The 142,627-nt window shown below is 46.5% G+C and overlaps 3 protein-coding genes and 1 pseudogene across 8 annotated transcripts in view; 3 read left to right on the forward strand and 1 right to left on the reverse strand.

Annotated features, from left to right (window-relative positions):
* Positions 1 to 15,711: 15,711 nt before the first annotated feature.
* Positions 15,712 to 26,512, reverse strand: FCF1 (FCF1 rRNA-processing protein). Its single transcript, XM_040226096.1, has 8 exons — positions 26,408 to 26,512; positions 25,239 to 25,306; positions 24,062 to 24,133; positions 22,916 to 23,064; positions 19,889 to 19,961; positions 18,136 to 18,223; positions 16,653 to 16,747; positions 15,712 to 15,932 (listed from the first exon to the last, which is right to left on the reverse strand). Exons 1-8 carry the CDS (start codon positions 26,408 to 26,410, stop codon positions 15,884 to 15,886), a joined length of 597 nt encoding a protein of 198 aa, XP_040082030.1. The 5' UTR covers positions 26,411 to 26,512; the 3' UTR covers positions 15,712 to 15,883.
* On the forward strand, positions 26,505 to 71,076 carry AREL1 (apoptosis resistant E3 ubiquitin protein ligase 1). Of its 6 annotated transcripts, none has more exons than XM_040226091.1 (21): positions 26,530 to 26,680; positions 28,841 to 28,941; positions 43,716 to 44,030; positions 47,949 to 48,009; positions 48,871 to 49,097; positions 50,028 to 50,265; positions 55,358 to 55,527; positions 55,694 to 55,874; positions 56,081 to 56,328; positions 57,806 to 57,883; positions 58,940 to 59,081; positions 59,214 to 59,335; positions 60,321 to 60,396; positions 60,940 to 61,049; positions 61,632 to 61,811; positions 61,985 to 62,110; positions 63,790 to 63,919; positions 64,008 to 64,066; positions 66,901 to 66,990; positions 67,825 to 68,000; positions 68,111 to 70,691. In XM_040226091.1, the coding sequence occupies exons 4-21, from the start codon at positions 47,994 to 47,996 to the stop codon at positions 68,211 to 68,213; spliced, it is 2,472 nt and encodes an 823-aa protein (XP_040082025.1). In that variant the 5' UTR covers positions 26,530 to 26,680; positions 28,841 to 28,941; positions 43,716 to 44,030; positions 47,949 to 47,993; the 3' UTR covers positions 68,214 to 70,691. The 6 variants fall into 6 exon arrangements, with proteins under 6 accessions (XP_040082026.1, XP_040082024.1, XP_040082025.1 ...); XM_040226093.1 differs by having other exon boundaries at positions 43,920 to 44,030; XM_040226092.1 differs by lacking the exon at positions 28,841 to 28,941 and having other exon boundaries at positions 26,505 to 26,680; positions 43,920 to 44,030.
* LOC120853581 lies at positions 53,832 to 54,906 on the forward strand (annotated as a pseudogene).
* A 41,017-nt stretch (positions 71,077 to 112,093) lies between the features above and the next one.
* Positions 112,094 to 142,627, forward strand: part of LTBP2 (latent transforming growth factor beta binding protein 2) — a 111,410-nt gene continuing 80,876 nt past the window's right edge. Inside the window, exons 1-3 of the mRNA XM_040226098.1 lie at positions 112,094 to 114,595; positions 121,504 to 121,574; positions 137,241 to 137,487. Coding sequence (XP_040082032.1) covers positions 113,760 to 114,595; positions 121,504 to 121,574; positions 137,241 to 137,487 — 1,154 coding nt within the window. The 5' untranslated portion in view covers positions 112,094 to 113,759. The remainder of the gene's footprint in view (positions 114,596 to 121,503; positions 121,575 to 137,240; positions 137,488 to 142,627) is intronic.

A 142,627-nucleotide genomic window follows, 5' to 3' on the forward strand; every position in this document is an offset into this window, starting at 1 on the left:
TCAATAACCTCAGATATGCAGATGACACCACCGTTATGGCAGAAAGCGAACAAGAACTAAAGAGCCTCTTCATGAAAATGAAAGAGGAGAGTGAAAAAGTGGGCTTAAAGCTCAACATTCAGAAAACGAAGATCATGGCATATGGTCCCATCACTTCATGGGAAATAGATGGGGAAACAGTGGAAACAGTGGCTGACTTTATTTTTCTGGGCTCTAAAATCACTGCAGATGGTGATTGCAGCCGTGAAATTAAAAGACGCTTACTCCTTGGAAGGAAAGTTATGACCAACCTACACAGCATATTCAAAAGCAGAGACATTACTTTGCCAACAAAGGTCCATCTAGTCAAGGCTATGGTTTTTCCAGTAGTCACTATGGATGTGAGAGTTGGACTATAAAGAAAGCTGAGCACTGAAGAATTGATGCTTTTGAACTGTGGTGTTGGAGAAGACTCTTGAGAGTCCCTTTGGCTACAAGGAGATCCGACCAGTCCATCCTGGGTGTTCTTTGGAAGGACTGATGTTGAAGCTGAAACTCCAATACTTCGGCCACCTGATGAGAAGAGCTGATTCATTTGAAAAGACCCTGATGCTGGGAAAGATTGAGGGCAGGAGGAGAAGGGGACAACAGAGGATGAGATGGTTGAATGGCATCACCGACTTAATGGACATGGGTTTCGGTGGACTCCGGGAATTGGTGGTGGACAGGGAGGTCTGGTGTGCAGCGGTTCATGGGGTCACAAAGAGTTGGACATGACTGAGCAACTGAATTGAACTGAAAAGAACCATAGAAACATAATCTTATTCAAAATGAAGTAAGGGATGAATTAAAGCACAAATCACATGGAAGGTTCTGTGTGGGAGACTCTAGAGGAAGTCAGCTGTTAATTGCCAAGGCTGTCAAAATCAACGCATGAGTCTTCTCTGGATTAGGTTTATAATCCAGCTGCACTTCTCTCCTTATGTTTCATTCTTGCTGTTACTAGGGAGTCTTGGGTGAGGGCTGGAATGAGGAGATAACATTCGATTGGTTAGTGGTTTGCAGCTGTATTCTGATTGGCTAGTGACTTGGATCTTATTTTGTGGAATAGAAATCCCTGCTACCCTCCTTGCAGTTTGCACCATTCTAAACAACAGGATCTAGAGGCAAATTATCTGCTATTGGATCTATGCACCCTTAAGATTTGGGAAGGATAGTGTGTATACTCAGGTTAACCTGGTCATACATAACCTTACCAATTTGAGTACTTCTTCCCCTTCTTATAACCATGATGTTACGCTTTCACTTTATTCTAAAAAAAAACCCATAGGTATTCATGTGTGCATGCTTCAGTCATGTCTGACTCTCCTACCAGGGTCCTCTGTCTGTGGGATTCTCCAGGCAAGAATACTGGAGTGGGCTGCCAGGCCCTCGTCCTTGGGATCTTCCCAACCCAGGGATGGAACCCCTGTCTCTTATATCTCCTACCTTGACAGGCAGGTTCTTTACCACTAGTGCCACCTGGCAAGCCCCATAAGTGTTCATAAATAGTCTCTATTGCATGTGGTCAGTCCTCCATTTCCAATAGATCTGCCCAGTTTAGGAGAGCCTGTAACCTGTATCTGTTACAGTTCTTTGGATATTGTCCATAACAGCAGCTAAAACTTTAAAAGAAATGTGTTTGGAAAGATATTGTAGAAGGCACAGAATAGACAAGATGGCCATTACAACTAGGCCTAGGAGCAAAAAGCCAAGCCAGGAGCTATCCAACTATTAAAGTGCTGGATACTGTACAAAACAAGGTTAAGCTCTTTTTTTTTTTCCCCTTCAGCTACTCAATGCCTTCTCAGATCTATGGGGTGGTGAAAAGAAGGATCTGGAAGAAGGAGCCTCCAGTTCTCTCTTTAGCCTCTATGGTGAAAAAATTGGCCATTCTGATATAAATCCTAATACAACTGCACACAATTTGGGAAAGTGTTAACACCCCAAGAAAAAAAGTCTAGGTACAGAGAGGAGGAGTGGATATGAGCAAACAAAAGCAAGAAATACCCACTCCCCTGGGGGAAGGGCCTCCATTTTCAGGCAAATGGACTCAAAGTCCAGGCAAAAAAAGGATATTAGCATTATCAATCAAATGCAAAAAGAACACCACCAAAAAGATCTTCAGAGAAAATAAACTCAAGCTTTCTGAGCAAGGGTAAACCAGGAATGATCTTTAAATATGTATAATATCAATATATTAATTAAGAAGTAGTCTAAACTTCTGTAGCAATGAGAAACTGAAGTACCGTAGGTTAAACCAAAGATCATTTTCACTCATAGAACAATTCAGAGGTAAGCAGTCCATAGTTGTCATCACCAGCATAAAGCTTCCATCTCTGGGTTCAAAGTGGCTGCTCTGGCTCCTGCCAGCAAATCTGCCTCCAGTCCATGGGGAGGTAGAATGGGTTAGGCGTGCATACCTTTTAAGGAGCTTGCCTTTTAAGGTCATAATCCAGAAGAGATACTTAGACCTAGCTGTCATTCCCTCAGCATTAGTAAGTTCTTGATCACTTCTTATCCCAGGACTTTGCCATCTTGCTCCTCTTGTGGCAAGTGTATCCCTGCTTGTGTTTATGTACGATTTCTAATCTTGCCATAGCTGTTCAACTCTCCATGTCTTGAGATCTAAGTTCCCCAAAGACAGTGTCTGTTTCTTTAACAGACACTGTCTCATGAACCGCCTGCCAATCTCTATGTTAGATGTTTGTGGGTAAGATGCCCTACCCTCAACTCAATTAATAGTAGTTGAGTTTGCTGATTATTGTTGTGGTCCATGTGTGGGCTGGAAGAGAATTTCCAGACACCAGGCAGAGTGAGAGGAAGTAAAGTTTATTAGAGTGGGAGAGCCAAACCCTCTTGCAGGCTAGCAGCCAACTTTTATACCCTCAAGACAGAGAAAATTCTTACTGGAATGGTGGCATTAGGTGATTAGTTAGGATGCTATAAGGTGGATAATAGGGTGGGTATTTTACATAGTATGGGATCAGGACATGGGCTGGTTTAGATCCAAAGGATCATGGCAATAGTTGCTATGGGGCTTGGTCTGTTCCAGAGATTTTTATTGTGTGACCTTGGTACAGGGCTCCACACCTGTGACCTTGGTGTAGAGCTCCAGCATCATGAAGTACCAATTTGGCAATTAATATTGAAGGTGATTGCTCTGTAGGTGTACTATTCATGCTAGCTTTCTGTTCAATACACAGATGGATAACCCACTGAACAATTTAGGCTCAAAGTTCTTTTACCATGTCAGTCTCAAAATCTTTATCACAGTTGGTACCCATAATACAGGATTAGTCCTTATCTTTTCTGGAATAGTTCCACTTCTACTATCCTATATTACAATGACCTATCTCAATCTTTTATTTATGTAGCCCTCTCACTTCCTAATTTTTAGTATATCTGTACACCAACCATCTTGAGCCTCCTGTCCCTTGGCTGATTCCCCTTTTCCCAATCAACATTCTTCTCACAGTTTCACTTTCCTATTAATTCTTTTTTATTATTTATTTATTTTTTAAATTTATTTAGCTTTGCCTGTGCTGGGTCTTCGCTGCTGTGCACGGGCCTTCCCTAGTTGCAGTGGGCGAGGGCTACTTCTCCGGTGGCAATGCTCAGGCCTCTCATTGCAGTGGCTTCTCCTGTTGCCAAGCACAGGCTCTAGGATGTGTAGGCTTTAGTAGCTGCAGCATGTGGGCGAAGTAGCTATGACTCCTGGGCTGTAGAGCACAGGCTCAACAGTTGTGGTGCGCTGACCTAGATGCTTAGCCGCATGTGGGATCCTCCCTGACCAGGGATCGAACCCATGTCTCCCTCACTGGCAGGCAGACTTTACCACTGAGCCCCCAGGGAAGCCCCCTGTCAATTCTGGAACCTATGTTATACCCATTCAACCTCTCTTGCATGCATCCTTAACTCTTTTTTCTACTGTCATGCTTGCCCTGTAAACTCTCAAGCATAGTTCATTCCACCCATCCAGAAGGATTTTGTTAAATACGTCTGTGGAAACTACATAACACACAGTTGGCGCCACTACTAATTCAGGTTCTGCAGTTCTGCCTGGGTATTCAACATTACTTTGCCATTTATGTCATTGGCATCTCTCATTCACCGCACGGCTATTTCAATCATTCACCACTACCCCAAGCTTTGTCCCTCAATAAGTGGCCTTGTTTTCAACATCACAGAGTTGAGATCAACATGATCCACATGTGATGTTTTCAACATCACAAAGTGGAGGAAGTTGAGATCAGTAGGCACAAACTCCTACTTCTTCTCACACACACTAATTTTTCCTGCCTCCTAGCCTCCAGTTGCAGAGTGGCTCTTCTGTCCCAAGTTAATCCTGGCCTTCATGCTCTAGATCCCATCTCTTGACCCTACTTTGTCAGTTATCTTTTTCTCTCTACTATATTTTTCACTTATTTTTTTCACCAAATTTTTTATTTTCAAAAATGCCAACCCTGTGGAAAAGTTGTCAGAATAAGTAAATACAGTAACTCTCTGGTGATCCAGTGGTTAGTACTCCACACTTCCACTGCAAGGTCACAAGTTTGATCCATGGCCAGGGAACTAAGAGCCTGCAAGCTGTGAGGTACAGCCAAAAAAAAAAAAAGAAAAGCACCCTATACCCTTCATCTAGGCATAACATTTGTTGATGTTTCACTGCATTCTGTCTCTCTCTCCCTCTTTCATCTATCTATCTGCTCTTCCCCAAACCATTAAACAGTTACTTGAAGATATTGTGACACTTCACAGCTAAACGTTCAGCATATTTCCTAGGAAGGAGGCTATCCTTACGTGCAATTACCACAGGGCTTCCCTGGGGGCTCAGACAGGAAAGAATCCACCTGCAATGCAGGGACGTGTGTTCGATCCTTGGATTGGGAGGATCACACGGAGAAGGGAATGGCAACCCACTCCAGTATTCTTGCCTGGAGAATTCCATGGACAGAGGAGCTTGGCGGGCTACAGTTCATGGGGCTGCAAAGAGTCACGACTTAGTGACTAGGCACTCACGAAATTCTCCAGGCAAGAATACTGGAGAGGGTTGCCATTCCCTTCTCCAGGGCATCTTCCTGACCCAGGGATCAAACCCACATCTCTTGCATCTCCTGCACTGGCAGGTGGGTTCTTTACCACTAGTGCCACCTGGGAAGCCCCAATATAATATTCATGCTAAATAAATTTAACATAAATACAATTACATAAATACAATCAGACCCTTATTTAAATTTCCTTAATTGTCCCGATAATATCCTTTACAATTTCTTATTAAATTCAGAGTATAATCAAGGATCACACACTGCATTTAGTTTTCATGCCTATTAGTCCCTTTAATATAAAACAGTTCTCTAGCCCTTTTTTTTTTCTTTCACGACACTGACATTTTTTAAGACTCCAAGCCAACTGTTTGGCAGAATGTACCTCAATTTTGGGTTTCACAGTTTCCTCACAGTTAGATTTCCTTTTTTTTAACTTTGGGTGTGGAAATACACATAATTAATGTATCCTTTTGTACCTCACATCATGATGTACATTATGTCAATTTTTCCCATCAGTAATGATATCAAGTTTGATCATTTGGGTAAAGAAGTGTTTGTCAAATTTCTCTATTGTTACCTATAATAATCCTATGAGGTAATACTTTGAAGATCTGAAAATACCTTGTCCCCTACAGTTTTGCATCAGTGGTTCTGGCATCCACTGATGATTCTTGCCTGAATCAGTTATAATAGTGGTGATTGTAAATTATTTTATATTTCTATCATCCATTCTACATTTATTAGTTGTAAAATTCCTATACAAAAAAACTCCTCTATCTCTTCCATTTTCTTTATTTATTCTAATGTCTTATGGACACATGGATTCCTTATTAAAAAATCAATGTATCATATACCTTACACTTATACAATGTTATACATCAAATATATATCAATAAAATTAAAAAGTCATGATAATCCACTACTCTCATTATTAATTTTGATCCTTAAATTGTCTTGAATTTGGCCAACATGAGCCTTTTCAAGCTGGTTCCTGTTTCTTTTGGCAAGTCCCCATTAATTTTTGAGTATTTCCTTGCATTTTTCTATAATTAAAAAATTTCCTTATTATGAAGAGGGACAAAGATAGTGACAGAAGGCTCCTGAACTTCCTTCCTCCCTTGGACACACAGAATATACAACCACACACAGAGCAATTCCCTCTGAGAAAAATCCAGAAACTAGCCCAGTGACTTCTGCACACTAAGTACATAATACCTCAAAATGAGTAGGAAAGGCGGGGATACACTCTCACCATAAATCTCACTCTCAGCCCAGTGCCATACAGTTGGGAGGGAGCCCCCAACTCCCAGCTTCTGCCTGAGGAAGGGTTTGGACCCACATCTAGTACCCCAACTTTTAAGCAATCCCCTGGGATGGGTCCCTAAAACACCTAGCTCTGAAAGCCAGCAGAGCTTGTGTCCATGAGTCCCACAGGACCGTAGCAAACGAAGAAACAATTCTTAATGGGCATGTGACTTCATTTGATCCTTAAACTTTCATTTCTCACTGAGCATTGCTTCGATCTTGTGATGAGGTAGTGTTTTTTTTGTGTGTGTGTGTAGTAAAAGGTGTATCACATTACATTTGCCATCTTTATAATTTTTAAGTGGCTATTTCAGTTGCTTCCACTTCTTGGTTATTGTGAGTAATGCTGCAGTGAACACAGGTGTGCACATATCTCTCTGGGATTCTGCTTTGAATTCTATCACACACACACAGAAGTAAGATTGCCAAATCATACGGTAATTCTGTAACTTAGCTTTTTGGGAAAAACTACTATTTCCTATAGCAGCTGTACCATTTTACATTTCTAGTGCAGAGTGTTCCAGTTAATAAGATGTTGGCCATATCCTCACCGTTTGTTCATTTTCTGTTCTTTTGACAGTGACTATCCTAATGGGATGTATAATACCTCATTGTGGTTTTGATTTGCATTTCTCTCATGATTAATGACGTCAAGCATCCTTTTCATGTGCTTGTTGGCTACTTGTGTATCTTCAGAGAATGGTCTGTTCAAATCTTTTATCCATTTTTAAAATCAGGTTGGTTTTTATTGTTGTTGAGCAATGGAAGTTCCTTATAAATTCTGGATATTAATCCCTAACCAGATACATGATTTCCACATATTTTCTCCATTTCCATAGATTGCTTTTCATTCTCTTCATCGTTTCAATACACAAAAACTTTTTTAAGTTTGGTGTAGCCCCATTTGTCTAGTTTTGCTTCTGCTGTTTATCCTTTTGGTGTCACATCCAATAAATCATTGTTAAATCCCATTTTCTGAAGTTTTCTCCCTATGTCTTCTTCTAGTTTTATAGTGTAGATCTTTAATCCACTTTGAGTTAATTTTTGTGTCGCGCATAAGGTAACAGCCTAACTTCATTTTTTTCCATGTGGTTATTCAGTTTTTTGAATCTGTTGAAGAGACTGTCCTCTTCCCGTGTGTGGTCTTGGTACCCTTGTAGAGAATCACCTGGCAATATGGTCAGCCCTCTATATCTGAAGGTATTCTACCTATAGATTCAAACAATCAGGGATGAAAATATTTGGGAGAAGAAAGTTCCAGAAAATTTCAAAAAGTGAAATTTGAATTTTCCAAGCACCAACAACTGTGATGGACAGAGAAGCCTCGTGTGCTGCAGTCCATGGAGCCACAGAGTCAGACACGACTGAGCGACTGAACTGAACTGACAACTCTTCCCATAGCACTTACGCTGCATTGGGTATTATGAGTAATCTAGAGATGATTTGAAGTATGCAGGAGGATGTGCATAGGTTATACACAGATCACCCGTTTATATAAGGGACTTGAGCATCCACAGATTTTGGCATCTGAAGGGTCCTGGAACTAATCCCCTGCTAATACAAAGGGATGGCTGCATGTGTATGGGTTTATTTCTGGGCTCTTTATTGCTCCATTGGTCTATATATCTGTCTTTATGTCAGTACAACACTGTCTTGATTACTTCTTGGCTTTGTAGTATGTTTTGAAATCAGTAAGCCTGAGGCCTCCAAGTTTGTTCTCTTTTTCCAAGATTGTTTTGGCGGTTTGGTATCCCTTGAGATTCCATATCAGTTTTAGCATTTTTTTCCTTTCTGTTTGTGCCAACAAATGTCATTGGGATTTTTTAAGACTGCATTGAATTGCTCTGGGTGGTATGGACATTTTATTGCTATTGAGTCTTCCCATTCCTTTGTATCTTCTCTGATTTCTTTTAGCAATATTTTGTAATTTTCGGTGTACAAGCCTTTCACCTCCTTAGTTAGGTTTACTCCTAGGTATTTTATCCTTTTTTATGCTATACCAAATTGGATTGTTTCCTTAGTTTCATTCTTTCTTTGATTCCTTTCTTCTTTTTTTTTTTTTTTTTGGATTGGTCTTTGTTAGTGTACTGAAATGCAACTGATTTTTCCATGTTGATTTTGTATCCTGAAATTTTGCTGAAATCATTAATTAGTTGTTAACACATTTTACAAATGGTTTCCTTAGGGTTTTCTACCAATAATATCATGTCATGTAAAGTGAGATAATTTTACTTCTTCTTTTCCAATTTGAATGCCTTTTATTTCTTTTTATTTTCCAACTGTTCTAACCCAGACTTTTCAACATGTGCTTTATCAGTTAGTGTAGGCTAAGTTATGCTGGAGTGAAAAACAAACAAACAAAAAACCAACCCAAATCTCAGTGGCTAAAAGAACAAATGTTTATTTATCATTTACCCTAGAGTTCCCATCATTTGGTTGAGATGTTCTGTGGGACTCAGGCAAAGCCAGGTTGCATCTCTATGTTTTTGTGATTGTCAAGGCAGGCCAAAGGGAGCACAGCTCAACACATAGTGATCTTTTTTAAAAAAAATGTTATTTTCTAGTATGAGCCTCTGATCACACGTGAGGCTTCAATAGTTTATGTTTTTACTGTACTGGGTTTCTGTTGCTGCACGGGCTCTCCTCTCTTTGGAGGAAGAGGGGTCTGCTCTCTAGTTGCCTGTGGGCTTCTCATTGTGGTGGCTTCTCTTGTTACTGAGCTTGGGCTCTAGGGTGTGTGGGCTTTAGTAGCTGTGGCTCGAGAGCTCAGTAGCTGTGGTTCCTGGGCTCTAGAGCACAGGTTCAATAGTTGTGGCGCAGGGGCTGAGTTGCTGTGAGGCATGTGGGATCTTCCTGTGTCTCCTGCACTGGCAGGGTGGATTCTCCAGCAATGAGCCACTGGGGAAGCCCCACATAATGACTTTTAAAACTTCTACCTAAATGACATATATCATCTTCACTCACTTTGCCACACTTCACTTCAAAGGTGGTGGAGAAAAGCCTTCCTACCCTGGGTTCATAAATAGCAGAAAGCCAGAAATATTCGGTGAACAGCACAAACAACCACTACACTCTGCCCTTCTAGTTACCAAATGTTGATCTCACTTTCTCTTCCACAAGTCAGGTATACACCATACAACCCCCTCCCTGCCACAGACACTCTCACAGTCCTGTCCAATCACAACATCATGTTCAAAGTCCAGGATATCGAGGTGTGTGTGGCACAGCAGTCTCTACAGCAAAGGGTGCATGTAGTAGTAACAGAATTGGGAGCTGTGGCTTGTTTTGATCAAGAGATTTCTGCACCCAGAAGGCAAATTATCTGCCTCCATACACCAAATATGGGCTTCCCTGATGGCTCAGGTGATAAAGAATCCACCTGCAATGCGGGAGACCTGGGTTCAATCCCAAGATTGGGAAGTTCCCCTGGAGGAGGGCATGGCAACCCACTCCAGTATTCTTGCCTAGAGAATCCCCATGGACAGAGGAGCCTGGCGGGTTATAGTCCATGGGATCACAAAGAGTTGAATATGACTGAGTGACTGAGCACATATACCAAATACACAGTTGGTGAAATACTAACAGGACAACCACAGTGAACACTCCTATTCAGAAAAGGAAACCAAACAAAACACACAGAAGTGACTGCTGCTAAGTCTCTTCAGTGGTGTCCGACTCTGTGCAACCCCAGAGACAGCAGCCCACCAGGCTCCCCCGTCCCTAGGATTCTCCAGGCAAGAACACTGGAGTGGGTTGCCATTTAGTCTCTAGCAATTCTGACTACAAGATGAACCATGCAAGGGCACCTTTAGCTTTTTTGGAAAAGCTAAACATAGAAAGACAGGCAAAAGTATATAAGGCATACAAAATAAAAAGTTTTAAAACAATAAAATAAAAAATTTTAAAGTATATAAGGCAAATGCATTACAAAAAAGAAAAAGAAAGCAAAAATCCTGTTCTTATTAATATTAGAAAGAATAGAATTCTGGCTAAAGAGCATTAAATGAAACTAAAAGGTTACCTATAATGCTAAATGCTACAATTCACAAAAAAAAGTATATTAGTAATGAGGATACAAGCACAAAACAACACAGTAGCTATTTCCAACAAGTGGAAACTCTTAAAAAGTGCAAGGAGAAATAGACAAAATATATTAATATTAGAAAACTTTTTTTCTCAGTGTGAGACAGGTCAAAGAGTTAAAAACAAATATAAAGATACAGAAGACGAAAACAATCAGGTTGATCTTATGGGTAAATATCAAACCTTTTTACCCTGATAATACCAGGTAATACAGAATACATCTCATTTTCAGGTGTACAAGGAATTTTAATGAAATTGACCACATTAGGCTATAAAGAAAAACTTATTATTTTCCATATTGTATATTTAAGCAGCATATTGTTTTTGCATAACTTTTCCCATCTTTTAATTTACTGAGGTGTAATTTACAAATACAATTTGTAATTTACAAATACAATTCCTACTGACGGTGACTGTAGCCATGAAATTAAAGGACACTTGCTCCTTGGAAGGAAAGCTATGACAAACCTCAGTTCAGTTCAGTTCAGTTGCTCAGTCGTGTCCGACTCTTTGCAACCCCATGAATCACAGCACGCCAGGCCTCCTGTCCATCACCAACTCCCGGAGTTTACTCAAACTCACGTCCATCGAGTCAGTGATGCCATCCAGCCATCTCATCCTCTGTCGTCCCCTTCTCCTCCTGCCCCCAATCCCTCCAAGTGTCAGAGTCTTTTCCAATGAGTCAACTCTTCGCATAAGGTGGCCAAAGTACTGGAGTTTCAGCTTCAACATCAGTCCTTCCAAAGAACACCCAGGACTGATCTCCTTTAGAATGGACTGGTTGGATCTCCTTGCAGTCCAAGGGACTCTCAAGAGTCTTCTCCAACACCACAGTTCAACAGCATCAATTCTTCAGCACTCAGCTTTCTTCACAGTCCAACTCTCACATCCATAAATGACTACTGGAAAAACCATAGCTTTGACTAGATGGACCTTTGTTGGCAAAGTAATGTCTCTGCTTTTGAATATGCTATCTAGGTTGGTCATAACTTTCCCTCCAAGGAGTAAGCGTCTTTTAATTTCATGGCTGCAATCACCATCTACAGTGATTTTGGAGCCCCCCAAAATAAAGTCTGACACTGTTTCCACTGTTTCCCCATCTATTTCCCATGAAGTGATGGGACCAGATGCCATGATCTTCGTTTTCTGAATGTTGAGCTTTAAGCCAACTTTTTCACTCTCCTCTTTCACTTTCATCAAGAGGCTCTTTAGTTCCTCTTCACTTTCTGCCATAAGGGTGGTGTCATCTGCATATCTGAGGTTATTGATATTTCTCCTGGTAATTTTTATTCCAGCTTGTGCTTCTTCCAGCCAAGCATTTCTTATGATGTACTCTGCATAGAAGTTAAATAAGCAGAGTGACAATATACAGCCTTGACATACTCCTTATTTGGAACCAATCTGTTGTTCCGTGTCCAGTTCTAACTGTTGCTTCTTGACCTGCATATATGTTTCTCAAGTGGCAGGTCAGGTGGTCTAGTATTCCCATCTCTTTCAGAATTTTCCACAATTTATTTTGATCCACACAGTCAAAGGCTTTGGCCTAGTCAATAAAGCAGAAATAGATGTTTTTCTGAAACTCTCTTGCTTTTTTGATGATCCAGCGGATGTTGGCAATTTGATCTCTGGTTCCTCTGCCTTTTCTAAAACCAGCTTGAACATCTGGAAGTTCATGGTTCACGTATTGCTGAAGCCTAGCTTGAAGAATTTTGACAAACCTAGACAGTGTATTAAAAAGCAAAGACGTCACTCTGCCAACAAAGGTCCATATAGTCCTAGGAATGGAGTTATTGGGTTGTGTTCAGTGTATTTTCTAATTATTTCCAACAATTTTGTGTCATTCTGATTTAGGCACATCTTGTAAATACCATATAGCCACAAGATTTTAAAAACATCCAATTTGAGTATTTGTCTTTAATAAGGGAACTTTAGTCACATTCACCATGGATACGGTTTGGATTCCTTCCTACCAACTTACTTTTGTTTTCTATTTACCGTTATTTCTTCTTCTCTGATTCTCCATTTCTTTTCCTTTTAAAACTTACATATAGTGAAATATACAGATCTCCAGTGGTGTATTCTTCTTTTTTTTCCATCTATTTATTTGGCTGAGTTGAGTGTTAGTTGTGGCACATGGGATTTTAGTGCCCCGACCAGGGATGAAACCTTTATCTGCTGCATTGCAAGGTGTAGGGGACCACTAGGGAAGTGCCAGAATTTCCTTCCTTTTTAAAGCTGCATACTTTCCATTGAGTGTATATACCACATTTTGGTTATTCATTCATCTGTTCATTCATCTGTTGAGGATGCTGGCATTGCTTTGTCCTCTTGACTACTGTGAATAGTGATGCTAATGAACATGGGTATACAAATGTCTCTTTCAGATCCTGCTTTCAATTTTTTTGTATATATAACCCAAAGTGGAATTGGTGGATTATATGGTAGTTCTATATAAAAATTTTTAAGGAACTGTACTATTTTTCATAGCAACTGTACCATTTTACATTTCCATTAACAGTACACAATAGTTCCAGTTTCTCCATATCCTTGTCAACACTTGTTATTTAGTTATTCTTAACTGCAGCCATCCTTATAGGTATGAGGTGGTAACTTACTGTGATTTTGATTTGCAATTCCCGGAGGGATTGGGGCAGGAGAAGGGGACGACAGAGGATGAGATGGCTGGATGGCATCACTGACTCGATGGACATGAATCTGAGTGAACTCCGGGAGACGGTGATGGACAGGGAGGCCTGGCGTGCTGTGATTCATGGGGTCGCAAAGAGTCGGACACGACTGAGCAACTGAACTGAAAACGATTAGTGATATTGAACATCTTTTCATGTGCTTTTCAGCCATCTGTATGTCTTCTCCAGAGAACTGTCTATTCAAGTCCTTTGTCTTACTTTTAAATCTATCTCATTGTTTTTAAGTGCTTATGACATTCCATGGTATAGATGTAACATAGTTAAAACTTTTAGACGGATATTTACATTCAATTTTTCTGTTATAGTGGTACAGTAAACCTCTTTCTATACACTTCCTTGTACACACATGAAATTTACACATTTATCACGCATTCATCTTACACTGATGATGTATTTTAAAGGAAATCACCTATATGATACCTATAAACTAAAAGACAGAATTAGGCTCACAGGACATCTTCAATTTTTATTTTAATGGATCCTAGTGAAGTGAAAGTCATTCAGTCATGTCCAGCTCTTTGTGACCCCATGGGCTATACGGTCCATACAATTCTCTAGGCCAGAATACTGGAGTGGGTAGCCTTTCCCTTCTCCAGGGGATCTTCCCAACTCAGGGACCGAATCCAGGTCTCCCACATTGCAAGTGGATTCTTCACCAGCTGAGCCACAAGGGAAGCCCAAGAACACTGGAGTGGGTAGCCTATCCCTTCTCCAGGGGATCTTCCTGATTCAGGAATTGAACCAGGATCTTCTTTACCAACTGAACTATCAGGGAAGCCCAGAGGATCCTAACTGCTGTCCAAAATGGTTTTACTTGCCTTCTTGTCAGCACTACAGGACTACCCATGTCCTTACACGCTTATTATATATATTGGAAAATTTTGTCAGTCATTTGTCTTAATTTTTAGGGAAGTTCTTTTTTTGCAGATAAATCTAATTTTAATGTATCCACACTTACTTTTTCTTTTATAGCTTTTACATTCTTTATCTTCTTCAAGAATTTTGTTGCTAAGTCACTTCAGTGACATGACTTCAAACAGTCATGTCCAACTCTGCGACCCCACAGACTGTAGCCTGCCAAGCTCTTCTGTCCATAGGATCCTCCAGGCAAGAATACTGGAGTGGACTGCCATGCCCTCCTCCAGGGGATCTCCCAAATCCAGGGATTGAACCTGCATCTCTTATGTCTCCTGCATTGGCAGGCGAGTTCTTTATCACTAGTGCCACCAGGAAGCCCTCTTTAAGATCTACTCAGAGCTTATATACATTTTCCTTTTTCTTTTCCTGATACTTCCATGTTGGATGGTATCATCAACTTGACAGACATGAGTGTGAGCAAGCTCTGGGAGTAGGTGATGGACAGGGAAGCCTGGAGTACTGCAGTCCATGGGGTTGCAAAGAGTCGGACAAGACTGAGTGAACTGAGTTGAATACTTCCATGGCTTAAAAAATATTTAGACTTTGATCCACTCGAAGGATATGAGGATCTCATGAAGGATATGAGGTAGAAATATAAACCTTTTTTCAAGTGGATAGTCAACTTGTTATTATAATACGATCATCACTATCATTTACTGAATAACACTTCTATCAGGTACTGTTCAATTCAATACTATCTTATTGGGGTTGTTTTGAGGATTAAATAGAATATTTTAATTTTTTTTTTCTATTTTTTGGCTATTTCTGGCATACAAAATCTTAGTTCCTCAACCAGGGATTGAACCCAGGGCCCCTGCAGTGAAAGTGCAATGTCTTAACTACTGGACTGCCAGGCAAGTCACTAAATAAAACATTTTAAAGGGAAGCAAGGAAAGCATCAAATGCTTATGTAATTTGCCCAATTCATACAGATATTAACTGCTGAAATCAGGATCCTAACCCTAGTGGGAAAACCCCACAATATTTGGCCTTCTAATGCAATTTCCTTTTCCCATAGATTTTTAAATTTTTTAATACCAGCTTTATTACATACTAAATTACCATAAATACATAGGTCTATTTGTGGACTTTTAGTCTGTTTCAATGATCTGTTTGTTTGTTCTTATACTGTCTTGTGATCATGTAAAACATCTAATCTGATCATGTTATCCATCCTAATTAAAAATTTAATGACTCCCTGTTGACCTCAGGATTAAGTCCAAACCCTTCAGCTTGTCATATAAAGCCCCCTCCCTCCCACCTCCTACCTCTGGAGTCTCAGAAGTGAGCACACACTCCTCCCCTCTATGTTCTAGCTCTCTTTCAAGATTAACTCAAACATAACTGCCTTCAGTCCTCCTTCTCTCCCTATCCCAACCAAGGAGAAAGAAATCATTCTCTCTACCTGTTTGTCTACTCCCTCAAACTTTTATCCTAGCATCACTATTTTACTGTATTTTTTCATCTACATGTCTTTCTTTTACCATAATATGAATATCTTGAGGATAAGACCACTTGTTATTAAATGCCTAGCATAACCTTAATAAATATTTGAGTAAATCAATATAATATGACCATCATATCATGTGAGCAATTTTCTGATTTATAAAAAGATGCAGCAAATTTTAAAATGACACAAAATATAATTTTAAAAACAACATTGAAAAGTGAGTATATTTAACTATATTCAGCTCATTATAGAGCAAGTGGGTGAGTGCAATAGTAATTCACACTATAGTATGTTTAATAAACTTGCAAAAGAGAAAACGGGTCTAAAGAAGGTGGAGAAATTTTCTCTTCTCATTAGAACCGAGGGGCTCCGTAATCATCTGGCATCCGCTCAATGTTGTACCTGATCAGGACAAAAAATTAACACTGGTTAGAAACGTGTGTCCAGAACTCACGGTAAAAGCCCATCCTTTACTGATTATATCACTCTCACCTCCTGCTGTGAATCCTTTTTGTCAGTGGGAACATTTTAAAGACCTATCATAAAGAATGATTTACAGCAAAATGCTGACTATATTATCTTTATTCTTCAAAATGAGAAAGTTAACAAGTTGGAGAGCCAGGCACAGAGTCCAGGTGTGCCCAAGCCCCTCACCTATATTCTTCCCATTTTGCTGTGTTTGTCCCAGGATAAAAAGTTGGCCAATAATAGTCTGAGGACTGACACAGGAACATCAAAGAAAGATAAAAAGCAGCTTTTGTTTTCTTTTTTTCTTTAATAAACTTTCAGTTTCCAAAATAAGATGCTAATCACCTGCACTAGGTTTTCAAAAAAAAAAAAAAAGTATTTCCAGCTGAAGATAAGTTACTGCTTTGTATCAATATTTAAGGCCACACATTTCCCTATTTCTGCTAGTGATCTTACTGCAACAATGTGAATGTATACCTCTTTCCTAAATCCTAGCTTTATCTTTTGTCTGTGTTCTTGTCATTAACACTTTGTCTCATTTATTCAAATAGAACTATGTAAACATTTGATACATCAATTTTTTTCCCCCAAATCCTTCTATATCTTGACATCAACTATATACAGTTAATGACTTCTCTAAGAGAAACTTCTCACCTATGGTTAGAAATGTACATGATGGGAACTCCAGGGATCTTCCGGATTCTTCGTTTAAGGTCCCGGTCAACTGTGGCCACAATGTAACACTTGTGCTGGAAAAGACAGGATTGGGTGTTGCACAGAGCTCACTATGTGATACTGGATACAATCACTGGTTAGTCTGAAAAATCACTCATTTTTACAGTGAACAGGAAAGGAAAGGCTAAAACAAATTGGTTGAGTAGTTTCTAGATCAAGGAGCTCATATTTATCACATAAAACATAACAAGTTGCTTGGGCTGATTGTAGCTCTAAGAATCTTGAGGGGGAGAAGATAGAAAAACTAGTTAAAAGCTGCAAATTGTTTTTTGTCTTATAAGTGGAAGGGATTTTCATATCTAGGGCAGACAATTCCTTGGTTTTCAGAAAACACCCTTAGAAAGACAATGCAAAGGCAGGGTTACAGACTTAAATCCGAAAGCACAGCTTTTGCCTTTAGAAGGATCTCTGGGGCTGGTCCTACTCTGGAGGCCTCCTTGTGGTGGAGGTAGGCTATCTCCTGGGTTCTGAAGCCAGAACAGGAAGATCTCCAGGACAAGGCAGAGTCAAACAGCTCTGAAAGCACTAACATTTAGCAACCCGTCTGGAACTAATTTGTATTATATTGACACTTTACTTCCATCCTGCCCAAATCTCTTGCTGAGTTTTATAAACAGTTGTAGACTGGGGCCAGCCATGCTATGGGGAATTAAGGGAAATGCTGGCCCCACCCAAGGGATGAAGTGGCTCAAGGGATGGCAGTGTGGTCACTACACAAAGATGATTCTTTTCAGCAGAGACAGGCTTTTTAAGGTCAATCAGCAACAGAAGTTCTTGCAGTGTTTGATAAGGAAGAACAGACGAATTAAAAACCTACTTATTCTAGGGTATGTGTGAAACAGCACCCTGGGAGACTCAGATGTAACAAAATTCCTACATAGGGAGTAAATGGAACTTCACTCAATTTTGTGTTTTTTGGCCGCACTGCGTGGCATGTGGGATCTTAGTTCCTCCATCAGGGGTCAAACCCGTGCCCCTGCATTAGAAGTGCAGAGTCAGCCACTAGACCATCAGGCAAGTCCCTGGGACCTTATTTTAGATTCACAGGGAGACGGAACCTGATATATTAGTATGTCTGCACTTACCCGCTTAAACCATATTATAGAGGAGATTTGTGGAATAAAGAGTCAATAAATGCTCCAAATTACACCTCCAATAAATGCAGAGGCCAAGATCTGAAACCATGTCTCCTCCCCAAACCCATGATCTTTCCATTATGGTTACAGTATACACTTCCATTCCACTCTCTCAAGTAAATGAGGACACTGATACTTCCCATGAAGGGATTCTATATAATATTTTTTAATCATTTATATTCCTAGATACTTTACATGAACATTCAGGAAATAATAGCTTATCTTGGTTTTAGCAGAACAGAGTAAATATTAAAGAATGATGATACCTGAGTTACTCTTTGTACTAAGCAGTCATCTGCATAGGTTCCTTTGTGTGTACACGGTAATCGTTCAAATCTTGGATCCTTGGCAATCCTATACGGATTATAGGATTATAAAAGTGGATTAATAAAAGCATCCAAGCAACTGAGTAACTTTACAACTTTCAATCAGTGAAATAAGAGTAATGTGATCTATGTGGAGATTTCAAGACACCGTTCTCCCCTTGAAGCTTATTTTCTATAATAATTGGAAAGGCAATTTATAGAAAAGGGAATTAAAGCTTACTGACTGAGAGCTGCCAAGCCTTACATCATGTACTTGTTACAGAAATATGAATTATTCTATTTCCGTTTTACAGATAAAGTAGAAGATTCAGAGAGTTTGACTAATTTGTTCAAAGGTACACAGCTGGGAAAAGCCAGGATTCAAAACTACATTAAATTAAACCTAACCATTTTGCTTTTAGGAAGTTGTCTTACACAAACACACAAGAATACAGGTGCAAGGATGGTCACTACAAAACGGTTTACATCAGTGGAAAACTGGAGATAATCTGAATATCCATCAGCAAGGTAAAAGTTAAATACATTGTGGTCCTTCTAGCCTATTTTAAAAAATGAGGTAGAGCTGTATGTACCAACGTGGGAGGACATATAATAAACAAAGCAGACAGACACACACACACACGTATATAACATTAAAAAACCCACATTCATCAACGTTTTCACTGGTCTCAATAGACGGGTCCTTAGCATTGGGAATGTGATTAGCTTATGATTTTCCCTAACTCAGTGTCTGTCAGTTGTTCTTCACATGAAAATGGTATTTCATGAAAAAGCAGCTCATTCAGCTCACAAATGCTTCTCCTTGAGACAACGTTCATCCTTTGCTCTGTTTTCCTTCTCCTTCCAGTTTTTCTGAGATGGAAGCGACGTTCAGCCCTGTGTAAGCTGAAGGTCCACAGCATGGTGACTTGGTTTACACGTATTATGAAATGAGCGCCGTAGAAAGGTTAAGGTGCACCCACCAGCAGAAATGCTTCGTGTGTACTTCTCACTGCACCACAAGGAACATTGATGTGTATTCCAGGGCTGAGATTTAACACTGTTAATGAACTGTACTGCTCTATTAAGGATATTCTTAAGTGACTCTGGTATTAAAAAAAAAACAACCGCCAGTGAAGAATAAAAAAACTACTAGCATTATTTGGGCCCAATGTCTTGATTTGTACTGAGGTAATGCCATTTTTTTGCATTCAGTGCAAATGTCAGCACAGTGACAAAGGCAACACCTTGGTATTATTAAGAAAATAGTTTTGCAAACTCCCTGCAAAGGTCTCTGGGACTCCGGGGGCGGAGGAGGGTTGCCACACTTTGGGAACCACTAAACTGAAAGGCACTTTCTAGAGTAAACTCAAAACTTCTTGTAAGTAAACTGAAAACTGTTTTAAGTGTGAGATTCTGAAGAAGATAACCAGATAACAAACTAATAGAAAGACGCTTTCTAAGTGAAAATCCAGAGGAACATACGAGGAGGCCCAGGAGACCTGTGTGACTAAGGAAGTTCAGTTCAAAAAGCTTCAGTTGGAAAACTCTAACCTTCAAATGTCTGCTTTCTAAGTCATGAATAGTTAACTAATTTTGTATGATTTTTATTTAAACTAACCAGACAAGAAATCTTTGGAGAGCAAACAGAAGGAGGGTCAAAATAATCTTCAGTGCACCAATCTAAAACAAATCTAGATCAGCTCCGTCCTACCTTAAAGCCACTCTATACTTCTGCCCCAATTTCTCAATTTCAGCCATTACGCAGTCAGTTATACAAGGGATACCTGCCAGGAAAAATAAAATTAGTAACAAACTTGTGAAGGAACCGATTTTACTCTCTGAATTATATCCTGTTAGAGTCTTACCACTGGACCACCAGGAAATTCCTTGAATTATATACTTTAAATGAGTGACTTATATGGTATGTGGATTGAATCTTAAAGCTGTTAAATAGCATGAAGATAAAAAAGTAAATAATGCATGATCTATTCTTATTCATGAACAAAAATAACCTCACAGAATGAGGTTTATTTATTATGAACAAAAATATCCCATAGAAACTGTATATAACTTTTTAAAACTGCCCCTTTCTGAGGAAAGGCATAACAGGGAACTTTCCTTTTCTTTATGCTAGATTATTAATTTTTTTTCACAAGTACACTAACACTCTTGAGAACAAAGTTAAGACATCTTAAACTAAAATACAATGCGCAGAAGAAAAAGCAGTTGTAAAATGGAGGGAAGAAGACAAGAGGAGCAGACAGTCATGGAATTAGAGGGCAACACATACCTTAAAAGGGTCAATTTCAGGGCCAGGCAGCACTGAAGCAAGAGCTTGCATCTGGAGCAGGGAAATGGGTTCAGGAAGATCACTACAAAAAGGACTCTCAGTAGAAAAGAAAGCCCATAGGTAGCTAACCGTCCTCCTCTGTTGGAGTGTCAAACAGAAATGGAAGGGACCAACAGCTATGAAAGGTCAAAGGGGCATCTCCAAGCCAAAAGAAGATAAATACCTTCTTTTATGAATAAAGGCAAGTAAAGAAAAATTAAATAAGCAGAGCTTAAAACAGTTAAGGAATCTCCTAGGTAACTGAACTTGTAATGCACTTGAATGTTTCTTCAGCCTTTGCTCTGAGATATTATGTCACACAGAAAAGTGGCATTTTCCTTAGTAAGTTTTTTCTTTCAGAAAAGGCACTGAGAGAGCAATTAGCTGTATGCATTATAGCTGTACTCTATGGTATCCACAACTGGAGAAAGACCTAACTATAATGCCAATGCTATCCCAAACAATCATCTTTTTTTTGGCCATGCCATGCGGCTTATAGGATTTTAGTTCTTCAACCAGGGATTGAATCTGCATCCTTGGCAGTGAAAGTGCCAAGTCCTAACCACTAGACCACCATGGACTTCCCCTGAACCATTTAGATAATAGTAGTGGAGCTAGAGAGCCAGGGAAGCAATGCAACTCCAAGGGGCCACGCTTAAACCCTCCATCCATTTCGTTCATAAATAGGTCACAGCATTCCTGGAGAAGCAGCTAAGACAACTATAAGAAACACCATGGGAATAGAAGAAGTACACCAAAATTAGTTTCTTCCCTCCTACAGGCCACCCTAGTCCACTTTTAGGCATGGTGGTGCTCCAGCTTCAGACTACTCTTTATTATTCCTAAGAGACTTAAGAAAAATTTTTTTAAAGTATTACATGTACATAGCTTTAAAGAAAAAAAAGGCCTATATGAAAAAATAATGATCCCTTGATCTTTTCCCACTCCACCAATTCTGAGAGTTGGACTATAAAGAAGGCTGAGCACTGAAGAACTGATGCTTTCAAATTGTGGTGCTGGAGAAGATTCTTGAGAGTTGTCTGGACAGCAAGGAGATTAAACCAGTCAATCCTAAAGGAATCAACCCTGAGTATCATTGGAAGAACTGATACTGAAACTGAAGCTCCAAAACTTTGGTCACATGGTGGAAGAGCCAACTCATTGGAAATGACCGATGGGAAAGGCTGAGGGTAAGAGAATGGGGAGACAGAGGATGAGATGGTTGGATGGCATCGCTGACTCAATGGACATGAGTTTGAGCAAACTGGGACATAGTGAAGGACACGAAAGCCTGGTGTGTGGCAGTATGTGGGGTAGCAAAGAGTCAGACATGACTGAGTGACTGAACAAATTCTGATCCTGAGAGATGACTATTTTAATTTCATTGGCTGTTTTTCTCACTTGATGGTTACATGCATAACTTGATATAATAAACTTATGCAGTTAATTTTTATATTAATTTTAGGCATTTAAAGAATTGACCTCTCTTACCCATCACACATCCCTTATTCCATCTTGCTAATTTTAATAAATCAATAAACAGCATTCATATTACTATCACTCTGTAAATGTTCACTATGTAGTATCTTTTATATATATTAAAGGAGGTATGAAGTTTTTCCTTTGATTCCAATAATTTATTCTTTATGGCAAAGTGTAAGTTTAATTTTCATTTGTACCTTTAACTAGATGTCTTTTTGTACCTTTGTTTCATTTGTACCTTTAACTGGAAAATGTGTGAATATAAACCCACCACAAAATACAACAGATCTCACTATTAGGAAGTTATTCCCCTGTACTTGTCCTGAACTATCTTTTTCCTCCTCATGGTAGGAAAAAAGACCATTTGAAGGAGGAGACACCCAAACACACAAGGGAAATCCATTAATGGTAAACTACATATCTAGGTGTAAATAAACTACCTCAGATCCTTTGTGGTACAAATAAACACCAGACTGAATCAACTTAGGAATAGTTGACCATAATCACTTCTAGTTCTGATTGTAAATGGCAAAATGTCTTATTTAGCTTTTCCACACTGAAGTGGATAGGAGAATGTTTCCTACTTAATGTAAATAATATACATAGTGAGAAATGAAATAAATTTTCATTTATCCAGAATTTTAAAATCCAAAATCCTAAAACAGAAAATTTCCCACCTATTTTCTAAGTTGATGTCTGTAAAGATGGTCAAAACATACTAAGTGTTTTCTCAATTGTGAAAGTTTAATTATTCCCAGTCAAGTTTGCACTATATTTCAATTCATTGAAAAGGGTCCTCGCTATGGTGAGCAAATTAAATGGCCAGCAATTCAGTACACTAGAACCCCATTTCCCTCTTTTCATGTATTTGGGTAAGTATGATTATTCTTTACAAATGTCACAGAAATGGAAAAGTCTGATACTCACACTTGGCATACAGACAGTCCATCATTGACTGCACTAAGTCCAGTTTGGCCTTAATGGAAAAGTTGATAAAGTTGGTATCGACCAGGATGTGGTAAGGTGGGCCCAGCTGTGTGTTATATTGGAAGAATAAGCAAGAAGGGTGTTGGGGGCTGGAAGAAAAAGAAAAAAAACCACGAAGTAACGTCTACATTGATATTCTTTTTTTTTTTTTTAATTATTAAAAGCTTTATTTACGATTGGAATCATTCAACAAAAAAGCAAAAGCAAATGAGCCTGAAAAAGGAACTAAGCTGTTGCCTAGAATGTCCTCAGAACATTCGACGCCTCAGTAGCTAAGCTGCCTTTGCACCTGGCTGGCGTGACAACAGCGGCTCAGCATACACAGCAGTTGCACTGACAGCAGCACAAGTTTCCCCTAAAACTCGCCCAGAACAGAGCAGGAGGACAAGGGGAGAGTATAAATTCTGCCAAAGTGTGTTTAAACACTGCGTGGAACTGTTAACAGCCTGGACCTTTTCCCTCATTTTTGATAGTTGCAGATTGATGTAGTAACTGTCATTTAGCAAATGCAGAATGCATGACGAAGAAGAAATCAGGTGGCCTTAAAAATCCAAATATGAATGATACTGATGAATGTTCTTGGTATAAACAAACAAAAAAGAAGTCTCTGCTTGGAATAGTTTGTTCCTTCCCCCCTCTGTTCATTGAAAGTAAATCCTGTGATAATATATCCATCACCAATCTAGGGCAAAATGAGAAAAATAAGAAAAATGTGATGAGGTTTCATAAAGTTAAATGTACTTACTTAAAAGGAATAACCTTTATCCTGAAACTATGCCCTTACTACTTTTTGGTGATATGCTGTCTCTTTCTTTTGAAAGTTTCTTAGCAAAGAAAAAAAAAAAAAGATATTAGATTTAATCCCCAGGATTTTAGGGAAACTTTTACTGTTCCATGAAGTCCAAAAACCTTTGAACCATTAGAATTGGTTTGTGCTCATCAATATCGCTTCATTTGCACAGCTGTGCCAGACTTACAAATGACTGAGCAAATCAGTTCAGGGGATGCCTGAATTTCTCAGAGGTCTATAGTTTTAGAATCTTTCTTCTAGTTTTAAAGAAAAACTTGAAATTTCTGATTACTCACACTTCTCTTTCCTTGAGTGCACTGGGATCTTTCTTTTCTTTCTTTTTTGGTTTTAATCTATCCTTTTCTTTACTAGAAGAAAAAAAAGAAAATTCAATGTAGGAGAGAAAAAAATACACAGCAGTGATTATTATTAAAAGTTTCTTCTTTTTTTGTCTACAAAGGAAATCCTACTTTGTGAGATCATCATATTAATATCAGCATAGGCTTCTTGTGCACAAATAACTGTGTAGGAAGTAGCCTGGAATTAACACAGTTAATCAGTAAAACCTAATTAAATTTTAAAATCATTAGCTAATAATCCATATAAATTATTAGTGGTTAAGTAAATGTTGGTTATATTATTTCTTTCCTTGTCAGAAGCTCTCATATCAAGAATAAAAATCCACTTCCAAGCAGTGGGTAAACAGGCTGACATTTATCCTCTGAAGACTATATACAGAATTTAACCTTAACTAGAAACAAAATATTATGTGGGTCAAATTTCCTTAAAATTACATAATAAATACATACTAAAAGTCAAGAATACAATTTAACCACAATGAAGGCTCTAAGGACTACTCCTTTGTACTGAGACTCTTAAACACAATGAAGCCCAGTCTTTATTTAATAACTCCATCCATTCTTAACCAAGCTGGCAAGCTGTTTAGTTCCTCCTTATACTAGGGAATATCATTCTACTCTCTTCCTCCACAGTCATAAATCTTGTAAGATTTATCAAATGGAGATGCCTAGGTGTTTTCCCATTTTTTCTTTCAAAAATACTTGAGTTATCAGGTACTGGTACACAAGACAATGATAATCTCTGTCTTTCAAAAATTATAACAAACCTTCCCCCCCCCTGGGGAATGCAGCAGTGTAATGACAAAAACCTAAAGAAAACTCTACCTACCTCACAGAACAGTCAGGAAGCTTAAAAGTGATATGGCACATACAGTATATAGAAACGGTGATACAAACTGAACACGAGATGCTCAGTTCCCAACCCATTTCACCAGTGTACCTGCTCAGCAGCTAAGCCACTGTGGTACTTTATTACCCTATAATAATCCAAGACATAGTAACACCAAAAGTAAACAAAACAACAAAAAAAACAACAGAAACTTTTACTACTTATCCCCTCGTGATTTCTATAGCTCTGGGCAGCCTAGGAACCCAGGTGATTCCAGACACTCACAGCCTCTGATCTCTGAGACTAAGCATTCGCTTCATGGTCGCATACTTCCGTGTTTTCTTTTGCTTCCCCTTGAAATAAAAATTTTAGAGTTAAAAGGAGTTGGAAACACACCGCATATTCCTGAGTTCCTTTTCTTTTGTCCACACCCTTCTTCCCTCAAATACCCAATTCCTCCTATCTGCCTCAGCCAGACTTTATTTTCTTGGGCTCCAAAATCACTGCAGATGGTGACTGCAGCCATGAAATTAAAAGACGCTTGCTCCTTGGAAGAAAAGTTATGACCAACCTAGACAGCATATTAAGGGCTTCCCTGGTGGCTCAGAGGTTAAAGCGTCTGCCTGGAATGCGGGAGACCCGGGTTCGATCCTTGGGTTGGGAAGATTCCCTGGAGAAGGAAACGGCAACCCACTCCAGTACTCTTGCCTGGAGAATCCCACGGAGGGAGGAGCCTGGTAGGCTACAGTCCATGGGGTCGCAAAGAGTCGGACACGACTGAGCGACTTTACTACTTTAGACACCATATTAAAAAGCAGAAACATTACTTTGCCAACAAAGGTTCCTCTAGTCAAAGCTATGGTTTTTCCAGTAGTCACGTATGGCTGTGAGAGTTGGACTAGCGCGGAAGAATTGATGCTTTTGAACTGTGGTGTTGGAGAAGATTCTTGAGAGTCCCTTGGACTGCAAGGAAACCCAAACAGTCCATCCTAAAGGAAATCAGTCCTGAATATTCATTGGAAGGACTGACGCTGAAGCTGAAACTCCAATACTTTGGCCACCTGATGCGAAGAACTGACTCATCTGAAAAGACCCTGATGCTGGGAAAGATTGAAGGCAGGAGGAGAAGGGGACGACAGAGGATGAGATGGTTGGATGGCATCACTGACTCGATGGACGTGAGTTTGAGAGAACTCCGGGAGTTGGTGATGGTCAGGGAGGCCTGGCGTGCTGCAGTCCATGGGGTCGCAGAGCCGTACCCGACTGAGCGACTGAACTGAACTGCCTCAACCCATCCTCCCAACTCGCTGAAACATAAGAACCACTACTCCCAGAGTTTAAAAGGTGAGATCGGAATGAAAATAAGCAAGGAGACTTTCGTGGAAGTTTGGCCAAACAATCTCCTCTCAGACGTGGTCTGACAATGCCCGTTCTCGGACTCCCCGGGGCCTCACCATGTTCACGCCGCGCTCTTGTTTCTTCCGGAATCACCGGCGGCGCGGCTCGTTTGCATCATCCGTACGCCACTTCCGGCAAAGGCTAGCCCGGAAGCGGAAGCCGTTTTGGAAAACGGAAAAGCCCAGCAGCGGGTTCCTAGCCGCCGGGCTGGGGAATCTGTACTGGGTTCTCTTGAGTGGGAGGGTCTAGGGCCGTATTTTCTGCTGGTGCTGCCACCGCCTCCCAGGGTAGCAGAGCTGCGACTTCGCCGTGCTGCACCCCCAGTTTGGGTAATGTTTCCCTCTTGCATCACTCCGGCACGAGGCAGAGGACCTGCCTGCATTATATAGAGTTCTAGAGAGAGGGAGGACCAGGGTAGAGGGGACGACATTCTGGATTGCCCAGTAGGTTTGGGGAAAACACGTTCTCCTCACCCTTCAGCGGCGGGCAGCAGGTCCTGATCGTGCTCCGGGGAGGCTCTGGTTCCTCCTGGGTTCTCCCAGCCGGCATTGTGCTTGGGGTAGCCGAGTGGAAGATTCTCGTGATTTCCTCCGAGTGCATACAGTGTATTCGTCTTGGTGAAGCCACGAGGGATAAGGGAAGGAGGGATGAGGGATGGAGCAGCATTTGAGGGCTTTGAGGGCTTTCTTTGGACTGTCTCTAGAAAAATCGAGACAGACTTGCCTGTGTTACTAGTTACCAAGCCGGTAAAATGTTGGGAAATAATTAGCATTGTATTCTGAAGCCTTGGTGTGTTATCTTTCATGGGAAAGATGAGAGTTTTTGAGAACAAGAAGAGTAAGATAACTTCCTTTTTTTTTTTTTAGTACCTTTTTAGGTACTCTGGTGGTTCTTATCCTTTCGAAGATCCAGGGACAGTTCTTTAATAAAAGGATACACGTTTCAACATTTGTCACACGATTATGAGACTGGTGACCTCAAAGCCTATCTGTGAACCTTCTAGGTCTCTGCGCTTGACGTTAAGAACCCCGATCCTGTATATTGCATTTTAACTATATTACTTTCTTTGACCTTCACAGTGACTTCAGTACCCCCATTTTACATAATGGGAAGCTGAAGCCTAGACTTTGTTCAGGGGTTTGTTTGGGTCTAATTCCACAGTCTGTACTTGTTTCACAAAGCTGTCCTGATGTTTGAAATCCAAAAAGGTTATGAGGTTAAAGAAAAAAAAGCTGACCATAGCAGCATAAGCTTTATTATGAAACATAGTGTATTAACATGGACTTTGGAGTCTGACTGATAGGGTTTTAAAAATCCCTGTCCTGCCCTCTAATTACTTGTATGTTATTGGGCGATTTTATCTGTGCTTCAGTATATTTGTAAAATGAATAGTATCTATCTTACAAGAGTGTCTGTCAGTAATCAGGACTAAGTGAGTTAAAGCATGAAGTCCCTAGAAGAGTGTTCACCACAAGTAAACCTTATTAAAGTATTTTCTGTTATCATTGTGTGTCTTCTGTCAAAGTATGCCAGTGGTATTTTAATATAGTTGCTCAGTTTTGGAACTTGAGTGTGTTATAACTTCAAGAACTTTATTATATTTTCAGTTCTTGAAAAGCTCATTTGCAGAGTGATTTCTTGAGTTGATTTGAGGACACAGTTTTCTTCCTAGTGTCCGTTTTAGGCATGCATACATGTAGATAGCTTTGTAGGGCACCTATTTGATCTTGTAGGCTCTGAATTTTTGACATTGAAATAATTTTGTTATGGAAGCATCTACAGATACCATGTATGCCTCCTGCTTTACCCCATTTGTTGTTTACTAGAAGTTCCTAATCTTTAGGGAACAGCCTTTCTGCCAAGCTGTCATGGTGACATGATAGCCACAACTTTTTTGATGCATTAGAACCTCATGGTGATTAGGCAATAAGCTTTTTAAGTAAACATGATCCGTGTGTTTATTTTGAACATTTGGAGACTGATTAGTATTATATATAGGTTTAGAGAGAAAATTGCATATAATTAAATAGTAATTTGCATTTAAATTCAGGCATCGACAGAAAAACACTCTCTTGGTAATGTGTACCCTGAATTTTGAATTCCATGAACAATAACAAATTAAAAAAAACAAGCAGTGTGTAATATCTGTTCTGAGACTTTTCTGATTTCCTTGATTGTTAAAGCTTGGTAGGGAGCTAAATTAGTGTGGGAACACTATGGAGGATGAGAACATACTTAGGAAAATATGGTTTTGTGTTTTTTTTTTTTTTGCTTTGTAATTTTGTTCCAATCCAAAATTCTTATGTTCTAAGATTATAAAGTACTAGGATATCCTATAGCATATTATGGAGTGATGGGAGGGACAGATGGTGTTGCTTTGTGTTGGGTGGGAGCAGAAAGTAATTGATTTTGATTACATACTTGTGAGAAAAATAAGTGATTTTAGTCCTTCTTAGCAGTCAAGAGGGTTGTTTGGTTCTTTTCTGCAGTCTTGAAGAGAAAGAATTGCTCAAGGCATTCGACCCACAGTTTGAACACATAATTGGGCTTGGACTTCAATTCCATTCACTAATTGGCCTAACTTACTAATGTAAGTTGTTAACAAATTGCTTTTTAAAATTTTGGATGATGAATCTTGTCTATCAGTGTTAGAAAGTTCGATGTGTATTCACTTTGTGGCCGTTAAGAAAAGAAAATCACATATATTTTCTTCCGTTTCAAGTTGGTTTTTACATTTTTTAAAGAAGATGTATCTGTTTCTTTACTTACTTATTTGACTGCATCAGGTCTTAGTTGTGGCATTCAGGGTCTTCATCATGTCATGTGAGATCTTTTGTTGCTGTGAACAGACTTTCTAGTTGAGCTTCGAGGGCTTAGTTGCTCCAAAGCATGTGGGATCTTAGTTCGCTGACCAAGGATTGAACCTGTGTCCCATGCGTTGCAAGGTGGATTCTTAGCCACTGGACCTCCAGGAAAGTCCCTTTATACTAACTTTTATGTCTCATGTGATAGGAGTGTTTTCCCCAACAAACATTAGTTGCTGTCAGTTATTTTTCAGTTAGCTTGACTGCGTCTACGTGTGGTAGCATGGTGTATGTACAGCAGTCCCTGTTTGTAAGATACCGATATTGAACTGGTTTGTCAGGATACCTGAGAAGTACGTTACTGCTGCATGTTCATTCATTCAGAGGCATTTATTGGAGGGGGCATTCTGCTGCAGGCAGTGTGCTGGTTATTCTTCAGGAACTCAGGCCTGTATTAGAGAAAGAGTTGTGAACAGATAAATTATGGTAGGTGGTTGAACCAAGGTGTGCAAATTGAAATATTTTATTTTTTTAAACTATAAAACTTTTTATTAAATTTTTTTTTTTATTTTGTATTGGGGGTAACGAATTGAAATATTTTAGAGAATTTATTCTACCTGTTCTTCTTTCTGGAAATGGACCAGGTCAGAGTACTGTTGTGTAATATTTATTTAGTGCTATAACATATAATAGGTTGGATTTTATGACCATAATGGATTTTAGTATATCAATCTTTTAAATGACTTTAGTCATTAAATAGTTTAGATGTAAATTTCAGTTCTCTTTCGTTTCTTTGTTTATGCTTCACTAATGTTCTTTTGCATAGTAGTTTCCAAAGTTCTGAGGTTGTTTAACCTTATTGTAGCATGTGTGTATATACGAGCAAGCCTGAGGCTTGGTACGGTGTTATGCCTCCATGACATTTTCCTGATGGGACTCTTGAAGCCTGTACTACAAAATGTGTTTTAACAGAAGGAGATAAGTATTTGTCTAGTTATTAGAAATCAAACAGTTATGGTAGGTATATGGCTTGCCATTTAGCCTGAATTGGAACAGTATCATATGATTTTAATATGTATTTTTGTTACCTTGAGAAGTTGAGGAATTTGTACCATGTTTTTCAGAGCTTTTAGCTGAAGCATTCATTTCACTGCAGTTTGCATTTTGGTGTTGAGCTGCTAATTGTCAACATCTGTTTGTTGTATTTTTTAAAATACTGACACAATACATTTTATTAAAAGATTAAATGGTCTAGTGTATTCACTCAACTAATGGTTTTGAGATTCCTTCTCACTTAGGTACTTTTAAGATCTTATACAGTGTGTGATTTCTAGGAGAAGGCAATGGCACCCCACTCCAGTACTCTTGCCTGGAAAATCCCATGGATGGAGGAGCCTGGTAGGCTGCAGTCCATGGGGTCGCTCAGAGTCGGACACGGCTGAAGCGACTTAGGAGCAGCAGCAGCAGCAGCAGCAGTGTGATTTCTACCTTCTCTTCCCAATGCATATCCATCTATTTTTATCTTTTAACAAATGGTAGTCCTTTTTGGACTAGCCTTAAAAACAAAGAATGAAATAAAACCCTTTAAAAAGCATTTAAAATATATTTCTACCTTGAAAAATTGGGATTGGCTTAACTAGATGACTTGTCTCTATGCTTCTGTATGTCTTCAAGGCCATCTGATTCCACCTGAACCATACAAGGAACCTGAATTTGGTGGCCCACATATCCTACCCACCAGACACGAAGCCCACTACTCTTAGATATCTACTAGCCATACTTCTGTTTTTTTTCTTTTCTTTTTGCACTTGTATAAGTTCCCTTGTCCACATCCCAAAAACTTTGACAAAGCAAGAGAAAATACGCATGCTAGCAAAAGTAATTGCATTGTAAAAATGGCTTTTACATTTAAAATTCCTCAATTGCTAGCGTACTGTGGTTATAAAGTGCAGAGGATTGTTTTTGTTGATTTCTCCACCTCCCTACCCCTAGCATCCATTTCCTCCCAACAGATTTTCTTCCGTGTATTCTCTCTCCTCCCTTGGAGCCATGTGCTTTAGGGGAAGCCAACCACATCTTCATGCCAAAGAATGGGCCTGGTTGGCTAAGAATAATTCCATCCATCTTTACCAGTCTCTAATTTAGGAGAAGAAATGCGATTCAGTTTTGGTCAATGAGAGATTTAAGTTTGCTCTTGGCTTCCTTAAAGTCCTTTCTCATGCTTTCGTTGTGTTTTCTATTCATTATTCTTTTTGGTCAGAGATTAGGTAAAGATAACTTAATAAAACACAACATTTACTATTGTGTCCCTCCCTTTGTTTTTATCCAGAGAGCTAGCCCAGGTTACTTAAAACCCCTGGCTTAGGAAAGTTTAACTCCGAGGATTGTTATTGTTGAGTTGCTAAGTCATGTCTCTGACTCTTTGCGACCCCATGGACTGCAGCACACCAGGCTTCTCTGTCCTTCAGTATCTCTTGGAGTTTGCGCAAACTCATGGTCATTGAGTCAGTGCTGGTATCTAACCATCTCATCCTCTGCTGCCCTCTTCTCCTTTTGCCTTCAGTCTTTCGCAGTATCAGTCTTTTCCAGTGAGTTGGCTCTTTGCATCAGGTGGCCAAGGTATTGGAGCTTCATCTTCAGCATCAGCATCAGTCCTTCCAATGAATATTCAGGGTTGATTTCTTTTAGGATTGACTTTTTTGCCCTCCTTGCTGTCCAAGGGACTCTTAAGAGTCTTTTCCAACACGTAATTTGAGCATCAATTCTTCAGCACTTAGCCTTCTTCATGGTCCAACTCACATCTGCACATGACTACTGGAAAAACCATAGCTTTCACTCTAAGGACCTTTGTCGTCACAGTGATGTCTCTTTGCTTTTTAATATGCTGTCTGGGTTTGTCATAACTTTGCTCCCAAGGAGCTAGTGTCTTTTAATTTCATGGCTGCAGTCACCATCCTCAGTGATTTTGGAGCCCGAGAAAAGAAAATTTGTCACTGCTTCTACTTTTTCCTCTTCTATTTGCCATGAGGTGATGGGACCAGATGCCACGATCTTAGTTTTTTTAATGTTGAGCTTCAAGCCAGCTTTTTCACTCTCCTCTTTCACCCTCATCAAAGGCTCTTTAGTTCTTCTTCACTTTATGCCATTAGAGGGTATCACCTGCATATCTGAGGTTGTTGATATTTCTCCCAACAATCTGATTCCAGCCGGTGATTCATCCAGCACAGCATTTTGCATGATGTACTCTGCATATAAGTTAAATAAACAGGGTGACAGCATGCAGCCTTGTCTTACTTCTGTCCCAATTTTGAACCAGTCAGTCGTTCCATGTAAGTTCTATCTGTTGCTTCTTGACCTGCATACAGATTTCTCAGGAGGCAGGTAAGGTGGTCTGGTATTCCCATCTCTAAGAATTTTCCACAGCTTGTGATCCACACAGTCAAAGGCTTTAGTGTAGCCAGTGAAGCAGAAGTAGATGTTTTTCTGGAATTCTGTTGCTTTCTCTGTGATCCAGAGAATTTGTTGTTAGCTTGATCTCTGGTTCCTCTGCCTTCTCTAAACCCAGCTTGTACATCTGGAAATTCTCAGTTCATGTACTGCTGAAGCCTAGCTTGCAGGATTAGCTCCAAGGATACCCCTTGGTGTATGGGGTAGAACTGTTAGGAAAACAGTTAAAATCTTCCAAGTGTGATTTGGTTTTTCATATCCTGGTGAAGAAGGAAACCTGGCTGGGCTACATAAATGGTTTATAGAAAACCATTTAAACAGATAAGGTTTTGAAAAACGTTTTAAGCAAGCATTACCTGAATTGGAGCAATGACTTGGGAAGCATGATCAGAATCCTAAGGAGGAGTGTGAATGGAAAGTGGGGAACCATGTGTACTTTTTTTAAACCCAGATTTTATTTTGGAATCATTTTAGGTTTATAGAAAAGAAGCAGAATAGTACAAGGAGTTTCTGTTGTACTTTTTACCCAAATCTCTCCCTAATGTTAATGTCTTACATAATCGTGGTAACATTTTGTCACATCTAAGAAGTTAAGGTTGGTATGAATTGAACTGCAGACTTTATTTGGATTTCACAAAACTTTTCCACCAGTATCCTTTTTCGGTTCCAGAATACCACACTGCATTTAGATCATGTATGATTTTGATAAATAGATTGAGGTTTTCAGTGAGCTTTTTCTGTGCCATGTATGTGGTCCAGTAATCCTCTTTGACCAGTGCTGAGGAAAGTCATTGACCTTGAGAATAAACAGTACCACATAGGTGGTTTTTGTAGCCTTTGATGCTCAAAGCACTGTTAAGCCAGTGGAAGAGTTGGCTTTGCTCCCAGGAGGGTGGTGTGACGTTTCCTGAGAAGCTTAAGAGCTGATCCTGATTGTGGGTCCCTTCTTAGCTTCTACTAAAACCGTGTGTTTACCTCATAGATTTTACTACATGGAACTATCCCCAATTATTTCTTGTCTTCCTCTTTACTAAACTGTGTGTCTCCAAGGGGTCAGGGACTGCCTTACTTATTTTGAAATCTAGGAGGCCTGGCTTGCTGCAGTCCATGGGATTGCAGAGTCAGACACGACTTGGCAACTGAACAACAACAACAACCATCCAGCATATTGCTTGGCATGTAATAGGTTCTTAATACACATTTGAAATTAGTAAGTCCTCATTTGGTAACATTGATTAGTTATTAGGTCAACAGAAGTTTTGTTTTGAATGCCACATGTGTTGAGTTTCTCCTTCAAACTGAGCCCTCTTAAGTGGCCATTTCTGTGGCTAGTTGACTTTTTCTTCCCAGAATCTTAATCAGAGAAGTATAAAATACTCATTTAAGGTTGCTCTTTCTTCTGATTATATAAACAATTTATTTCCCTTAGAAAATAAGAGTCGAATTGAAGGTAATAGTGGTGTATGTGTGTGTGTGTATGTTTGTGTGCGCGTGCATGCAGGTGGTAAGTCGCTCAGTGTGTCTGACTCTTTGTGACCCCACGGACTGTAGCCCACCAGGCTCCTCTGTCTGTTGGATTTCCCAGGCAAGAATACTGGAGTGGGTTGCCTTTCCTTCTCCAGGGGATCTTCCTGACCCAGGGATCAAACCCATGTCTCTTGGTCTCCTGCATTGCCGGGTGGATTCTTCACCACTGCGCCACCCGGCAAGCCCAACAGATGGTAGTAGAGGTAGAAACTGTGTTAGCTTTTGAGTATGTGTGTGATAGTTGCAGTTTCACCCCACTGGGCTGTAGATCTGGCTGTTTGCCTGCCATTTCATGCACAGTTAATGAAATAAAAACTTCCTAGATTTATTGAGGGAGACGGCTTGTCAGATTCAGAGAATTAGTTTAAAAGTTTTCCTGTTACAACCAAGATTCGGTGGCCCAGGGTCACCTAAGCATAAAAGCTGCCATGGTATGGGAACACAGGGGCCTGTTCTAAATCTGTGGATCGGGTACAGTAGATCAGCTTGGTAAATAGAAAAAAAAAAAACCATCAGGGTAAGAGGGAGTTGTAAATCAGAGCTGCTGTTTTCTTGATTTAAAGTCTGTGACAGGGGCCTAGATGAGCCAGTTTTCTATTTTGTTTCTCTCCAGACGTCCTGTGAAGTTAGGAAATGAGCAATGATAACTTCTCATTTCATTTCTCCCTGTTTTAGTCACATTAGCTTTGTATACCTATTTCCTCCTTTCTATGAACTATATTTTATTCCAAGGGGCATAGAATAGAAATTCTTATACCCTGTTCATTTAATTTTGAGTCTGAAGAACTCTGGCTTATTTTAAAGAGACTGATATAATGGAATCCAAGTTGAATTAAGAAATGTAAAGTTAGCTTTTAAGAACCAATGTCAGGGGTCCAGAAGTTTTATGTCAATTTGAAGAGACCCAAGGGACTAAAATCTTGCCTACATTTAGAAATGCCATTTATTAGGTTGAAGAAGGGGAACATCTGTTAAAAGATAAAAATCTTTCCAATTTTGAAATAGACTATAACTTCAATAGCGCTTGGTAATGTGGGAAGTTGATTTTAAAAGAAACAAAGGGATAATAAAATTGTGTGACTAATTATGAGGTAAATGGAATGCAGGCGTTTTAAAGAAAAATCTTGTTAAAAACTTTGACGAGATTTTCTTAGATGAAGCTTTTAGATAAAATTTCTAGAAGAAAATCTTTGTGACCTTGAGTTAGGCAAAAATTTTTAAAGAAATCTTTAAGATACAAGAAAGGACAAACTATAGAAGGAAAAAAAAATTGTAAGTTAGATTTCATCAAGTTAGGAAAGTTAGGAACTTTTACTCGTTCAACAGCACTGTTAAGAAAATGAAAACACAAGTCACAGAAGATATTTGCCGAATGTGCATCTAATAAAGGACTTGTATTCATAACTTAAAAGAACTCTTACAACTTGATAGTAAGACAGCTCAGTTTTTACAAATGACAGAAGATTTGGATACCAGAGAAGCTTTATAAATAGCCAACAGGCCCAGGAAAAGATGCTCAGTATTGTTAGTTCTTGGGGACATTAAAACCACAGTGAGATACCGCTTCACACCTATTAAAATGAGTAAAATTTAAAAGGTTGATAATACCAAGCATAGGTCGATACAGTAACTGGAGCTCTCATACATTGCTGGTGGAAATGCAAGGTAGTAAAGCCACTTTGGAAAATAGTTTGGCAGTTTTCTTATAAATTAAATGTATACTTATTACATGACCTGGCAGTCCTACTTTTAGCTGTTTATCCAAGAAAAATGAAAACGTATGTCCACATTACACTTGTATTTGAATGTTTACCCATAATAGCCCCAACCTGGATAGAATCCAAATGTCCTTTCCTGGGGAATGGATAAACAAACTATGCCCACATAATGGGTGACTACTACAAAGGGGAGTGAACTACCGTTACAAATAACAGCATGTATGGAGCTCAAAAGTGTTACATCACACATGAAAGACTATATTTTCTATGTGATGTCATTTATAGGCATTTTGCAAAAGGCAAAACTATAGCAAAGTAAAGTACATCAGTGGTTGTGCAGGAAGGTGGAGGAGGGGGGCTGACTGCAAAGGGTCTTAAGGAACTTTGGGGGATTATGAAATGCTCTGGATCATGATTGTATTTTATATCATTACCTTATACAGTTGTCAAAACTCTTAATTGTATGCTTTAAATTGGTGACTTACTACATATAAATGACACTTTAGGGAAACTGATTTTGACAAGAGATTTGACAAAGAGTTTTTTTTTTTTAACTAGTGTAATTATATAGGATTAGAGAATGGGTTTAAAGTTTGGATCTGAATTTGTTATAAACATTAAAATAATTTTGAAATAATATCACTGAACTGAGTTGCAAAGAGCTTACTAGTTATGTGTTGGGTCAAGTTTAAATTAATATTATTTGTAAAAATAGATGGAGATAAAATATAAATTTTACATGAAGAAGTTGCTGTATCAGAGAATGAGAGTTCCAAATAACTAAGGAAAAAAACGTGAGGGCTGATTTTGAATTCCCCCTTCTGGCCTAAATCTTTACTTGGTCTAGTACAATTCACAATCACTTTCTAGGAATAGTCACTTCCTTTGCCTCCAGTAAATTACTTTAAAATTTTTTCTCCTCTGAGTTTCTTCTCATTTTGATTGCTAGCTCCTCTGAGGAGGTAAGGGCAGGATATATCTAAAGTTGGTCCCTTCTAGCAGTCTTTCCCCATTTCCCATGTCTTTTGACTGCCCTCCGGATCCTGGTATTTCTAACTTCAGATGCTGATTTCCACTCGTCTTGTGGATTTTCTCACCTGGATATGTTCTGTTATGTGCCTGCTCAGTTGCTCAATTGTGTCCGACCCTGGGACTCCATGGACTAAAGGCCGCCAGACTCCTCTGTCGATGGGATTCTCCAGGCAAGAATACTAGAGTGGGTTGTCATTTCCTCCTCCAGGGGATCTTCCCGACCCAGGGATCAAGCCCACATCTCCTGCATTGACGGGATATCCTGTAGACGCTTTAAACTTAAGTTCACTTCTGCACTCATTACCTTCCCTCCATATCTGCTCTGTGTCCTTAATTCTCTGTCATTATTCATCCAGGCTCCCAAGCATAGAAAATCCTGACTTGTCCTTGGCTTCTTGCTCCCCTTGGGCTTTTCTGTCTCGAAGATCACTGATCCTGTTGCTTCTAACAGAAACAAAGCACACTCTAGTCTCTTTCTGTCTATGTCATGACCAGTGCCTAGAAGCTTCTTTGGACAGTATCCTCTTGCCTCTCAGCCATTGATCTTTCTCTTCAGAGTCTCTTTCACATTGCCCCCAGAGTTACTTCTCTTTAAATGTGTGATCCTGTTACTCCCTTAGTTAAAGAACTTCTCTTGTGGCTTTGTTGCTGTTGCTTAGAGTCTAATCAAATGAAGTCATAGTCCTTTAAAATTCCAAATTAAATACTTCTGAGCTCTCATTCTTCCTATCCCAAGAATGTCTCTCCCTCCCCACCCCTTTTGGAGGTTCTTGATGCATCAGTATTCCTGGATAAGAAGGTAGGCTCTGGGATCACGTTGCCTGGTTCCTTCAGTTGTCAACTTAGTGACCAGAGACACGTTATTTTAGCTGTCTGTACCTCCGCTCCCTAATCTGTAAAATAGGCATCATAATACGGTTACCGTATACGGTTGCTGTGAAAGTTAAATGAGATGATCCATGAAATACTTCAAACAGTGCTGGCATGTAGTAAGTTCTCAGTAGAGGTGGATTCTTGTTTTTATCATCATACTGGAAAAAGAATTCAGAAAACTTAGTGTTTTGGATTGTTGCTGTTATTGGTTCAAAATGAGATTTCTCTGGATCTCTCCATCTTTCCTGATGAGGAGAGAATAGAAATGAAAGCTGTGTAACTTGGCTGAACCAAATTCCCTCAGGTACACTCAGTGCTATCTTCCTTATTTATTTGGGTTGGGTGGCTTGGGCACAAGCCGCCATCATAACCTGGCAGGCCCGAAGCCTGGGTAGCACGTCTAGCCATATCCCCTGGGGCTCTCCTGTGGTGCCAAGTCACCTGGGCCTAGTTTCCAGTCTCAACAGGTCTTCCCTTCCCTTATATTCCAAGTCTTGCTCCCCAAGGGCAGCTGAATTCCTTCCTTTTCTCAGTGCATCTCCATGTTGTACCCGAGGCAACAGAAGAGAAGCTAAATAGCTTGTTCAGTATCCCTTAATTGTAAAATACATGCTCTTGTCCACTGCACTGTGCTGTACTTAGTATCAGGCACCCTGGTTTAGCCCCATGGTTTTCCAAACACTTTGCTTTCATAATGCTTTTCATCACTCTCTCTTGACTCAGTACTTGTACTTAGGCTGTTCCCTCTACCTAGGATCCTGGTGGTGGTGGTTTTTTCCCTGCCTTGCAAACGGCCTACTCATTGTTAGGTAACAGCCCCATTACCACTCCTGTGAAGACTTCCCCACTCAGGCAAGATAACCGCTCTCCTTCCTTTGCCTTCCACACTGTTTTTTTTCCTCTTTTGTACCCTTGCTACATTGTATTTATTATCTGTCTCCCACACTGGACAGGGTTAATGGAGGTTAAGAAAAGACTGTCTTACTTATCCTTGTGACCTTAGCTTTTAGCACATAGTCTTAAAAAAAAAAAATGAAATGAATGGAGAATGAATGATACAGAAGAACCTAAAGATGTTACTTTGCCAACAAAGGTCCGGCTAGTGAAGGCTATGGTTTTTCCAGTAGTCATGTATGGATGTGAGAGTTGGACTGTAAAGAAAGCTGAGCACCAAAAAATTGATGCTTTTGAACTGTGGTGTTGGAGAAGACTCTTGAGAATCCCTTGGACTGCAAAGAGATCCAACCAGTCCATCCTAAAGGAGATCAGTCCAGGGTGTTCATTGGAAGGACTGATGTTGAAGCTGAAACTCCAGTACTTTGGCCACCTGATGCAAAGAGCTGACTCATTTGAAAAGACCCTGATGCTGGGAAAGATTGAGGGCAGGAGAAGGGGACAGCAGAGGATGAGATGGTTGGATAACATCACCGATTCAGTGGACATGAGTTTGGGTAAACTCCGGGAGTTGGTGATAGACAGGGAGGCCTGGTATGCTGCAGTCCATGGGGTCTCGAAGAGTCGGATACGGCTGAGTGACTAAACTGAACTGAACTTAAAGATGTTAGTAGTGAATTTGCTAAAACTGTGTTTAAGGTAAGAGAAAATACAGATGTCTAGGGATGGAGGAACATAGAAAAAATAAAATGTGAGTATGTGAAATGAGTGGTAATGGGGTAGTATACCAGTAAGTTGAATGGGGGTTGTAGTGCTTTTCAGAATTTTCAGCTCAGGTACCTCTAATGGTAGAGGACAGTGGGTGTGTAACCCTCTGGGGGCTGGGAACAGAGCCTGAAGTCGCCTTTCTGCCTCAGTGACAAAAAGCATGTGAATGTTTTGAACATGTCCATGTTCGTGTCCATGTTTTATCTTTAGAAATTCGTGCACATTTTGCATTCTATTTTATTATCTAAACGAGTTTGTTATAACATGAAAATACTTTTTTCTCCCCATCCACCTCATCCTCTGATAGCTGGATGTAAGTGGGAATGTGTCCATTTATCCTCTCTCTCCTACCACATTCTGGCATGCCCCAGTGCCCAGATCGATGAAGCACGGAATGGGTGATAGTCTAATACAGCAGCATTCTAGCTTTCTGTCTGGGGGGATCGTCTGCTTGGGAGTATTATGTCATGGAACCGAGGAGGGTGAGCTCACCCTGTTCTGACTAACGAGGCTGTTCCTGGAGGGCTGCAGTCATTTGGAGGCACCTCATTACCAGATCGCTGGGGAGCTGCTGGAGAGAGTTCACAGAAGACCCACAGGAATGATTAAGAGACTGGAGGGGCTGATGGATGAGGAAAGAATACAAATGAAAACTATAACTTGGCTGAACCAAGGTCGCAGGAATACACAACTGTATAAATAGCTCAAGAGTATAAACTTGACGGGGGAGGGTCGTCTTTTATGGTGGGATTTAGTGGTGGGGAGAATAAACCAAGGGTGAAATTTAAGCAAAGGAAAAGGTAAACTAATAATCTCAAGTGTCTGATAGTGCACTTTATTTCTTGGAACATCCTCAGTTGGGCCACTCTAACTTGCAGGCCTTTGGCTAATTGAATGATTTGTGTTTTTTATTCGACTTCCGTGGACTTGCGGTCGGCACTTCTCTGTGTAGAGAATGCTGGAGACTAACATCTTACAAAGCACACATCTTTCTCTTGTCCTGACTCACACTGTGGGACTTAGTGGTTATTATTTGGTACTCCTATGTGCTGCCTATCTCTTTATCCCTTTATGGACCAGAATTCTGAAGTGGACTTTCACGTACTTTTTTTAAAATTAATTTTTTATTGGATTATAGTTGATTTATGCTATTGTGTTAGTTTCAGGTGTACAGCAGAGTGGATCAGTTATACATGTACATCTATCCACTGTTTTAGATTTTTTTCCCATGTAGGTCATTACTGAGTCCTGACTATAGAGTTCCCTGTGCTATACAGGGATCACAGCTTTTTAGAACAGCACTTTAAAAGTAGCGACAGAGTCAGTATGTATGGCAATAATTTTAGAAATCCAGGTATAGTATTTGGTCCCTGAGGTACTCATTTATTTTAGGAAATTGTAGCCTTGATGAAATCTAAGCATGATTGTATGAAGCACATACTTTGGGAAATGGTTGTATAAAATGCCTATTTGGGGTATGGAAGGCATAAAACTTTTAAATGACGGTTGAAATTAGCCAGGAGACACATTTGCGTAAAATCACCAGTTTTATAGCTGTTATCTTAAGAGGGGACAGTAGAACTGGAAGGTGATTTTTATGCTTTTTTTTTGATACATAAAAATGAGTTTATTAATACTACACATTTATGTAACTTTAAAACTAAGTCATCTATACCAGAAAACTTTTTCTCTAGACAGTCAGATAGGAAAGCTTTGTAGACCATACATCTCTGCTGCAACTACTCAACTCTGTTGTAGTTCAAAGGCAGTCAAAGATAGAATGTAAACGAAGGAACTTGGCTGCATTCATTCTTTCTGACAAAACTTTTTTTTTTTTTTTTTTTAAACAAAACCCAGTGACTGTCTGGATTCAGCCTGCAGGCTGTAGTTTGCCAACTCCTCCTGCTGTAGACCCTTGCTGCTCCTGAAAGCATGGTCTGCAGACCAGCAGCGTCAGCATCACCCGTGAACCTCATAGAGAGGTGCAGAATAGTAGGTGCCTTCTCAGGCTGGCTGCTCTAGAGTCGAGGCCATGCTTCCTGAGTTTTAACATGCATAGGAATCACGTGGGGAACTTGTAAAAGTATGGACTCTGAGATGACTTTGAACACCATGTTAGTCACTGGGAGGCAAAGATGAGTAAGACCCAGTAAGTGTCCTCAGGGAGTCTACAGTTCATTAGGAGAGACTACTAATTATTTGTATAAACAAATAATTATAATACAGACTAATAAATGCTTCAGTAGAGGTATCTTCAGCATAGGAGTATCACAAAGGAGAAAGTGATTGGTTCTACCTGGTGTGGGGAGTCCTCAGAGGGTCTTAGGAATTGGGCCAGGAAAGGGGCGGGGGGCTTGAATTGAGTCTTGAAGCTCGCTAGAAGCACTGAAGCATGGAGAACAGAGGTAAGTGTGGCAGTTCATTGTGGGGCACCATAAAGATGATGTAAGATCTAGGAGTTACTTGATGTAATAATCAAATAGCTGATCACAGGGTTGGAGACCCGCTGAGATCATTATGAGTAGAAATAAAAGTTCAGTACATTCTATTATATCTAACTAGTTTTAAAATACTGTTTCCTTGCTTGAAAAATAAAGATCTCTTGCCTGTTCTCTCCCTTTTTTAGAAAAAAAAAAACCCAACACTATTTGTTCAGAAATAGAAACTTCTTATATGTTTTCCTATCATTAAGAATTTGGGGGACTTCCCTGGCAGTCCAGTGGTTAGGACTCTGCTTCCCCTGCAGGGGGCACGGATTCAATCCATCCCACATGCCACATGGTGAGACCAAAAAAAAAAAAGAGAATTTGGAAAACGCTGAAAGGTACAATTAGGAAAAAAAAAAGTAATTCCAGACACCAAGAAATGACCACTATGAACATTTTTATGTTGCTCTTCCCAGTCTTCTTTATATAATGTAATATTTTAACAATTGGACTCATGTAAATTTGTGCTTGCTTTTTCATTTAACATTTTGTGAGTGATTCACTGTGTTGTTGTTCCTTAAAAGTGTCATTTTTTAAATGCTTATATTACATTCTGATGGATCTCTTATAGTTTATGTAATTCTTGTTTGTGGCTCGTTTGAACTGGTTCCAATTGCTAGCTGACCCAGGTTTTGGCTGATGTACTTGGCAAGTCTGTCACCATATTTTAAAATAATAACACATGCTTATTTATTTTTCATTATAAAAGTTTGCCAACTTGTTTGATCTGGTGGCTTTCACCCATTCTGTTCTTTGGCTCTTGTTAGCATTTTTTAATTTTGTTTCTTAGTTTCCCATTATAAAAAGGCAGTAGAGTGGTCATCCAAAGCGTGGCATCTGAGTCCACATTGTCTGGGTTTGACTCAAGTCTGCTATGTACTGTGGTAATCTTGAGAAAGTTCCTTGAGAAAATGCCTCAATTTCCTAATTTGTAAAATAGAGACAGTTGTATCTATGTCTGAGGGTTGTGAGTTAATACATGTGAAGGACTGAGAACAGCTTCTGCCATGTGGAAAGGGACTGTTTCTTTTCACTTAGTGATCAGTAGTTTCTTATTCTAGCAAGAACCCCTTTTCTGCTACATTTAGTTCATGAATATCTTTGGTCAGTAAAGATTGACTTTACTCAACTTTATTACTCAGGGTCTTTATCTTGAATGTTCACAGAAAACTTCCCCTCACCCGAAGTAGCAAATTTTACTAAAATTTTAAAGATAAAGTCAGTACTAAAAGTAAAGATAAAATCAGTATTGTTTAACCCTGTCTTGGAAATGCATACATAGGCACAAAGGGAGCAAACTCTATATAGGCTGACTGATCAGGTTATTTTTTAAATTACTTTTTTAGTTGGATGATTAGATTTTCAAGCTCTTGGGTAGTTTCCCCTTTCCAGCTGAGTGTTACCTTGGTTTCTTATTCATGGCTTATAAGGCCCCCTGCAACCCAGCCCCACGTATCGTCTCCTTTCATTTCTCTTCACCTTGTTCCCAGTCCCATTAAAGTGAAACTGGTTGTGTGGTTGGGAAGAGACTCACTCTTAAGCCTGTGCTCTGGTTTGCTTCTACTGGAGGGTTGGAATCAACTGAAGTGCCAGAGCTCCTTTCTGGGAAGTGACCAGCTAAGGCGGTGAGATCGCCTCTTGGCTTTTCTCGTGATTTTAATTGGGAAAAGCTTGGTCAGAGTTCACCTGCCTCTGGTTATTTTTAGTGCCACAGGGTTTCCACTGCCTATTCTGTGCCTCTTCTTTGTTGTTTGCTGGGAGTTCTCTTTGAGAAATGAAAACCTATCCCACTGACTCTCTTTTTTTCCTTTGTAGGATAGGATCCTAAGACAGCAGACCTGATGCACCCTTCTGCAGCTGACTGCACCCTGCATTAGAAAGAGGTCCAGGGATGATGTATTTGGGGATTATGTTTCTCTACCCAGGAATTCATGCAGTTCATTCCAGAAACATTGACCCTCTGCTTGTGTGACACTCCCTTCCTGAAGATCTGATGGACACTTTCTGTTGACCTTGCAGCTGTTTTTTCACGTGGAAGTTGGAAGACAAGGTGAAAGTGGCCGAAAGGTACCTGCTTTGGTGAATAGACGTGCTCCCCTCGGTTCTTAGAACATGGGCCCTCGTTTAAAGGTAAGGTGATAGACTAGTTAAGGTTCACTTATTATTAGGATGGAGAATATGGACTCAGTGACCAGTTTCTGAGTTCTCTCAGCAAGGGCTAGCTAGCACTGACGTGCACAGTTGCAGTCAGAATTGACTTTACTCCCAGCAGGGCATATTCAAGTATGAAGAAATCAATTCTCCATTTCTGGGAACTGACTTTTTCACACTGGATCTTCAATGTTAGGGCTAAAATTTATTTGATACTGTAATTATAAATCTTTGTACTAAAAAAACGCAAAGAGTTTTAGAATATATATGTCAGTCAACTTTCTAACATTCCCCTGAGACAAATAGCTTCAAGTATTTCCCCTTTCCCTCTTTTGTAGATAATGTGAGCCAAAGTGCTGTAGTATTAAGCAGCTTGCCCGGGATCTTTTAGTAAGCAAGCGGTATTTCTGCATTAGATAATCGGTACTGCATTCCATTTTCCTTTGTAATGCTTTATTTTTATTTCAAAAGATTAAAAAGGAGGCCATAAACATTTATCTTTCTAATTTTAGCCTCGGTAAGATTGGGTAATGTTTTTCATACTTTCTTTTACCTGTTTTCTTAAATCTTTTCTCTCCCCAAATACTTCACTATCTGTATGCCTCCACTCTTTTTTCATGATTCATGATTCACAGTTATATGAGGTTAAGAACATTGGGCTTCAGAGTTAGACATGGGCTTGAGTCACTTATCCTGCTGGGAGATGTTCAGCAAGTCAACTTTTCCAACCCTAGCTTTTGTTTTTTCAAGTCTGTAAAATGAGAATAATAATGCTCATTTTACCAAGTTGTATTGGTGACAATTATTTAGGCTAACTTGTGAAACACTTAGTACACTGTTGGCCTGTGGTAATGACTCAGTAAGGGGAGTTGCAAGTTATGGGTTTACTACTGTGAGGTGGGACGGAAGGAGAGATGGAGCAGAGAGCACGCCACAGGTACAGTAAGGACAGAAACTGCCACAGAATGAGTGAATCTGGAATAAAAGTGATTTGAGGGGTCACCCTAAAAGGAAACCCTGTACTCAAGGGCATGGAGGCTTTGTGACAGCATCCAGAGGGAGAAGATGCAGAAGGCAAGTTTAGAATGTGACCATGGGCAAAACTGAAAGCTGGGTAAAGTATTGTTGGGTGTTTTTTGCAATGGTATTGTAGACAAGTGGGATAGTTCATAAAGATCACATTAATGAGTGATGAATTGACAGAGCTAATTCCCTGGTCACAAGGCGGCTTCATGCAGAAGAGAGTTTATTAAAAAAAAAAAAAAATGGTATGCTGAGTTTTAAATAATAGAGGAAATTGGAATAGAAAAGTAGAATTGATGTATTGGAAAAGGTGTAGGTGATCTAGATCACCAGTGGTGATTTGGTTGAGCAATAAGTGAATGGGGAGAAGATGGACAAGGTCTTAACAAAGTCAAGTTTATTATTATCAGCCATGAGGACTGAGACTATGGCTGTTGTATAATACCATTTCCCCAGTATCTGGCATATGAAGTAGGTACTCAATATTTGTTGGATGAGTGATTTTAGTATGAATTTTTTTAAACTCTTGATTATAAAAATTTTCAAACATGAAATTAGAACAGTATAAAGAATGCCAGTGTAGGCAGAGGATTTAAGTATGGTTAGGAAGGCTTAAGGAAGCCTTTCTTTTTGTAGTTCTGATGCATTTCTCTCTGAATGAAGTGTGACCCTATAGAGAGGTTCCCTCAGTTTCTTATTGGCTCTGAAGCAAAGAAGTAGTGATGCTGCTACTATTATTGATAATAGTTATAGTAATAGTTTTAAAACTGAGAACTCACTGGCCCAATTCTTGGTTGTTTACAAGTATTAACCCTTTACACGTATTAACCCTTTTCATCCTCACAGTACCCCAAGAAGTACACACAGATATTAGCCTCATTTGACAGATAAGGAAACTGGCAAATTATAGGGAGATTAAATAAGTTGTGAGTGGCAGAGAATGGATTTGAACGCAGGTAGTCTAGCTTTAGTCTAGTTATGCCCTCATTCTCTGTATTTTTTTTTTTTTGCTATACTTTTTAAGAGTCTTGAGAGTTGTGGAGAGTTATACTGAAGTCCTATTACACTAAAGGAGATGGTACCATAGGAATTACTAAACCTCAACTCTTTACAGCAATGAGAACTCCGAAGCTTAGACAGGTCATACCTGGAACTGGTCTCTCGGCTCTTACTTACTGCTTGTCAGCTGCTTCTCACAGAAATGTTGTTGCAGTTGTCAGAGAGATAGCACATAGGACTCTCCCCAGCCCTCATGATGTGTGCCATAAATTTAGTGTCGCTTTTATTCCTCCAGGGAGTCAGAGACTTAAGACACAAGTCTGTAGCATCACCTACATGCACTTCATTTTCTACTGAGTGCTGTAACTTTGCTGAGGACTAAGTGTTCACATCCAGGATCAGATTGAATGACATCCAACTGAGAGAGTGTATGAGACAATTAAACTGCTGGTTTTGGTTCCACCAGTTCCCCTAGTACATCCTGTAAGGCACAGACAGATGTTTTTAGAGAGATGATAACAGGTTTTCAGCCTCAGAGATGAGATATACTTGTTTGGGAAGGAGACTCGCTAGCGGTGATCTCAAACTTTGAGTTAGTGTATTGTCTCTGTAGACCCTTTGGAGAGCAGTGTAACCCATGTATGTTGATACCGCTAATGTTCCATATGTGGATTTCTTTTCTGGTAGGACTTGAGACACCAGTCTCAATAGTAATTTCTAAGAAACTTGACATGGTCACTCCTCAGATTACCTGCTCCCTATGGTTTCCATTGGATATATTGTTATCAAAGGATCTAATGGCCATTTTCAGCCACTCTTTCTCTTAAATTTTCCCAGCACAATTAGACATCAAAGCACAAGCTGTTCAAAATAAAAGCGATTTGGTTCCTCTCAAATCTGAGCATAGAAATTTTCATATGTCTTGTCTCTAAGTTAAATATTAGTGGTGACAAAAGGTGCTGGCTTGAGATCACATTGATAACCTTAATATCTATTGACTTTAAAGAGTGACTTTAGTGCCCTATGAACTAGAGAGCACATATAGCCTGCTAAGGTTAGAACTTAGGGATGAGATAGGAATGTCAGTGTGCATTGTATTTTTCCTTGGCAGTACCTTGGGTGGTTCAAATGAGTAATAAGATTGAAGTCTTACTCTGGAATAAGTCTACTAATAGTGAAAGTTTCCCCTCAGACTCTGGCCCCTGTCTGAATTGTTCTGACCTTGGCAGACGTCACTTGGGATGAGAAGTCCAGTCTCCTTCTCTGGTTCCTCTCCTTGGCCTCTGCTGGGCTCATCTTTCACAAGGCCCATTAGTTTGTCTGATTGGTAACAGCAAAAAAAAAAAAAAAAAAAAATCCCAGCTTCTCTTACAGGCCCACTGCTTATTATTGAGATGACCCAGAGTTCATTTTAATTACATAATGCCAACATGATGATAATAATCCTTGCTTAAAAAAAAAAAAATCCACGTTTTATATAACTATTTCTACTTAGATGAATTACTTCCAGAAGGCAAATGTAAGGGGAAAGTGAGTCCATTATCCTCTTTGCTTGTGTTAATTAGCACTACTTTGCATGGGGGAGGGAAACTGGCTTGGGGCCCTGGATCCGGGAAGATGAAAGCCATGTTACTGCATTTCTTAATTAGAAGTGGCTGTTTGTGGTATTCCTAGGGTGGTCGGTAGATTGGAAATCTTTCGGGGCAATAATGCAGTCTGTTTCTCTGCAGTGTTGTAGGGCACCTGTCAAGCTAGAGAGAGAGCAGGGACAGGAAGGCCAGAGATGGTTGGCTCAAGCCACATGCTCTGCTTTGTCTCTTCCTGAGACGGCTGCAGGGAAGACTCAGGAAAAACTAAACAAGTTTTCTTTTGCAGCTGCAGCTGTGATCCTCGGCTGTCTGTTGGCACTGAAGGGACCTGATGTTTTACGTTATTGGTACGTCACACAGAGAGCCCTCTCTCATTTTTTTGGTTAGGGTTGCTTATATCCTTTTCTGCCTCCCTCTTTGTCCTTGAAAAGAGACTTAGAAATATTTCCAGTCATGCCAGAATGTACCTTCACAGAGTTAGCAGCGGAATTCATTCATTTGAGAAATATTTATTGAGTAATTATAGCCGGTGCCAGACAGTGTTTCCTGTCGAGTCAAAGTCAAATAAGGCAAAAATCTGCCTCCATGAAGTGTGTAACACAAAGAGGGAGAAATGTTGAGTAGATGAATGGATGTACAGGAGTTTGAGGGAGCCCGGAAGAAGGAACCCCTAACTGCGGTAGGGACTGTGGGGGGGCTTTTGCCAAGTGCACAAGGAAGGGGAGGGCTTCCAACTGGAGAGAGCAGAACACACATTATTTTTACTACTCTTGTCAGGGCCCAGCACAGGCAGGGAACTTGGGGGTAGGCATTGTATATGGTCCCTGGTATAGCACAAGGGTTGGCAGACTTCTTCTGTGAAGGGCCAAAGAGTAAATATTTTCAGCTTCCCAGGCCATACACTCTGTGTCACCACTGCTGAACTCTGTGGTTTTAGGGCAAAACCAGCCCTAGACAATAGTAAATGAGTGGGTGGGGCTGTGTTTCAGTAGAATTTTATTCGCAAAAACAGGCAGTGGGTGGAATTTGGCCCAAGGACCTTCATTTTTGACCCTGGTATGGAAGGAAGTTCCTGTCTTCACCCACAGAGGTGGTGACCTGGTAGAGTGGGTCTTTGGACTTTTCCCCTGACTGATGGCTGGCCTGTTCCATAAGGAGAAGCTGTAATGTGTAACTGGAAGGTGGTGTGTGTTTTCTCGTTCACATAGGTGGCATCACAGTGTCTGTGGTTGCATTCTTCTTCACAATTAAGTTCCTCTTTGAGCTTGCCGCACGTGTAGTCAGCTTCCTTCAGAATGAGGACCGCGAGCGCCGAGGGGACCGGACTATATATGACTACGTGCGGGGAAATTACCTGGATCCCCGGTCTTGCAAAGTCTCCTGGGATTGGAAGGACCCCTATGAGGTGGGCCACAGCATGGCCTTCCGAGTGCATGTAAGGGAATGTTTCTGTCTCTGTACGCACTGGGGTTTCTGAGTCAGTTGCCTTCCAGAGCCCAGTCCGGTCTGGTCTGGACTGTTAATATTTTCCCTTGTTTTTCACTTCCCCCCACCTCGCCCCCCTACCCTCCCCAGGAACTTGGGAATTGTTAACATCTAAAGAGTTAATTTTTCTGTCATTTGGCTTTAATAGGTGCCCAGCTTAGAAATACAAAGCTTAATGTTACATTTTCACAATGAGAAAAATGTTACTGAAGAGGGTAGGTGTTGTAGATTAGGGGTTGGCAAACCATGGCCCAAGGGTTAAATCAAGCCCACTTCCTGCTTGTATAAATACAGGCTTATTGGAACACAGTCGCACCCATTCATCTTCCTGTACTGCCTGTAGACGCTGTCACATTTGGGACGTTAATCACAGTTGAGTAACTATGTATGACCTGCTAACTAACAGTATTACTCTCTGGCCTTTTGCAGAAAGTTTACTGCCTCTGCAGTGACTTCTGCACTGCAGCCTTCATCTTGGTTTCATAGTCCAAAACCCCCAGCCTTGCCTAGAGCTTTTGTTCACTCAGTGCCAGTGATACCCACTGACTTCCCTTTATGTTTGAGCTAGCAGTGATAAATGTAAGAAAAAAAGGGCCAGTAAGACAGGGGAGGCGGCCTCTGTGGTTCAATAAGTGTCAAGCTGAAGTGGATTCAATGGTATATTTCACCCCTTTCCTCTGAAATGGTTAAGAATTTGTCTGTGATTTAATGGTTTTCTTTGAAGCATGGAGAGAATTTGTTTCTCCTTGTGTAAGCAGGACTGTAGGATTCGGTGGGTGTGGGGATTTACCAGCCACCCCCTCCCACCCCACACTCTCTCAAGTTGCACAGCTGTTGTCCCTCTGCTCACCAATGGGTGTCCCTCTTCTCCCCACCACAGTTATTCTATAAGAACGGACAGCCCTTCCCTGCACACCGGCCAGTGGGACTAAGAGTCCACATCTCTCATGTTGAGCTGGCAGTGGAAATTCCAGTGACCCAGGAAGTCCTCCAGGAGCCCAGTTCCAATGTGGTCAAGGTGGCCTTCACTGTGCGCAAAGCTGGGCGGTATGAAATCTCAGTGAAGCTTGGTGGGTTAAACGTGGCCTATAGTCCCTACTACAAGATTTTTCAGCCTGGTAGGTTTTTTGTTTCTCCTTCCCTCCATTCCTTCCTTCCTTTTTCTTTTCCTTTTTTCTCCTTTGCTTTTTAAATAGTGCCTTTATTGAAACTTAATTCACATGCTTTATAATTCATTCATTTAAAAAACACAATTTAATGGTTTAAAAAAGTATTGCTGGATGGTATTATTGCCTCGTGTGAGTATACCATACTTGATTTAATCTTTCACCAGTTAAGGAACATCTGGGTTGTTTTCCAGTTTGTGGCCATTATGAATAGTGGTTTTAGTCTGCATGTCCCTAGTGGTTAACAGTGTCAAACATCTTTTCATGTGCTTATTTGCCATCTGTGTGTCCTTTTCGATGAAATGTCTTTTGTCCATTTTCTAATGGGATTTTTTGTTTTTTTGCTATTGAGTTTTGAGAGTTCTTTAAGTCCTTTGTTACAGATGTGGTTTGCAAATATTTTCCTTCAGTCTTTTCTTAGCTTTTCTTTTCATCTCCTTAATGGGGTCTCTCACAAAACAAGTTTTAATTTTGATGAAGTCAATTTATTAATTTTTCATTTTATGGATCATGTTTTGGTATCTGAGAATCTTTGACTAGTCCTAGGTTCTGAAGATATTCTCCTGTGTTTTTTTTTTTTTTTAACCTTCCAGTTTTAGTATTTAAGATTGTAATTCATTTTTAGTTAACTTTTGTAATTTATCAGTACTTTTCTTATAAATGTCCAGTTGCTCCAGCATCATTTATTGGAAAGGCTGTCTTTCCCCTATCACATTGGTTTTGCACCTTTGTCAGGGATCTGTTGGGCATGTTTGTGGTGACCCGTTTCTGAGTTTTCATTCTGTTCCTTTGGTCTGTCTATCCTCCCACCAATACTGGAGTCTTAATGATGTAGCTATGTAATAAGTCTTGAAACTGGGTAAACTGACTCTTTCCACTTTTCTGCTTTAGAATTGTTTTAGCTCTTCCAGAACTTTTGCCTTTCTATATAAATTATATTTTATTTTTTAGTTCTCAACCTGTTTAATGTGTAAAAGGGGAAAAAAGAGTCTGAAAAAAGGGTCTGAATACATTCTTGGAATGCTGGCCATCCAGAGCATCATTCTGAACAGCTGATTGTCTTCTGTGACTCGAGAGTTTCAGTTTTGAAAAGACCTAATTCCATGGGATTATGGTGACTCATGTATCATAAGAATTAAATACAGAAATTTAAAGGCTCCGAGCACACAGCAGGGGTAGGACTAATGTGACAGTAATAGATGGAGTTGATGGGGCAAGAGGCAACCAATCATAAAATTACTTTTCCTTTGTAACAAAGGGTTCACACTTTTAACATAAATTATACATTCATTATGGTTTTTAAAAACAGTCAAGCCTAAATAAATTCTTCATACCATCGAGAAAAGATACACACACTGAAAACCTGCTTAAGTACAGAACTTTTCGTTTGACAGCTCTTGGCCGGGGCCACGCACATTTTACAGGGAGCTTTTGCTTCTCAAGCTTAGTGAAAGTCTGCCAATCATTTTGTATAAAAATAAGACTTAAATTTAAAACCTCACCAAACTAGGAATCTGATGTAGAAAATCGGTGACCCCGGAATGGCTAAAGCCGGTAGTTCTCAGACTTCAGCCTGCGTCCCAGTGACCTGTGAGGCCCTGCCCCACGTGTCCGAGGCTTGGGTGGGCCCAAGTCCCTGAAGGGCCAGCAGGTTTCCCCGGGGGGAGCTGCACTGCTGCTCCAGGAACCCTGGCTCAGAACCCCTGGAAGGACGTAGCACTGTCTCCGCCTCTGCTCGGCACAGACCATGTCTGCACTCTCATCAGCTGTGGTTACTCTGTGGGCAACAGCGGGAGGCGGTGCTCTGGAGTGACACCACCGCCTGCTGCTTTATGGTCAGAAGAGAGAGGTCCTGGGCTTGCAGTCAGGTCACATGGAGTGTTGCTCTGACAGCATGCCATGCGGTTTACAACTAAAGCCACAGACAATGTGTTTGAACGTCAGGCACTCAGTCATGTCCGACTCTTTGCGATATCGTGGATGGTGGCCCACCAAGGCTCCTCTGTCCGTGGGGGTTCTCCAAGGCAAGAATACTGGAATGGGTTGCCATTCCCTTCTTCAGGAGATCTTCCTGACCCAGGGATTGAACCCAGGTCTCCTGCATTGCAGCTGGGTTCTTTACCATCTCAGTCACCAGGGAAGCCCCCAATATACTTGACGTGTGTATTTAATGCTGGAAATTCACCCTATGGGACAGGCAGAAGGCAATGAAAGGAAAAGGCACCATAACTAAGCCGTCCTTGGAAATGATGAGGGTTTTTTTTTTCTTTTTTCTCTCAAATACCTTCACTTTAATGTAACTTCAAGCCCAACATTCTGGGAGGTAAACAGTCTGGCAATTACGAGGGATGAGGGATGAGAGGCAGGATGCGCCCCAGGACAACAGGAGGAGCACTGGGGTCTGGCCACTCCACTGACTCTACAGCAGGGCCTTGACACGAGAGCCCCGGCCAGCTGGGAGACACACGACTCCTCAGGTCCCACGTGAAAGCACTGCCCGCCACAAAACTGTGCCCCTGAGAGCCTCTCTGAGCTGGGCTGGGCAGAGCCACGCCAGAGTCTGGTTCAAAACGGCGGCCCAGAGAAGCAGTGCCTGGGCCTCGAGGTCACAGGGGTCCCTCTCACCTAGCCCAGCACCTGACACCACACAAGACAAGACACGTGGCCAGTCTCAGAGAAAGAGGGGCTTGCCCCTGGGGTGAGAACCCTGGAAGGAGCTGACCCCAAACCCAGAACTCTCAACACTCGGGAACTTCATTTAAAATGAGTTCTTCCAAGTAAAACACATGGCCAAATTCTAAGCCCTGCAAGAAGCCGCCCCAGGGGAGGAGGCTCCACATTCTGCCAGTCTGCAGTCTGCCAGTCTGCCTCGCATCCCCCCTCCCTGCCCTAGGAGCCGCAGTGAGCTCCCAGTGCCCGGACTGGGCGGGCTACGGGCTCCAAGTGCCACTGCCAGCCGTCGTGGGGAAGCTCAGTTTGGCCAAATTGTTCAACACCAGATTCCTCCCTGCAAGTCCCTATGGATACCTGTCCTGCCCTTCCCCAGCCTCTTCTGCCCAGCCCAGCGCCCTCCGCCTAAAGTGCCACCTGCCCGACACTGAGGGCAGCCATGGCAGAGCTCAGGTCGTGAAGGTGAGCCAGCAGCTGGCAGGGAAGGGCTCCTCTCTGCCCATCTCACAGTCCTGTACCATTGGGAAGAAACGAAAAGGAGATTTCCCAATCTCATCATCATATGCTCCAAACTGAACCCTTAAAGGCAAATCGTCATCTTAAAGTACTACGTTTAGGGATTCAGTTACAGTATATATGTGTTTTGTCTTCCCCTTGATCCAACTGTTGCTATTGCTTCTTCAGTTCAGTTCAGTTGCTCAGTCGTGTCCGACTCTTTGCGACCTCATGAATTTGCAGCATGCCAGGCCTCCCTGTCCATCACCAACTCCTGGAGTTCACTCAAACTCATGCCCATTGAGTCGGTGATGCCATCCAGCCATCTCATCCTCTGTCGTCCCCTTCTCCTGCCCCCAATCCTTCCCAGCATCGCAGTCTTTTCCAATGAGTCAACCCTTTGCACGAGGTTTAACACAGTTCTTATCAAAATCTCAGAAACATTTTTTGATAAATTTAGACAGTATTATTCTAAAATTTATATAGGGGGGTGGCTGCGGCGGTTTTGCTGGAGCACTGGGCAGCAGAAGATGGTGGAGCTCGGCAAGAAGTACTGTGTGTATCGCCCGGCGGAGAAGGACGTGGCAGCTCAGGTCGGCGCTTCCTGGAACCCCCAGGAAGTGATGGAGCATTAAGTAAGCATGTACATCCACGGAAACCTGGGGAAGGCTTGCATCCCCAACCGGGTGACCGACCACACCTGTCCCAGTGGGGACCCTCTCTCCCAGCCTCATCACCCCCTTGCCACCCCTAGACATCTCGGTGGCCGAGAAGCAGCAGCTGGGCTACATGCTGCTGCGGGACAACTAAGAGATCGAGTACAACCAGGACGCCGAGAGGCTCAGCGGGCTCTCAGTCAACTACGACGAGGACGCCATGGAGATCGAGCTGAAATGCGCGCACACGGACATGTACGTGAGCAAGCTCCGCAAGCGGAAGCAGTGCAAGAACATTGCGCGGGACTACAACCTGGTGCCCGCCTTCCTGGGCAAGGACTAGGAGAAGGAGCAGGTGTCGCGGCGCAAGGTCATCAAAGAGGAGAAGGAGCTGTGGCCGCACCTGCGGCCGCTCTACCAGTTCGTGTCGTGCAAGGAGTTCGACGACCTGTTAGAGAACACGCACAAGGAGAAGATGCTGCATGGCAAGATCCGCGAGCCATAGCACTACCGGCGGAACGGCATCACCAAGATAGAGGAGTCGGCCGAGTGCCACGTGGCCTGGCACAAGCGCGAGAAACACAAGGTGGTGGCGGCGGCAGGAGGCGCCAAGCGCGGCAAGGAGGACGGCTGGAACGGCGAGTTCGTGGCCATCGAGCACCTGCCAGGCTTCGCGCTCCTGTTGGACCACAAGAAGGTGCTGTGCGGCACGCTGAACTGTGTTAAACCTCATATCATTTGGGGAGGCATCTTTACTATGTTGAGTCTCTGAATTCATAAACATGGTATGCCTCTGAACTTATTTCTTTAATCAGCATTTTGTAGTTTTCAACATACAAGTTTTCCACGGGTTTTGTTAGATTTGCCCCTAAATATTTCGAATTTGTCTTACAGTTATTCACTTATTTTTAAGGCCAGTTTCACTTGTAGGTTCCCAGTGGGATTCTAGGCACTATATCTGTAACTCTCACTTCTGTTTCCTCCAATGTATTCTGTCATTGTGGTTAGTGCTTGCAGTGGTTAGGAATATTGTAAAAATGGGTTCCCAAAAGTTCATTTGAGTTAATCTCTCTGTTTTCTTTCTTTTCTCTCTGGCTCATAATGGTATTGTTTATCCCTAGGAATTGGGTGGGCACCCAGCTTTCTAGGACTCACTGACTGAGTAGATCTCTGTGTCCTGAAAATCACCTCTCTGACGTTACCTTCCCTTGTCTTTATTCCAGGAATGGTGGTTCCTTCCAAGACCAAAATTGTGTGCCATTTTTCTACCCTGGTGTTGACCTGTGGGCAGCCGCACACTCTTCAAATAGTGCCCCGAGATGAGTATGACAACCCTACCAACAATTCCACGTCCTTGAGAGATGAGCACAACTACAGCCTGTCCATTCATGAGGTGAGCAGGCTCCCATCTAGGTCACTTAAGTCAGTCTCCTTCTCCCTGACCATGATGCCAGCCTTCTGAGATTTAGATTAGCTCAAGGTAGGAAAGTTCTTTGTAAATTTCTGTGCAAGCAGGAAAATTACGTGTGGTTGGTGATGGCTTCGTTTTCCTCCTGTAGCTTGGTCCTCCGGAAGAGGAGAGTACCGGTGTCTCATTTGAGAAGTCAGTGACGTCCAACCGGCAGACCTGCCAGGTATTCCTGCGGCTCACCCTGCATTCTCGAGGCTGCTTCCATGCCTGCATCTCATACCAAAACCAGCCAATCAACAATGGTGAATTTGACATCATTGTCCTAAGTGGTGAGTTGAGAGGAGAGCTGTGAATTAGTCCTCTTCCCAAGCCACTTGTTGTTTGCACATCTGCAGTCATCTGACCAGCACCCCCACCCCAAATATTTGGTATTTGGACCAAAACTTGGTTTAGAGACCTGTGGACTGAAGGTCTGGTGATGGGCAGTTTCCTCTCCTGTCTTGCACTTTAAACCTTATTCCTTGTTGTACTTCAGAGAACGAGAGGAATATCGTTGAACGCAACGTGTCCACCTCAGGAGTGAGCATTTACTTCGAAGCTTATCTGTATAATGCTGCCAACTGCACCAGCACGCCGTGGCACCTCCCACCCATGCACATGAGCTCTGCCCAGCGCCGGCCCTCCACAGCTCTGGAGGAAGAAGATGAAGACTCACCCTCTGAGTGTCACACCCCTGAGAAGGTGAAGAAACCGAAGAAGGTGTACTGCTACGTGTCACCCAAGGTTGGCGCTCCCACTCTTGTCCCCTGCCTGAGCCTGCTCATATTTGGTAACAAAACCCACCCAACAATGGTCTGAGAGTCAGTTTGCGATCATCACCTTGTAGGGGTTCAGGGATACTAAGAGACGGCTTCCCATTGAGCAAAAGGCTGTACCACCTCTGCTGCCTCTTTCTGGTTTGGACTGGATTACACTTCTGTCCAGAGAGTCTGTGCCTTGGTACTTCAAGCACCTGGGGCGTTCTGCTGTTTGATTGCTCCTGGGAAGATTTTTCAAGGCATGGCTCTAGAGTTTTAAAGAAAGCTACTTTTAACCATTAATAATTTCTCACTAGTGTAAAATTACTGTTGGCCCTTTGTGCCATTTGGGAACAATTTGATCTTTCATGCTCTGATTTGTGAAATCACAAGAGATGTCATCATTGGGGTACAGGGCTAGAATAGAGAAATTTTGGCAGAGACAAGGGAGGTGAACTTCCCAAGGCCCCTGAGCTGAGAGACGCTTTGTGTTAGGGAGTTTCTTTTTTAGTGTTTGTATCTTGCTTATTTATACAGACCTCAGAAAAATGAGACTCGAACCATCCCATTATATTCCTTTAATCTCATAGCAAAAACTGAGTTCTAATTCTGTTCTACTTCAGAACACTTCACTGTGTACCATTCATCATTTAAACATCCAGCCTTCATTTGTCCTGGAGAATGGCGATGAGGGAAATGGTAAGGTAGAGATGAAGTGAGATTGGCTATGAATTGATTATTGTTGAAGCTGGTGATAATTCAGTGTACTGTTTTCTTTAGTATGTGTTTGAAATGTTCTTTAATGAAGAATTTTTTTAAAAAATCAAGAAAAAAACCTGACCTACTGGTTGTTCAGAAAACAGAGGGGTCTTTTCAGATTAAAAAGTTATTGCATTGTCTTTTCTTTTTTTTTGTAAATGGCAAGAGACTTCTTTTTATGCTTACATATAGGGTTTTGTGAACTCTTCTGTATGCGACTCCTCCCAGCCCCCCACACCATCATCCTCAGCACATCCTTAGTGGGATTCTGATAGGGATAAAGCAGTGGGCAGGGGCCACTGGTGTTCCCCACTGATTTGGAAGAAGTCTCTCTGAGAAGTATCTGGCTAAGCAGGAAGAGAGTCTGATTGTTTGTAGTGAAATGAAATGTTGATTGTGAAATGTTCTCTTCTTGTAAAGTGAAAACCTGATCTCAGATATTTGGAAATGGTAGTAAGACCTGAGTATTAACGTTATGAGACATCTTTGTGAAATTGCAGTGTGACAACAATATTTTAAATTTGCCTGTTTTAAGGTAGAATTGATGTTTTCTATTTGATTTCAGTCCTGACTAAATTATCCTCCTTATTTAGAGAGGAAAAGGGCTATCATGGAAAATACAGATGGGGACAGGTATTTGAAATACAATACCCAAACAGAACTTCTTAATCATTCATTTCATTTTCTGTATGTTGGTCCTCCAGCAATTCTCAGTGAAGGAGTTCTACCTGAAAATCATTCCCTGGCGCCTTTACACCTTCCGGGTATGCCCTGGAACCAAAGTAAGTTGAACCTTACATCCAGTTCGTGTAGAACAGGCTTCAGCCTCCAATGTCTCAACCTTTTATTTTTTTCCTAGAAGGGTTTTTGATGTTTCTGGAAATTCTCATTGTGCACACAGGATTCATTGCCAAATAAAGAAGCAAATGCTACCTCCTCATGAAGGCTATAGTTATAGGAAGACACATGGTTACAGAAACAGTAGTTAGTAGAAATCCAAATACTTCAACAGTTCTCTCTTGCCCCTAAGACTAAGCTAATGGAGAGGGTATTAAGCTCTGACCTGAACTTGGCTTCCTAATGTGCCCAAACTAACTGTTTCAGCACCAGTAGTCTCATCTATTAAAAAAGAAAAAAAAAATTTTTTAACTTTTCTGAGCTTTTGAAATCTACTGGCAAATCATTTTCCTCCAGCCAGTTTGCCCAACCTATTCAGGTATTCATTTGTTGTTTTATATATCCTTACAGCTTTCACACTTCTTACATTTTATGTTTGAAAGTCTATAGTATTACCTGTGACCCTTACTTATCTTACCTGTGACCCTTACAGGTGGTCTCTATGACTCAGTTTAAAATAAAATCTGAATCATAGAGTATGCTCAGTCACTCAGTCATGTCTGACTCTTTGTGACTCCATGGACTCTAGCCCATCAGGTTCCTCTGTCCATGAACTTTTCCAGGCAAGAATACTGGAGTGGGCTGCCATTTCCTTCTCCAGGGGATCATCCCAGGCCAGGGATCGAGCCCACGTCTTTTGTGTCTCCTGCACTGGTAGGCAGGTTCTTTACCACTGACACAGTGGTAGAGGACAAAGCCTCAAAATGGTTCTGGGGATGAAACCCAGGCCTCATACATGGAATGCATGCGCTCTACCACTGAGTTGCACCCCCCCACCTGAAGTGAAAAGCAAGGAAATATACTCCTGGTAGTTACTTACTTGGAGAAAATAGGCTTAACTTGTTTTTGTTGGTTGGTGCAGAAGGGTAGGGATGTGAAGGGTTTCTGGTGGATTTGAGGGCTTCGTAGAGTAACTCTTTCTTTTTTTTCCCTTTTGTTAGTTTTCATACCTTGGCCCTGACCCTGTCCATAAGCTGCTCACCCTTGTGGTGGATGACGGCATTCAGCCTCCTGTGGAGCTCAGCTGTAAGGAGAGGAACATCTTAGCAGCCACGTTTATCCGCTCGCTCCATAAGAACATAGGTGAGGTTGGACAGGGAATCTGATGGGGAAAGCAGCGACCCCAGATGCCCTGAGTGCCTGAGGGTGTAGGGGTGGCCCGCACAGGGGACTTGTAAAGAGGCTGTAACCATGATGGATCCTGCCGCTCCTCAGGAGGCTCCGAGACCTTTCAGGACAAGGTGAACTTTTTCCATCGAGAGCTTCGGCAGGTACACATGAAAAGACCACATTCTAAAGTCACCCTGAAGGTCAGCAGACATGCCTTGTTGGAATCGGTGAGTAAAGTTTTTTTCATATTAGCAGTTGAACAGTTATCAAAATTTTCCAGCTAGAAACCTCTGTGCTATTTAGTTATATCCTACAGGTTATTGTTTTTATGAAACATACATCTCTGTCTTCTTTAAACATGTTAAGCGCTGTTCTTTGTGTTTGGCTATACTGAATTTGGGGCAGATTTGTTGGAGGTATGTTAATTGAGGGGAGAGACTAGTTGACACATTGGCTGTAAAATCTGTTCTTGACTAGTTCCTGAACAATCTCATGGACTTCCTATGGAAGGCAGGTATTAAGTTGTTGTTATAGAAGAAAGTTCCTATTATTGAATCCCAGGATTAAGAAGAGCTCTTACGAGATTAAAAGGAAATGATTTTTGTTGTCACTCTGGTCTGATGGAAAAGGAACACCTGATGTGTTTCTGTCTCCACTACACAGACACTGGCATAGTTCTCACATTCCTTGACAATGAGAAGGCTTTGGTCCCTGTCCAGAAAGTGTTTGTGATGTTTGGCTCTGACAGGTGTGACTGGAAACTCCTTTTCTCAGCCACTTTCTCCTTGTGGCATGGCTCCCTGTCTGAACCTAGCCTTGTGGATTAAGATGTCTAGTGGGTAGACTGTACTTTACTGAAAACCAAGACTCCTTGGTTCTCTTGCTGACAGCTTACTGATTTGAGCCATTTTTTATTTCTTTTAAGAGTTTTCTCATTAATAAAATGAGGACTGTTAAAAAATAAAGTTTCAACTTTCCAGCCAGGCAATGGTATAAATATGAATTTGACTTTTTTTATCTTAAATTTCTTCTGGAGATATGTGCATTTTAAATTTAAGATGGTATTATTAAAGCTTATTTTTGAGTAATATATTGCCTCCAAAAACTTGTGACTATTAAATGGACAGGGGTACTGTTCTCGTGTTTTTGTCTTTAACACCCAGAGGTACTGGCCAGTGTTCTGACAGTTTCTTTTCTTTTACTGCTTTTCAGTCTCTGAAAGCCACTCGGAATTTTTCCATCTCAGATTGGAGCAAGAACTTTGAAGTGGTTTTTCAGGATGAAGAAGGTCAGTTTTGAAATTTCCCACTCATCTTTTTTAACTCTCCTTCCCACTCCTCCCTATCTCCTTATAGTACATCCACAGAAACTGAAAACAACCCTCCTACACATGCTTGCCACCCCTGCTCCAGCCCTGAGAAAAAAAAGTCATGAGTCAAGACCAAAAGGGTGGTGTTTACTGGCTAGATGGCTTGGTTGAGCTGTAGAGCACAGACGGACAAGGATTTGGAGGGTGAGCTCTTATGAGTTTGAAGCAGAAGGGCAGAGTAACCTTTGTAGTACCAAGAGAAGCAGCAGTTCCTAGGATCTCTGATCTGTGTTCCCATGCTAGAGTGCATCAGCTTAGTGATCAGAATACCTTTAATCCTATAGAATGAGGTGGGATTAAAAAAAAAAAAATGTCCACAGTTAAGGTGGGTTGGAATATGGGACACCAAGGTGGTGGAATGGAGGGAAGAGGGATCAGAGAGTATAAAATGATGATTAAATGAACAAAAATGATAAAAGGTGATAAGCCAGCATTACTTTTTATTTTTATTATACTTTCCAGCTCTGGACTGGGGAGGGCCTCGGCGGGAATGGTTTGAGTTAATCTGCAAAGCACTATTTGACACCACCAATCAGCTCTTCACCCGATTCAGTGACACCAACCAAGCATTAGTGAGTCTGTGACTTCCCCGTGGGTGGGAGCAAAATGTGGGTTGTGTTATGATGGAGAGACTAGTAAGAATTTGTACTAATCAGATTACCTCCCTCCTCTTTGCCTTCCTTATTTCATGTCTAAGAGAAAATGCAGACAGATAAATAAAAGCATTATAGTGCCGTGGCTGTTCTACTCCTTAGTATTTTAATAATTAAGCCACTTTTTTCAGAACATCCCTGAAGCAATTGAACTCTGTACAAGGTCTTTGACTAGGGGAGTAGGGAAGTAGCTCTGGCTGAAAGAGGTTCTGGTTTAGGGAAGAGGCATTATATCATCCACCGATTGACTTCTGTTTGTAGCCAGGGACCACAAAATCAATAGAAGATTCTTCAGTTTATTGTAAGTCAATCTTTGTCCTTTATCCTCCAGTCACTTTGAATTACTCAGTGGTGGCTACCAAACAGTGCCATTTGGATGGGCTCCTTGATCCTAACACTGAAATTCTTGCTCCTTTGGAATAGAGTTGTGGAGGGAGAATCTTTCCAGAACTAGGCTTGAAGAAAAACCACCCAGGACCTTTTAATCTCTCTCTTTGACAGGTGCACCCTAACCCTAATCGCCCCACTCATCTGCGCCTAAAGATGTATGAGTTTGCAGGGCGCCTGGTGGGCAAGTGTCTCTATGAGTCCTCTCTAGGAGGAGCCTACAAGCAGTTGGTCCGAGCTCGCTTCACCCGTTCTTTCTTGGCCCAAATCATAGGACTACGTATGCATTACAAGGTAAGGTCTTGGGTATGTGTTTTCTGCTAAATCCCCTGGCCATTAACTCTGGAATCTCTCCACCCTCTGTTTATTATTTTTGAGGTTGGAAGGGGTAAGTGGTTCCAAGCAGTTACAAATTTTATTTCTGGGTGAGAGTGGTCATGCTGTGTTGTGTCTTTCTGTCTCCTCAGTACTTTGAAACAGATGACCCAGAATTCTACAAATCTAAAGTTTGTTTCATCCTCAACAATGACATGAGTGAGATGGAGCTGGTCTTTGCAGAAGAGAAATATAATAAATCAGGTCAATTGGATAAGGTGAGACAGAACTGAAGCCTGTGGGTCCCATTTCTCAGCCTCCTCTGTATCAGGGCTGTCTAGTAGAGCTTTCGCAATGATGGAAGTGTTCTCTGTTTGTACTTTTGAACGCCCAAAATGTGTCTGGTATGACCAAATACCTGAATTTCTAAATTAACTACTTATGACTAGTGAGCTGTGTTGGACAGCATAGCTTTGGGGCAGTGTATCCCACATTGAATGGCCTTGGCCTATTTAAATGGAGCCAGAGACACATATACCATCCTTCCCCCTAGTCCCTCCTTTCCAGTAGAAAAAGAACGAAGTGATAGTGAAGTGTCACTGCACAGGCAGTTTGGGAAGGGATGACAGTGTCTGTCTCAACATTAGGGGCAGGGAGGTAGTTGACTCCCATTTTAACACTGTGCCCGTTTATTTTTAAGGTTTTTATTAGAAAACGGCCAAAAGTATTTCTGATGCACACGTGATTTTGTTTGCATTCTAGGGTTAAACAATATCAGATGATCATGACAAACCTGAAGTTGCAGTTATAAATAATTGAAAGCAAAATAGCAATGACTAAAAGTTTGTGATCACTGATAGCACTGAACTGATAATCAGATACCCTTGTGAGCCCTGTGAGGGTCTTAGCTGCTGGCCTTCACACCTGTGTGGGTGGAGCCCGTTTTCTTGACCCAGCACTGCAAGGCATCTCAAGTCAATAGAAGACTGAATTAGGGTCTGCAGGCCTAGGGGAGTACTGATTTTAATTGGATTTGATATGAATATTAAATCTTAGTCATTTACTACTTAGGCTAACAGTTAGAAGTGCTTATACATGTAAAATAAAAATAACCAGAACTATGCCCAATAATAGAAAAAGTCTTACATGTTTAGATCCATTGAGAATCTTGGCTCTGGACCAGAGTTCTGTCCCTCCCATGCCATGGTCAGGACCTTAAAATCTGATCTGGTAACTAAATGGAGGCCTTCATTCACCTGTGAAGACAATCTTGCTCGTTGTGCATACGTTTTCCAGGGTGGCTTTAAACTGTGTTTCAGGGCTTCCTCAAAGCTCCCTTAGGAGTTGCTTATTGGAGGAGGGTGCCAGTTCTATTTGAAAATCACACAGTTCAGCCTTTTCTTCGCAGATAAAAAAACCGGGAGTCCAAATAGCTAAGTGACTGAAACCCCATAGCAAGTTCGTCTCCAAGTATCAAGCCATGGCTTTTTCTATTGCCTCACGTTAGAAATAGAAGACTGTAGGGGAACATCTGTGCAGTCATGGAATTTCTGAGATTATGCTTCTTTAGTGTTTATCTGGCTTTATAGAGTCTCCGTTATCTCAGGGGTTTAAGAGAAGAGTCAGTAATGGTTTAATTTTGGATCAGAGGAATGTTAAAATGTTGCTAACAAGGAAACATACATGTCTTCCTGTTGCATAGCCACTATTTGACCAGGTCAGAGAAGACTCCCTGAGAGACCCGCTTCAGAAACAGTAGTGAGTAGAATACAGCAATAGTGGTAGGAACCCTGAAGTTTAGTTACTGAGTAAAACCGAGTGTGTTGAGAACCTAAATGCAGAGCAGGAATGTGTGACCGTGGTGCAGTTCAGTAACGTGCTGCTTGTGTGACATGCGGGTAGCTGTCGTCTTTTAAACTCCTATCCACACGCTCTTCCTGTCTTTTGCTTCTTTCAGGTTGTAGAACTTATGACAGGTGGAGCTCAAACCCCCGTCACCAACGCGAATAAAATCTTCTATTTAAATTTGCTGGCCCAGTATCGACTGGCCAGCCAAGTGAAAGAGGAGGTGGAACATTTCCTAAAAGGTGGGATTCTGTTGACTCTTGGCTTTGAGGTGTAAATACCTGTATCACATAGTGTGGATATAGCTTTAACTTGGATATTTTGTTTCAGGCCTGAATGAGTTAGTCCCTGAAAACCTCTTAGCTATTTTTGATGAGAATGAGCTTGAGGTAAGTGCTTACAATTGGAACTCCCTGTCCCTGGCTTGCTATTTTGTTATGCCCACAGGAACCAGCTTCCTGCACCTTCTGTTATGAGATGCGGTAGGAAAGCCCTTTGAGAGTTGGTTTCACTTTTGTTACTCTTCCATACATGGACCCTTTCTCCAGCTTTTAAAAAAATTTGAATGTGGAATAACTGTTGATGAATAGTAATAATGACTATTTACTCATCAAATATTATTGATACTGGTTGAGTAGTAAAGAATGTTGGTATCTTGTACAGTCTTTTTAAATCCTATGACCTTTTAAGTTGATTTAAGGCATTAGAAGCATTTATTTGTTCAGAGACTATTTATATCAAGTACCTCATATATGGCCCGTGCTTTTGAGGAACTGGGGGGCTCATGGAGCCACATTCTAGTGAAGACAATCCAAAGGATGTGAGGCCTGTCATAGCTTTGGTGGCAACACTACAGAGTTAATATATTCTTCCCTTAGATCCTGTGACGACCGGAATGCACTGTAAGATGGTAAATACCTTGCTATAATGAGCAGATGTAGGCAAAAAAGTAAAACCAGTTTGTTTTTACCTGCTGCTCACACATGATACATATAATGCAAGTTATTAGCTTTAACGTCCCATCAGTTCAGTTCAGTTCAGTTTATTCACTCAGTCGTGTCCGACTCTTTGAGACCCCATGAATCGCAGCACGCCAGGCCTCCCTGTCCATCACCAACTCCCGGAGTTCACTCAGACCCACGTCCATCGAGTCCATCCTCTGTCGTCCCCTTCTCCTCCTGCCCCTAATCCCTCCCAGCATCAGAGTCTTTTCCAGTGAGTCAACTCTTCGCATGAGGTGGCCAAAGTACTGGAGTTTCAGCTTTAGCGTCATTCCTTCCAAAGAATTTCTAGGGCTGATCTCCTTGCAGTCCAAGGGACTCTCAAGAGTCTTCTCCAACACCACAGTTCAAAAGCATCAATTCTTCGGCGCTCAGCCTTCTTCACAGTCCAACTCTCATATCCATACATGACCACAGGAAAAACCATAGCCTTGACTAGATGGACCTTAGTCGGCAAAGTAATGTCTCTGCTTTTGAATATGCTATCTAGGTTGGTCATAATTTTTCTTCCAAGGAATAAACGTCTTTTAATTTCATGGCTGCGTGCACCATCTGCAGTGATTTTGGAGCCCCCAAAAATAAAGTCTGACACTGTTTCCACTGTTTCCCCATCTATTTCCCATGAAGTGATGGGACCAGATGCCATGATCTTCGTTTTCTGAATGTTCAGCTTTAAGGCAACCTTTTCACTCTCCACTTTCACTTTCATCAAGAGGCTTTTGAGTTCCTCTTCACTTTCTGCCATAAGGGTGGTGTCATCTGCATATCTGAGGTTATTGATATTTCTCCTGGCAATCTTGATTCCAGCTTGTGCTTCTTCCAGCCCTGCGTTTCTCATGATGTACTCTGCATATAAGTTAAATAAGCAGGGTGACAATATATAGCCTTGATGTTCTCCTTTTCCTATTTGGAACCAGTCCCATAGCCTTTATTAAAGTTTCTCTAAACTGTTTGCTGCAGTGAGGAAGTTCTTTAAAAATGGGGAGACAGGGGACTTCCTTGGTGGTCTAGTGGTCACAACTCTGCGCTCCCAAGGCAGGCAGCATGGATTTGATCCCTGGTTGGGGATCTAAGATCCCACATGCCGTGAAGTATGCCCCCTCCCCCCTCCCCCCCAAAAAAAACGAAACAGGAGTTTCAGGTAGTCTTGTACCTTGTTAACTTATTAACTGAACTGGCTTTGAGAACAAGAATCAACGTCTTACATAATTTTCAGCACATTTTGTACCTTTAGGTAAAAAATCCAAATAACGCAGTCCCGAAGTTTCCGGCAGACCTGTCACCTAGTGCCAGCATTTTCCGGGCTGAGAAACAGCTACTGGTGGATTTTATCCTGAAGCAAAACATTTGTTAACAGTTGGTAAAGTGCGTAGGAGGAAGGCACAGCCTCTCAGGATTGCTCCCCGTCCTGCTTCTTAGTTACTCATTAGCAAGTTCTTTTTGAAGGAACCAAGCTTCTCAGGCTTCATTTGGGCTTCTCTTGTCTCTTGATTAGGACTGCCTTTACAGCTATTGGATGAGTACTCACAGTCTGCTAAGTAACTTGCTGGATCCTGAACCAAATTAGGACATCAACAAGATGTTTAGGGCTCTGATGTCATTAATGTTCTCATTTTTTGGCATTCTTTTTCATTTATCTGATCGAGTAGAGGTGGAGCTGAAGGCACAGTAGTAAAAGTTCAGTCCATAAAAGAAAGGGTGGATTTGGGGGAAAGGAAAGGCCACCTAACAAATTCATAAATGGGGCTGGGGTCTTCATTGAAGGGGAAGGGCCTGCTTTCCCCCCTGGTATTCCCAGGCCACATCTAGAGCAGTCAATAAACACTTGGTTCACTTTTTGTCCTTTGTTTCATCAAAATAATATATATAGCAGCAATTCTTAATGAGGGGTGCCCATCAGAAACACCTGGGAAACTTTTTCAAAGTACAGAAGCTTGTAACCTGTCCCTAGAGATTCTGATTCACTAGGTCTGGGGTAAGGCCACAGGTGTCTATCTCTCTCTATATATATATTAAAGCTCTGTGAGTTTTACTGCACTGGTTAGGAACCATTGACCTATTATAATTGGTTTTCCTAAAGTAGTATTCTTGGATTAGGACCTCACCATACATCTTTTTATTGATGTTTCTGTATTCCACATTTTGCATGTTGACATATTTTGACCTTTTGATGGGACTTCACCCTCTGACTGTCCCAGTAAACACCTGACTGTCTTCTCCAGCTGCTGATGTGTGGGACTGGGGACATCAATGTGTCTGACTTCAAAGCCCATGCAGTGGTCATTGGTGGCTCGTGGCATTTCAGAGAAAAGGTAAGTGAGCCAAAATTCTTTCAGTTGAATTTGTACCATATTATACAGAAAAAGTTTCAGAGGGAAAAAGCTGAGAAGCAGACATGTCAACTGGAAAAAGCAATACATGGCAGGGAAAGGCAGATGGTCATCCAGATAGACGGGAACCCTCGTCCTCAAGGGCTATTCATGCTGCATCCACTGGAGAAGGAAATGGCAACCCACTCCAGTGTTCTTGCCTGGAGAATCCCAGGGATGGCGGAGCCTGGTGGGCTGCCGTCTATGGGGTTGCACAGAGTCGGACACGACTGAAGCGACTTAGCAGCAGCAGTGTGTACTTAAATATATATTTATATATATATAGATAGATATATAAGTGGAGAAGGCAATGGCAGCCCACTCTAGTACTCTTGTCTGGAAAATACCATGGACGGAGGAGCCTGGTAGGTTGCAGTCCATGGAGTCTGAGCGACTTCACTTTCACTTTTCACTTTCATGCATTGGAGAAGGAAATGGCAACCCACTTCAGTGTTCTTTCCTGGAGAATCCCAGGGACGGGGGAGCCTGGTGGTCTGCCGTCTGTAGGGTCACACAGAGTCGGACACAACTGAAGCGACTTAGCATGCTGTGTCCACAGAGGCAATAACATTGAAAAGCCGGAGAGAGAACCAAGCAGTCAGGGACTGCCCTCCTGGCTGTGTCCGCATCACTCCCTTTTAGAGAGGTTGTTGATTCTAGCTGTGTGCAAGTAACCGGGGCCCCCTCCTCCCACTTCAGAGCATCCCGTTCTTTCCCCCAGGGGTCAGATCCACAGCGACACCTGGGTGTGACTCCAGCCTCGTGCTCTCCCCACAGGTCATGAGGTGGTTTTGGACCGTGGTTTCCAGTCTGACCCAGGAAGAGTTGGCTCGGCTACTGCAGTTCACCACAGGCTCCTCTCAGCTGCCACCCGGAGGCTTTGCTGCCCTCTGTCCCTCCTTCCAGATTATCGCAGCCCCGACCCACAGCACGCTCCCAACTGCACACACATGGTGGGTATCCGACAGCCCGGCGCAGGCTGTCACAGAGGGTTATCTTTGCAGCCCTCGCTGGCATGGACTGCTCGTGTGAGTTAATCACTTTCTTCCCTTCGGCCTTGCAGTTTCAACCAGCTGTGCCTCCCTACGTATGACTCCTACGAAGAGGTGCACAGGATGCTACAGCTGGCCATCAGCGAGGGCTGCGAGGGCTTCGGCATGTTCTGACCGCTCTCCCTGCCGTCTGCTCGGCTCCCGTGGCTTCCCGGAACCTCCAGGCAGCGCGCACCACAGACAGGACCGCTGACCCTGACACAGAACCATCAGCCAGAAGCTGCCGCGTGCCGCCCCCCAGCGTGTGGAGGAGTCGGTCACCCCCCAGCCTAGTCCTTCCCCCGCCCCCTCCCTTCGCGCCTTCTCCCCACGGCCCCCTTTGGCAGGCCCCTACCCTGAGCAGCTCCCTCGGTCCCAGAGGAGGGTGGGGCCCCACTGCGCTCGCCCTCGGTTGTCAGAGGAGCTCAGTGGTGGGAGCTGCCCCAGCCGCTGAGGGGAGGTGACACGGAGGCTCGGCCTTTCTGGGAGCGCTGGGGTCCTTGCCTCGCCCAGCCACCTCTGCCGACGCTCCGCAGGGATTCCCTCCGTGTCCCCTTGACCTGGGGTCTGTGAGTCCTTCTCGGGGACAGGTGCCTGCGTCTGCTAGCCAGGAGGGGCACACACCTGAGGTGGCCCACAGTGACAGACAGCGTTGAGTTTTGTCTGTCTGCACAACGGCCGGTGCAGACACGGGACTAGCTCGCATGGTTACTGGTAGCACCAATGGTCCTTTTTTCCTGTGGCGTCAGAACTGGAAAAGGAGCTTTTCCATGCAAGCGTTTCTGGAAATGATCATATCATTCATAAAGAAGAACTCCCTAGTAAGCTTTTTTTTTTTTTTTTTGAGTATAATAAACCTGTGAGACAGACCTAAGAATGTGAAAGCTTAGCCGGGCTGTGGCCTCCAGTGCTGAAGGCGATTCTCCTTTAGGGTCGTGGGGCATTTCTTGGCATGTGACTGGCTTGAAGACTACTGTTGCTTGTCCCTGAGTTTGTTCTTTACACTGAGATGTGGCTGGCCCTGGCTCCTTACCTCCAACTTGTGCTGTCTGCTAAGAGCTGGGCATTTTTTAGGTTTCCGCTGAAGAAAATTTTGGAGCAAGAAATTAGGACAGTTTGATAGCATGCCACTGATTCCTGGTTCTCTCTGCCTGGTGTTCCCTGGCAGCACTAAGGCAAGGGAGAAGGGATCAGTAATTGCTTCTCAGAGGTCCTTAGGGTTAGGACACAAGGGACACACATCGAGGAGCTGTGTCAGATGAGAAACGCCTTGCTGTCCCAGTGACTTCCTGTCACTCCCTCAGTTACCAGCAAGGGCACCTCAGGAGGGAGGAAGACAAGTAGGTTCACTGTGGCGTGACTGAAGAGAGCCTGCGGCTGTTTCTTGGAAGATGGCGACAACCTTTTCCATTAACAATTTGAACGAAGACATTTTCGAGACTCAGAATCTCATCGATTTTGAAGTTTCTGTTTCTAAGAAGGCTTTGCTGCAAGTGACCATTCCCAATGGGGCATTCGACTCTGAGAATATTAACAAGCCATCTTTATTGCCAAAACCAGCAAGTACAAAGAGTCCAGAGATGAGGCAGGACTTGAGGCCATGCCTTGGCCTGCTTGAAGCCCGTCTGAGCCCTCCTGTTCCCAGGGATCATGAGGAACAAGCCTTCCTGAGCTGCTACAGTTCCTGCCTGACCTCACTCCTTCACAGCTGTCATTTGTCCTTGGCATGGGTGCTGACCTCACTCACCCTTGGGGTCCAGGGTCCAGCATTGGGGCCCTCTGTACCCCAGGGTCCTCCACGCCACATGGTCACTGCTATCCTCAGGGACCAGGACGAGGTGCTGCCCCGTGGGATATGTACAGGCAAGTGTCATCATCCCCCTGGGGAGCACAGTGCTGCCCTTTGGGCCCAGAGAGGGATTCCAGCTGGGGGCACGTGGGCTGGCTCTGCTGTCTTTGGCCATTGTTCCTCTTCTAAATCCTGTGTCCCCTGTCCCCTCCTGCCCCCCCCCCCCCCGCCCCTCCAAATACTGATGCTGGAGTGTGAGTTGATTTTCTTGGCTCTATCTGTCCTTTCTCAGCTCTTGTCATAGCACTTTTCAGAGCATCCTGGGTACCATGGCACCGCAGCTACAGCCTGCGGTAGTCCTTAGCCCCAGGGTCTTTGTTTCACAAAACCCTTTGGTACTGTTGTGGTTTTGTATTCTTCCAGTGCTCTCTCTTTCCTAACTATTCAAAAGTATCTTTGCTCTTTTGCCCTTTCCTTGACCTTCTGTTCTAATCCTGCTTTGGAATTAGCCGTGTGGGGAGAGGTACACCATGTCAGAGAGAAGAAAGAGTGCCTGTTACTGGAAGTGTTTCCTGTTCACGTTTCTTATTTTGCTCAGTTTTTTTATTTATGCCCTTGTGGCCCAGGTACTTGGGCGGCCAGCTAACCTCCTGGCTAGTGAAGGAGACCAGGCACCAAGTGAACACCAAGGAAAGTGTCGGCGTGTTTCTAGAACTCCAGCAGAGACCAAGCCCTGCTGCAAATGTCAGGCCAGACCAAAGGGCCACACAGTTGCGCAGTAGTGTAAATATTTTGTACAGTGAATAAATGAATGTTTAAAAGGACTAAGAAGCAAGTGATTGCTTTATGTGATGATTCAGGGCTTAAATTGGAGGTGGGGAAGGAAAAGAAAAATGTAGAAATGTTTTTGCATTTCCCCAGTAACCCTTCAGAAGCAGTCAACTTGGGGTAGAATGGACTCCTGGAGCCCTGGCCTGGTCCAGACCTGCTTGCCTTCTCACCCTTCCCTGATTGCTGTCCGTGGTGCCAGGCAGGGCCTCGGTGCCTCCTTGCACAGAGAGCTAACAGCTGGGACAAGTGCTTGTACTCTGCTCCAGAGGGAGAGACCAGTTTGGCAAAAACAGGATGTCTGTTCTCATCAGTCTTTTAAATGTTAATTCGTTATTGTTTTACTACATAAGAAACTCAGTGTAGAAAGTTTGGAAATTAGGGGGAAAAAAAAAAGTAGAAAATAAGTTACTTGCCATCCAGAGGGAAGAACGCTGGTGGACGGTCTTCTTTGCATATTGCACATGTATTTCTCTATGTCCTCTCAACCCTCGACTCTCCCACAAGTGCTTTGAGTATGGGGAAAAAACCTATAAAACCTGCTCCTCAAAAATTTTGGGGTAGCAGGTGGGATGAATTCTTTTTCCAACCATAGATAAGCTTGGCAGAGAAAATCAGACCTCTGATACAGGCCTTGTAGAAGTGTTACGGACCCTGGCTTTCTTGCGGAAGTGAGCTTGTTGTCTTTGACATTGGTTCCCATTCCGGAAAATCAAAACAAATTCCCCTTTGTAATTGTGTTTTGATGTGCTTTTGTCCTGTTTTGCTTGTTTTGTCTTTTTGGCCACACCACATACCTTGCAGGATCTTAGTTACTCAAGCAGGGACTGAACCCAAGACCCAGCAGTGAAACACCAAGGCTTAACCACTGGACTGCTAGGGAATTCCCCTGTAATTGTTTTTAAAAATACAGAAGCACATATTTTTTCCGTTTCTGCCCCCACCTCCGAGACTCAGCGAATTGGAATCTTAACTTGAAAATTACTCCTTTAGAGTACATTCAATCCACTCCTACCTCATCAAGCTCTCCTGAGTGGTATGAGATGTCTTAAACACACAAAACAAAATTCCCTCTAGCTTTACGCTTTCAGGTTATTTAACAGTCTTAAATCTTTTACACTTGCTGCTTTTGTGGCTTTGACTGGGTCACTATGAACATTCATCACTGAGTGATTTCATCCCTTCGTGAAGTTATTCATAAGACTCAAGAGGCTGGTAGAATTGTTCTTGAATTAACACAATAAAATGCTGCCTTCAGCTTGTCATGCAATGTTACCTCTGAGCCACAGGAGCTCAAGCTCTGAGACCTCTGCCCAGCCACAATTCTCTTAAACAGTGGAGGTTCTCCAGCAGGTGGCTTGACCAGAGGGCTCCTTACGTCTGCTTTGATTTCACTTAGACCCTCAAGCATAACAGACCAGCTCCAGGTATCCTGTAATATACTTTCATTTAAAAATGAATAATTCCTCTTTTTATTTGGAGGTGAACATATATACCAAAAAGGCATGCAGCATATACGCTTTAACAAATAATTATAAGGGAAGTGCATATGCAACCGTCATTCAGGAAAGAAAGAAAGAAAGTGCATTACAGTACTGCAGAGCAATTACCTCACCTTTCTGGAGGTAACTGTTTTCCTGACTTTTAGGATACTTTTTTCACCAATTCCCTTTTCAATGAGCCTGTCCCAAAAATCACAGTGGAGAGGAGGGTGGGGAATGAGTCCATGTGGTCTCTTGATAAGATGCTAACCGAGGTAAATTTCTCCACACTTCATTTTAAAAGTCATCTGAAACCATCATTGCCCCATGAGAATCTAGTTCAGATTCCTGATGCTGAATCTGATGAATCAGTCATACTCAAAGACTATCAGTACAGTTCAGTCACTCAGTTGTGTCCAACTCTGCGGACCCCACAGACTGCAGCATGCCAGGCTTCCCTGTCGATCACCAACTCCGAGAGTTTACTCAAACTTATGTCCATTGAGTCAAAGATGCCACCCAACCATCTCATCCTCTGTCGTCCCCTTCTCCCGCCTTCAATCTTTCCCAGTATCAGGGTCTTTTCAAATGAGTCAGTTCTTCACATAAGCTGGCCAAAGTATTGGAAAAGACATCTGGAAAAGACCCATTTTCATTCCATCTGACCATCCAAATTTCCAGATATGATGCGTCAATTCTTCAGCACTCAGCTTTCTTTATAGTCCAACTCTCACATCCATACATGACAACTGGAAAAACCATAGCTTTGACTAGACAGATCTTTGTTGGCAAAGTAATGTCTCTGTTTTCTAATATGCTGTCTAGGTTGGTCATAACTTTTCTTCCAAGGAACAAGTGTCTTTTAATTTCATGGCTGCAGTCACCATCTGCAGTGACTTTGGAGGCCCCCAAAATCAAGTCTGTCACTGTTTCCATTGTTTCCCCATCTACTTGCCGTGAAGTGATGGGACCAGATACCATGATCTTAGTTTTCTGAATGCTGAGATTTAAGCCAACTTTTTTACTCTCCTCTTTCACTTTCATCAAGAGGTTCTTTAGTTCTTCGCTTTCTGCCATAAGAGTGGTGCCATCTGTTTATCTGAGGTTATTGATATGTCTCCCAGCAATTTTAATCCAGCTTGTGCTTCATCCAGTCCAGCATTTCTCATGATGTATTCTGCATAAAAGTTAAATAAACAGGGTGACAATATACAGCCTTGATGTATTTCTTTCCCGATTTGGAACCAGCCTGTTGTTCCATATCCAGTTCTAACTGTTGCTTCTTGACCTGCATACAGATTTCTCAGGAGTCAGGTCAGATGGTCTGGTATTCCCATCTCATGAAGAATTTTCCATAGCTTGTGATCCACACAGTCAAAGACTTTGGCATAGTCAGTAAAGCAGAAGTAGATGTTTTTCTGGTATTCTCTTGCTTTTTTGATGATCCAGCAGATGTTGGCAATTTGATCTCTGGTTCCTCTGCCTTTTCTAAATCCAGCTTGAACATCTGGAAGTTCACGGTTCATGTACTGTTGAAGCCTGGCTTGGAGAGTTTTGAGCATTACTTTGCTAGCGTGTGAGATGAGTGCAATTGTGCGGTAGTTTGAGCATTCTTTGGCATTGCCTTTCTTTGGGCTTGGAATGAAAACTGACCATTTCCAGATATTTGACCATCCAAATTTCTAGAAATTTGATCGTTTCAGAGACCATCAAGTCTCTGCAAAAGTTCCCCCAGATATTCTAAATTGGATAATTTATTCAGGATGAAGCCTGTTTATGTGGTTGCTACTTCCTTGGAGTCCCCAGTTAGCAGGCCAGTATGGCCTTTGTGATCTTTGATGGCCATGAATGCCTTAAACTATGTTCGACTGGCTAAGTAGGCAACTCTCTGAGCAAGGTCTTAGGACTTCATTTCTTAGGGGTGATTCTAGGAAGAAGTCAGTCTTGGACTACTCAAGGAGCTAGGCAAAGATACAAATTTCTTTTCTAAATGTTTTTGTGTCCTAGACCAAGTGGCTCTTCCTGACGCTGGGAACCTACTTGTATTCCATGTTTCTGATTCCAATGCTCCTGGGCCTCCAGCCTCCCCTGTGGGAGAGGCCTCTCCTGTCATTTGACCTTTTCTCAAAGAAGATGCCCATGAATTCTTTTGCATCAAGTGTGCAGAATGGAACCATCTAAAGAATAGAGAGCCATGAATTGATTTAACCTCATGGTTCAACTTTGAGCAAGACAATCTTTTAACATTAGTTTTCTGACCTGCAAAATGATACTGTTAACTAAAGGAAATTGGCTAATAACTTGGAGCCCTTGGAAAAAGTTTTCCTACATAGGTGTGTGTCATACCATATTGATTATAGCTCAGTTCAGTTAAGTTGCTCAGTCACGTCTGACTCTTTGCAGCCCCATGGACTGCAGCACGCCAGGCTTCCCTGTCCATCACCAACTCCCGGAGCTTGCTCAAACTCATGTCCATTGAGTTGGTGATGCCATCCAACCCGTCTCATCCTCCATCATCCCCTTTTCCTTCTGCCTTCAATCTTTCCCAGCATCAGGGTCTTTTCCATTGAGTCAGTTCTTCGCATCAGGTGACCAAAATATTGGAGTTTAGCTTCAGCATCAGTCCTTCCAATCAATATTCAGGATTGATTTCCTTTAGGATTGACTGGTTGAATCTCCTTGCCATCCAAGGGACTGTCAAGAGGCCTCTCCAACACCACAGTTCAAAAGCATCAATTCTTCAGGTTTGATTATAGCTCAGGGCCCTTGTAATTGCCAGAGTAGGAGGTGATACAGACCTGGGGGCAGCAGGGGATGCTAAAGTGGATGACTGGTATGGGCTGGGGTTCTTTCCCCACCTTGCCATGTCCAGGCAGGCCAAAGAGAATGAGTGTCCAGGGACAAAGACCCTGGGTCACAAGAGACCTCCTCTCTCTCCTTCATATGAACCTCCAAAGGCCAGAGGAAGTATCTGAGGGGACTGCATCTCAAACCACGTTCTGTGGTAGGCAACCTAATCCCTTTGGCCTTCTTTAACTCTCTGATGACTGAATCATGAAGGCAGCGTCCATATTTTGAGCTCTTCCCTGACACTCGGAGCTTTAACATATCTTGTCTCATGTTGACAATGACCCTGCAAGGTAAGTTGTTTTCTCCACTCTACATGAAGCAGTTGAGGCTCAGAGAAGACAAGCAGCTGCCAGGGTTCCTTAGTAAGTGGCAGAACGGTATTTGAACATGGGTCTTTCACGTCAAAGCCCAGACTCTTTCCACGTGGCTGGTTTGTGTCGAGCTTACACTAAGGTTAGCTTAGACTGAGAAAAAACCCAGGCAACTGGGCCACCTGTCTGTGTTCACTGATTCTGTCTCACACACTTGGTGACACCGTGTGATGGATGAACACTTTGTTTACTTGTCATTCGTTTGAGGATTTGGGATTTCTGAAGAGAAGGCCCTATTGATTCAGCAGAACTTCTAAGAGATTCAGCTATTGGCAGTAGCTTTAAAATCTTTTGTGTTTGAAAGTTCCATAGAATACCAACTAATGACTTGAGTGAATTGACTTCCAAGTTTAAATGAATCTTGCATAAAATGTACATGACACGAGGCTATAACTGAAGAAGAAAAGCCTCAAATTTTAATATCCCCACTTTGGATGAAAATCCATCGATTGCACGCAAATGAAATGTTAGAATGAGGTCAGACATGGTGCACAATACCCTGATGTTTATCTCTTGGTAACAAAGTCTGCAGAAAAAGTCTCATTTAATATCTTTTGTCTCTAAACTCCCCTTACATGAAACAGCACTGTTCAGCAAAGGCCAAATCTCTGGTGGTTATCTTGCTGAGGAAGCAAACATTTTCAAGAATGCCAGAGTTAAAGGGAGACACACACCTCAAATAAGACTGATTCTACTGGGACTATAAGCATAGTATCTTCTGCAGGGTGAGGGGTCCTGTACCTCTAGGGTGAGGTCACTGTTTTCAACCACTGCCACTTCATCTGCATTAGGGATTTGTACATGGAGAAGTTTCTGAATCTTCTCATCTTTTGATGGAACAACAATGCTCGCTCTCTACTCAGAACTCCCACTCCAAAGAGTTGCCAAGACATTCTTCTGTTTGCCCATAGAAGAATGTCTTGGGACAGAGTCAGGGATAGCAGTATCTGCAAGCCAGCTGGAGATCCTTTGATGGTTTTTATGTTATGTTGAAAACAAAATGTTGTGTTATTGTGTGAGAGGAAGGTTATGTGTGTCGTCGTTTTGTGCTAGTTCTCATAAATCCTGGGTCTAATTCTACTCTTAAGTTGTCACTTCATTTCCTCTAAATGTGCCTCCCTTGCCACCACTATCAAAAGCAAATCTGATGTTTCTGTTCCTTCCCTGGTTTTATAGCTTTGCTTTTCCCTTCAATTCTTTGCATCTCTGCATTTCAGTAAACAGCTGTGGATCAGGCACTGGGCAGGGAGCTAAGGATACACGACAGAATGTGATCATTGCTTCTGAACAGCTCACAGTCTCGGAGGTGAGGGAGACAGACATATAAACAATTCATTTTCCTGAGAGTTTCCTTCCCTCAAGGCTTAAGCACCCAAAACCATCACCACCCACTCCCATAGTTTCTGTCATTCCTGTTTAATTTAAGTGGGGAGGGGGGATATTTCTGCTTATGCATTTGGAGGTCTTACTTTAAGTGTCGAATAACAGCTGTAAGTGAAATTTGTTGAGCTCTTTTTACACACACCCAAAGGGAGGGAAGTTCATCTCCCTGTTGATTTTCAAAAAAGCAAGAACGCTTGCAACATGGATTCCAAACTGTGAGCCAAGGAGCAAGCCCCTCATTGTGCCATAAACAAGCCATCACACCTGAGCAGATCCAGGGAAAGGCTGGGAAAGGGAAGTCTGTCATCTTGGGACCAGCTCCCCCTTTAACTTACTCTCCCAGACAAAGCAGACCTGAGGTGTTGACTTTGGCAGCCCGGGGTTGGCCTGCAGATCGGTGAATGAAATTAAAATCTTGAGTGAATGGGCAGAAGGATGTATCTCCAACACTAACAGCAATCAAAGGGTTCCTGCTATGGTCAGAATAACTAGGGGGTGGCAGAGGAAAGACAGTTGTTATTTTCCAGGAACCCAGAGGCTTCATGAGTAGCCATGGAGTTGGCTGTGGCCACAACAGATGGAAACATGGCTTCACTCTGATTTCCCTTGATGCTTATCAAACCCAGGACATTGGAGTCCTTGGTCATCTCTTTGTAGTGAGCTGTAGCTGATGCTTAATTCTTCCTGGGGATTGGGCAGCTCTTAAAGTGGATCCCCCAAGCTTCTGGGCTGGATTACAGCTAGATGGGCCATTGCCTTGAGGAAAAATTTCAGCTCCTTTCCCCAGAGGGATTTCCCTGACACCTTGTCATGATGATGCCAGCCCACGTCTCCTCAAGTCAAAGCTGCGGAAAGACCCTTAGATGTTCCCCTCCAGGTCTGACACTCGCTATCCCAGTCAGGGTAGACAAATGTTGCTGGATCCTGGCAGGATCATGTGTGCCTCTCTTGGAGATGGCCAGACTGGGTGTGGATACTGCAGCCATGCATTTCCCTGCTCCATAAAGGCCTGGTTTCAACAATTCCGACTGAGATCCCCCTCCACCTTGAAAGTTCTATTGTTTTAGCATCCAAGCTGTGTCTTCCAGATGGCCTTGCACACCTGGAAGCAGAACGAAGCTCTTGTCAGATCGTATCTTGAGTTTGGGCTCCAAAAAATGTCATCCAACCATGGGAAGATGAAAAAAATAAAAAGAGAGCCAAACTCCTGTCCTGACTTTTAGGGGGTCAGACTGGGCTCAGGGGCTTGGTGTGGTGGGAAAAGGGGGGCAAGAGAGTAGTTGGCACAATGTTATGGAGAACTCTGGAAGCAGAGCCAGAGACTGAGGATTGAGGCCCAGGAAAGTCTGGCACCAATAGATGCTGGGTATTTAACCAGGAACACTCGTTCTATTTTTCTCAGCCTTGGCAGTAGGTCAGGGCAACAAGCAGTTCTAGCGGGGTCCACATCCTTCCTATTGTCTCCACCCCAGCTTCGCTCCTCGTCCCAGACATCTGCTTCAGATTTGGGCCCTTGCCTTCTCGCCATTCCTGTACCAAACTGTGGGTGGCAGGGCCGACGGGGCAGGTCTGCAGGTGTGGGGTGGGGCAGAAGACAAGGAGAACTCTGGGGAAAGCTGCTGAAAGGTTTTGCTTCAGGTGCCGCAGAAGGGTCTTTTTTTGTTTGTTTGTTTAATGTGCCTATGTATCACCAAAATCTAACCAGTTAGTTGTCTTCCTCTCGGGGTAGATGGAGCAACCCAGGGTGGGAATTAGGACCAGCTGGGAAGTCTTTGGGGATCACATGGACAGTTTTCAAAGGTAGCTCAGAGTCACTCCAGAAGGAACAAGTGATTAGTGCCCACAACGAGCCCAGCCGTGGGGAGGTGCTAACGAGGTATTAAACACTTCTCTAGCTAGCAGCAGTGGATGACAGCCCAGGAACAAGAGCAGTGGAACCAGAAGCTTAGGACTGGAGGTGGCAGAAGAGAAATGAGCCAGTGCTAGCAGCCAGCCCCAGCAGCCTCAGAATCGCACTAGAAGGGATTTCAGTTTCTCTGGAATTTGCCCTGAAATCCCAATCCATTTTAAGTGACAGAAACACCCCAAGAGAAAACCCTGGGGCGTCTAGGGGAGTAATCTCAAAACTTAAAAAAAAAAAATAATAGCCAGCATCTAACGCTATGCCTAGCCCTGCCTGGTATGCCTAAGCACTGCCTGTATTAACTCATTTAATCTTCACCTCAGTCTATAAGGTAAAGCCAATTACCATTCCCATTTTAGAGATGAGGAAACTGAGGCAAGAAAAACGACTCACCAAGGGTACATGTCCAATGATGAGTCTAAGGTGTCAAGTGGGCCCTGATGCCTTACATCACACAAGGTCAATGAAAGTGGAGTTTGGGGGCAGGACAGTCAAATCCAGAGTGTTCTGTTCATCATGTAAACCAGAGACAGAGTGTGCGGGCCTCTGACTTCTGGGGCCACAGAGAGCCTGTCCGGCAGGTCTTCTCCAGCCAGTGCTCCTCTTCCCCCAAGTTCTGGGCCTTCTCAGGCTTCTGCTGCCCTTGGAACCTTCACTCTCCACCTCTGCCTGCAGGGCAGGTGGAACTCTTCCACCTCCAGACCCAAACCAGCTGCAGGAGTTTCCTCCCAGAGTTGCCCGGGCTCCTGGCCCCTAGTGGGGAGTAGAAGAGGAGCTACATACAGGCAAGGAGCTGGCCACCTCCTGAGGACCAGGAGGCCCATTAAACTCCAAAGCCCTGGGGTGGGCACCAGGCCCATCGCTAGACTGGAGAGTTCAGGGCCTCACTGAAATCCAGCTCACCCTGGTAGGCCTCCGTTTTGCTTATGACAGGCCTCAGGCCTCTTCCAGCTGCTGAGCTGTCTGAGGAGGCCCACCTGACTGGGCTGGAGGCCCGAGGACAGCGGCTCTGCAGCCGTGGTAAGTGGGGTCTGACCAGGCTCAGCTCACCCTGCTAGGCCAGTGGCAGGGATGAGGTCATCCCAGGGGCCAGGCGTGGTGCAGGCAGGGGGTTCAACCAGCGCCAAAGCCCCCCGAGAGCGAGAGGCTGGAAGGCAGGAATGTCGGTGCCAGCATTTGTAGCAGGTTCTGTGATTCACAAAATAGTGTTCACAGCCTTTATCTCATTTGAGGTTCATGCTCCCTCTGTGGGGTGCACCGTGTGTTTGTTAGAACCTATCTTTTCAAGTTAAGAGAGATTGAGCAGTTTATCCAGAGTAGAAGTGGCAAGGTCAGAATTTGAGCCCAGATCTTCCAAATTCAAATCTACAATAAAGCCAAAGATAGCTGTGGAAATCTGTTTACCATTGTTAATAATAATGATGATGTTGATGCCTCGCTGAATATGTGTCAGGCTGTGCTAGTGCTTTTCACAAATTTTCACGAAGCCTCACATTCTCTGACATGGGCGGGTTTGAAGGACACGGACACCGAGTGGGACGAGAAGGGTAGTAGTGCTCTTGGGGCCTAGCCTGGGGATGGCTAAGTCCCTTGGTCTTTCTAGTCAGCAAAAACAAGTGTGGAATTTTTTTCAGAAGAAGCTTTGGTTTAAAAAATGAAGGTGGTACATAGCTGATTCATTTTGCTGTTCAACAGAAACTAACACCACATTGTAAGACAACTGTACTCCAGTAAAGATTAATTTTAAAAAACGGAGGTAAATGAAATGAAGAAAATGCAAAAGAGGAGGAGTAAGTGGACTTACTAATATTGATGTCTCCTGCTATGAAGTCCAAACTCAGGGGTCAAATTCACTGTGAGCCCTGACCACAGGCCTCAACCTTGCCTGGTGGATTTGGGGTTGAGAGGCAGCAAAGAAAGGAGAGCCCAGAACAACAGCAAGCCAAGCTCCTTACACACACACCCACACGGGGTGGGGCTGAAACCCACAGACCTTACAGTGTTACAAGAGTCTGGCCACCAAGGCCAGATGTCCTGAGAAGCTAATGAGGCTTATACTTAGGGCCTCTCACTTGTATGAGTCCCTTCCAAGATTATGTAATTTTTCAAGGTCATAAATTTTATAACACTTGGAAAGTAAGGTTTTTATACTGTAGTAGGTTTAGACCATTGTCTCCACCCCAGTTTCTCATCTGTCACACCTCCCTTCACGTCAGGTGAGGGGATGTGGCTGTGGCATTTGGAGGTGTGACTAAGGGAATTTGAGTTGGGACTACATCCAGTTGGGTTCACTTGCATATACTCATTGGTTATGCTGGGAAAATATCCATTTGGGTCATGTGTAAGGCATTTATGTCACGTAATGTATTTATTGCCAGCCAGTTTGGTTGGAAATGGCTTTCTTAGGAGCTTGTCCTGCAGGCCGGTGGTTAAGACTCTGCAGGGAGCACAAATTTGATCCATGGTCCAGGAACTAAGATACTGTATGCCACTCGGTGTGACCAAATAGAGGAAAGAAATGGCTTTTCTAGAATATTCCCATCACACACTGTGAGGACTCACCTGACGCAGTGACAGGTGCAGGGGCAGAACCTTACATCCGGCCCCAGAAGTGTGCAGGTGGAGGAACAAGGGTTGAGGTGGATGGGGCCAGGAACCTGTCTGGGGGACATTCTTCCACGTGACAGATGGTCAGAGCGCATTGAGATTTTCTGTTGTCTGCAGCTTGTAAAATTTGAGGAGCCCACTTGAAGAAAAACAATAAAAAATTAGGTACAAAGGAGAACATTTACTGAGACTAAGAAAAAAATATCACAAGTCACAAAGTGTTAAGAAGCTAGCAAATACCACAAACATCACAATGTCCAGAAAAATAATCCAGACCAGCATCTGGATCCGCCCCTGCCAGCACTGCATGTAGATCTGCTGTTTCTCCTCTGATGGGATGTGAGCAGAGGGACAATAAAGTTATTTAACTTCAGCAGGACTTCCCTGGTGGTCCAGTGGCTAAGGTTCAGTGCTCCCCATGCAAGGGGGCCTGGGTTCCATCCCTGGGTTCCATCTGTTGAGCTAGATCTCACATACCACAACTAAATATCCTGCATTCCACAGTGAATACAGATGATCCTGTGGGCCTCAGCTAAGACCTGGTTCACCCAAATAAATTTAAAAAAAAATAAACATTTAAAAAAAAAAACAAGATCTAACTTCAGCTTACCCATTTGGAGTTCCCAGGAGAGAAAGGTGGCAATAATCAAATATGAATTTTAGCCATCTTTTGGCACCCTGTGCAGGCCCCTGGGGGTGGACACAGATACTCCTGAAGCCAGCAGCTCAGACAGTTTCCTGAACTGAGAGCTAAGAGCTACAGGCACGCTTTCCACAGCCCTGGCCTTTGCTGAGCTCAAATAGAGGGAGCAGAGATCTCCGCAGAGTCAGAAGGCTTCTGGGACTGATCCTTAAGAACTCCGGAGGACCCCCTTGGGCCAGAGGGAGGCTCTGCAGGAAGACTGGCTCCCACAGTGCAGGGGACACCACCTAATGTTTACTTGGCACTTGGTTGTTTACTGCACCCTGCTTCCCCAGATGCAGGCCCCGCAACAAGGATTTGTGTGAAAGTGGAATTCTTTGCGATCTTCCCAGGAGTGGGGGAGGGAGATTGGGAAGAGAGAGGCCGAGCAAGCAGGGATGCGAGGCCAAGCAAGAGGCCATGGGAGGTGGAAGGGGAGTGGCCCAGCGTGCAGGGAGCTTGGGAGACGGACGTGTTTGTAGCCCTCACCACAGCTAGGGGTTAGGGGCTGCCCACAGGGACTGAGGGGCTTCCCAGGTGATAAAGAACCCGCCTGCCAATGCAGGAGACGCAAGAGACACGGGTTCGATCCTTGAGTCTGGAAGATCCCCTAGAGGAGGGCATGGCAACCCACTCCAGTATTCTTATCTGGAGAATGCCACAGAGGAACCTGGTGGGCTACAGGCCGTGGGATCACAAAGAGTCAGACACAACTGAAAAACCTAGCACATGGCACACAGAGACTGAGGCACTTCCCTGGCCTCGCGCAGGCAGCTGGGGACAGGTTGCAGCAGTCAGGGACAGGTGCTGACGGGGGTCCTGGAGTGACTCGGGGCCCCCAGCACCCGCGGATGGGGCACTGACCGCACACGCTGTGCCTCGCCCCGTCTGCTGCTGCTAACCCCTCTAGTTGCCTGGTCCTTGCTTGCGGTTTGTTATCACGACCAGTCACCATGTTCTGATTATCTCAGTGACTCCTCAAAACAGCTCCATATTGCCCCCATGTCATGGGTGAAGCAACTGAAGTCAGATGCTGTGGTTACCTGCCCCAGGCCCTTCCTGCCCACCACCTCAGGCCTCTCCGCCCCGTCTGGTTCCTCCCCGAGCCGAGGCACTCTGGGTTGCTCACTTCTCCTACCCACTGCCTAACGCAGCGAGGGCACAAAATAGGCACCCAGTTCATAAAGGGTTCCAGAACCAAGTGCTCGGCCATCTCACTAAATGCCAGGCCTCCAGGGACTGCCTCCCGATACGGCACCATGGCAATGCCCCTCAGCGCCGGCTCATGGATGACAGGGCACCCCTGCAAAAGAAAGACAAAGTGAAGTTGCTCCGTTCCCTGAGCAGAGGCTTGGAGAATGCTGGCAGGGGGTGGAGGGACGGGCCCCAGCTGTATTCTGACAGCACCCTCATCACATCCTGTAGGAGCGTTTGTGAAATTGCCCTGTAACCACCCCGGTCTCCTGGGATCAACAGCGGCCTATTTGGGGATGGTTTTCAACACGTCCCTCCAGCTCCCACCAAACCACTCGTAGCATCAGCCAGTATGTGAGTTTTTAACATCAGGGTGGGAGCTCACGAGCGGTCTCTGTAATGTGCCCCCAGTGGTCCCAAGGTCCTGCCTGAGAGCTCAGAGGGCTGTGGATGGCCCCATAAAGGAAAATGAGGCAGCTGGAGGTGGAGCCATAGCAACTGGATAAAGTATTTAGACGGCACACAAGCCAAAGGAAAAGCACATTGGCCTTTGGAGACTGTCTGAGGCCCTGCCAGGGTTGAGAGGGACATGTTGCTCCTAGATCTTGGGAGAGCACTGAGGGGTACCAAGCCCACCACATCTGGTCCTGCCTGCCCCTCACCTGGGTCTGTGTCCTGAGTCGGGGGAGACAGCGACCCTGGCACCTGGCTTTGCCACCTCTCAACTGCTGCGGGAGTTGAGGGGTGGGGGTTCTGGGCCAGGAGGCAGAGGGAGATGTCACCCTGAAGGGGACCCCGAGCTGGGGAGGGGCCGCAGCCAAGCTGCGCTTGCAGGCCCCCAGGGAGCTCCAGGCCGGTTGCCACCTGCCCTCTCCAACTCAGACTAAATATCCAGCCCTGCGGGTAAGTGAGAAATTCTTGGCCTCAGCCTGCCCAGGCCTCCCTGGCTTCAAATCACTTTCCTTCATGGAACAGGGGCCGCAGTCTGCCCTTGGCCTGCTCTTCCTGTCCCTCACTCCAGGGGCCCACGCTGACGGGCAGACTGGTCCAAGCAGGGAGGGTAGGGGCACTGGGGCCTTGGGAGGCAGCCAGGAAGGGGGTGGGAGGGCGAAGCAGAGATTGAGGGCAGACATGGAGTCAGAGACTGTCTGAGAGCAAGACATGGGGTAAGGCAGGCCATGAAACGAAGACGAAGGGATGGGATGAGAGAAACAGAGAAACTGGGGCGGGCAGGTGGTGGGGGTGAGCAGAGAGAAAGACAGAGGCAGGGAGAGGGACAGAGGAGAGGTGGGGAAACAGAGACATCCCATGGGGATGCCAGAGGAGAAATGTGTGGGAAGGAGAGACAGAGGATGGGGCCCTGAGCTGAGGCTCCCACGTCTGAGCGCAGCCGCACCCATCAGACCTCTGCAGGGAAAGGACCGAGCTCTCCAAGGTGGGCCTGAGGGGTGGGCACAGCGATGGCGCCACCTGCTTCGTGGCTGCACCCAACTCATGGTGGACGTGCACCCCCCAGGCCTTGTCTCCAGAGCCACAGTCCACTCCAGACAAACCTCGGCTTTGCATTGGGAGCTGCAAATCCACGTGGATGGCCCGTGGCTCTCGAGCTGTGTGGGCTTGCCTCCCGTAGGTTCTGGCAGTGCCCCTGTGGAATCAGACAAGAGGGGGCAGACGGTGGAGAAGGGGAGGAGAGACAGCACCTCCCTCACTGGCTCTGAGCTGGAGAAGACTGCGAGTCCGCGCTGAAAGGCTTTGGCAGGTGCCCCGAGACCCCTGGACCTCCCAGGGCCCAACCGCACTGTGGCCAGCTGTCCTCCCCACATCTTGGAGAGCAATGCTTGAGAGCGGAGCCCCCAGCAGTCCAGACTGTCCAGGGCAAAGCAAGAGGCACAATGTTCTTGACAAACGACACTTATATGAGAAACAAAAAAAAAGTTTGAAAAGCTAATAAACAGGCTCTGTAAACAAGTCCAGGCCCAAGCCCTGCGTGTCTCCCTCCCACTATTCTGCCCTGGTAGCTACCCATCCTCTTGTCAGTCTCCTTTCTCTGCTTCTCCCCTCCCTGGGCCCAAGCCCCACCCTCTCTGTAGGAGGTTTTTGATCCAGTCCTACCACTGCCTCTCCTCACTAGTCTATTCATTTAGTCATTCACTCACTCATTTCACCATCCATCCAATAATTCATGTATTCGGGACTTGCCTGGTGGTCCAGTGGTTAAGACTCTGCTCCCAGTTCAGTGGGCCTGGGTTTGATCCCCGGTTGGGATCCCTGGTTAGGGAACTAAGATCCCACACAGCTCTCAGCATGGTCAATAAATAAATAAATACAAATAATAATTTATGTATTCAACCACTGATTTCTTCATTCAGTGTTCCTGAACAGTCCCCCTAGGTTTACAGTCCAGTTGCTGTGGACCAGATGTTTGTGTCCCCCCAGAATTCATATGTTGGAGCCCTAATCCCCAGTTTGATGCTACTTGGAGGTGGGTTTGAGAGGTAGTTATGTTTAGATGAGATCTTGGAAATGGGGTAGGGGGGAGGTCACATGATGGAATCAGTGTCCTTCTTAGAAAAAGAAGAGGCCAGAGCTCGCTCCCCTCTCTCTGCCATATGAGGACACAGCAAGAAATCAGGAAGGGGGCTCTCACCAGACCCTGGATCTGCTGGCCCTTGAGCCCCAACTTCGCTGCCTCCAGGCTGTGAGAAATAGATTTCCATTGCTTGAGCCACCCAGTCCGTGGAATTTCATTATGGCAGCCCAAGCTGATCAAGACCCCAGTCAGTCAAAGAGGATGATAGACAGGGTGAAAGTTAACACAAGAGGGGTTAGAGGCCAGCACAGGAAAGGTTGTAGTCAAGGTATGATGAAGCAGTTTAGACAGCAAATTCCTGAGACTCTTGGAGAAGGGAGATGGAGATTTTCCCAAAGGAAGTGGAGGTTTGGGTTCCCCTGGTCTGCCCTTAGGATGTAGTTTCTACCAGGACTTGAAGGCAGGAGAGCTCTGACGTCCCTGAGTCGCAGGACGACCCCGGGACAGATCAGGCGATGGAAGAGGAGGCTTCTAGGCTGTGAGCCGCAGTGTAACTCCGGAGTTGGCCGTGGCTCCCTCAGCCCTGCCCTCCGGGCAAAACTGAAGGCTAGGAATCCAGCCAGACGCTCCAAGGAGATGCTTGGGTGGAAGAGTTTGGGGGATGGGAGGGTCTAGGTGAGCATGAGAGAGGGGCTCCAGCTCTGGAGGGAGGTGGAGGGGAGGCTGATTACTATCCTGGGGTGAGGGTCTCCTGGGAAGGAAGCAGATGTGAGCCAGCCAGAGGTGGGAAGTAGGGTGGAGTGTGTGTGTGTGTATATGTGTGTGTGTGTGTGTGTTGGGGTGGTGGTGGCTTACACCTGGGGACGAGGCAGGAGATGAAGACATGCTCAGACCAAGAGCAGAGGCTCAGAACAGCGTCCAGCTTTCTGCTTAGGCATCAGCTTTCTCGGGAATGAAGTAAACTCAGGACTTCCTCAGTAATGAGCAGTAAAAGAGAATGTGCTGGCTGCATGCCTGAAAAGTGCAGAACAGGACAGACTTAAGGTTGGTTCTCAACACCATCTGGGCTTGGTTTCCCTCCACTCTTGGCTCCACCCTCGATGGCAGTGGCTTATTCTCAGGCCAAGTTCTCTGCCCCACAGCTCTTTGCTCACAGGTTCTAACCATTAGGAGCCCCAGCGCAAAAGCCTCTCTGGTGCCGAGGGGATGTATCCTGGCCTCAACTAATCCCTGTGGCTAAGGCAATATAAATAATGCTTTGATTGGCTAAGGTCTTCATCCCATGACACCACAAGGAAAATTACTTTCACCAGAAAAGTGTGAATGGTTTTGAAACACAGCTGTTCCCATCGGCCCACTACTGTCTTTGAAAAGTATTGCGATCTTTATGTTGGGCTAGACTATTTTTACTCCAGGAGAATGTAAGCTCCATGAGAACAGAGACGGGCACATTTGCTCAGCGATGGAAACCCAGCACAATAGTGAATGCTGCCATGCTCAGTGAATAACTGCTGAATGAGTTCAGCAGGCAGAGCTAATTGCTGGAAACCCCAGACTACTGGCTAGTGATTATTCACTCTTTAGTGTACCTTAGACCGTTCTAAGCAGTTTTTAAAGTTATTTAGCCATTACGCAATTCCATGGCAAGTTACTGTTATTGCCTGATGGGGAAATAGAGGCACAGGGAAGCTACACAGCAAGAAGCAGCCTTAGGGTTCTGATCCAGGCATCTGGCTCCAGCACACGTGTTCGTAAGCACTACCTCATACAGCTCAGCTGATGTGGAAAGTCCACATGTTGGATTTTTAGGGCAGATGAATTTCCAAGACTACAATTTCTACGGATACTGCTTCTTTTATCTTTAGGTTAAAAGTTCCCCCAGCTTTCCTCGACCCTCATAGGGGAGTAGAAGTAAGTGATTCTGTGGAACCTGGGAATAGCTCCTGTTGTTCCTCCCAGCTGCTTTGTGGTCACTTAAATGGAAAGGAAATCCAACAGAGAGAGGATATCAGGGTATCAGTGAATACAGCTGATTCACTTCGCGGTACAGCAGAAACTAACACAACATTGTAAAGCAACTATACTCCAATAAAATAAATGAATTGGATATAGCTTTCTAGTTGGGGAATCACAGAGGGGCTGAGTTTCTGTACATGCACCTTTTTCATTCTATCATTCAGTCATTCAAAAATATTTACTGAATCAAATGAGGCGGGAACATCTCATGGTACTAGAAAAGAAGGAAGTCTTTGGGAAATGTGGGGCATAGCAGAACAAGAAGCCAACTTGTGGGAGCTTCCAGTGGGTGGAGCAATTTGAACAACTAAAGAAAATAATAACATTGGATTATAACCCATAGGATAAAATAAGTAGCCATGAGTTGCAACTGAAGTCTAAAAAATACTGAAAAAAATGAGGAAGAAGGAACAGCTCTTTTTTTTTAATGGAAGAATTCCAATAAATATAGACGTCATGAAGGAAATACAAAATCACCATTAGGCAAGAACAATGGTAATAATCGTTGGCAAGATCCACCAGTGATGGATGCTGTAATCAGTGGGAAAAACTTTGAGGAGAATCAGGATATTTGCATAGTTTCAAAAATTCTCCCCCTACCAAGAAACTTACTAACTACAAAGAGAAGGAGAATAGTAATTTTACAGTAGTGAAACCCAGTGGAGAAACCCAGCAAACATAAGCTTAACCAAGGGATCAAGTTTAATGTCATCAGTAATAGACATGTTCTCATATGGTGAGGAGGATCCATGGTATTTTTACCCCAAATCCACGACCTCAATCACAGGAAAACATCAGACATACTCAAGTTGAGAGACAGGCTAAAAAAAGAACTGAGAGGCAATCATTGAAAGGGTCAAGGTCATGAAAAACAAGAACAAACTAAAGAACCATCACAGATTAGAGGAGCAGAAGAGACTCAACAGCTAAATGCCACAAAGGGCCCTAGAAGAGAAAGACATTAGGGAACAAACTGATGAATTTAGAAAGGGTCTGCGCTTCTGTTAATGGTCCCATAACTCTGTTAGTTTACCCATGTTACTTTGGTCATTGTGCCATAGCTACTTAAACTGTGACCATTAGGGGAAGCTGGAAAGGGCATGTGTGGATATCCTATTATTTTTGCAACTTCTGCAACTTTTCTCTAAGTATAAGTCATTTCAAAACAAAAAGTTAAAACATATATTTATTGAGCACCTACTTACTGCTGAGCACCAGGAATAAAAAACTTGTTCAAAGACAGCTCTGCTGGGGATAAACCCTGTTTCCAAGGAGCAGTGTTTCTCAAACTTCGATGTGCAGTCAGATCCCTGGGGACTTTGTTAGTAAGCACATTCTGCTCCAGTGTGTCCGAGATGAGAGTCTGCATGCCTAACGAGCTCCCAGGGTATGCTGTTGCTCCTGGTTTATGGACCACACTTAGGGTGACAATGACTGGAAGTATAACAGGAGAACAAAACATACACACACTGGGCCGCAACGAAAGCAAGAGAGTGCGCTGTGTGGTGAGACCTGGAGGGCGCACAAGACGGGAGTCGTCAGCTTCTCATGTGGGTTCCTGCTCAGAGAAGGAGCCTCCAGACCATGCGCTCCAGGCTCTTCACTCCATCTGGCCTCAGCATGTTGCTCAGAAGTGTTGGCCGCTTCTTTCCAGGCTGCCTTAGGCTGCAGCCTTTCTGGGCCTGCCCAGGCTGGAGTTCAGTGAGAAGGGACAGGTGTGGCGCTACTGACGCACTCAGAAATTCCATCAGGTCTGCGAGAGCCAGGCCTGGGATTGCACACATGTTCCCGTTCAGACCTCTGTTGGCCAGCATCGGCCTCACTTTCCCTGGAGCCATCCCCTTAACCAGCTCCTTGGCAAGGAAGCGCTGTGGGACCCCCTGGGTTAAATTCCATCTCTGTGCCTGCCCCAGTCCCACCATCTCTAGGGCTTAAGTGTGAAGTGTGAGCTTTTCCCTAAGGCTTCTGTAAAATCCTACAGGCTTGTAGGCCCACAGGCCCTTCTGCATTCATACATGCTGGGGCAACCCTACCACAGTCATGGCAAAACAAAACCACTTTCTCAAAGCACACCAGTGGTCAGTGTGGAGATGATCATGGCGGAGGTGATGATCAGTCAATCTGACTCAGGCCGATCCTCTGCTAAACCTCCCAGGGGAGCTGTTGCCAGCCTTTCTCTCTATACTGGTGCTAGACACTCCAGGAGGACCTCACAGGTTCCTGCTTGTGCTCCGAGTCCCTTCTTGAACAGTCAAGTTTTCCAAATGACACTACTTCAGAGGGAAGCAGTCCCTTGTGTTCTAAGGATGGGGGACTTCCTGATGTCCCATTTTGGGGTCGCATGAGACTTCAGGGATCACCATCCAGCCTAAAACATATTTCTCTCTCTTTTGAACTGAAAGTTAATTTGCAATGTTCTATTAGTTTCTGGTGTACAGCAAAGTGATTCAGTTACATATACACATACATATAGAAATATATAATATATATTCTTTTTCATATTCTTTTCCATTATAGTTTATTACAACACACTGCATATATTTCCCTATGCTATATAGTAGGACCTTGTTGTTTATTTATATCATACATGGTAGTTTGTATCTGCCAATCCCAAACTCTTAATTTATCCCGCACCCCTTTCCCCTTTAGTACTCATAATTTTTTTTTCTAAAACATGTCTCTCTTTTGCTTTACCCATCTTGTCCTTTCTTCAGGGTCCCATAGAGCTCACAGCCTCCAGAAAACTTTCTCTGACCACCTCAGCACACAATGACATCTCCCCTCTCTTCCCTGTAATACAGTCTTATTGTCGGATGCATCATCGGAGGTATAGGGCTTAGAGGTTTTCCAGGCAGGTTCTGAACTTAGCTGTCTGGATTCAGATCTCAGCCCTACCATCTGGGAGTTGTGTGACTTTGTTACTTAATATTTCCAGGCCTCAGTTTCATCCTCTGTAAAAGGGAAATGAAAATAATTCCTATCTCATTGAGTTGTTAGGAAGATTAAAAAGATATAATGTATGTAAGCGACCCAGACTGAAGCCTGGCTGCAGTAACTACTCGGTAAACATTACTCACTGATAGCTATTGGTATCAGCTATTCAACCAGTGCGTGTGTGCACACCAGGTCAGACTCGTGTCTGACTCTTTGCAGCCCAATGGACTGTAGCCTGCCAGGCTCCCCATCCATAGGATTCTCCAGGCAAAAATACTGGAGTAGGTTGCCATGCTCTCCTCTAGGGGATCTTCCAGACTCAAGGATCGAACCCACGTCTCCTATATCTCCTGCATTGACAGGCAGGTTTTTTACCACCTGGGAAGCCCATTCAATCAGTACCTAATTTTATATTGTTTTATATCAAGTGACTTCGAGATGTAATCACAGGAAGCATTCTCTCAATAATGATAATCACAACAACAACATATCTAATGCTGATTATGTGCCCAACACTGGGTTAAAAGCTTCACTCACAGTATCTCCAGACTTCAGGAAACATTGGTCCAACCATTAACCAATGGAATATTGCGGAAACCATAACATGTCATGAGGGTAACTTGAAATGAAGGACAAGTACAAAGGTTTCAGCATATTGGCTTGTTTTTGATTCTGCTTTGTTTTGTTTTGGTCGACATAAGTTGGCACTAGAAAACAGAGAAATTAAAGGCACAGACTTGCCAAGGTTCTTCCATCCTGGCCTAGGAGGAAAAATGTTATAATTCTTTCCTGAGCAAGAGTTACAGATCGATCAGAGGAAACAGTGGGGCCAACCTGCAACCTTCAGTGTAGAGTTTGGGGAGCTTTGTCAAACACCTCCATGAGACCTAAATGAGGCCTGTTAGCTGCGAGAGTCATGCCCACCATGTTCATCTTCTGCGTTTAGGTGGTTAAGTGCAAAGTCTTGTCTGGCTCCCAGCTCCAATGCTTATAAACTCTGTAACATGGACAAGTTGCTTAACCTCTCTGAGCATCTGTTTCCATATTTGTGGAACATGGATAATAATAACTGTCTCATCGGTTGCCCTTGAGGATAAAAGAAAATAACATATATCAAGAGCATAGTATAGTGTCGGACACTTGGCACAACTAGTACTGTCATTACTTTCCTTATCTTGGAACGTGAAAACCGCTTTATAAACTCCTCTCTTCCCAGATTCTTGGCTTTTTATATTTTAATTTTGTTCTCTTTTCAAGTTTTCTAGATAAGCTCCTTTTGAAAAATTCTAGCCATGTCTTGGCTGAACTTTGGGGAAATGAACATGTCTAGCCCTAGAACAGTGGGCGAGGTCAGCATGGTGGCAGCTGGAAGCCTGGGGAAACTGAGGCAGGTGGCGATGGGAAGATGAGAAGCCAACTACTCGGGTTGGTGGGGGACCATTTTAGATTCTGTTCTCTTCTCTCATGGGGACATGAACCTATAGTCTTGCCTCCCTAACAGATGATAAGCCCCTTTGGTTAAAATTCTTAAGTACCCTCTGCCTCCGTTTCTCCATCTGTACAATGGATGTCAACTACTGTTATGGGGATTCAATGAGATAATACACATAAGTGCTTTACTACAAAGCCTGGCAAATAGTGTGCACTCAAAACTATTTGCTTTTCCTCTTTTACAGCGTGGTGATGCTGAGCATCGCTGGGCATAGAGTGAGGAACCCGCGTCGTGGCTTCCATTCCCAGTAGCGTCTGCTCTGATTCCCTGCAGTCTGCCCTAAATTCAGCCACTCACACCTCCAGCCTTGTTGATCCAGCTGGGAGGTGATGTTGAAAGCAGGTGATGCTGTCTGTTCGGGGACTCTGAACTGTTTCTGGACCTTGTGTCAGCAGTGTTAAGGGAGCCAGGTTACAGCCACACTTAATGAGGAAAACAGGCGCTCAGTGCCTGCCAGAGGGCAACGGAGCGGAGAACACCAGCCCTTCCTCCGAGGGAGACGCTGTCTGCCTGGGCTCTTGGCTGGGGTGTGCTGTGAGGTCTGGCTTCCCTCTTTCTCTTTTCTTTTCCCAACCTCAGGCCCTCACCAGCCACCATCCAGTCCAGCCTCTCTAGTTTGGAGATGGGGTTTAAAACCATGGCTAACTAAATGATTGCTGAGGTCTTTCCCTTGTTTTCTCATTAAGTCGTTTCTACAGTCCTATGGGGTAGGTCTCACTATTTTTTTTTTTTTTTTAATTAACTCTGCCTACTGAACACCACCTCTTGGAAGGTTCCACTAAGCATGTCATCGTCTAGAAGTATTCATCCCATTTTTACAGAAGGGAAAGTGGAGTCTCAGAGAGGTGGTTGTGATTGGTTGTGATCTTTGCTGTAGATCTCACAGCTAAAACGGGGAGCAGCAAATTCTTTCATCTTCAGAACCTTACCGGCCTGAACTGCTTGCCTTTTGGCCCTTTGCAGGGCTGCAGAGGGCTCGGCCATGCCTGTGTGCTTGGACCCTGCTGGAGGCTTGGGGTATTGCTGCTGTCTCCAGGCTGGTGGCTGCCTTTGGCACCTGTCCCAGGAATTGCAAAGGTCAGCAAGGGTCTCAGAGAGGCCAGACTCCAGGGTTAATTAGATGAGGACCAACCGGATTGGGGCAGGAAAACCCCCACTTCAGCTCAGATCCCAGACATGCACCCCATTTCCCATCACCAGGTTCTACTTCTACTTCCTCCAGGGCCCTCCTCCCCAACCCTTTTCCGCTTGCAGCTCTTCTCCAAGAGCCAGCTGACCGCTTTCTTCTCTAGCCCGTCTTCACTGGTAGCTGCCCTTCCAGCCTAGGGCAGTGACTGTACATGTCAGGAGGCGCCTCTGTTCCCCATGGCTTGGGAAAATACCCCACAGCTGACCCTGACCCCCGGGTGGAGAGGAATGTTGGGGCCGGAGCTTGATCGGGATCTGCCATCCTGGCCAGTGGCCTTCCGCTGACTGGGAATGAGTGATGGGGAGGGGTCTAGGAGGGGTAGGTCAGGGACTCTGGCAGCAAGCACAGGGGGAATCTTCTGAGAGCCCCAGGGGCAGGCAAGGGACAAGATCCCATTCTTGGAGCCCATTTCTCATGTCAGACGCTGGACTGGCTCCTGAGGCTCCTTCTTGAAGCACTGAGACGTGCAGTGTTCTGGGAGCCTGTCCCTAGATCACACCCGGCCAGCCTTCTCTCCAGAGAGGCTGGGATAGGTGCCCGGAGTTAAGAGAGAGGATACTAGGGGAGTGGACGACTGTCAAGACTCAATTCTTCTCATCTGAAAATGCCAAGTAGAGCTGGATCAGTGGTTTCCAAGCTGTTTCTGATAAGCTGCGTGGTTCCTCTGAGATGCCTCAGAGGCTACAAGGCAAGCGGATGAGTGTGTGTTGGAGGGTAGGAAATCAGGGGTGGGCTGCTTTTCAGCTGGAGTGGCTCCCCAGTTTCAGTGTCATCACTGAGCTGGCCCATGAGGCCCTGGTGGTCCGGTGCCTACGTCCCTTCATCTTCATCTGAGCTACCCTGCTTGCCTGGCTCCACCACAATGATCTTCTACAACTTCCTCCAACACAAGCGTTTTCTTGCCTCTGGGATTTTTCTTGTAATGTGCCTTGTCTAGACCATCTTCCCTCTAGCTCTTTGCTTATTTCCTACTTCTTTGGGGATGCCTTTCCCAATGTCTCTTAACTCTGTGATAGGCCACCTAGCTGCATACACCTTTTTCACAGCTCTACATCAGCTGTAACTCATTACAGATCTACTTACCCAATTATTTGTTCAATGTCTGCCTCTCCCACTAGACTGTAAACTCAGGAGGTTTGTGAAGGTCGGGTCTGTGTCGCTACTGCCACGTTCCCTAGCCCTGTGCCTAGCACACAGTAGCCACTCAGCAAGTGTTTGTTGAATGCTGAAATACTACACAAAGGTTCTTGCAACTTTTTGAAAAAGTTCTAGAAGCAATGACCTACAATCTCTAGGCCCTGTCCAGTTTTGCATTTATATCTTTAAAACTTAGGTGCTGTTACTTTCACCACCAAAACACAATATTTAATGGGCCCTTCCCATAAGAACCTTACCTGGCTTTTTCTTAACTTCCAGGTTACTCAGAAGGGAACGATGCAGACAGTAATGGGAAGAAAAATAAAGGAATCCCAAGAAAGGCAAGGTAAGAGGCCCCTCCTCCCCTAAAACCAACCCTGGTGAAGCAAGTGGGGGTGGGGAGGACTGCCAGGTACAGGACCCAGTATTGAGTCCCAGGGCACATCTGTCCCATGTTCATCAAGCTGCCTGGTGGGGTAAGAATGGGTAGCCGCTCAAGCCATAATGACCACAGCTCTCAGGCCAGCTGTTTGCTTGCCTTTGAATGGGTGGCTGACCCTATGCTGTCCCCAGCCTGTTCCAAGCAGTTGGGGAGATTTCCAAGCATGTCTTTTGCAGGCCAGATGTGTGTCCACTGGCTGTGAATTCTCGCATGGAGAACAGGTGGGTGGTAATGATTCTAGCAGGAGAGCCGAGCGTGACTGGAAGCTAAGGAGACAATTCTATCAAGCTGTCAAGAACAGAAAAACAGTGTTCTTTCTCTGTGCTTGCTTTTATGGGGGGCGAGGTGGGGGAGAAGGAGATGGAATCCAGGGCTGGAGAAAGAGCCTTGGCCCCCATGGCAGATTCTGGAGTCTCCTGCAATTTCCCATACCCCACCCCACTCATCTCCCTCCTCTGTAAATCGACATGCCATGTGTAGTGAACATCTGTTGTATGAATATGCCCAGCACTCCTCCTCCTTCCTTGGATAAAGGAAACTCAATTTTCCTTTAGGGAACTCTGCCTTGCCAATTCCAGGCATTCCTGGTGGGGCTGTCAGCCACGGGGACCCTCCCAACCATCCACCTCAAAGGGTGGGCACAGGATCCCAGACACATCCAACAAACTCTCTCCCAGGGAATCTGAATCTGGGATGGAGTCACTACTGACCACAGAAAGCAATTGGCTTAGAGCCAGCCTGGCTTCTATAGCTGCCCTGGTCCCTGTCTTCCCAGGCCTGGTTGTTGAACACCTCCTTCAGAACCCTGTCTCTTTTGAATAAATTCTTTTCCCCCCTTAGGTTTACTGGAGTCGGCCCCTAGAACTTACAGTCAAAGCTGATGTGTAGCCCATATGCTTGTATCCCCTGTTTTCAAGCCCCTCCCCTTCCTCTTGACCCACCTGCAGACCCGTTTTCACTTTCCACACCCTGAAAACCTTAGTATTTCCAAACCATTTCTCCTATCCAGGTCTGCTCTCAGGAAAGAGTCTACACCCATCATTATACTTCAGAGTGAATGAAAACACTGTTTTGCTCTTCTAGGGGAAGATGGATTTCTAGCTCCATGTCTAAATGTTCACTGAGTGCCTTTGTCTCTTGTTTCAGCAATGAGAGGTACTCATGAAGAGGTGGGAGAGACACTTTGGGGACAGAGTGGGCCTTCCCCCAACACCCTGAAATGGGTTCTGACCACTCCCCACCCCACACTCATCACTTGCATGCAGTAGGAATGGCTTTCTCCAGCAGTTGCTTACATCTCGATAATTGTGAAGCTGCTCTGATACTTGTTAAATTTCTTTCCCACTGCAGTTACCTGCTTCAAGCTGTAAGATCTTAATTCAGTGCAGCTGAGCACTTAACAGTGTGCAAGACCCTCAACCATTCGTATCCAGGATACAAACGTGCTTAGTTGATGTTCGAGGTCTTGTTGAGCAGACTCTACCCCACCATGTCTCCTACATGAGCTGAGTGCTGCTAGAGAGCTGAGTCAATTGCCCTGGGACCACAGAGAGGGCAGCAGAGAGGAGGGTCCTGTCCTCTAATCCACCCAGCTTTCCTCTCTTGGTTTGTGTATAATTAGGATTCTTTGTTTGCAAGCAACAACAAGGACTCTGACTAATTTATACATTAAAAAAAAAGAATAGAGTTATCAGAAAGATTTTAGGAGTAAACAGAATAGAACTGAACAGGTAAGTATCAAAAAGGTCAGGAATCCAGGCAGCAACACAGTTCTCAGGCCCAGAAACTCCTTTGGAGTATGTCTGTTTGGGGAGCTGAGATTGAGTCTTCCAGTTATAAAGTGTGGGTCTCTGGGACAAACCATGAGAGAGAATCTGATTGGCCAGTTTGGGTCATGTGACACATGGCAGGTATTGTGATTGGCTGCCCCATCAGAATGATCTATAGAAGGTGGAAGGACAGTTACCTAAAGGAAAATGGATGCTGATACCAGAATAAGAGAGAAGGGATGCTGGGTAGATGAAATAACAAAGCTCTCCTTAGTCACAAGTTGGAGGGTGATTGATACCTTCTCTGCTGGATCCACGGTTTGACTTGAATTGTTCCCATGATAACCACCAGCTGAGCAAAAGCCTATATAACCAATGAAAATCACTTTGCACAGAGCAGATGCAGTCTCTTCATGTTGCAGGTGGATAAACTGAGGTCTGGAGACAGGAGATGCCTCGACTGCAATTTGCAGCCAGTGCTGAACTAGGAGCACACAGAAAGTCAGACTGGACCCCTAGGCTTCTGCCTCTGGTAGAAGTTTTCCACGCCAGCAATGGAGTAGGGGTGAAGGTCCCTATGGATGCCCTTGGGAAGGGTCCTAGGATCCTGTATGGGAAAGGCTAGGGTGGATGCTCCATGAGTATTTGTCCAACTGCCCTGGCCCCACCCTGGTGTTAGGAGGCAAAGTGGGCTCCCCCACTTCTAAATTGCATGCGTGCTTAGTCGCTCAGTCGCATCTGACTCTTTGCGACCCCATGGACTATAGCCCACCAGGCTCCTCTATCCACGGGATTTTCCAGGCAAGAATACTGAAGTGGGTTGTCATTTCCTCCTCCAGGGGAGCTTTCCTGACCCAGGGATCGAACTAGTGTCTCTTGCATCCCCTGCACTGGCAGGCGGATCCTTTGCCACTGAGCCACCTGGGAAGCCCATGTCCAGGGTTCAAACAAACCTGCCAGTGTCGAGTCCCCCTAACCTGGATCCCTGCAAGATGGACCTGGCTGGGGCTGTGTCCAGCTTCTGGCTTTGGTGGGGCTTTCTGAGCTGGCCTTGGGGTTCCCAAAGCGACCCTTCATCCAGGGCCTCTGGACGGTCCACTGCAGAGAATGCCAGGCTCAGGCCTCTGTCCTGGCCTTGCCCCTCTCTATTCAGCCTCGCCAGGTCCCTGCAGACCCAGACAAGGCCGGTCCCCCTTGGTGTTTACAGTCTGTGAATACTTGTGGCCATTTCTGCCGCCCGGGAGGACTGGGAGGACTCATCCATCCTGACTGCCCTTATTAAGTCAGTCGACCGTCAGATTTGCCTCCGTTCAGCTACAGCTGATGACCGCCCTGGGGCCTCTTCCCTCCCCAGGGTTGGCAGGGTGCCTCTGCAGCCCCTTGGCTCTCTCTCCCCCTCATGCCACCGCAGCTTGGCATCTTTCTAATCCCTTTTCCCCCAGGAGGTCTCATTTCAGCCTCTCCGATCTGCCTGCACCTCCTAAGTCCCTTCTCCTGGAAGTTCCAGGTTCCAGCTTGAGAATTCAGGGTGTGGAGAGGGGTTGGGCCCTGTGCCCACCCTGCTCGGCCCTCTCCCATCCAGCTGGCATGGGGAGGCCCTTCCCTTAGCTGGCCTTCACATGCTGGGCCATTTCCTCCTGCTTCCAGCTCATTAGCGCAGGTACGCCAGGAGCCAGACCTGTCTCCTGCCCAACCCTCAGCTTAGGGGTCTGCTCCTGCCTAGGCGGCTCCTTCCTGCTCCCCTGCCCCTGGGTTCCCACCTAGTCTGGAGCACTTGGCACTCGGTATCCAGCCCTCTCCCCTCCCTCACCCCACAGTTTCTCTCTCTGGTTTTCCGTGGTCTGGCTCTCTTTCCAGGGTCTGGAAATGGGGAAGCCTTTCTGTGGGGATCCTATGGATCCAGCCCAGTCTTTCTCAGCCAACATGGAAGCAGTGTGAAAGTCCAGGGGCAGATTTTGTTGGGGTGAATGTAAGAGGTCATGACTCCTAGGGGGCTGGATGGGACTGCCTCCAGCCATCTAGCCCTTCCATTGTCTTCTGGAAAAAACATTAAACCATCCCAATCCCTTAGCACTTTGGGGCAGTTCTCCTTGTATTTCAGAATGAATAGACTGTGGGCTCTGGGAGGGGACCTGGCATGTAGATTTATTCTGGGCAAATAAATCACCTCTTGAGTGTCTGTTTTGGTGAGCGGGCAGTAACACAGCTTGCCATCCGCTCCAGGGGCTGTTAAGTAGGACTCCTTCCCCTTTGCAATGGAGTCAGAGTTCACACTGGAGTAATGCCAGCAGCTATGGTCATGGCCCCTGGCAACGGGGGCCATGCAGAAGCGCCACACAGATTTCCAAGTCCTTTGAAAATAAGGCTCTTCCAACTTCTGGGTGCTGGCTTTTTATTTCTATATCACGGTGGCCATTCCTGGTGGGTGACTGAATATCAAACAAAGCCCTGATTAAGAAAGCTTCATTCAGTTCTTCTTGAGCCCACTCATATGATGTGTTCACCTTCTCCTTCTCGTATTTTACCTCTGGGGGCGTTGGATGAGAGTGAAGCAGAGACACAAAGGCAACTGTGGGATTGGCCTTCTGGCACATTTTAAAATGAGCACTGGTCCTTTCTGGCAGTTCAGCTTATCTCCCCTGGTCTCCCAGGATTACTCAGTTCTCTGAACTAACTTTGGTGAAAACTGCTGTTGTATGACCCCTGACCTCTAAGCTCAAGGGAACTCTCAGCGGCTGAAGAACTCCTGGACAACAGCAGTTGGGTGCCTAGGGTTTCAAGAGTCAGAGCCACAGAGCCACTTTCCAAAGTGGCTCTTCCCAAAGGTCAACTCTCAGTGTCTGAGATGAGGAGCCCAAGGCCAAAAGTGGAGAGGAGGCCTTGAGCAAAGAGAGGTAATGAAGTCTTCGGAATACCCTGGGCCTTTCAAAGACTGAGATGCTCCTTAGAAGTCTTCCTCCTGTGTAGAAATCCTTCCTAAATGCCCATCCAGCCTCTCTCTGAATACTTCCACTGTCAGAGAGCACATCACTCAGCAATAGGATCTGTCCTGTTGTTAAACATCTCTAAAGGTTGCATTTACTGTTTCCTGTTTTGCACGTTCCTGTCTCTGGGTCTGGGACAATACTGTGCAAGCTATTATGACAGACAAGAGTTCCAACCTTCCATTTTATGTGATTTCTCAGTAGTTTTGACTAGAGTTGAACTAACCATGCTTTCCTTCTTTGAATCTTCTCTTCCCTTGGGTTCTGTATCACTTCCTCCTTCCACTTTGAATAAACCTTTATTATTTCCCTTGTAGGATTATTCTCTTTCCCCCAACCTAAAAACTACTAAATCTTTAACTCAAAAAATAACATTATTGAGGCATATTTTGTCATCATGTAATTCACCATGTTTAAGTTTACAATTCAATTGTTTTTTAGTAAATTTACCAAATTGTACAACCATTACCATTAATTGACTTTAGAACATTTTTATCTCCCCAATAAAACCTCTTGTGCTCATTTATTGTTAATATCCTTCCGCCTACTCCACCCCATCCCTTGAATCTACTGTCTTTATAGCCTTGCCCTTTTCAGATATTTAATATAAATGCAATCATAAAATATATGGCATTGTGACTGGCTTCTTTCACTGAGCATAATGTGGTTGAAGTTTATCAATGCAATAGTTGAAGTTCATCCATATATTGGTAATTCACTTCTGTTTATAGTATTTCTTTGTATGGATATACCAAATTTTGTCTGTCCATTCACGTCTGTGGGCATTTAGACAATAGGTAACTTTTGGTTTTTATGAATAATGCTGTTACACCTGTTTTATTCATGTGGATGGGGTAGGGAATGGCAACCCACTCCAGTATCTTGCCTGAAAAATTCCATGGACAGAGGAGTCTGGCGGGCTATAGTTCATGGGGTCGCAAAGAGTCGGACATGACTGAGCCACTGAGTACATTCATGTGTAAGTCTTTGTGTAAATATATTATAATCCTTAACTCTTCTCACTCCTAAGGTAGTCTCTTCCAAATCCACAATTCTAAAGCTCACACCCACAGCCTTTTTCTCTTGGGCACACAGTTAGAATACATTTTCCAGCCTTCCTTGTTGTGGTAAGTTACCACCTTGTAACTGAGTTCTAGTCAATGAAATGTGAGCAGAATGATGTTTACTTCTTCCAGATACTACCTTTAGAACACCTGTGCTATCCTCTGCACTTTTCTCTCCTTTCATTTATTGACTGAATGACAAGGAGGAAGAATCTCCATATTGGCGCTCCATGATGGAAGGATAGCCCTACATGACCGTGCGGATTAGAGCCCCACTTCACATGAATAAAAATAAACTTACTCTTCTGGGATTGCTTGTTATTGCAGTTAACCCATTATGACTAATGCAAACATAGAACAACTGAATCCCTCTCTTACCTGACAATTCTGCAACAGTTGAAGGTTGCCAGACTCTTCAGCAAGATTTCTCTTCTCCAGTTTCTCAACTTTTCCTTCTAGGTTATTTTTATCTTCATTCAGGTCATCTTCGCCTAGATACACTTCAGGGCTGTAATAAGCCATTTAAGACATGGCAGAAGAAGTAAGCACAAAATTGCCATTGTGTTATCAGTTTGGAGTACACTGATACCCTTCCTGTACTGAGTCCTGGATTCTACCCAAGATGGGTAGACCTTTTAGAAGTTTACATTGTTGGTTTATTTCAGACCAGTGGTAAACTAGGATATTCCTTTTCAACGGTCTCTGTCCACCCCAACCCGACCCCACCCCCCAAATAAAGTCATTTCACATAAACTGCTACTGAAGCATCCCTGTCGTTCTCTAATTACTGCTTTTTTTGGACTAAGATGCAAGACTTTTTCCCTTATCTCTATTAAATCTCAACTTATCTGTATCAGTATAAATCTTGCTTCTATCCTCCAATTTTATCGTTTATTCCTCCAGTTCTATGTCACGTGATAATTTGATAAAAATGCTTTTTCTGACTTCATCCAAATTGTGAGAGGTCTTGTACAGGTCCCAGGCCTGTCTCATGTGCTCCTGTAGAGCTCAAGGACCTCCCATCCATTCTTCCATGTGGGGAATTATCATTTCCCATATAACTGCCTTACTGGAGGCTCCATATTTCCCCCAACCTATCCACATTGAATAGCTCTTGAATTTCATTTGACTATCATTCAGAAATCTGGCAAAATTTCTCTGATCAGGAACCTCATTGAAAAAGGAAATGGATTAGACCCTGATGTGTTTTAATTCTTGCAAACTTGACTCTGGTAACCATCACTACGCTTCTTTCTCACTGTCCCTTCCACCTGAGACTTGCCCTGTCTCACAGACCCTGCTCAGATAGAACCCTCTCTGAGAACTTCCCTGACTGACTGCCCCTGTTTCCAGCCCGGGGCGCTTTGCCCTGTGTTCAGTCGCTCTGAGATGCTCTCAGTCACAGCACTTACCATGGCAGCTGTTTCTGCCTTTCCTCCTACACTGGAAGCTCCTTGAGGATGGGGACTAAGCTTTATTCTTCTTGGTGATGCTGATGCCTGACAAACAGGTGCTCAGTAAAGGATGGCTGAGATGCACAGGGCACTCCCCAGCTATCTGCTTGATATCGAACAATATGGCTTATCTCACTTTGGGGCAAAGCTATGAGGGAGGCTGCAGGGTAGATGGGCTTGGATATATAGATTATGACACAGGCATGATACAAGTTCAGCAACATGAGCTTGTGGGATTATAGGAGGGACCTGAGGCCATGGAAGAGTAACACTGAGGGACAGAAGCCTAACTGGGGGGCTGAGTCTCCAGAAGCCCAGAGAAAGCAGGGAATCAGACAGTAGAGGTACCTGGTGAAAGGGTTGGCAAAAAGGGACCCAGTCGGGTTGGTGGGTCATGGCATCAGAAGGCTGGGGACCAGGCTGCACCAGTTTTATAAGGGAGGAGCCATGTGGAGGGACAGACTAGTTGGAAGCAGGGCTGGGGACTGATTTTATGCATGGCAAATTCACTGGCTTTATATTGACTGGTGATAATTTGGGATGACGCTGGATAGGTTGAAGGAGAGTAAGAGCATGCCACTTCCTCCCCACACAAATGACTCCTTGCAATTGACCAGAAGGCATCCGTTTCAGAATTCCAGATAAATATTCTGTCCCCTTCAGGGCCACCCGGTGGTTTAGATGTAGGGAACAGGTCTATCTGTCTGAGAAAAGGAGCTGACTAGAACTAGGCATGCCATTCATTGACCCCAGCCTACCCCTCCAGCTTCATCTCCTACCTTTATTTCATTCCTACCACCTCCAGCCACCTAAGCTACTTTTAACTCCCTTCAATAGCTCAGGTTTTGTCTTCCATCCACGACTTTCCCTAAGAAGTGCTTCTTTTGGGCATGTCCCCCACTCCTACATGGTGAAATCATCCTTAGCCTTCAAGATTCAGGTCTTGGGGTGGGAGGTGGGAGGAAGGTTCAGGAAGGAGGGGACATATGTATACCTACAGCTGATTCATGTTGATGTATGGCAGACACCAAACACAATATTGTAAAGCAATTATCCTTCAATTAAAAATAAATAAATTTTTAAAAAAGATTCAAGTCAAAGTCAGGGCTCTCTGAGAAATACTCCTGAGCCAACCCCAATTGCCCGGTCAGTGGTTTTTCTACAGTGTCCCCACCAGACTGGTAATTCCCATCTCACAGGCAGTGAGGATGCCTACCCACCTCCAGTGGCTAACACAGTGCCTGGCATATACTGGGTGCTCAAAAACTGTCTGTGGAATGGGTGGGGGGGCGCTCATGATGCCAGCCAAATAGGCTAAGCATTAGAAAGTAGGCAGGAGCTCAGAGGCAGCTCAGGCAGCAAAAAGAATTCCAGGTCCCACCAGATAGTATGCCTGAGAATGTCAGTACACACCATTTTGGGGGTTTTTTTGAAGTATTTATTTGGCTTCGCCAGATTTTAGTTGCAGCACCCAGGATCTTTTAGTTGCAGCGTACAAACTCTTAGCTGTGGCATGTGGGATCTAGTTCCCGGACCAGGGATCGAACCTGGGCCCCCTGCATTGAGAGCGCAGAGTCTTAGCCATTGGACCACCAGAGAAGTCCCCTCAGTACACATCCTGAGACTGAAGTTGCAGGTGGCAGAATGCAGCAGCTAAATAGCGGTGTGTGTGTGTGTGTGTGTGTGTGTGTGTGTAGGAGAGAGCAAGCAAAGAGAGGGGCAGAGAGGGAGGCAAGTCCCCTGTGGAGCAATGGCTTAATCAGAAGAGGGGACTGTTTCCCCTCACTCATCACGGACGTGTCAATGTTTCTTCCTGCCATCTGGAAGAAGGGAGATGCTGACAGATTATCTCCCATACGCCTTTCTGGCTCCCAGTCCCGTCCCTCCCCACCAGCGGCTTTGGCACGTGCACCTACCCTGTCAGAGATGTTCCCAGGCCCAGAGGCCCCGCTGCTGACATGTACAGCCATTCTTGGCTTCCCTGGCCCAGACGGCCAAAAGGCTCCCAGCTTCTTGGGGGAGTTGAAAGAGAAAGGGTTGAGAGGCCTGGGAGTCAGGAGACCGTGGGTCAAGTGCTGGCGCTGCCAGTAGCCAGTCATGTGACCTTGGACAAACACCTCTCCTGCTTCGGGTCTCAGTTTCTCCAACCATAATTGAAGGAATCGGCTGGCTGATTTCTCGGGGAGGTCCCCTCCAGGGTTCACATTCTGTGGATCCTACCGCTCTTGGATCCATGCCCATCGCTTGTCTGTCTGCTCCTCAAATCAAACTCTTAGTGTTGACAGGGAATTTGAGTTCATCCAATAAAACCCTCTCTATCATACATGAGGAAACTGAATCTGGGAAGGGCCAAGGGCAGAACAGGGAGACACTGGGGGCATACGCAGGATGAGAATCAGGGTCTGTGCTCCCTGCTGTGACCTGACTTTATCCTTTCAGGACTGCTTTGTTCCCAGGCTGCCCAGAATGTTGATGCCAGGCACGGTAGAGCCTTGGTCTTTTTCAGGCAGTCAGCTCAGGGCCACTGCTTTCTGAGCCTGTCCCAGAGGCCCACCACCCAGGTCTAGAGACCTGAGTATCAGCCCTCTCTGTGTTACTGACCCCAGGCGAGTCACTAAACCTCTTTGGGTTTATTGTTCCATGGTTATATGGACCCCTTTGGACTGTGAGCTCTCAGAAATGAGGACTTACCTGCTGTTTTAAGCCCAGGGCTTAACTTTCAAAGTCAAGTTGCTTAGTTCAAATTTTCAAGACAGAATCTTGTATGTCCAGTGTATGCATTCAAATCAGACCACAGAAGTCTTAGGTCACTGATCAGCCAATGAAAAGGCTGCTCCTGGGTCGCGTGTTTATCCCTGATCCAATCAGCTGTGGCCTGGAGGGCTGTGTTGGCGAATACGTTTGCTCTATCTAGAAGTGGAGCTGCTCGGTCATGTGCGACCCTTAGCGATTCCGTGGACTATAGCTTATCAGGCTCCTCCGTTGTTCATGGAATTTTCCAGGCAAGAGTACTGGAATGGGTTGCCATTTCCTTCTCTAGCTGATCTTCCCAACCCGGGGATCGAACCTGGGTCTCCCACATTGCAGGTAGATGCTTTACCCTCTGAGCCATCAGGGAAGCCCAATGCCCCATCTAGGGGTGGCGCTTTAAATGACTTCTACTCCAGTCTCCTGTTGGTGAGGAAACTGGCTCAGAGAGGCTGTCACTTTAGGCAAGGACACACAGCTGGTGAACGATGGTGCTGCGGAGTTGTACTTCAAAGCCGCATGTGTTTCCCACTGCTCCGGACTGATAGCAAAGAGGGCAGAGTGAGATCCAGGGGTTCAGCGGAGGGAGGGAGCTTTTTCTGGACTTGGCAATGGTGTTCTGGGAAGGCTTCTTGAAAGAAGTGGGAGTTTTGAGAGGGGCGTTAAAGGACAGGCAGGCAAGGGGTGGGAAGAACATTCCAGGTGAAGAAAATGGCCTGAGCCGAAGAATTGGGGTAAAGGGACGTGGGTGGGGAAGTGAGGGAGTTCTGAGTGGGACTGTGTTGAGTACTGGCAGACAAGAGGGGGAGGGGTATGAAACCCACTTGTGTGGAGGGCCGGGTAAAAGGTTTGGGCTGGATTTATGAGGTACTGGGGAGCCACTGAAGATTGCTGAGCAGGTTTTTGGCCTCATCGGACCTGTGCAGCCAGAAAGCAAATACGTGTGATTAGTTGTTTACACGTCTGTTTCTCCCTCACTGTTTTTTTGGACAGAGATGGAGAGGAGTGGAGTGGAGCCCAGGAGGTGCTGGTGGCACCCGCTGTCTTCAGGCCAGGACCTGAGGAGGAGTGAGAAGACAGTGGGTGGTGGCCCGGGCTTCAGGACCAGAGGTGGAGGGTGAGGAGGAGTGGGAGGAGCTGGAGACGCCTCCCCTTCCTCCCTTGGCCATCAGCCTCCTCTGGCCTGAGGTCTGGTCTGGTGAGGCAGAGCACAGAGCATGCCTCTGCTGTCTGTGTGAGTTCCTGAGAAGTGAGATCTTTAATTTTTGTCTGCTGAGTCCCAGTGGGCGAGGGGCCAGCCTGTGTTACAACCTCCCAGAGGCCTCTGGGCCAAGGCACTCAGACCAGAGTGGACGGAAACAAGGAATGAGTCACGCAGACCGGCTGGGGCCCGCTGGGATCTGGCTGCCCCTCCTCCGACCCCCCCAGCCTGGTGTCTGTACCCTGTCCTGGGGAGTTTAGGAGTCCAGGCCTGTCGCTAAGGGCTCGGGGTTCTAGAGAGAGGGTAGGGGGCACCAGGGAAAACCTCATTGAGTATCTCGATCCTCAACATATAATCCAGAGGCAAATGGGTATCTGAAGATGGTGGCAGAAGCTGTCATCCTTCTTTCTTTGTCTTGATGATGAGCAAGTGAGCTGCTATGGACTTATTCTGGGAAAGACCCCACAGCAGCCTCTGTCCTCTGTCCCCCCAAGCTCCTATCCTTTGGGGTGTGACAGATGTCACTGTGTCCCATCAGGAAACCAAGGTGGGGACAGGCTGGGAGACGCCGACAACTGCTAAGGGCAATTGCTTCCTGCTCAGCTTGCCCTCAAATTCCTGCCCACCAGTCCGGAATCCAGGGCAGGGATGCGTTGTCCTTCAGCCCACAGGGATTTCTCCCTGGGGATTTGGAGAAGATAATACAGTGATCGATCCCCACCTGGACAAGTCCCCGGCCCTGAGGAGAGTACTGAGGCCCCTGAGATCTTACTGTTGTTTTCAGTCACTAAGTCGTGTCTGACTCTTTTCAGCCTCATGGACTGCAGCACAACAGGCTTCCCTGTCCCTCACTGTCTCTCAGAGTTTCCTCAAATTCTTGTCCATAATTCAGTGATGCCACCCAACTGTCTCATCCTCTGCCATCCCCTTTTCCTCCTGCCCTCAATCTTTCCCAGTATCAGGGTCTTTTCCAATGAGTTGGCTCTTCCTACCAGGTGGCCAAAGTATCAGAGCTTTAGTTTCAGCATTGGTTCTTCCAGGGAATATTCAGGGTTGATTTCCTTTACGGTTGACTGGTGGTCTTACTGGGGGGGAATTAAAAGAAGGAGGATTTCCAGGCTGCTCACACTGTTTCTTGCTCTGGTCTTCAGAGACTCTGCTTGGAGAGAAGTTATGCTTCAGCCTTCCAGGAGTTCTAGAGCAGGGGTCCAACCCCTGGACCTCAGACTGGTACAGCCCATGGCCTGTTAGGAACCGGATCATATGGCAGGAGGTAAGCAACAGGTGAGTGAGTGAAGCTTCATCTGCTGCTCCCCATGGCTCCCCACTGGTCACATTACTGTCTGAACCACCCACCCCCTCCCAGCCCCTAGTCCATAGGTTGGGGACTGCTGTTCTAGAGGATTCCACTCCAGTCAGGGCTGAAGAGATTTATCCAGATAAATAGGAAATGTGGTCTGAACGTCAGCTAAATGCACAAAGTTTTCAGATCAGCCCACCCTTGTATCAGGGATTGGAAATGAAGGGAAACGGAGTGAACTCAGTTATTTTGAAGAGCTGCCCATTTCACATCATCGCAGGACATCCTGGAGCGAGTGCAGTGTGCTGTAGTGGAAACAGCACGGACTTTGGAGCCGGTCAGACTTTTTAGTTAAATCCTGGCTCGACTCCTGGCGGTATGACCTTGAGCGAGAGACTTCATCCCTCTGGGCTTGTGAGATGGGAGTTGCAATGCCTACCTCATAGGGCCACGATGAGTCTCTGTCTGTGTCACTTCTCTTTTCCAGAGAGAAAAGCTGAGATGAGTCTTACTTGGCAATGGAAAATGACTTGATATAGGGCAAGCTTATTTCCTTCCTTCTCCTTGGTGAGCAGGAATTGAATGTACCGAACCTCACCACGGTGACTTTTGTCTGCCCTTGACCTAAAATAGACCCCTAGTTGTAAATAGGCCTGAGAAGGGTGGGATGGGCTTGATGGGGACCAGCTCGTGACAGCGACTTCATGTGACCATCAGCCCACACCCCTGCCCCCCACCACACCACAAACAGCTGTGAATGTTTCCGGTTCCCAGAGAACTGCAGCCGGAGTTGCGATTCCAGAGAACTGCTCCGTTGGAAGCTGGCATCAGTATAATATTCACCAGGAAAACCAAGAGGGACTCCTCGTGTAGCCACGTACTAGCTTTGTGATTCATTTTACCTCTCTGAGCCTGCATTTCCTCATCTGCTACATGAGGAAGTAACAGTGCTTATTACCAGGATTAAAGGAGAAGGACTGGAAAACACTTAGCACAGTGCCTGGTACTTTTTAAGCGCTCCAGAAATATCAGCTGGCAAAGGAAGGAGCAGTAATTGACCGCCTCCCATCCCAGGGTAGATAGGGCTGGTTATCTACTTTGCCCTGAAGGTGGGGATGGCAAGAAATGCAGCATTATCTCTATTTTCAGATGGGAAAATAGAAGCCAAGCATAGCTGAGCCCTGAGCTCACCGAAGGCAGAAACGTTCACGTGCGCCCGGAGCGGGGACAGCTCTGGCAGACCAGAGCAGGGTGGTTATGAGTACTGGGGGGGTGCCAGGTCATGGTGTCTGAAGTGGCATGGCCTTGGCAGCCCCTGCGGGCCTTGGAGGCCTCATGCAGCAGAGAGCTGGGGCCTTTGCATGCAGCCTCCACCTTCCAGACTGGAGGCCGAGGCTGCACAGTGCTGGGTTCCAGCTGCCCAGTCTCTGGACAAAGGTATCCTAGCCCATGAGCTGCTCCCATCTGGAAGGCTGGGGGCCCAATCAACCTTCCTTCAGCTGTTCCGCCCACTGATTAACCAGGAAATGTGTTATTTGTTCTGAGCAGGGGAACAAGCTCTCCTAGAGAGAGGAATTCAGGACTGGAGGTCCAGTCACTTCCAAGGAAGAAAAATCCCTGGAATTCTGTCGGAGTCTGGGTCTTAGCCAAGGGAACAGAAATTTGGTCCTCGTTTTTGGTCTTTATTTACCAAATTAGTTCAGGTTCTGGTAGCTCTCTGGCTCCCAGCGTTATTCCAACAAGAAGACACAGGGAAGCAATTCAGTTGCGCCGGTGACTAGCAGACTGCCATCTCCCTTTGTGGCGCATGTGTCCCAGCAAACCTCTCCCCACTGGACTCTTTTTATTGACCCCTTGGGACTCTTTCTGCAGGGCTTTCCAGTGATGATTCCTTTCCCCAGACCCAAGAGATGGGTTAGTAGCCTTAGCATCATTTTGTGCCTCTTTAGGGAGGAAGTGGGTATCAGGGAGAAGGAAGCAGCACCCGGTGAGTCAGAGACCTCCGCTGGAAACAGCGCCCCTTCTTTCACTGAACAAGGACGGTAGAAGACAGAAAATTCTGCTCCCTCCACATCCCCTGGGAACTGAGTGGTAGGCTAGCCGGCAGGGAAGAGGCTGGCAGGTGTGCAGTGGAGGGTTTAGGTGGGGACTGCTGCAGAAATGACTGGGAAAAGTATCAATCATTTCAGTAGTCAGGAGGACTCCTGAGGCTCAAACCCAGGGAGAAGGCAAGACGGTGCTATCTTAAAAGCTTGGACTCGGGTGGGTGATAACCAAGGTTGGAACCCTTCCTCTGCTACTTATCAGCTCTGTGATCGTGGGCAAGTCAGTTCCTATTCCCAGCCTCAGTTTCCTCCTTTGTGTACCTGGAAATGACAACACCTCCTTTCTTTTCTTCAATGACTCAATTTATGTGCATGCTTAGCACATAAATTTTGGGAGCTCCAAAAAGGAAAAACAAAGAAAAAACTCAACCATTTACGGGACTGGAGGTTCTGAAGAGCTGTATCCACAGATTCCAGCAGTTACAAGGAAAGGGAGTGATGGGCAGTCAGTGGGAGGCAGGACAGGGGGATGGCGCTGGGATGGGGGAGTAGGAGGTGCCAGTCTTTACAGCAGACTAGCCTGGCGGTGGGCCCCCAGGAGAACAAGGTGGGAATTTCCAAGGACCATTTGTCCTCACCAAGGAGTGGGAGGGGCGCCTAGTGGTGAGCAAAGTGTCTGCGCGAGGGTTTTGGCTGAGGCGGAGCAGCGAGAGGCTGAATGGGCGGCAGACTTCCAGAAGTGCAGACGGAGGAGACGGAGCAGTAATAATGACTTGGACACATGGGAGGAAAAAATAGCTCAGGGACGAAGGGGGATGCCAAGGTTTCTGGCCTTGGGAGGCTCACAGGGACTTGAGGTGAGCGCTGAGGGATGAAGAGGAGAGATCCTAAAGGAACTGGGCAGGTCGTGAGGTGAGGAAAGGAAGCCAGAGCTAAAGAACTGGGTGGATGATGGGGCAAGGAGAGCGAAGTGTGGAGCTGAGGCTTTCCCGTAGCCGCAAAGGAGCAGAGTTTCAGTGAGAGAGCGGTGCTTTCTGGGAAGTGAGATGGCATTCATCCCAACAAGCAAGTGCAAAATTCAAGGAGATCCTAAGGGCCAACCCTGCAGGCAGCAAGCCCATGGACTTGGACCAGGAACCACCACCAGGAACTCAGCTATTCTCTCTGAAAATGGGTATGATGATACCAGCCTGCCCTTCTTGATGGGATTCTTCTGTGGTTCATTCAGTTAGCCATCCACTGAACACGTAATTCCTGTCTGTCTATGAGAGGCAAGCACTATTCTAGGTTCCGAGGAAACAGTGGTGAGCCAGACAGGCAAGATATCTATTCCTTTAGAGCTATCTCTAGCTATTTCCCAGGCAAGAATACTGGAGTGGGTTGCCATTTCCTTCTCTACATCCTCGGATTCCAGTCTATAAATAAAAAGGGATTGAAGAAAGTCACTGAGTCAGAGAATAGTTGCGTTGGTAAGCAGGGCTGAGATTTCCCCTGAGGGTACTCCCTAGGTTGACCAAGTGAGGAAAACCAGTCACAAAGATTGGGGGCCTCCAAAGAAGCAGAAACTAGCTTGACTCCCCATAACTCTGCCTCTACTGATGCTAGCTGAGGTGCTAGAAGTTGCAAGCACCCCAATGCACCAAAGCACAGCAAGAAAGTTCTTGGGAGCACTCAGCCGATGTCTCCAGGAATTGGGGACGCACATAAAGGAAATAAAGCGTGTGCATCCCTTATCTGGAGAATTCTGCCTGTGGAGCCTGGCTGGAATGGCTCTTGTAGCAGGATGAGATGCAGCCAACTCAGCACTGGTTTGTTGGCAGGGACAGGAAAGTCCCGTGGCAGATAGGAGACACAGGGAAGTTGTCCAGAGAGTGCTTTTTCTATGGTAGTGCAGGGCAGAGATCCTGCAGAGAGCTTCCAAAGAACCCACAAATGTGCCCATGAACAAGCCAGAGAGCTGGGCACCTGCTAGCTAAGGGCACCTGTCACGTAGAACTTTACCTTTTTCCTCTAATACCTCTCCCCTGACACTTGGAGGAGCCGCTGCAGAAAAGGAAGGTCAGAAAGTCAGACCACACCCCACACTCCCCAGTACAGGATCTTGAGCCAGGGGACAGGCCTGTGGCAGGAGAGGAGGGGTATTAAATTGGATACAAGATTGATTAAATTGGATGAGGTTTTGATTTGGACAGGACCAGACATTTTAGTGCCTGAAAAATTGGTCTTAATTATAGAAACGAAACTGTTTTTGTGACTGGTGGGGATGGGCAGCCAAGGACTCTGCTTGAGATGTCATTAAGGGTGGAGAAGAGAAATTCACCACAGTATGAATTGTGGCAGTGAGGGGAGAAAAACAGAGCTGCTTCCTGCTTGTCCCTCTTCAAGTTCAGCCCATTCAATAAATCAATTTTCTAGGCAAACAAATAAATAATTTCAACTAGTCTAGAGCAATGAAGGTGAAACAGGGTGATGTATGAGAAAGCGATGACTTGGAAGGTGGTTGGGAAGATACCTTGGAGAAGGAAATGGCTACCCACTCCCATATTCTTGTCTGGAGAATTTCATGGACAGAGGAGCCTGGCGGGCTACAGTCAATGTGGCTGCAAAGAGTTGGATAAGACTGAGTGACCAACACTTCCACTTTTCACTTCACTGGAAGTGGGAAGGCTGCTGCTCTTAGGTTAGGGGGTCAGGGATGGCTGCTCCAGGAGGTGATTTTTGAGCTGAGAGGTGAAATGGTGAGGAGCTCATCCTGTAAAACATCTTGGAGATGAGTGTTTCGGGGAGAGGAAAAGTGGGCATTAACTTAGTCTGTTCAAGAAGCAGAGAGGAGACCAACATAGCTGCAGTGTGGTGAGCTCTCCACACCAAGGTGAGATACATCAGGGAGGGGGCCAGTCGTGCAGGGCTTTGAAGGCCAGGGTCAAGAGTTGAGGCTTATTTTCAACATTAGGTATTTACTGGGTCTGTCATTTGTGTGGGGTGGGATGTTATAAACCAGTGTCTTCCTGCCTGTTGGCTCTCTGCCTCTCAAGAAGCAGTGTGCTCAGTCGTATCTGACTTCTGGCGACCCCATGGACTGTAGCCAGCCAGGCTCCTCTGTCCATGAGATTCTCCAGGCAAGAATACTGGAGTGGGTTGCCGTGCCCACCTCCAGGGCATCTTGCTAACCTAGGGATCAAACCCAGGTCTTCCTCACTTCAGGCAGATTCTTTACCATCTGAGCCACCAGGGAAAGCCCTAAGAAGCAGTAGGCTGCAGAAATGCAGCGGGTGGGAGCAGGGGTGGTTGCCAGGCCTTTAGACTTTAGGGCAGGGGACCACCGGGGTGAGTGAGGAGCTGATGGCCGAGGGGTACTAAGATGGGTGGCCTTTGGCCTTCTAGCATCCCTGCCCTCTCCCTGCGGACACAGAAGATGCGAGCACACACACTGCATCAGTCAGAAGCAATCCTGAGGGAGGGAGAGGTGGAATGGGAGGCTAAGAAATGGGATCTGAACTCCAGGCTGCAGGACTGGATTTCATTCACCTCTTGCTCACACGCTGTCTCCTTAAGTGACCTTGTTCCAGATCCTCCATGTTTATTCCTCGGTGAAAAAAAGAGGACACCTCTTGCGGGATCCGCCGCCATCACCGCCTCGGGCTTGTAGGCTCGACCCTGACGCAGCAGGAAGGGGATTAAGATCAAGGAGCGAGGGCGGCCGTCAGCGGCAGGTCTGGACAAGCCGCGGGACGGCCAAGGACGCGGCCAGGTCCACCAGAGGGCGCCCGCCTCCAGACGACCCTCCCGCGCGCGTTCCCCGCGTCCCGCCGCGGCGGAGACAGACGAGCTGCCCCGCGAGGCCCCGGCTCCAGCCGCAGCCCCAGGCCGAAGCCCCCAGGGGCTCGGGCGGGAAGCGAAGGGTCCGGAGCCCGTCCTTAGGGTCCGATGTCTGGCATGCAGTTCTTGGTACCTCTCCCGACCTCCTTCAGACCTTCGAGGCTGCAGCCTTAGTCTTCCAACCGTGGAGTTTTGTCCTTGAGGTCAGGGGCGGGAGATCAGTTCTGGACAGGTCAGCAGTTCAGCTTGCCCAGGACAGCAGAAAGGTGGCTCGGGTACCCTTGTCCCGACAGTTGTTATCTCGCCTGCCATCTCTCGCTCGGGTCGGCCCTGCGCCGCCCCCAGCTCCTCACGGGTTAACCCCCCTCGCCGCCCGCTCGCTTCCCGGTGCCAAAGTGGGTGTTGCTGGAATTCCTCTCTCTCCCTCTCCCGTAATAAGGGGGCTGAACTGTCCCTCCGAGGAGGGGGCATGGTGTGGATAAAAGAGACGAAAAATCAGGGGGAGGTTTCCAAAAATAAAACCCTCCAGTTCTCCTTCCGAAGGCTACAGCGACCGGGAGAAGGCGCGAAGGTGCAACAGCGGTGCGTGCCCAGCTGGAGACGCAGCGCGGCCTTCGGGCTCGGTGCGCGCAGCCCCCGGCCGCTCCCGGCGCCTGGCTCCGGCTCCAGGGAGAGCCTAGCCCGCAGTCTGACTCGGGACCCCCTAGACGGGAAGAGGCGGGCCACCGGCAGGGTACCGGAGCGCAGCCAGCGAGCGACGGGCGCACCGACTGTGAGCCCCGGGGGCCGTTCCCCGCGCGCGCAGCTCTCCGGGCGCCCCGGCGCCATGAGGCCCCCAACCACCGCCCGCTGCCCTGGGCGCGTCCTGCGGAACCCCTGGAGGAGCTTCTGGCCGCTCACCCTGGCTCTCTTCGTGGGCATGGGTCAGGCTCAGAGGGACCCGGTGGGAAGATACGAGCCGGCTGGAAGAGACGCGAGTCGGCTGCGGCGCCCCGGGGGCAGCCCCGTAGCGGCTACAGCCAAGGTGTACAGTCTGTTCCGGGAGCAAGACGCGCCCGTCCGGGGTTCGCCGCCCGGGGAGCTGGTCCAGCCTAGCTGGGGGAGCCCCAGGAGGTCCACCGAGGCGGAAGTCAGGAGGCCGCCCCGCGTGCAGCAGCCGCGGCGAGTCCAGCCACCTGCGCAGACTTGGAGAAGCCGACCCTCGAGCCAGCTGCAGCAGTCCGCACCCCGGGCCCGGGCCGCGCCGGCTCTCCCGCGTCTCGGGACAGTGCAGCGGCCGCGGGCTGCGCGAGGGCGCCTTACGGGGTGAGCGCTGGAGAGGGAAGGGTGCGGGCTTGAGGGAGCGAGGGTCGGACTCCCGAACACTCGTTCGTGGAGGGATGGGGATGTGTAGACGAGAGGACAGGGCGTGGGCTCTGCCTGTCTCCCCTCTGTCCTCAGTACTGCGGGAAACAGACCGAGGTCCTGAAGGTGGGGCTCGATCTGACCCGCTTTCAAAGAGTAGAGAGGAAAGAGAAACACCGTCCACACCCTTTCGTACCAGCTTTCGCCCGGATCCGACGTTAAATCCTTGACCAAGGCGGCAGTGCATTCGCCCGCGCTCCTCCCGTCAGCCTTAACCGGTGTCTGCTGACGCCCGCTGCCCGCAGCAGTGAGGGGATCCGAAGGGGATCGCGGAGAGGGCATCGGAGTGGGTGTTCCAGGCGCTTGAGAACCGGGAGAAGCTGAGCGGCCTTAGTGCACGGTGGGTGGAGGATGTCGGGGGTGGGGGTGGGGGCTCCAGAGCGCGAGGGCTGATGCATCTCCAGGAACGAGGCTTCGACGCCTGCTCGTGGGGACAAAGCTGTGCGCTGGGGCACAGGCCGGCCTGGGTCCGCGGATGGCTGGACGAGGAAGTGGGCGTGGACTCGGGGCACTTTGGGCAGGAAACCTGTCCGCGGATGTGGCTGTGACACTGTGGGTCCATGGCGGAGTGGGTCTGTGTGTGCGCCTGTGCAGCTAGGTGTCAGCACGACTTTGCAGGACTAGGTCTCCCCTCAACCTTGCCATTTAGTCCACACACACCCCCAGCCCCGCTTCCGATGCAACACCCGCTGCCTGCCGAGGGCGCCCTCGCGGCGTAGGGGACGCTTCCCAGCCATCCCCACCCCCAGATGAGGATTCTCACGGCTGCGGGGCGCTGGGCCTGGCCAGAGTGGGACAGGTGTCTACAGAATGGAGGGCGGGCGAGCCGGGGCAGTACGGGTGCCCGGTATGGGGCACCATCGGGGAGGCTGAGAAGGAACATGGCGGCCCTTCTGGGCCTGGGCCCGATTTGCCAGTTGGGTTCAGTCCCCCGGAGCATAGCATGAAGGGCGCTGCACCCCCAGGGCTACTCCTGAGGCTCTTCTTACTGCCTCTCCACTCCCTATTTTCTTTGGCTGCAGCACTCTTCTCCTATATTTCAGCAGGATTCTCTCCCTTCATTCAAATCTCTGTTTAGAGAGACCCCACCCTCTCTCTCTTCACCCTGCTTTATGTTTCTTCATAGCACTAATTCCCATCTGACATATTATGTTTCTGCTTTTATGGTCTGGTCTCCCAGGGCGCACTAATGTCAGCGCTAGGAAAAGAGAGGCTTTGTATTCTGCATTGCTGGGTCACCAGTGCCTAGAACAGTGCTCGGGTTTAAATGCAGCTTGCTAAATACCTGTTGAATGGGTGAAGGAATGTCTCGCTGTCCATGCAAGGCCTGGCTTAAGGCAGACGCAGAGGAGACCTGGGCATTGCCAAGTAGCTTACACAGGATCAGTCAGCGAGTGGTAATGGCTATGCAAGTGAACACGTGCTTCCTAAGAGCAGGTGTGCCAAGCTAGGGACAGGGGATGTGGCCTAAGACAAAGACATTGCTCCTGCCAGGAGAGCAGCTCAATTACGTCAAGTCAAACTGGAGAAATGAACACATATGCACCGGCCAACATGCTTTCTAGTACCAGAAGCTTCCTGTTAAAGCATAAAGGAAAGGATGGTTGGGGCTGAAGTGCTCAAAGGAAAAAGAAACCCTGTGAGCTCCAGGCCCTGGGGTTCATGTGGGGAAGAAGGTGGGGGTAGCAGGAGTAGGACCCCGAGATGTTGCACTGCCCGAGGACAGGGGCTTTTTTTTTTTTTTTTTTTTTTTTACTGTGGGCAGTGGCCTAGGGGCAGGTCTGTACTTTGGTGTCAGGGAGCCACAGGGCTGGGGCTGGAGGCATAGATTTGGGCCAGATCATGGAGAGAGCTTGCCCTGTCAGCATTCTAGTGGGAGTTGGGGGCAGAAGGAATAGTGGAGTGGAGGTGGGAGGGTGCACTGTTAGCAGCCGTGAAAGGAGGTGGTGATGAGCAAAGCAGACTGTTGTCAGGATACGGCTGGTAGATGTGCACAGGTGTGTAAGTACCCGGGCTGGAAGCCACCCACAAACACCTGCCAAACACAGGTGCACACATCAGCCAGCACGTGCTGGGTTTGACTCCTCCCTCAGGTTATTTTCCGCAGCTTTGATGAAGGGTGGGTTCCTCAGGCACTCCAGCTAGTCACTCCAAGGCAACCGAGGAGGGATTGAGTGGCAATCTTCCATCGACTTCCTCTCCCTAAGTCCGTTCTGACTAATGCGTTATGGCCAGGCTGACCTCTCTGGCAATTGCCTTGAGAATTGCTCAGGGCCAACCAGGTGGCCTTCCCTGGTGGTTCAGATGGTAAAGCGTCTGTCTACAATGCGGGAGACCTGGGTTCGATCCCTGGGTTGGGAAGATTCCCTGGAGAAGGAAGTGGCAACCCACCCCAGTAGTCTTGCCTATAAAATCCCATGGATGGAGGAGCCTGGTGCAGGCTACTCTCCACGGGGTCCCAAAGAGTCGGACACAACTGAGGGACTTCACTTTCACTTTCAACCAGGTAGTGCTAGAGTTAAAGAACCTGCCTGCCAATGCAGGAGGCCCCAAATACATGGTTTTGATCCTTGTGTCGGGAAGATCCCCTGGAGGAGGGCACCTTGGAGAATCCCAGTATTCTTGCCTGGAGAATTCCATGAACAGAGGAGCCTTGCGGGCTACAGTCAGTCCATGGGTTAGAATGGACTGAAGGGACTAAGCTTGCATGCATGCAAGGACTAAGTGCCACCTGCTGATAAGTCTTGGAATTGCATCACTACTCCTGGGGATTCTTCATTCATTCAACAAATATTTGGAAGGTCTCCTGTATGCCAGGCACTCTGCTGGACTGTGGGGATATAGCAGTGGCCAAGACAGCCTCTGTCTTCGTGGAACTTGCCATGTAGTGGGGATTTATTACACACAATGAAGATTTTAAGTGTGTGCCAGGCATAGCGCTAGGTGTCTGGGACACAGAGTAACCAGGGCAGAAACAATTCCTGCATTATTGAAATTTACAGTCCACAGGGGAGTTTTCAAGCCATTGTTTCCCACTATGCAGTGTTTATTAAGCTTAGCCTCACAGCATACCACTTTCATAATATTTTCCTCTTTTTTTCTTGTTCTATTATTTTCTTTAAATTTATAAACTGTTAAAAATAACAGGATTTTGTGTTTGATTTATTTTCAAGTGTTTTATATTATGGAGTATTATACAAGCCTATAAACCTACAAAAGGTATTGGAAATAATACAACTAACAATCCAATTTTTTCGAACTTTAGTATTTTGGCATAGTTTGCTTCTGATTTTTCTTGGTTGAAATATCTTCTGCAAGTTTATCTCCCCTCTCCCCAGATGTTAACCACTACCTTGAATTTACTAATGATGCCAACCTATGTTTCTATACCATTGCTACAGATGTATGCATCCATAACATACATAACATTGTTTTCCATATTTTAGATAAGTGATACCATGCTGCATTATTCTTCTACAATTTGCTTTCTCCTCATTAGATTTTTGAGATTTAACTAAGTTAGTATAATCAGCCCAGGTTTATTCATTTTAATTGTTGGATATTATGCCATTGTCTGAATATACCACAGTTTATTTATCCATCCTTCTGTTTTTGGACAGTTAGATGAGTTACATATTTTGGTATTACAAACAGTGCATGACTCATTTTTCTAAATAAATAAATCCATTTGCAAGGACACTTTGTATCACTATCCTAAGTTGAAGATAGTACCACTTATCATAAAGAGAAGGTAACTAGGAAAATTGAAGTGAAAACAAAATGTTCTCCAAGTCTAGTCAGATACCATTATCATAGGAAGTTCAGCCCTGTGGTGTGTTCTCCCTATTGGAAAGGGAGATTGGCAAGCATTGGGGGGAGAGGACTTGGCACGAAGACCCAACTTTGGACAGAGATTTTTCCTCACTGATCTAATCAGACTAGAAACATCGCTAAAAAGGGAATCACTTTCTCCCTGTGTGATTCAGCATTGCTACAAGTTCTGAGTATGGAAACCTCAAATCCCCTTTTCTCCCCTCGGTGTTGTTCATTCACCTTTTAGGGAAACACTGGATCCAGTGAAACAAAGAGGTATTAAAGGGGCACCACATGCCAGGCCCTGTGTTAGACTTTAGGGGCACAAAGAGGAATAAGAAAGACCCCTTAAGGTACTCGACACATACACCAGCAGCCTGAGACGGTCAGTACCATGTGGTGTGGAGGCTGGAGAACAGGGAAGGCTGGGTAGACGTCAGGGGAGGGTCTACTCGAAGGAGGTGATGTTTGATCTGGAGCATGTCAAGGATTTCAGTCGGCAAAGAAGAGAGGCATCTAGGCAGAGAGAGCAGCTTAAGCAAAGGCATCAAACGGTGCCCAAGTGTAGTGCGGTGGGGGGACAGCAAACTCTGTGGCATGGCTTTGGTTGTGGGTGGCCATGGAGATAAGGGAGGGGTGTTGGGGGCAGTTAGACCTTACAGGCAGGTGGGGTCGGGTTGGCTTTGTAGAGGCCAGCAGAGAGCCTGGCGGCGGCTGTAACAAAGGACAAGTATAACCAGATTTGTTCCAGGTGGAACAGCAGCTGTCCTAGGCTGTTAGCCAGATGTGTTCCCAGGGGTTGGGCAGTGATGCTGGATATTGGGCTGTTTGCGGAGCAGTGCTGCCCCAAAGGCTGGGCTTATAAAAATCTCTGAGTGGTATCTTCCAGAGAGCCAGAACCCCTGAGTCATTTGCCCCAGCTAGTCAGTCTCATCTGCTCTCTCCAGCTAACCGGAGCCCACTGAACAGTCATCCCCCATCAGGCACCTCCCAGAGCTTGCACCCAAGGTTCTGGCTAGTCTCCTGGATCTCTCTGGAAGGCCCTGTTAGCTGAGCGTGGCTCCCTTGCTTGGCAGCTTTGATCCTGACCAGTTCTCCTGGTGGCCCTCGCGGCCTTGAAGGCTCTACCCTGGGCAGGCAGGGCAGGCTGAGCCGCTGCCCTCCTACAGACAGCTCTGTGGCCATCCTGAGGGTATCTAGGGTGACAGCAGGCTCAGGGGGCCTCCTGGAGCTGGGCTTCACGCCACAACCTCTCAAATGGGCAGACTCTTCAGTCTGTGCTCTCTGGGCTCCCCCGGACGCTAGACTTTAGAACACTCCCAGGGCTTGCTGCTTGTTTTTCCTCTCAAAGACCTCCCGGGCCTCTCAGAGGCCTTGTCACCACCACCAGGGATAATGACTTACAAATGGGTGGGTTGTTCCCCCTCCCACCGGGGCACACAACACAGAAGCCATAGATAGGAGGACCAGCCATTTCTTCAGAACCCAGTGACTGACTGGGGCCCTGGTGGGGAGCAGGCCTTCAGGGAACCAGTAAACTGCTGAGGGAAGCGGTCCAGAGAGGCTTCGAGGTGGCCGAGATGGCACAGCCCTCGGCCGAGAGGACATTCTGCGAGCTCCCTGGGAGGCAGCTCCCCACAGTTTTAGGCCAAAGGGCCAGAAATGGGCCTCAGCGTTTTCAAACGCCAAGGATTTATTTTGAATGTTTTGTAAGGTTTCAAAAACCACACCAGCTTTGGGGTCGACACAAACGTCAACCAAACTCTTAAGTGGGACCAGATGCCCCCATGCTGGCCACAGAGGTCACAGGAATGGCCTCCTGGTCAGCCCTTCATCCTGACTCTCGGACTCCATACCTCTGCTGCCCTGCTTGCCCTGCGTTTCAGTGAGTGCTCGGTAGACAATTTCTAATGGAAACCATGGGATATGTGAGGCCAGAGCCCAGCCCAGTCTGAGCTGGGGAGGCAAGACCCCAGAGGTCTTCTCCAAGAAGAGCCCTCTGGGGAAGTCACCTGGGTCTGGGCATGTGGGTCTGTAGATCGATAGTCAGGGTGGGTGAAAGCTACTGGTGCTGTAGGGCTCCACTGGAAACCAGAGGGCAGAGTTTGGGTGAACTGGGTGAATGGCCCTGGTGGCAGCCACTGGTCAACGTCTCCTGTGGGGTCAGTGTCCTTGTGCTGGGGGAAGGGACTATCCCCCCTTCAAGTAAGTTCCATCTGCCTGCCCAAATAAAAAGTGTACTCGCCATGCAGAGCGGCTTACCCCGAGTCCCCAGCCCCATTGTCCCACCAGGCTCCCACCTCCTCAGCCCCTCTGAAAGGACATCTGGAGCCTGGCTCTTTCCATCACTCTCCCAGTTGCTCGGTCTCACCCTGTACCAGCCTGCCGGAGGGCTGAGGCTCCTCCCAGTGTGCATTCGTTGGCAGGGGATACAGATGTAGGTCCTTCAGGCTGTTGTGTGTGTGTGCGTCTTCCAGCTTCCCTTGGATTATCAGCATTAGTTGGCAAGGGCCATGGTGATTATTTTTTGGTGAGAGGCCACGTGGACTTGGAGCATGACTTCGAGTTGGGTCAACCTAGGTTGGAGTCTGGCTCTGACTCTTCTTGTTTAGTCTTGGCAAGGGACTGAGCCACTCTGAACTTGCTTTTTGGTCGTCTTCGTGATCCCCATGCCAATGGAGTGCCTTCTCATGTCAGGGGCCCTATTTCCCTATTTTGCTGAATCCTCCCAATAACCCCATGAGGCAGGTATTATTATCTGCCTTGTACAGATGATGAGAGTGACGCTTCCCAAGGTCGTGCCGCCAGTAGCAGAATCAGGATTCTGTCTTAGTGCCTGCCCCTGGGCCGTGCAGCCTCCCTCGAGAAGGGGGACAGTGCCCAGCCTGGCAGAATTCCCCCAGGCCCTGCCTGTAAAGGGCAGGACCATCAGACAAGCTCTGTGAATAATCCTACTCTGAGCATCCCACACTGACCCTGTCTTGGTGGCCCCACAGGAGGAATGTCTGCGGGGGACAGTGCTGCCCGGGATGGACAACGGCAAATAGCACCAACCACTGTATCAAACGTGAGTGCCTCCACTCCATCCACCCTCTCTCTCTCTCCACTGAGCTGGGCCGGGCGTGGCATCTCTAGAACCTGGAGCACGTGTCTTTTCCAATCCACCTCCTGAGCAGGCAGCCCCTCTCCAGCGGAAAGCAGCGGAAGAGAGGCGATGAAAAAGTGCCTCCAGGGTTTTCCTCGGTAGTCCAGTAGTTAGGACTCTGTGCTTTCACTGCTGAAGGCCCGATTTCAATCCTTGGTCAAGGAACTAAGCTCCCACAAGCTGCATGGCAAAAAAAAAAAAAAATGCCTCCCGATGACTGAACTGAAAATGACTTCTCAGATAAATCCCCGCTCGTGTTTATAAAGCTTCCTGTATGCCTCTTCTGATGCCCCCCTGTGTTGGTGCTCACCCCTAGCTTGCCCTGGGGTCTGCAGAACACACCTGGCCCCAGAGCCTCTGCATCGCCCCTTCCATGGGAAGAGGGCACTCACAATGTGTGCTGTGGGGATCCACCTCTGCTCTGGCCCCTGGCCCCTGGCAGGCATTCTACCAGCATGGTCAGATGAGTCTCTGCTTCTTTGTCTGCAGCAGTCTTCCTTTGGACCTCTCCCAAGCCTGGCAGGCTGGCCCAGATTAGAAAAAATACTGCCTACCCGCCTGCACCTTTGCTACCAGCAGCACGGCTACCGTCACTACCCCTAGCACCGTTACTCCTCCTACTGCCTCTAGTACCATCATTACAACCACAGCTGCTGCTGCTGCTACTGCTGTTACTGTACCACCACCACCACCACCACCACCACTGATACTACAACAATGACGATGACTACTGCTAGCTAACAGCTGGGGCCTTACTGTATACCCAGCGCTGTGCTAAGCTCTTAACATACATCATCTTACTTGAGTCTCTCAATCCTGTAAGAGTATTTACCGCTCACCGCAGTTACAGCCTGGGACACTGAGGTTCAGGTTGGTTAAGAAACGTGCCCGAGGAGACAGTACTCTGAGTCTAGCTCTTACCTGTGGGGCTTTGCTTTCTCCCAATACTAACTGAGTTTAGGGCCTTCTGGACTCTGGGAGCCCACAGGTGATGACTGGACAGTTTCAGAGGGACCTTCCTCCGTCACACCCCGGGGCCCCTCTCAAGCCTTCATCAGCACCACACGCCCCTCCTCCAGACTTTGTGGCAGTACCAGGAGCTCTGCCCAGCTGTTCCTCTAGGATCCAGTTCTACCCTCTGCCCTAAGCCTGGCTGCAAAGCCCTAGTCTCACCAGCACCCCTTCCCTCCCAAGGACAAGCCCTAGGCCCTTTCCAATGTGAGAGTTTCACAGCTAGTGGTCCAGCGGGGTGATGAAACATATGGTGTTCCTGTCCCTGATGGATGCCCTCATTTCAGGCCTCCTGATGCCTTCTGAGATGGGGATAGACAGGGATGCAATGGGGTTGCTTCCATTCCTACAGGGCCGGCTCACCGAGCTTACAGTTCTGCCTCTGACCTCGTGACCTTGACCTCTCCCAGTCTGATGATGAAGCCTGGGCAGAATCTTAGGTCTCTCTGAGGATCTCCAGATAAAGAAGACAAAACTCCAAACTCAGAAACGAACAGCAATGCAGATTTCTACCTGAAAATTCTTTCCTTTTGAGGGAACGTGAATTAGTGGGGCTTGCAGAAGCTAGGTACTCAGTGACTAGGGGCACAGTTGGGGGAGGGTCCCTTCTTCCTAATTTGAAGTGTGCCTTAATCTGTGTGCCTCAGAGGACTTGCTCAAGGTCACACAGCTCCTTAGTAGAAGATCTGGGACTTGAAACTGGTGACTCCTCTGGGCAGAGAAGCCAAGGATGTGGGTAGCCCAGTAAGTTTACAATCAGGAGAAGCTCTGGGGCTGGGGGCTGGACACTGGTATGTTATTAAAGTTCCGTAGGTGATTCTAAAAGGGCTGAAGACTGCTAAGCAGAGTTTGGGGTCAATCATGGGAAGATCTGTTTTGGGGAGCCCTACTCAAATTTGAAGGTTCCCACGAATCCTCTGTTGCTGGTGTTCACTCACTCACTTCTGTCTGACTCTTGGTGACCCCATGGACTGCAGCACATCAGGCTTCCCTGTCCTTCACCAACTCCCGGACCTTGCTCAAATTCATGTCCATTGAGTCGCTGGTATCATCCAACCATCTCATCCTCTGTCACCCCCTTCTCCTCCTGCCCTCAGTCTTTCCCAGCATCAGGGTCTTTTCCAATGAGTCAGCTCTTTGCACCAGGTAGCCAAAGTATTGGAGCTTCAGCTTCAGCTTCAGTCCTTCCAATGAATATTAAGAACTGGACTGATTTCCTTTAGGATTGACTGGTTTGATTTCCTTGCAGTCCAAGGGACTCTCAGGAGTCTTCTCCAGCACCGCAGTTCAAAAGTATCAGTTCTTTGGCACTCAGCTTTCTTTATGGTCCAACTCTCACATCCATACATGACTACTGGAAAAACCATGGCTTTGACAGCATGGGCCTTTATCAACAAAATGATGTCTCTGCTTTTTAATATGCTGTCTAGGTTTGTCATAGCTTTCCTTCCAAGGAGCAAACATCTCTTAATTTAAAGGCTGCAGTCACCATCTGCAGCAATTTTGGAGCCCAAGAGAATAAAATTTGTCACTTCTACTTTTTCCCCTTCTATTTGCCATTAAGTGATGGGGCTGGATACCATCTTAGTTTTTTTGAACGTTGAGTTTTGAGCCAGCTTTTTCACTCTCCTCTGGGATCTTATTAAAGTGCAGACTGTGACTCAGCAGGTCTGGGGTGAGGCTGGAGAGTCTGTTTCTAACAAGTTCCTAGGGGATGCTGATGCTGCTGGTCCACGGACCACACTTTGAGTAGAAGCCCTGGGAGGGGGGCCTCTGGAGGCCTGGGGAGGGATTTGGGGCTAGAGATGAGGAGGAGGGCTCCTAAGTTCTAGGGAGCTTAGCAGAGAGTGTTGCTGAGGCTTGAAGTTGAGGAGGCTGGCTTCAGAGTGGGTGGCCTTCTCCCTAGCTGCCCGAGGGTCTGGGCATGAGCCTCGCTCAGGCCTGAAGGCTCTCGATTTCCTGACTTGCTCATGACTTCCCAGCATCATTCTCTGCCAATCTGGAGTTTCAACACTGGAAACTCGAGGTTGGGTGAGTCTGCTGATTGTCAGAACTGACGTCTGTGCGCACCCTTGAGCCCTTAGCAGGGGGCGGCTGCTCCGGTGTGCCGTCAGTACCCACTCCACCCTGGGGGTCCTCAGCCCTGTTATTTCTCTCCCCGGTTTTCTGCTGCCCCTCTAGGTGTCTCTGGGACTCTGGCGTGCAGGCTGGCAGCGCTCTGGGAGGACTTTGCCAGTGGGTGTTAGCCTCTCCCACTGGAAGTTGACTTGCCCACTGAAGGTCTGTGTACTAATTAGCTGGGCCCAGTGCTGTTTGCTTGTTGCTATTTTGCTGCTAATGAGCCTAATGAGAACCACGTGGATGGCAGGGTGTTGGCCCTGGATGGCTGGTCCGAAGCTCTGTCAAGTATGGGCTCTTGCTACCACGCCCTGTCAGTTGGCAGTCCTGCTTCCCCTGAGTGGTTTGCGTCTCCCTATCCCCTCCCCACGCTCTACTCCCCTGGCTGGAGCCAAGGCTGCCAGTACTGGGGAGTGCTCATGACTCTGGCCTAGCGGTTTCACAGATGTGGGGTGCCTCTCCTGGTCTGGCAAGGTTGGGGGTGACAGGGAGGGGTGTGGGACATTCCCCCAACTTCCAAGTCTAGTCTCAGAAGGGTACAGGGAGTCAATCCATCCTCTGGTCTCTTCCAGATACCTGTGGGTCCAGCCCACTGCCCACGCACAGGGAGTGATAGCCTTTGTGCCCTGGGTCTCCCCGACCCTCAGCTTGCCTCCTGTCATGGAATCCTCGGTTGCCGTAACATACCAGCCATCTCCCTGGCAGCCTCTCTCTTTATTTCTGTCTGGTCCCTGGGCCTCGGGGAGCCACAGTGTCTGCAGGTGTCTGTTGCTGGAAGCCCAGCTGCTCTCTGCAGCCTGGCGGGGTCTGGAGCTGGGCCCTCGCCGCCTCCTCTGGTCTCGCTCTCCTCCTTCCCTTCTGTGGCTTTGCCAGCCCTGCCACACAATTTATGTGTTTATGTATTTGTGCAGGCAGCTCGCTGGGGCCTGCCGGCCCACTCGGCTAAGGCGAAGGACTGCAGGGTGTGGGGAGGCTGGATCCTGTTTAGAATTAGGGCTTTTGGAAGACTGTCCAGTCTTCCCAGACTGACTCACCCCAACACACACACAGCCTTTGCGGGGACTTCTAAAGGCTCATCCTGGGGAAGAGGATTTGAAGAATTCTCTGGCTTCTCCTTTTATCTCAGCCTAGATGCACAGGGGCCGGGGCTGTTCTGGGGAAGGCAGAAGGCTCTTGGGGAAGGGGCTAGGAGGATTACCACCCCCACGTCCCCACCAGGAGTAAGGCATAGAGTGAGAAAATGTACTTTAGATTCCAGTGCCAGATTCAAGGAGTCATGGCTTTGAATCCCAGCTCTGTGTCCTCAAGCAAGTGCCTGGCCCTCTCCCAGCCCCAGAGCCTCACCCAGTGAGTATAACACCCAGTAAGTGAGGATAACAGTCTCTATAGAGCTGCTTCTAATAATAGTAACACACTCAAGATCTTACCAAGGGTTGGAACTTGATTATTAATTTTTAACCCTGACAACAACCCTCCTGTAAGCCAGATTTGACCTTTATCCCCATTTACAGATGAGGTTAACTCTTTGTCCAAGTCATGCAGCTGGGAATCAGCAGAGCCTGGGTGTGAATTTAGGTAGCCTGGTCCAGAGGACAGGGCTTGACACCACGCTCCTGGGAAACGAGTGAGTGCATATAGAGAGCCTAGCATGGAGTAACTTTGGCTGTGATCTTAATCTCAATCCAGGAGGCTATGCTGCCTGCCTGGGTTTAAATGCCAGCTCCATAGCTTAGCTGCAGGACCCTGGGCAAGATGTTTAAGCTCTCTGTGCCTCAATTTCTTTTTCCATAAAATATGACTAATACTTGTCCCTGGCTCACAGAATTCTAAGGGACAAAGAGATAGCTTAGGGCAAATGTTTAGTTCAAAGCCTGGCATGTTCTGGGTGTTCTATACATGTCTGGCCTTGATGGTGAGAGCAGGGACTGTATCTCATGGCCCCTGGGCCTGCAGCACAGTGCAAGTGTTCATTGGATACAAGGTGCAAGGCTCACCAACAATGTGCTGAGCAACACAGGGCCTTTCCCAGGCCTGTGCAGAGAGGTCTCTTCCTGTTGCTCTGGGCTCATCAGCCTTTTCATAAAACTCCCCATGGTGCTCAGGAGACCCTGGAATGGCCTGGGCACTTGTTCTTGTGTTTTGGCCCCAAGCCTCTCTACTTGTGGGACCATTACAACAGCGTGACTTCTGGACCACATCTCAGTGCTGTAAGGATCCCCATCCCTTCTGATCTGAGCTTCTCCTGGATTTCCCTGAAGGAGCTCTTCTGGCCCACCCAGCCCAGCCCTGCAAATGACCCCACCCCAAAGGCCAAGACTCTGGCCAGATGGGGAAGAGCCCCAACTTTGGAGCCAGACTCTCTGAGTTCAAACTCTAGCTCCATCACGTACTTTCACGGGGATCTCAGACAAGTTGCTGGACTGCTCTAGGCCTCAGTTTGTCCATATGTCAAATGAGGGTCAGACTGGTACCAGTGGTTGTTGTGAGAATCTTTAGAGGAGATACTTGTAAAGAAATTGGCCCCAGGGTCTCATAATGGTAAGTGCTGAGCAAATGTTAGGGAAAAGGGTCAGGGCACTTGTGAGATTTACAGGTTAATTACTGATTGTTTAGGAACCAACAGGAACTAGAGGCTCAAGCCTACCTATGGCTCATCTCTAGGTGGATTGTCTGATGAGATTCAGTAGTTGGTGGGAGTGGTAGAAAGGAAAGTGGAAGATGTTAAGGGGGGTTATCACACAACTGCAGTGGAGACCCAGCTAACACAAAGGGTACAGTCCTAGCAAGAAACATTGCCCATCTCTACCCACTCCGTGTGGGGGTATCTTAGATCTTCCTGTTGAGCAGGTGTGTGCCCTCAAGTCTTTTTGCTCAAAGGAGTATATAGGAGATGCTCTTACCCAGGGCCTTCTCTGGAGGCTCTGATGGTAAAGAATATGCTTGCAATGCGAGAGACACAGAGGTTGCAGGTTCGATCCCTGGGTTGGGAAGATCCCTTGGAGAAGAGAATTGCAACCCACTCCAATATTCTTGCCTGGAGAATTCCTTGGACAGAGGAGCCTGATGGGTTACAGTCCATGGGGTCACAGAGTCAGACATGACTGAGCAACTAACACACACATGCACACATACACAGAATTCTGTGGACAGAGGAGCCTGGTGGGTTACAGTCCTTGGGTCACAAAGAGTTGGACACGGCTGAGTGACTAACACTTTCACTTTCATTTCCCCAGGGGGTCCTGAAGCCGGGGCTGTGTCCTGTCGATGCCAGTGGGGTGCCTGCTTTGTACATGTGTATTAAAGGACTGAGTGGGTGAATTACTTGGGTGACCTGACAGTTTCCTTCTGCCATCCCCAGCTGCCTCTTCTCATCCCCTCGGCTTTGCCTTTCCTACTCAACATCTTAATGTTGGGCTACCTTTAACTTTCTCCAGATCTTCCAAATCCTCCTCCCAGAGAGGGGGAACCGTGTGAAGCAAATCCAGCATTAATTGCCGCCCCCCCACCATTTATTGAGTGCCAGTAGGCACTGTGCCAGACAATTAAAACACGACAATAATAAGAGTGGCAGTACTTGCTCTGTGCCAGGGACCACACTAAACCCTTCAGCACCCCCCGCCCTGTGAGCGGCCACCATGTTGATCTCTGTGCCGGCTCCTCCCATGTCCCTTGGCTGCTGCTTCTCCTCTGCCGAGCAACTAAACACTGGACTGAGTTCTGGGCCCTCTTCTTTTCTTTTTCACTGCACCGTTCTGGAGTGATCTAATGCATTCCCATGGATGTGAGCATTGTCTCTGGGCTGATGAGGCCCAGATTTATGTGCATCTTCAGCCAGACCTCTCCACCGACCTCCAGACTCCTTTCATCCTGCTGCCTCCTCGACATCTTGGTGCTCTTGACGCCTCCAGACAAGCCCGCACCCCAGCTTTACCAAAGCGAACTCATGGTTTCCCTCCCTCTGAGCCAATGTCCCTGACCAGGTCTTACCCACCCTGTTAAAAGGCAACCTGTCTATCCGAATGCTCACACTGCCCTCTTGGGGACCATTTAGGACACCTTCCTCTTGCTCAGGTTTTTGTCCAGTCCTTCACCGAGCCCTGTGTGCTTCACTTCCTGAATCTCTTGGGAGCCTCTCTGCTTCTCACTCTCCCACCCCCCACCCCCTAACCAATGCTTCTCCAGTCTGTGGTCCCAGGCAATATGACATCCTCCTAGGTGACCGCTGCAGCTGGCTGACTGCTCCTATTGTCCCCCTTACCCTCTGGTTCCATTTCGTAAATTCGATAATCACACGTGCGTGTGTGTTAAGTCGCTTCAGTCTTGTCTGACTCTTCGAGACCCTATGGACACTAGTCCGCCAGGCTCCTCTGTCCATGGGATTCTCCAGGTGAGAATACTGGGGTGGGTTGCCATTTCCTTCTCCAGGGGATCTTCCCGACCCAGGGATGGAACCCGCATCTCTTATGTCTCCGGCATTGGCAGGCGTGTTCTTTACCACTGGCGCCACCTGGGAAGTCCAGATATTCACACATCGCTAGTCAAACCTTCCTGCAGCAGTGTGTCCAGGCTTGTGTGTCAGCCGCTCTCTCACCGAATCTAGTCTGGGTTCCTGGGATGTGCTGCCTCTAAGCTGTTCCACGAGATTTCTCGCGTCTCTGTAGGTGGCTGCCTCCTAATCCTCCTTCCGGTCACTGTTTCCAGCTCCCCCAGCCACTCTGTGGAGAGTTGCCCCCAGCAGCCTTGTTTTTCTGGATCTCAGCCCCTCGACTGTTTCCTCCATCCTTCTTCATATCCCAGCTTTGCTTCCTCTGCTTGTTTATTTACTCGTTTTATGAGTCTTGCTGAGCTGGAGACTCTGTTGAAGAAAAGGACCTCTTTCTCTCCGAAAAGAAAAGGACGGTAAACTCTTGTTTACTGTCCTAGGCAAAGAGTAAATGTTGGATGCATGACTATTTTCTAGAGAAAATGATACTGGCAGAGGTGATAAAACTTGCCTGAGGTCACCAGGTTGGAATTCAAATGCAGGTCTCTTTGACTGTAAGGCTGCCCTCTCCTCCACACGTCTGCCCTGGCCTTGGCTGAATTATAAGTGGGAATGGTGTACTCCTTCCCTCTCGACCTTCGTGGGTCCTGGGCATGGAGCTAGTGTGTCTGCAGAAGGGTTTGGAAGGCTCCGTGTCGGCCATAGACCTGTCCTCCGTGTCCCAGAGCAGCTCCCCTGGAAAAGACGGGGTCCCTGGGCATGTCCCCGAGGAGGGCTGCTTCAGGATTCCATCCCACCTCCAGGGGCCCTCTTTAAATCCCTGCCTCCTCTAGACAGAGCCCTCGAGGCTGTGAAGCGGGTGGACAGGTGAGCTTCTTCTTTAGGGCAGGAGTTTGCGGCGAACCCAGGCCTCAGCCCCAGGCCCCCGAGTCCTACCCAGTGGTCCCTTCCTCATGCCTGCTGGAGCTGATGGGAACTGAGGCTGCTCTCTGCCCCAGCCCCTGGCCCCCCAACTGGCCCAGCATCTCGGCATTTGTTAATGCAATTAGCAGGGCGGTCCATGCCGAGGGGCTGGGGGCCAAGGTCTGACTCACACCTCCCCTTCCTCCCCTCCGACCGCCAAACGGTAGAGGCCCACTCGGCCTGCCAGACGACGACGTCTGCAGAGCGCGCGCGAGGGGCCAAGAACGGCATCTTTCTCTCATTAGAGGCTTTTATGTGAACACAACTGCTATTTTGGAGCCGGGCGTTTGGCTGGCCCCTGAGCCCCAGGGCTGCTTCCAGCCCTCCTGAGCTGCCGTCCCAGCCCAGCTGTGGTGGGAACAGTCGAATCCTTGAGGACCTGACTTCTCCCACAGCCTGGCAGTTCGGGGCCAAGTCGGGGTCTGGGGGGGACACAGCTCCTGGGCAGAGTTTGAGTGTGGAGAGGACGAATCCTCCATGGATTCTGAGAGTGTATGAAGGCCAGTGAGGGGACAGAGGACCCAGGGACGGTGGGGGTCTCTGACATCAGGGTCCCCTTTCTTTGGGAACTAGAGGTCAAGGCTATGGAGAAACAGCTCAGGGTCATAGTTACACCCCTCCCCCAGTGAAGTGAATTCCAAAGGCAAACTGAGGCTCCAGGTAGGGGTCTAAGGTGGGGTGCGAGGGAAGCGCAGTCCTGAGGGTGGTAGGAGACTGTCCTGCCTGCAAAGGCCCCCAGGTTCGGAAGAGACACGGCCCTGTCCTGAGGGAGGCACCGGGTACTCGGGTACTAGTGTTCCACTGAGGCAGAGTTTAGGAAAGATGGCGGTTTAATCTGAGGGGCTGCTGAGGAGCCTCGGGTGTGGGGGTGCTGGGCCCAGAGTCTAATCTGGAAGCTAGCTTTATCTCCCAGACAAGACAGCGTGTGGGGGGCCTGGAGGCCTCGGAGGAGGGTGCGGACTTAAGCCACCCACCCTGAAGTCAGTGCCTCACCTAATGGATAACTGATGGAGGGAGAAGGCATCTCAAAGTCCCAGGAGAGAGAGCTGATGACAAGAGGCTTACATGATGAGGGTGGGAGGTGGGGAGGAGGCCGGCTGTGTTCAACACCTGAGAAGCAGCGCTACCACTGCACCACAGTGCGTGTTACATCTCTGTAACCAGGGCCCACGTTGTCATTGCCTTTTCCTGGGAAAAAGGTCATGGCAGGGAAATCCAGAAGCCCTCTTGCTTCCATCCCTGGGGGTGTGGGGTTTTTTTTCTTTTTTTTAAAGCTTTCTTTTTATTTTTAAAAGCTTTGCAAAATGCTGTCCAATACAACTTCCTGTGGAAACTTTCTGTGGAAAAGCTCTGTATCCTGCCATCTAACATGGTAGCCATGAGCCTCCTTTAGCTGTTGAACCCTTGACATGTGGCTAGTGCAACTGAATTTTAAATTCTATTTAATCAGTTTCATTGTCAGTAGCCCTGTATTGCTCATGGCTACAGGCTTCCCTGGTGGGTCAGAAGGTAAAGAAACTGCCTGCAATGCAGGAGACCCAGGTTCGATCCCTGGGTTGGGAAGATCCCCTGGAGGAGGGTATGGTGACCCACTCCAGTATTCCTGCTCGGAGAATCCCCAGGGGGAGACTTGCCTGACGGGCTACAGTCCATGGGGTTGTAAGAGCCAGACGTGCCGAAGCAGAGTACAGCACGGCTCATGGCTACAGCATTAGATACAGGACAGCGCAGCCTCAGAAAGTGCAGAGCACATCCACGTCCCTGATTTCTGCTGAGGCTCATACAGCTCTTTGAGGCAGCAATTGTCAGACCCATTTGATGGACAAGACAACTGAGGCACATGTTGAAGCATCTCAGTGAGATAAGACGTGCCCAAGGACACACAGGTGGGGTGTGGCTGAGCGAGGGGTCAAACCATATCTTCCTGACTCAACCCAAGGTCCTTCTGCCACCAAGTCACTTCACGGAGGCTCTGAGCAGAGGGCAGAAGCAGCCTGCCTGGTGGGAGCTCTTTCCAGACTCTCCCCCGCCCCAAGCCTGCCCATTCTGAATTGGGTCTCCTCCCAAATGGAGGGGTTTTGTGTGGAAAATCTGAGCAAACCTCTTCTCGACTGTACTGGATCTGAGTGAAGGTGGAAGAGGGCACAGCCAGGAGTCGGGGGAGGGGGCGCAGTCGAGAGAATGATACTTTCTATTTCTTACTTTCAAAGCAGTTTCGGGAGTTTTCTTTTTATTCCCTCTCTTTTGGCATCCTGCTAACTTCACAGAGCTGAACTCCCAGAGCTGAAACTTTCCACATGTCCAATCCTCGGTGAGAAAGAGAGTGCCAGGAATGTGGACAAGCCAGGGTTCAGGAGCCCAAATTATGAATGGCTAATGGCTGGTATTGGTGAGTGGGCATGGGAATCCAGGAGCAGGATCACCTCCGGGTTCTGAGGATGCTGGTCCCTGACAGGGAGGGGCTGGATATGTCTTCGATGGCTAGACATGGGCATCGTGGCATCATGCTTGATAACCTGTCACCAATAATCAGCACTTTTTAAAGCCATATACCCTCTCTGGGTTGATTTCTCAAGTATAAGGCATGACCTCTGCTCTTGTGGGAAAATGGGAGGAATGAGGATCCAACCGTGAAACGTGAAGACGGCCCAGCCTGCCACGCTGGGAATTTTCTCTCTTAAACTTCCCACAATGCCGCATGAAACTGCCTCTCTGGGGGTGCCGTGGCATTTCCTTTTTCGCTTTATGCAATCGCCCCTGCCATGGGCAATTCTGAAACGGCTGAGCACTTGATACTTCAGTTTTGAAATCTGTGCTCGTTTGACTTAGGAATGCTTTTCACGGTCTCCTTTAAACAAAAGGGACATCACCCCTATGACCCCCTCCTTCCCCAAGGGTTCCAAACCTCTGCATTTCATGTACCAGTAAATATCCAAAAACATCTTATGTACCAAAGTACAGTAGCCAGCTTTTCATTTTGCCAAGTGAGGATATTAGAAACACCATTTGCCATCACCTTTAACCACTTCAAAGAACATTTGAACACCAGAAAAGGAGGCAAGATACAATCTTAAAATAAAAGACACTTAATTTTCTTTTTTATTGGAGTGTAGTTACTTTACAGTGTTATGTTAGTTTCTGCTGTGCAGCAAAGTGAATCAGCTATCCGTATACATCTCTCCCCGCTTTTTTGGCTTTCTTTCCCATTTAGGTCACCACAGAGCACTGAGCAGATAGCTCCCTGTGCTGTATAGCAGGTTCTTTCTACTTATTTATTTTATACATAGTATCAATAGTGTATATATGTCAACCTCAATCTCCCAGTTCATCCCGCCGCCCACTTTCCCTTTTGGTATCTATATGTTTGTCCTCTGCATCTGAAAGACACTTTTTCAATGGGGAAGAAAATAGTGTTATAAGAAACACAAGAAACTGTTTTGTTTTTCTTATTTTATGGCAGGTCGGTAACAACTGACCTAAGACTGTTCCCCTTCATGGACAGGCACTTGGAGCCATCATTTGGGACCAATTGGGGGTGGTTTTGGGGGGAGTGGGGAGGGAGGAGAGGAGTTTATGCTCCAATCCCATAATGCAGATGCTCAGCTCAGAGCAAAACACTGTAGTGCGGGAATCACTACCTGCTGAGTAGACAAGAAGAGAAGGATGCAAATGAAGTTGGTGAGAGCTGGCTCACAACCTGTGAAATCGCAGCGCTTGTTTCAGGAGGACGTTTCTTAGCCGACCTGGCCTCTGTGCTGTTTCAGAAATGACTGGTCCAGAAAGGTTATCTTTCCAAATGGGTTTTTTCTGCCAACACGTCTGGCTGGTTTGGAAGCCTTTTAGAACTTTTATCGACCACAATATTCCATGCATACATACATGCCAGTTTTATAGTTTCCCCCAGCCACCCACTTACTGGGAGCTGTTTGTTCATCACACCAACCAAAGTTTGCCAAGCCTGGTCCTCGCTGAAGACCTAACTGCCTGGTGGCAAGGGGCTTCCGTGGTTTTGAGAACCCACCACGGGGCCGAGCTTCCTCTACACAGAGAGCAGTCTCGTTGTCTTTGTATCCCTGGCACCCGATCCAACCCAGAGAGGGTGCTCACTAAATGTGTGTGGATGTATTGGTGGATGAGGCAGAACCAGGGACAGGCGAGTCACAGGGAAGCACAGGCTCAAACTGCAGGATGTGGGGCGTTGGATTTTTAGAGAGTGAAAGATCTTGTTGTTAAAGTCAAGGACGGGCCATCCTTGCAGCCCAGGAGGGGAAGGACAGAAGCTAGACTGGATTCGAAAGGCTCTCTTAAGGGCAAAAACCACCCACCTGGAGGTGGAATGGAACCGGAGACTGGGAGGGGCTGTGTGACCTTTCCCTCCCCCATGCCAGGCTCAGACAGCAGAGAGGTGTAGGTGGATCTGAGGGGCTAGGAGTAGTGTAGCTTCTGGGGTCCACATGGGAAACCACTCAAGCCCTCCCTTTCTACTCGAGCCTCAAGATAAACCAGGGCTGACGCCTGTCCTGCGCAAACCTGCTTCCGCAATGTTCGCTGGTCCTGGTTTGGCCCCAGGCAGCCTGTGTCTCTGGTGGTGGTGGTGACGAAGGCTTGGCGGGTGGTCAGGTGGGGGCTCGCTCCACTTGGGCAGGTGGAGGGGCAGCCAGGTGATAGGCCAAAATCCTGCTAAGGTGGCAGTTTGTGTTTGGAGAAGTGCTCAGGGTTACATTTCTCTCACACAGACTGCTTACCTGGAGGTCTGGGGCCTACCAGGAACAGATGCCCAGGCACTGAGGAAAATGCTCTTGCCTTAGGATCTAGCTCATGCTTGGGATCCTGCAGTGAGACCTGATATTCCCTTACTTGCTCCTGAGTAGGCAAGCTGTCCTTGGCTTACACTATGTCCAGTCTATTCACCCTTTCTGCCTCCAGTCAGCATCACCACCTCCAGGAAGCCTTCCCTGACTTTCACTTCTTGCCTCAGACTGGGTTAGAGGCTCTGGTCAACACTTATCACATGCCCTATGTCCTGGCTTCCACATGAGACAGGACACTCCCTGAGAGAGGGAGCCTCTTTACCACTGGCCTCACACCCAGTGAGTGCTCGGTGAATGTTCACTGAGTGAACGCATGAGCTGGTAAACATCCTCCCTCTATCTCAGACTGACTGTGTGGGCTTTGGAGAGGGATGGCTCTGGTGGTCTGAGGTCTCTACCACCAGAGCTGACCTGGGATGCACAGCGTCCCGGGGCAGGGCTCCCAAGGGTGCATTCAATAGCTGACTTAAGGCCAACAGATCCCTTTTGCTGTTTCATCATCAGCTCAGGGCCAAGGTTCAGAGGTGGGTCAGCCCTGCTGGGAGGCAGTGGGGGTGGATGGAGCCTGGGCTTTTCAGTCAAAGGCACCTGGCTCCTCCATCCAATACTGCCTGGCTGGGTGACCTCTGCACGTCTTTTAATCTCTCTGAGCTTCAGAGGCATTATTTGTAAAATGAGAATCACAATCCCACTTGCTGTATAGGATTGTTTTAGGCTTAAATGAGACAGTGTATCAGAGAAGGCAATGGCAACCCACTCCAGTACTCTTGCCTGGAAAATCCCATGGATGGAGGAGCCTGGTGGGCTGCAGTCCATGGGGTTGCACAGAGTCGGACACGACTGAGTGACTTCATTTTCACTTTTAACTTTCATGCATTGGAGAAGGAAATGGCAACCCACTCCAGTGTTCTTGCCTGGAGAATCCTAGGGACAGGGGAGCCTGGTGGGCTGTCGTCTGTGGGGTCACATGGAGTCGGGCACGACTGAAGCGACTTAGCAGCAGCAGCAGCAGAGACAGTGTATGCAAAGCACAGTGCCTGGCATGTTATAAGCACTGAATAGATTGATACTGCTGCTGCTGCTGCTAAGTCGCTTCAGTCATGTCCGACTCTGTGCGACCCCAAGTAGCTGCTGTAATTAAAGAGCTTCCCAGGTGGCTCAGGGGGTAAAGAATCTGCCTGCAATGCAGGAGGTGCAGGAATTATGGGTTCGATCCCTGGCTTGGGGAGATCCCCTGGAGGAGGGTATGGCAACCCACTCTTGCCTGGAGAGTCTCATGGACAAAGGAGCGTGGTGGACTACAGTCCATGGGGTCGCAGAGAGTCAGACACGACTGAACCGACTGAGCACGCACACACACTGTAATAAAAATAATATCAATTGTGTTGTGATGAAACATATGCTAGGAGTTAAGGAGGAAAAGAGGTGTAAGGGACAGTCACTGCACCTGGGAGTGCTGGTCATATTATTTAGGGAATTGCCGCCGCTGCTGCTGCTGCTGCTGCTAAGTCACTTCAGTCGTGTCCGACTCTGTGCGACCCCATAGACTGCAGCCCACCAGGCTTTCCCGTCCCTGGGATTCTCCAGGCAAGAACACTGGAGTGGGTTGCCATTTCCTTCTCCAATTGGAGTTGAGACACATCCATAAAGAATCTATCACACTGATGGTGGGCGGGGCTTCCCTGATGGTTCAGTGGGTAAAGAATTTGCCTGCACTGCAGGAGACACAGGAGATGCGGGCTCCATCCCTGGGTCGGGAAGATCCCCTGGAGGAGGAAATGGCAACCCTGACAGGCTACTGCCCAAAGGGTCGCAAAGAGCTGGACACAACTGAGCACGAGCCCAGACGGACAGACTGACAGTGGCCCGTCGGGCATGAGTGCTGTGCACCGTGGTTCAGAGGAGGGAGCAGTACCTGGAGGCAGGTCTTCTGGGATGGGGGGCAGGGGGGCCTTGAGGGAACAGCAGCACTTAGTGGAGAGGAATGGGAGAGAGCCCCACGGAGGGGACACAGCACACACAGAGGCCGAGAGAAGAGAAGAGGAAACCACGCCCGCAGGCCAGTCCCCAGCTGGACAGACCCCACACAGGGAGCACTACGCGTGTGTAGAACACGGTGTCGGGGGTGCGGCCGGTCAGGCAGTCTTTGACAGGCGGTCTGAACACAGCCAGGCGGCCCTCACCCTCTGCCTGTCTCTGCAGCCGTGTGCCAGCCACCCTGCCAGAACCGGGGCTCCTGCAGCCGGCCCCAGCTCTGCGTGTGCCGCTCAGGCTTCCGCGGAGCCCGCTGCGAAGAGGTCATTCCAGAGGAGGAATTCGACCCCCAGAACTCCAGGCCAGCACCCCGACGCTCGGCCGAGGGACCCCCCAGCCTGCGCAGGAGCAGTGTGGCCAGAGAAAGCACCACGGCCAGAGCGCGGCCCCCAGCACCACAGCTGCAGCAGGCCAGGTAAGTCCCCTTCCTCAGTGGGCCCTCCCTTCTTTTGGGGAGGGGAGTGTGCAGCCTCTCGGGGCGGGGCGGGGCGGGGGGGCTTCTGCCTTCGGACTGTTTGGTGAAGACCTTGGTGGAGAAGGCCGGAGGGACTCTCCTCCCCTCCCCCAGCCCCGCCGGAGGGGTGGCGAGCAGGTCTGCAGGTTTTGGGGTTGGTACAGGCTCTGGCAGACTGGACTGCATGGTGGAGGTGGGAGGGGAGCTGCTACCCTCCAGGTCCTGGGAGACGAGGAGGGCACGTGCCTGGACCCCAGCTCTCTGCTTTCAAATCCTGGTTGCCACTTCTAGGTGGGTGACCTTGGGCAAGTTACTTACCTTTCTGATTCCTCATCAGTAAGGTGGGGACAACGACGATGATGATAACCATGGAATTGTAAGGACTAAGTTCGTTAATAAGAAGAAAGTGTTTAGAAGGGTGCCTGGCACAGAGTAAAGTCTATAAATGTTTCTCCTCCACTTCCTTCTTTTCTACCTGTGGTCCGTGCGATGCAAGAGGGACTCCTCTGCCAGCAAAAGAAACCCTTCCAGGACTTCCCTGGTGGTCCAGTGGTTAAGACTCTGCTGGACTGCAGGGGGCCATGAGTTCGATCCCTGGTTGAGAAACTAAGATGCCATATGCTGTGCTGCCAAAAAATAATAATAATAATGAAAAAGTTTTTAAAAAGCCACTTCAGCTCTCTTACCACCAGTGCTAGCAGCCTCTCTCCTTGGAGCAGCCTGAAGGAACATGTAGGGGAAGGCAGAAGGCTAAGAAGTGGGAAGGGGGTGTTCTCGGGCAGAAGTCTCCGGCCTACTTGCCAGCCAATCTGGCCAGACATTTCCCAGCTCAGGACAGGAAGTCTGAACTTCGGTAAACTGGTCCATTCTGGGGGCTGTGTTTTCTTTTTGGTTTTCAGGTTAGTTTTTCCATTTGCTTCCTACTTAGAAGTTCTTTCTGAAATGTGTGAACCTTGTCTTGCTGAACTCAGGGAAAAAAAGGATTTGCCCTCCTGGAGGAGGTTGACAGAACCAGCAGGAGGAGGCTGACCTTGAGGCCAGGTCCCCAGAGGGAAAGCTCAGGAGAGAAACGAAAGGAGCTTGAGGTTGTCCAGCCACTCTGAAGGGGGAGAGCAGGGACAGACCAGGGTCTTGGTAGGGGTGTTTCGCCACCCAAGCGAGCAGGTGGTTTTCGAGGGCAGCCAGGAGCAGAAAAAAGCAGAAGGGTAAACTTGGGTCAAGGTCTAGGGAGCATCAGCGTCAAAACCAGAACAGCTAGACTCTTTGGCCAAGGCCTTGGGATGCCAGAGCAGAGAGAGAGTCAGAGCTAAGGGCCAGGTGGACAAGGGAGGGGCACGGCGAACCGCCTGGGACTGGCTGTGACCAGCTGGGCAGGGCCTGAACCTTGTTCTAATGGGTCCCAGCTCTGGGTCCAAGATGGGCGGGCCTGGCGCGAAAGCACTTGGAGGAGCCCCAGGGGTGGCAGCTCCAGGGCTGGTCCTGGAAACAGAGTGGAAGCAGAATCCTTCTAGCCAGGCTTCCCCCTGCCCCTCTCCCCGAAGCTTCTTTTGGCTTGTGGGATTTGTTCATTTTATAGTGCATTTATCCACGTGCTTGCTTGGCAGGTCATTCTGTCCCCTTGGACCCTTGAGTTGGAACTGTTTGACATCCCCTGTCCCGTCTTCCCAGCCTCTCCAGCTCCTCTTTTTCAAAGCCCAGTCCCACTTCCTCCAGAAAGCACCCCCTCCGTCGTGTCCACCCAGCTCTGACCTCCTGCAGCACATGCTTGGCCCACATCCCTGGAGTCTGTGCCCTGTGTCTGCGATCAGCCTGTGCGGCCTGAGCCCTGGATGTCAGTGCCTGTCTCAGGCTGGATGTCCGCACGCCGCCGCCTTGCAGAAATCGCTCCATCTGCATGGCTTTCTGTCACTTGGTCCCAACTTAAGAGTGACCTCACAAAGGGCCCACTTGGCCCTGAGCCCTCACCTTGCCCGGGAACCAAGGGCATCCCCGCCCCCGCTGCCGTGGGGAGGGGGCCACGCCTCCCGGGTGCTGCACTTCTTACTTGGCCTCAGGATGGTCAGTTCATTTGCTCCCTGGACCAGGAGCTCCCCGAGGGCAGAGACCACCGTGTTCTCCTCTTTCATGGACGTGTCCATGGTGCCTCACATCGCCCCCGGCACTCTGTAGTCAACACAAGCTGAAGGAGAACACAGATGAGGCGCGATGCTGGGGAGAGGAGGAGGCTGGGAGGGGAGGAGGATGAACTCTGTGAGGCTTTGGTCCCTGGGGAGGGTCCCCCGTGAGCGGGAGGCAGTGGAGGACGAAGGCCCGGGGTGAGGTCTCCGGCCCCACAGCAGGGCTGTCCTTTCTGAGCTTCACAGGCTCCCTGGCCAGGGACTACTGTGATGTTTTTAATGAGCTACAGCCTCCAGGCCAGCACAGTCTCTCTCTCTCTGCCCTGGCGCCTCAATGCCATGAAATCTGGGAAAGTCCGAGCGGCCCGCTGTCGGCCCAGCTGTGTTTTGCTTTGGGAGGCCAAGTCCCGCTTGCCTGGTGGTGTCAGACATTTCCTGTGAGCCTGGCCAGCTTTCCCAAGCAGCCTCTGGCCTCTCTCCTGATGGCAACTTGGACAGGCCTTTGGTGTCCAGATAAAGGGGGTGACATAAATGCAGTGGGCACTCTAGGAGGGCAGGGTGCAAAATGAGCAGGGAGGGGAGACACTGCAGGGGCTGGTGACGGCCAGAGGCTACCTTCAGGAGAACACTAGACAGAGGCCAAGAGACTCGTGTCTCAGAAGGAAGATGAGACGGGGTGGTGGTGGGGGGCACATAGGAGAGCCTCGGGCAGCAGGCAGCATGCCCTACGAGAGCCAGACATGGACTGATGTTGTCCAGCTGCAGCCTGGGCTGGCTGCAGAGGCCCGGAGACTCCCTCTGAGACTCAGGTTCAGACTTCTTCCCCAGGCTGGGCAGAGAGCCTGCCCCACCTGGGGAGCAGGAGCCAGGCAGCTGGGAAAGAGCCTCATGAGACTTGGGGAAGGAGGTGGTTTATGACAACCTAGGACGAGCAGGCCTGGAAAACAGTGCTTCACACCCGTGCTTCTCAGCCTGCAGTGGCATGTGACTCATGCTAACTTGTTAACATGCAGCCTCTGATTTGGCAGGTCTGGGGTCAGCCTCTCTATTACGATCTCAGGTGATGCTAATGCTGCTGGTCTATGGACCCCCTCCCACCTTGATGTGTGAGGGTCTAAGACTGTACTTTGGATTCAGAGACTCCTGGAGTCCAGTTCTGGATTTACCAGCTAGCTGTGTGACATCTGCTGTGCTCAGTCACTCCGTTGTGTCCAGCTCTTTGCGACCTATGGGCTGTAGCCTGCCAGGCTCCTCTGTCCGTGGGATTCTCCAGGCAAGAATACTAAAGTGAGTCCCCTTCTCCAGGGGATCTTCCCCACCCAGGGATCAAACCTATATCTCCAGCATCTCCTGCACTGCAGGCTGGTTTTTTACCCACTCAGCCACCTGGGAAGCCCTGGTAGCTCAGATGGTAAAGCATCTGCTTGCAATGCAGGAGACCCAGGTTTGATCCCTGGGTTGGGAAGATCCCCTGGAGACAGACACAGCAACCCACTCCAGTATTCTTGCCTGGAGAATCCCCACGGACAGACCGTGGGGTCACAAAGACACGACTGAGTGACTAACACTTTGTGTGACATCAGACAAATATCCCAACCTCTCTGAGTCAATATCTCCTGCTGATAGGATTGCAGAGGGGAGGAAATGAGACCATGTGAGTAGAGCATTTAGTACGGTGCCTAATATGAGCACTAATAAGACACGGGTTAGTGTTCAGTATGTGTTAACCATCAGTGGACAAGTTCTCTTTGCTATGGGGACTTGAGTGACAAAAAGCAGGCCAACAACTGGGACGCCTTGTGTGTGTGCGTGTGCAGACCTGCTCTAGGGAGAAACCAGAGCCCAGCCCCAGCCTCAGGGGTGGTGTGATCCAGCAGTGTCATCAATAGTGGTTTCTGGCTGGCTTGGCTTCTCCACCAGGACCATTCTCACCAGTCCTGTGGGGGAGTGGGGAGGGGAGGCATCACAGCATTTCTCAGAATGGGAGGGACCTCCACGGGGGCTGCTTCTTATTCTGGCCTGAGGACCTAGAGGCAGGGCCCTGGGGACATCCTCCGTGGGCTTGGTCAGCACTGGAGCGACAAGGGGCCTGGGGGACAGTGTTGAGGAGGATGGGAGGGACGGGGGGAGAAATGTCTGGGAAGCTCTGCGCCCCATGGCGACAGCTCTCAGTAGGCTGCTCCCTGAGAAGGCAGGCTTCTTCCCACTGTTCCTGTCCGCCTCTCCCTCTCCTCCTCTTTGCACACCCTGCAAAGTTAGATGTTTAAAACAATGCTGCGTGTGTGATCCTTCAGTTCTATAGGTCAGCCATCTGACACAGGGCTCGCCAGACTAATGGCAAGGGGTCGGCAGGGCCGAGTTCCCAGAGGCTCCGGGGCGGGGGGCTGGGTGCGGAGGGAATCTGTTTTCTTGCTCACTCAGGTTGTTTGTTGGCACAGTTCACTTCCTTGCAGTTGTAGGACTAAAGTCCTCACTTCCTTGCTGGTTGTCACTTGAGGGCCATCACATCTAGAAGCCGCCCACATTCCTTGGCTTGTTGCCACCTTCCTATCTTCAAAGCCAGCAACAGCGGGTGAACGCTTCACGTTTTAACTCTTCCCCTCTGCCTCCCTCTCCAGCTGAATCTCTCACTGACTCCTCTGCCTTCTTCTACCACTTTTAAGGGCATATATGATTACATGGGCCCCCTTGGATAAGCCAGACACCCCCCCCATTTTAAGGTCAGCTAATTAGCAACTGTAATTCCACCAGCAAACTCGATTTCCTTTTGCCATTTCATGTAATGTATTCAAAGGCATAACACGAGGGGACAGAGACCATGGGGGCCAGCCACACCCACACACTGCAGCCCGTTCCAGCTGGGACCCTTCTCCTGCAGTGTCACAAGCCCTCTTATCAAGGGTTTGCCACAAGGGCGGCCCTACATGAGTGATCTGGCCCCCAAACATCTCCAACATCAGCTCTTACCACTCACTTACTCTGCT

This window comes from Oryx dammah, unplaced genomic scaffold, assembly GCF_014754425.2.
Source record: "Oryx dammah isolate SB20612 unplaced genomic scaffold, SCBI_Odam_1.1 HiC_scaffold_26, whole genome shotgun sequence".
Taxonomy (NCBI): Eukaryota; Metazoa; Chordata; class Mammalia; order Artiodactyla; family Bovidae; genus Oryx; species Oryx dammah.

What these genes read in the sequence shown, in the direction of transcription:
- FCF1 (XM_040226096.1), bottom strand. An exon ending in AAGTATAGAGTGGCTTTAAG is followed by an intron (nt 18,224 to 19,888) that starts GTAGGACGGAGC and finishes TAATCCGTATAG; the next exon opens with GATTGCCAAGGATCCAAGAT. An exon ending in TAGTACAAAGAGTAACTCAG is followed by an intron (nt 16,748 to 18,135) that starts GTATCATCATTC and finishes TGTCTTTTCCAG; the next exon opens with CACAAGTGTTACATTGTGGC.
- AREL1 (XM_040226092.1), top strand. An exon ending in GACTACGTATGCATTACAAG is followed by an intron (nt 61,812 to 61,984) that starts GTAAGGTCTTGG and finishes CTGTCTCCTCAG; the next exon opens with TACTTTGAAACAGATGACCC. An exon ending in CTCCCAACTGCACACACATG is followed by an intron (nt 68,001 to 68,110) that starts GTGGGTATCCGA and finishes TCGGCCTTGCAG; the next exon opens with TTTCAACCAGCTGTGCCTCC.